Raw genomic sequence first — 144179 nt, forward strand, 5'->3', positions numbered from 1 at the left:
GTTCTCTTCTAAAATTATTCGGTCATTAATTATTTCTAGTGAGAATAAGAGTGAAATTATGGATAAACGAATCAAGTCTTCGGAAGTTTAAGTCTAGCCGTTTATAAACCGTGTATACCAAGTCTTTGAATCCAGAGTGTCTGGCAGTTTAAGTCTAGCCGTGTATTAACCATTCAAGTAAACTACAAGGGACATGCATAATATCTATAAAACAAATAAACTTAAAACGATGTAAATGTTTCTTTTCTAGGATTGAAGTACTCTTATATTTATCTGACAACGACTGATATACGCAGCAGATGCTCGAGGATGCCATTGAAGACTCAGATGATTAAAAACGATGCCAATTAAAAGAAATCTCAGATGGGAAAATGGATATTGTGCACAAAATTAAGTACTCAACACAACAAGATGCACAAAATATCCATATAGTTAATTGATATCAGTGATCAATTTATGGAGAAAAGAGAAAAGAAATCATGACTTATTCTATGCTAATCAATGTTGAGAACGATATAATCACCATCCAAGAAGGATGTTCTTTTCTTCTAAAACTGTTCCGTCGTTAATAACTAAAGTATAAGCTACTGAAATGATGGAGAAATTTTTTTCAAATCTAGCAGTTTAGTAACCGCGTAAACCAAGTTTATGGAAACCCGGGTAAATTACGAGGGGGAAAAATCAAATCACATCTACTATGGATGATGTGGATTTTCAGGTGAAGTATTTTCCTGAAAAAAAATTCAAAACTATCAAATGATGTGGATGTTCAAATGAAGTATTCTCCTGTATTTCCGCGAATATCCGATACATGTAGCAGATGTTAGATAGTTATACAAATAGAATTCCGCGCGAACACACGGAGATCTCAAAAGTTAGACAAATTATTAATGGAAATTGTATGTAGATCTCAATGCAACATTAATCTGTGATTTACTCTCATGCTTCTATTCTATTAGTTTGAGTCTTCGCACCGACCGTTTTCATAAGTTATATATTAAGCATGAAGTATTAAATGATCATATTAGTCGGTTTTGTCATTTTAATGTGAAGTTATTGGAATATTATCTAGTTGCGTCTTGATTTGTTTTCTAGGAGTAATTACCATTCAACTAGTTAATTTGTATTGTATATACGTGCTCGTATGCTAATGGTAAGTGAACATGATCGCGTAAGTGAATCACAACGCGTAAATACTTCAGAACAAACTTTAGGGTTTCCTTTCAAACACTGGTTTAACAAGTGTAATCCTATGTTTTTACTATATTAAAAGAAGAAAATGACTATTTTTTCCGTTCCTATAAATGAGGGTAACCATGTTTGGTTAAACATCACACTTTCTCATAATCATCACTACAATACTGTCTTACATATCATCTGTTATGTATTAACTCTTTGGATATATTCACCGATAATGTCGCGTCAAGATAATAATGATGGACAGAAGGATAAGGGGAAGATGATCGAGAGATGGAACGAGAAAAAGGATGGCAATGACGGAAAGAAGAAGAACGACTAGAAGAATAATAAGGGGGCTGGTAACCCTAACAAGAGTAGCACCAACAAAAAGGATAAGAAAAATCGTTAAATATATAGCCAGAATTGCATGTGAAATTAGATGAGTGTAAATGTCTAATAATCTCATGAGTTACTGCATGCAGGCGATGCCATGATCGTATGTCAACCAAATCATACGTTTCTTATTTTTAATCGAGTTGAAAGATATATGTAACAGTACTTGTTTAATCATAATTCGTTGTATCTGTAAATACTATACTGTAGAACACCCTATTAGTTGTATTTATGATCGTTACATGTCTAGTTTAAAAAATAAAGGTCCGTCGAATTTGACAATACACACACAAAACAGTGACAGTATAATTAAGAGATGTTTAACAACTAAATGATTGGCGCCTTCAATCTCCTCCATCTCCGAAAGAACTCTAACTTTAACAGCCTCTATTCGGGACCAGATCCAAGCAAGCCTTTAATTCTTCTAGTTTTGGAGTTCATTCAGATTTAGTTTGGAAGGTTGAAGTAGTTAATTTGTCTCCCTGCTCTTGCAGTTGTAAATTTTGCTTCTCTTTTTATCTGGACTAGGTGTTTTTCCCGTGCGTTGCATGGGCTTGAGTTTAGATTTGTTGGATATTAATTTCTCTTTGATGAACTATATTTACCACTTCTTTACACCTTAATTCTTAAATGGGTTGGCAGGGTCCTTCTGCCAATTTTTGTACAATTGATCTTTGTACGATGAATTAGGAGTACCCAGAAAATAGAAAACACAGTCTGTTTTTTTTTTTTGTTTTTTTTTTTTGTTTTTGAAAGAGCACACATATTCTTTGTGTTGCGCTTCGGTTTCGGTTAAGTTTGTTATCCTATTTCCATTTATTGACCTTGTAAAATACAATAGGCGTTACGCCCCCGTTCTGCACGGGCCTAGTTATTTCGTAAAGAAAAATAGGTAATAATAATAATAGGAAAAATGCAAATAATTATACTATAAGTAGCAAATAAAATTTTAAATAGTTAAAACTAATATCTAAATAATAATGAAATAAACTAAATATAATCAAATCAAGTTGCGTTGCATTCAGCAAAATCACACAAAGTGGAAAAATGAACAGATGCTGACAAAATTTTATAACCCTAGAAATAGTTAGGTAAGAACTTTTCTTGCAAAGTTCAGTTTAAGTAGGTATGAATTCTTATATAAAACTATAACCTTTTCTTATAATTACCTTGCATCAGAATAAGTTACTTTCTTTGAGTTTCTCATAGAAGGAGAGTAGAAGAGTCCTTTGGTAGACTTCAATGGCTTTGAATCGCCATTCAATAGTGCTTTGTAAATCTCTGCAATGTTCATTACCATTATAGCGCAGTTAACTCGACTCCTTGTAAACCTAGATGTAGACGGTATTATAGGCCAAATCAAATTTTCTTCTACTCCTGGTATACAAAATAGTTGGTGAATTCCAGTCACCGTCCAATTATTTAAACCTTGTAGACTCTAACCTAATTGACTGTAATCTAAACCTGTCGAGTCGTAAACACAAAATCCACTTCTCAGAGATCTTAAAACATTGTGTTCTTCCATGAACATCGTTGTTTACTCTGATGATACCCCTGTACATACACACAAAATTTTTCCATGTAAAAACACTAAGTTCTCGTAATCACTTAAAACAAAAAATTACCATCAATTATTCCATTTTAAAATAAATCAACCCAAACAAAAAAAAAAATCAAACTAACACGGAAAAAACAAAACAAAAAATCATCTTCAATTCACCTAAACCACCGAAACAATAAACCATATTCTTCCTTAAATCAGCTCCAAGCAATCGAGGTTTACTTATCGAGCAAAACTCATTCTGGTGCGTGACCATTCTGAGCAGGAAGAAAACTGATAACAGGTTTTTAGTGGTACAAATAATATGAGGGAGAGAGTGATGGATACATAGTCTATGTGTTTTTTTTCTTCTTTTTAATCACGCTGTTAACGTTAGGACCTTCTAGGTTCTGAAGCATTAAACAACGAAGAAGAATAGGAGGAGGACATGGTAGCATTTGGAAACCAAGATCTCTCGATATACATGGCATCAGATTGACATTGGTACTACGTCTCCTACCACCGTTTAGGTTAACCATCGGCGATTAGGGTTTATGCAGAGGTAAATTTATGTGTTATGATGGTTATATTTGTGGTTTGAAAAATCTGGAATACGGTGGTGTTCTTGGTGGAAATATTGGTGGTGTGAAAAAATTAAAAACTCTTCATCTTTCATGTTTAATGCAAACTTGAACCCTCATGTTTCCTCGGCTGCGATGTAAACTTGAACACCTTATCGCTTCCACAGATCTAAGCTCATCTAACATAGGAAGTTGATGTAAATAATGTGTCCATTTAGGCTATATTCAATATCATAGTTGATTTGATGGAGGGTTATGAGAGCATCTTCCAAAGTTACCACATATGAACTTAACGTAGCCACATTCTAATCTCATGACATCTTTTTAGAAAAATGCATTATTGTTACTGTTAGTAGCCTCTTTGATTGCTAAACAAATGGTGGTTTATTTTATACCTATAAGAACAGTTTGATTGCTGACATTTGGCTTAGAAAAAGTTTCATACGGTGTGTTGTAATTGTGGATAAACATGCAACCCAAAGAATCCAAATCGCACCGGAGAAAAGCAAGCTTACCCTTCATTGGACAATTCTGCGGCAGTCAACTCCTCCTTCTGCTCGGGAAGCAGTACTGATTAATATTCACACAATATTCCTTACATGTGACCTATATTCCAACAAATACAATTTAAGTCATATAGTTATGCGTCGTAACTACAGAACATAAATCTCACACAGGATAAATATATACCAACAAAAATTAGACTTCAGTGGAAACAATCGTATTGTATTTACCACTTGTTCTATTCTGTTCCCCGCTCTTAAAACAAAGTTGTAATGCCCTCTGTGTTCAGCTTCAGGAACTACAGCCTCCTACTTTCTCAATAACCCTTCGGGTTGATTCATTGTCCACAGCCGAAAACTACAAATCAAAAATCAGATCAATACCCTAATAAGTTTAAAATCATAAATAAATGAAAGTAAATCATTAAACAAATAAGAACATGCAGGATCAAATAAGAGAAACAAAGAAAGGAAAATCAAAATAGGATAGAAAAGAAAGGAACAAACCCTAAACCCTAACCCTAAATCACGTTTGGTTCGAACTGATAATTAAACCTTCACCTACATAATTAGAACATAGCTAAATCACACCATAACGTTTATTGCACGCTTCAAAAATTATTAAGAAATCTATAGCTTGTTTATGCTTAAATCAGAACGTCCATTTTCTTGCAGACCCACATCTTCTATATATGCTTATATCACCCGCAAATAGTGGTTCACAATCAATGATCATTAGTGGTTCACCGTCGGTTATCAGAGAGTGGTGAAGGTTATCAGAGACCAATAAAGTTTGCAGTTTAGGATTTGGTGTATAGTTGTAGAACGCTTTAGTTGCACAGGGAAAATAAACTCTGAGACGGAGGCCTTTTTTTTGGGGGTCTGAATCGTGTGACATCCGCTGGAACAGAATATCTTAAATAATAAAATAGATTCTGTGGTGTTCCCAGACGAAATATTGGTGGTATGAAAGAACAAGAAGTTCTTATTGGATGAAATATTTTCCGGCGGGGCCAAAAGCTCTAAGAAGTGAGCTTATTCAGCTTCTAACCACGACAGTGAAAATTTATCAGAAATCATATTATTAATTAATGGTCCATCAAATAAATTCATGGACTTAACTTCAAATGAAAAGCAATAATGTTACACATAATCAAAGTTGAAGATAAGTATGATTTTGCTTAACAAATTCTACTGCACTTGTCACTTATGCAAAAGATGGGAATTACCTTTATCTTTCAAGGATGCCGCATAAAAGAACTTGGAAAGTTAATAAGATTCAACATCTCAATGGAAAAGGATTTACAAACTATAAATTCCATTGAGTGGAGCGGGCCTTTCATATTATATTTTAAGTTCATTATGTGGAAAATAGTGATATGGGACTATTGTCCTTTCATAACATTAAAGTCTATAAATTTATTCTATTGTCCTTTCTTCTTTTCTATTTTCGTGTACTGATTTTCTTCAATTATAAGCTGGAATATATATACTAAAGTAATCTGTGTTTGGTACCGGCCAGGATCTAGCAACTGCGCCATTGTCAATGGTAGTCATAATGCTTAATTAGCCATACCTGTGTTTATAATCGTGTTTAAATTAAAGGAGTTTTTCGGAGGGTGATCAGAGAGACTTGGAATTAGAACATGGTTAAAATTGTACGAAATAAAAGTCTATGCAGTATGCAATCAATTCTTAGTTAGTTGCCAACTCCATTCAAACACCACCATTAAACAAAGTTATTACTTAGTTTTGCAGCCTTTTCATTCAAAAAACAAAAAACAAAATAAAATTGCAGCCTTAAATCCAAATGGCGCCCCAGCCAGTCAGGTATACCTGCATTATTGGCGGGAAACAACTATACTTGTGATGCATAACAAAACAATCAATTCGGTGCGGGCTCAGAGAAACCCTTCGACGTTGGTCCAGGTGGATACCTAGAGGTCACTAGTTATATTCGGAGTCCATCGTGTGTGTGTAACAAAGTCACACACAATTCAGACTGTTTTAACTAGAGCCGTCAAAGAAGCCAAAAACCGCGGGTTAATCCGTGCCCAGTCCTAAAACCCGAACCCGTCTTGGCTTGTTTCAAAACAAGCCGGATTCGTGTTGGAGAAATATCGGTTTGTGAGTGAACGGGTTAATCCGTCTCGGCCCGTGAACCCGCAGGTACAACCCGTAAACCCGTGAAGACGAATATACTCTCTTAATTACTCAAACAAAAAACTACAAACCCTTTATAGCCTCATTGATCGATAGTAATAACTTAAATTCATTGCCCTGTGAATGAACCATGTAAACTCATATGTCTATATATAATTTACATTCATGTATCATTATTTATGCATTTATATGTGTCGCTACATTATGCTTATTTTAAAAATGTTACTAGTTAGATGAAGCAGTTTGGTTTTTAGTGGTTACACTCGTTGCACTGGTAACACCAAGCAGCTGAGAGTACAAGATCTAATAATTGGGATAAAAGGGGAAAGGCTCTAGTAATTTTGTAGCATAATCATACCGTTAGACATCAAATGGACTAATTCATATAAAGCCATTGAACTGGCCTAACCGGAAACTAGAGTTGTAAGCATCAAACGGACTTTTTCTCGTGCTTAAGAATTTGAGGCGACGAGAGAGAAGCATCCTAAAGCAAGTTTTGCTAACTGAACATGCAGATTCAAAAAAAGAAAGAGAGAAGTCATGTAGATTTATGAAACGGGTGGGCTAACCCGTGAACCCGTGGGTTAAACCCGTTACGGGCACGAGTTGGAGAAATGATAACCCGTGAAGAATTTCAACCCGCAGATTTCAACCCGTATTAACCCGAACTTGTGAAACCCGTAACAGATGAGCCCCGGCCCGCCCTTATGCCACCTCTGGTTTTAACCATGTGCAATTATTCATAACGGACGTAAAAAGGTTCACCTCTTCAGTTGATCACTAGTTTTCCAGGAAGGAGGTGATAGAGTTGACGTTGTTAGTAAAATTTCATAAACTGTCATGGTTTATTGTTACGTGGGTGGGGTCGTAGCACGGTCTTGCTTTTACAATTTCTTACCCACGTGATTAGCCGTGTAGGTTGTGTATTTGCAAGAGGGCTTTCTGAAATAATTTAGAGATCACTTATAAAAATGACATAATTAGTTAAAAAATCACATAATTAGTTAATTAAAAATAATGAACTATGACTTGTTCTCTGCTAATCAATGTTGAGAACGATATACTATCCCTCCAAGAAGGATGCTTCTTTGTTTTCTTCTAAAATCATGTGCTCCGTTGTTAATTACTAGGGAGTATATATAAGTGTGAAATCACGGAGAAACGAAGTCTCTGGCCGTTTATGTCTAGTATAGTCTATACTTCATCAAAAATAAAAAAAATACAAAAAGTCTAGCAGTCTATAAACCGCGTATGCCAACTAAGTCTTAGGAAACCCGAGTAAATTTCAAGGGAAAAAATCGCTTATGACATATCTATGAATGAAATCTTATAGTATGGATTGCGGAGGTGATAGATGTTGTTAATGAAAATTTGTAGTACGGAATATCGAATGTCTCCGTTTAGTGTTCATTTTCCATGTTTTTAGGTGTTTGAACTGTCCGACGTATACTTGTGGGATTAGCCGTGTAGACTGTATTTTTGTTAATTAGTCCTTTGAGTTTTATGGAATAAGAGACGGACGATGAATTGATTATCGATAGTCATTTTTGAAAAAGATATAATCACCCTCTAAGAAGGCTGCTTCTTTGTTCTCTTACAAAAGAATTATTCGGTCATTAATTATTCCTAGTGAGAATATGAGTGAAATTATGGAGAGATGAATAAGGTCTCTAGCAGTTTAAGTCTAGCCGTGTATTAACCATTCGAGTAAATTACAAGGGACATGCATAATATCTATAAAACAAATCAACTTAAAATGATGTAAATGTTTCTTTTCTAGGAGGATTGAAGTACTCTTATATTTGTCTGACAACGACAGATATATGCACTAGATGCTTGAGAATGCCATTGAAGACTCGGATGATTAAAAACGATGCCAACAAAAAGAAATGGAAAAATGGATACAGTGCACAAAATTAAGTACTCAACAAGATGCACAAAATATCCATAATTAATTAATTGATATCAGTGATCAATTTATGGAGAAAAGAGAAAAGAAATCATGACTTGTTCTATGCTAATCAATATTGAGAACGATATAATCACCCTCCAAGAAGGATGTTCCTTTGTTTTCTTATAAAACTGTTCCGTCATTAATAACTAGTGAGTATAAGCTACTGAAATGATGGAGAAATGATTTAAGTCTAGCAGTTTAGTAACCGCATAAACCAAGCTTATGGAAACCCGGGTAAATTACGAGGAGGGAAAAAATCAAACCAAATCAACTACGGATGATGTGGATGTTCAGGTGAAGTATTTTCCCGAAGAAAATCAAATCAAATATCGAATGATGTGGTCCATGTGGATGTTCAAATGAAGTATTCTCCTGTATTTCAGGGAATATCCTTTATACGTAACAGATGTTAGATAGTAATACAAATAGAATTCAGCGCGAACACACGGAGATCTCAAATTAGAGCAAATTAATGGAAATTGTTATAAAAACATGACAAGAAATTAGATACTCGAACATAAAGTAATCCGTATGTAGACAACAAAGATCTCCATGCAACATTAATCCAGTTGTTCATGTGATTTACTGTCAGGCTTGTGTTATGTTGTTTGAGTCCTTGCACCGACAGTTTCCATAAGTTATATATATTAAACATGAACTATTAGATGCAAATATTAGTTGGTTTTATCATTTTGATGGTAAGTTCTTGAAAAATTAGCTAGTTACGTACTGATTTGTTTTTTTTTTTGGGTAATTACCATTCTATTAGTTTGTGTATACGTGCTTGTATGCTAATGGTAAGAGAACATGACTGCGTAAATTAATCACAACGCGTAAATACTTACGAATAAACTTAAGGTTTCCTACATACATATGCGTCATACATATGTTTTTACTATATTAAAAGAAGAAAATGACTAGTGTTTCCGTTCCTATAAATGAATTAAACATCACACTTTCTCATAATTATCACTACAATACTGTCTTCCTTATCAGTTGTTACTTATTAACCCTTTGGATATATATTTACCGATAATGTCGAGTAAAGATAATAATGATGGAAAGAAGGAGAAGAAGGATAAGGGGAAGATGATTGAGGGATCGGACGAGAAAGAAAAGGATGGCAATGAAGGAAAGAAGAAGAACAATGAGAAGGCGGCTAGGGTGTAAATGTGTAATAATCTCATGGGTTACTGAATGCAGTGGACGCCATGATTGTATATTAACTTAATCATACGTTTTTTATTTTGTATTGAGTTGAAGAATATATGTAACAGTACTTGTTTAATCGTAATTCGTTGTATATGTATATACTATATACTGTAGTACACCCAACTAGTTGTGTTTATGATCGTTACATGTCTAGTTTACAAATAATGGTCCATCGAGTTTAAAAATACACACACAAAACAGTGATTAGCGCCTACAGTCTCCTCTACTCGGGACTAGATCCGAGCAAGCCTTTTATTCTATGAGTTTTGGGGTTCATTTAGATTTTTTTGGAAGCTTGAAGAAGTTAATTTGTCTCCCTGCTGTTGCGGTTGTAATTTTTGCTTCCCGTTTTAATAAAATCTCTGCAGTGTATCCCTATATTAACTAATTATGTCATTTTTATTTTTATCCGGATTGGTTTTTTCTTCAGTTCGTATGCTCTCTCCGACTTATTGTTGGAATATTTTCAACGCCGCTAAACTTGAGTATTCTAGTGTTATTGGGAGTCAAGTTCGTATGCTCAACTTGAGTATTCTAGTGTTATTGGGAGTCTTATGTACGCTATGCATTGCACAAGACCGGACATAGCCCAAGCCGTGGGAATATTATGTCGTTTCTCAAGTAATCCAGGATATGAACACTGGAAAGCAGTTTCAAGAGTTATGGCTTACTTGAAAGGAACAATAAATTTTGGTTTGCATTACCAAGGCTATCCCGCTGCACTAGAGGGGTACAGCGATGCTAACTGGAACAATGTAGAATCAAATTCCAAGTCAACTTCTGGATGGATTTTTACATTAGGGGGTGCTGTTGTGTCTTGGAGTTCCAAGAAGCAGACTTGTATTTCTGATTCAACAATGTTGTCAGAATTGATAGCTTTAACTGATGCATGTAAGGAGGCAGATTGGCTTAGAAACCTACTTATGGAAATTCCTTTTTGGAAGAAGCCAACTCCGGCGGTCTTGATTAATTGTGATAATCAAGCTACAATCTATAATGTCTCTAATAAGACTTATAATGGAAAGTATAGACATGCAAGTCTTAGACACTACATGGTTAGGCAACTACTCAAGAGGGGAGTAGTTACGGTTAACTTTATTGAATCAAAGAGAAATTTGGCAGACCCATTTACGAAAAGTCTACCAAGTTCAGTGGTTTCAATAAAAAGGAAAGAAATGGGACTAAGGTCTGTGAAGGAAGTTTGATCTCCCATAGCAGAAACCCAACCTATGTTTTGAAAAGGATAAACAAGGTTCAATGTGGTACCAACAAGTTATGGATGTGGATTATGGAGCACTAATATAAAAACTTCTCATTTCTTATTAGTGCTGGTTTCTGCAAGAAAATAGGATGGATGTAAATCCTTAATGAGTCTATGATTAGTAAAAGGTGTATCGCAGAAACACCTTCGAGACTTACCTATATGAGTATGGAAATAAGGCCGTTTCCTAAGAGAAGAAGACCGTTCTCTAAAGAAGACTCATGAACAAGGATATAAGCACATGGCCATTAACGTGCTTGGCTACAGAACACATGATTTTATGAAATCAATATGTGTGGAGACTCCGGTTTTATCATAAGGGGTACTTGGTTCAAGACTGGTTTCACCATAAAACCTCGATAAGGCTTTGAGTTTCTTACACTAAGTGAAGGTTCAAATCCAAAAAATACCTATCATTTATGTGTTGATTTCAACGATGATGCTTAGTCTCAATTGTGCTTGAACTACGTTGGCTTGATCCCACTCGGGTACGTAGGCAGTCACTTCGGTGATGCAGTCACTCTGATTTAAAAGTTTTAACTTTGTTTTATGGTTTTTGAAAATAGGGGGAGAATGTTGGAATATTTTTTGAACTGAAGATTTTATTTGGCCGATAAAAGCCTGTTCGAAAATTTCGAATCCAAAAGACACCATTGATGTCTGTTGATGAAGGAACCTGACGTTTCGTGAATAGAAACCTGTTGGCGAATAAAAACCTATTCCCAACAGGTGCAAAACCCTTTATAAATAGCTTCTCCCAGTTTCGTTTAACATATAAGAAAAATCAATCTGTTTTCTCTGTTTCAAAAAGCATCATCAGAAATCAGAAATCTCTTTGTGTGTTCTTGATTGAATCAAGGGGTACAAACCTTGAATTCAATTTTTCGTTGCAGGGCTTTCATTGTATCCTGAAGGCAATATTTCGCATATCTGTTGTAATCGCCAATTGTTATTGGGAGGGTAGAAATATTTGTCTAAAATAAATTTATACAAGCCTTGAAAGTTTTGGAGTGCAACACTTTCTTCTCTGATTCATTCATCCTTTGTGAAACCCATTAATTTTCCAACACTTATGAATGTTATATCACATGAACGGTAGATCTTGTCAATAAGAGTTCGTAATGTTCATTAGGTCGTGATGAAGCTGATATCATATGGATGTATTTCCAAAGGTTTTAGTATTTGAAATGTCTAGCCGATGCAATTGGCCGTGTATTCTGGTTTTTTTATCATTAGGTATTTATTAATGTGTTTGTGCTTGTAGGAAGATTAGAGAGGCGGCTTTCTGGAAAAGAAATGACAATGCAAGGATTGATTACTGCTAATTAATCTAAGAGAATGATGTAATCACCCTCCAAGAAAAAATTGCTTCTTTGTTTTCTTCCCCTATTGGTTTTTTTTTTTGGTTGCTAGTTCCTAGTAACGAGAAAATGAAGTCTCCGGGGGTTTAATTCTAGCGGTTTATACACCGCGTATACCAAGTCTTTGGAAACCCCGAGTAAATTTCAAAGGGAACAAAATGATCTCTAATTATACATTAACCAACCTGGAATTGCCCAATTGGTAAGTGGATTGGCCCTGGTAGTACTTGTGATTTGTAGTTTGAGTTCTAAAGTCCTCGACACTAACCGTCTCAAGAAACTTTTTCGAAGGAAAAGGTTGTATTGAAAACAAAAGAAATTGGACTAGCCAACAGTAACATATGCAGTTAACAACTTTCAACAAACTGAAGTTGTAACTAAATACAAAAAAGATATTTAATAGTTTCTTGACACTAACCGTCTCAAGAAACTATTAGCTTCTAAAAAGGATATTTAACCGAAACTTCATGCATGCTAACTTTGTAACTTAGGTTCTTGTAAATCGTGCTAGTTAGTTCTTGTATTTTATGGGGAATCTTGGAGCAATTACGATTTAGTTAGTTTCTACGTACGTATTCACGTATATATAATACTTTCCTTAATTCATCATCACAGCAACTGTGCGACTAAACTTCTAGCTACTGACCATATACCAAACTTTAAAAACCTAAATTAATCGGAGCAAATTTGTAGCTAGCGTTAACCACCAAATTGAATACAGCACGGCTTAGAGGTCATTACCACGCATATGTTAAATACCACCCTGAAAATGACTAGTTAACTTCCACTAAGTACTTAATATTGAACCACGACTGTACCATAAAAATTCGTTAAATGGGATAACATCTTCCCCTTAAAGGGTTGACAAAATAAGCTCTAAGGTGATGAAACGTTTATTTCCTATCAATCGAAATAGGTCTTTTTTAATGTACATGTTACAGTGAGGACACTCGGCATAACTTTATTGGTCGGGATATTAAAAATTGGGTTACATTTGGTGTAAATTAAGTGTTTAATCCACCGTTAGTAAACAAAAAGAAAGGTGAACAACATTTTCGTGAGAATTGTCATTTAATAATTTTCTTTACACCGTGTTTACGCCAAATATTTAACTGTACTTTAATAACATCGTCTAAGGTGCACCATATTTTCATAAAACCACGGAAAAATTTTGAATACAAAATTTTGTTATGCCAATAATTACGAAATTTTACTTAAAAAAATCTTAACTACATTTTGTTGCGTCTGTCACAATAAAATACTCAAAGATGAATGTTAGAAGAAAAATTTATGGAAGGTAAATAAACACTCAAATTGACAAGACACAGAGGACAGAGCCGCGTGTTCAATACGTTGTCCTTAACACGATAGTTGACCGGTACGCCTCAAGAATGAGTGGTGCCTATACCCTGTGGTCAAGTCGTATCCAGGATAAAACTGCCAGTTCCAAGCACTGTTAGCACTACAGTACTTGGCCACTCTTACGAACCCAACAGCTATTGCGCACAGAAAGAAATAAATAACCACACAGGGGGAGAAGACGAAAAGAAGAGGATAGTAGCTCTTCTGGACACAAAAACGAAATGGAAAAGTCGAGTGGTTATTTACAGGGAGAAGAGAGACGTCGAATTTATTGTGCATTAAGAGCGATTAATGAGAGTATAAATTTTGAATTAAAAACAAAATAAATCCGAATTAATTCCAAGATTTTTCATAACAGTAATAAAACGGTCATGAAATGTCCCGACCCGGACGGACGGCGGCGGCGTGCGTGTATCGGTGCGAAGCACCGCGTGTGTGTTAAGTGTGTGTTTGCACCAACTAGACCATTGCCTAAGTCCTCTCCCTCGCACAAAAGTGCTAATGACCCAAGGGCCACTCTAATATCGAAAAATTCAATACTTATGGAGAGGTATCATCTTTAGTTTTCCCTATGTGGGATTAAAGGTTCATTCACAAATAGTGAAAATGAGCTAGTGTCCTTAGTGACCGATAGATCCTAAGTTACAATCCTACCAAGACCAAAAATAAACTATTTGATAAACTCATTTCTCTAACACATTTAATGGAAAAGGAAAACTCAACTTACAGTGTTAAAATTTTATTGAAGTCCAAACTCAATTTGGAATATTTAGGACTTTTTTTTCCAAATTAATGGGGAAAAAACAACTACACATTTCACATATATTTTTTATAAAAATAAAAGAAAAAAGTGAATTAATTTCATATCTTTTCTCCACCTATTTAATGCATTCGTCCAACCGTATCAAATTAAAAATATAATTAAAAGAATAAAATATATCTTAGTGCTTAGCACGGCCACAGATATAGTACTTCATTAATCATTATACGCGTTTTATACACATATTATAAGTATCTTTTTACATATGCAGCTGTGGATTAATGTTAAATGGGACTCACTGCGGTGTAGAGCTAAGATGCACTGGACTCCTCTTGATGCCATCTGGCGCAGATTTTAGCCGTAAAGGGACTTAAAGAAATGGTGAAATTCTGTCCCCGGAGAGTCCTAGTCAATTGATCAAAACAGGAACATACGACTAAACCAATATTTTATTACCCGGAATTGATGACATGTATGACTGCACAACGAGTGCAGCAAGTATAACTAAGTACTAACTAGGTAATCATTAGTATATATATTCGAGTGTGCAGTATGAGTCCAGTAGGAGTCAGTCCCATCCTTGACTGGTCAGCTGGATTCATTTAGCTTATTAAAGACGATTTTCTTCCCGTCCTTGATCCGTCGATTGGACTCTAAGAAGACTCGTTAAAAAAATTTGTGAAAAGTCTATTGTGAGGATAAAAAAGGTACAAAAATGTTGTGAAATGTCCAAATGTTGCGTTTGGAATTTTTTAATAAAAATTATAAATGTTGAAATGCACCCTTCTTTTAAGTCCTTGATTGGTAAACAGCTTTCATTTAAGTTTGGACCAATTTTATTTTATTTTGGTTTTGTACATGTAGTTGCAGAGAGGGCATGCTACAAGAGGCTTATATATTGACGATGAATATTATGATTAATCTCATATTCAAAAATCCTTGTGTGTGAACCGCATGACTTAATTAAATTATTAATTAGGAAAATGACATAATCAACTTGTATGGACAATGCTTTGTTTTTTTTTGTTAATTTTCCAAGTAAATAAGTATTAAAGAAGAATTGTATTATAGATGAAGCCTAGCAGTTAGGATCAACAGTTTTTAAACCGCGTGCAGGACTTTTAGACCCTAACAAGATTACAAGGGAAGAAAATGACATAGAATGCATGACATAGATGCTTTTCTGTTAGTCCGTAACTAATTGCTAGATTTGTATTGTGTAATGTGTATAGTCCTTTACAAGACGATCACAAAGTCGTGTGAGGGCTTTTGCACCCTTTTTTTTCCACAGCAAAGATAAATCAGATGAAAAAGAAGAAGTTTACAAGAAGTAAACAGCAACTAAAGCCCAAGACATAAAAAAGTTTAACCTGATCCTCAAAGTTTAGCAGACCGGATTAGAAAACAAAAAAAGCGAAAAATACGATAATCCTCTTCTATATGGGTTCAATATATAAAAGCCCCACTAAATAGATCATTTATTGTCAATACCATACTTTCAGAAAATAATATTAATATATCCAAAATATCAGATTTTCTTCAGATCTGGTCCATAATTAATTATTATGAATTTTGATAATGACAACACGACCCTTTATTATATATACAAATAGAATATCAGAAAATATTTTCATTTCTCTATTCGGTTTCTCTCTTTTCTCCATTCTCTTTCTTACTCTCGTATCTAGCGAAAATAATTTTTAGGGTTGATTTTTTTTATTTTCATTTATATACACTCTCTTTATATGTTTTCCGATCGTAAATCAATTGATTCTTAGTTTAATTAGTTCTGATCTAGTTTTTGTTTTGGTTGATTTTATTCAGATCGGTGAAGAAGGAGAACAATTGGATTCTTTTTTGATTCATTCAAAGTGGTTTCAGTGGTTCGATGCTAATTCAGGTAAGGTTTTCAAACTGATTTAATAGCTTTTCGTCATTCTTAATTCTTTTTTCTTAGTTTACTTAGCATTTGATTTTTGTTTTAATTGATTCTATTCAGATCGGAAAGAGAAAAACACTATTTTTCTATCAATCGATTCATGTATTTAGGTCAATGCATAAAGGTCAGGTAAATAGGTTTAAATTTCAATTGGATGATATTATTTAGTCTTTTAAAAGATCTGCTACAAACGGTGGTAGTTCATCTGTGAAGCATCTTTACTCACGCATCGCAATTGTATAAATGATTCAAATTTTCAACTACGGATAGCTATAAACTCTGATAGTATTATTAGTCTCATTCTAGTATTTATTTCCTCCCTCTCTAGGCGTTCATTTTTTTTTCATTTCTCCATTTTTAGTATTTCGATAATGAATCAAATTCTTTATTATACTTTCGTAATGATTTTTGTTAGTTTATATTGATTGATTTCTTGGTATATTGTGGATTTTTTTTTGTTTAAAGTGGTGTTGTATGGATTTAGGAATTTTGTATAAGAGGATTGTCTTATTAGCTCAAAATAGCTTTTTGAGCGAAAATGGAAATAACGTGAAGAAAGAAATCGTTCATTTGCGAATATAATATTAGGTGTTGGACTGTAGAATTCGGTAGTGATATAATAATAACTAGGCATATGAATTAATTCACTGGAAGAATAAAAAGCCTTGAAGTTTTAACTTTTAGTGTATCGATGGTCAGGTAAGGTTCATTGAGAAGAAGTAATACCTTTTCTTTATATAAAATGAGAGATGCTACAAACATTTACTTAAACTAGACTGCGTGGATTGTATACTAATTAGTATGATTGGTGGTCGTATATGCAACTCTGGCTGGATGGGGAATGATTCTTGTCCTTGGTACGAAGTCATGGATGGGTAAGGTAATGATTGAAATGCAAGCATCGGTTTTCATATGATATCCACATTCCAAAATGTCTGTCATTATCATGATGAATTGGTTTAGTAGGTTTTTAAGAGCTCATTGAGTTTTTTTATTGGGCTAGCACTTGGCTGATATTAAGGTATGCCAACCATTTTTTTATTTTGAAAATGGTGTAAAAAGGTTTGCTTTTGGTTTATTATGTTGTTGCTTTTGTTTTTGTGTTCGTTCTTGAAAATGAGTTAATCATTTCCTTCTTTAAGTCACTTGTCATTCTTGCCCTAGCCTTGTTTACTGTTTTGTGATTATTGGCATGATTGATGTTGGTTGAATGGTTTCCGGTCTTTCGACTCATTCCAGATATGCTAAAAGTAGAAATGACAAACAAGTGTTTGATGGTTTGGTCTACAAAGATACAAGTTCATTAGGCCAGTGTAAAACAGTAACGGTCAACCAATCGCCAGTTGTAGATTATTTTCATGAAATTTATTTAATGATACGTATTTTATGGTTTGCATCTATGTACACTAAGAAGTCCATAATTACAGTCGGGTGTTCAATTTGTATCTTTGGGTACTTTATTTTAGTCTTACATCTGCTATTTATTTCTTGAAGGAACTTAGGTTGGCGCATATTGAAATGACACCGGCTTCCTATGAGAAGCAAGAATATTTATCAAAGATTTGGGATATTTTTGAAGTTTATACCTGGATAGATAAGGATGTTGGCTATTGTCAAGGTGAGCAATAATGATCCTTAGCTCTTTATAGTAGAAAATGTGTTTATAAGTCATATCTGTAACTCCTAGTTACACTAGTCAGATGCATGTGTAACTTTTAGTTACACTAATCAGATGCGTGGAACTTTTAGTTGCTCCTGATTTTATAGATGCTAAAATGAACAACCCTTTCAGAGATTATGTTGATATGCATGTGTAACTCCTAATTACACATGCTAAATGCATGTGGAATTCTTAGTTACACTAATCATATGCACGTGTAACTAGGAGTTACACTAGTAAGATACATGCATAACTACCATCCTTAGATGATTCTTTTCTTAAGCGAAAATCAAGTATCCTCTTTTTTATTTGGACCTTGCTTCACTTGAGGTTTTCTGTCGGTGAATTAATTCTGGTATAAAATTTCTTTAATTTGGTTACAACTAACTATAATGGTGATGTATTTAAAAACTTTACACAGTTGCTACAAATTAGAAACTTCATTTCTAGTTAAATGAATATCACTCTCACGGGCATGGGCATGGAAATTGACAGGAGCATGAGGTATTATTTCTAGTTAAATTCTAATTCGTGCTTCAGGTCACTGTCATGTTACTTTGGAAAATTGATGTTCTTACACCTCTGTGAAGTTGAAAAATATTGAATTATGAAATTTTGGGATTAAATTTGAAGTTTAGTTAAATTCTAAGTTGTGTTTCAGCTCACAGTCATGTTACTTTGGCATATGTAAGTGTAACTTCAAGTTGCACTAGTCATATGCATGTGTAACTCCCAGTTGCACAAGTAAGATGCATGTGTATCTCCTAATTACACATGTTATATGCATGAGTAACTCTCAGTTACACAAGTCCGCTGGTGTGTAAATCCCAAATACACTATCATAACACATTTTTTAAAATTCCTCCTTAAAATATCTATGCAAGCGTGACGAAAGACCTGATTAAGTCATACTAATTTTATTCCTTTATGCAGGTAAGAATAATGCTCAGGCTTAGGCATCCCATTATGCTTCCTTTCATGGAAGCAGTCACACACCATCCAAATCTTTCTCTATTAACGAATATTCTTCCAAGGTTTGTTTGGCTTTCTCAGTTTCATTCCAAATATTTCTCCTCAGATCGTTGTATATCCCTCGTATGATTGTTATTCTTATACTGATTTTTTTAATTAGTAAACTAGACAATTAATGAAACTTACAAACCAATTTAGTAATTAGATGATTATCCAAAGTAACATGTATGGTTAGAGATGGAGATGGTGACGTAGGATGAATGTTGAATATTTTTGTGTGTATAAACTTAAGGTACACTAGCCAGAGTGAAACTAGATTTAAGGTAAGATGGATGTCTGTGTAGTTGTCGAGTACTTTAGCCATATTTTGGTGTGAACTCCATAATTAGTACACAAGTCATATGCACATGTAAATCGTAATTACACAAATCATATGCATGTGTAAATTATAATTACACTAGTTTAATGCATGTACAATTCCTAATTACACATGCTAAAACCTTGCAACAAAAAATTAGAAAGGTACACAAGCTTTTATGGATGTGTAACTGCTGAGTACACGTCATATTTTATTAGAAGATGCATGTGTAACTCCCAGTTACACAACATAACAGAGTATGTGTAACTCCTGATTACACTTGCTTAGATTATCATTTGTCTTTCTATGATCTTTGTTGTTTGTCTTGTAATTGTTCCATAGTTTTGCTTCTATAGATTTTTTTCATCCAACCTAACCAGTGCATGTTTATTTCGTTGCAGATACACAAGCATTGTGGAATCGAGGAAGATAAGAAAGGAAGACAACATTTTTATTAGAAGATCTTGTAGCTTATTTCTAGGATTTCGTTTTACGTATTTCGTGTTTTAGCTCGTTTATTGTGTTCAATAACAATTAATAAACAGAGAGATTTTTGTAAATGAAATTATTGTTTCAATAACAACTGAATATAGATATGTAACTTCTGGATACACATTTTATTATGGATGTGTAACCTATGGGTACACATGTCATATGCATGTGTAACTTTTAATTACACATGTCATATGCCCATGTTAACTATTTCATGACATATGAATGTGTAACTTTTGGATACACATGCCATACGGATGTGTACCTTCTCGTTACACATGCCATATGGATGTGGTAGGAGGTGGTGGTGGTCGGCGGCGGTGGTTGGTGATGAGGACATCATTTTACTATATTTTAATAATTTGGGACTAAATTTAAATTTTATTTAATTAGGGGCTTGACAATATACATAAGGGTATCGATGTCTTTTAATGATTCTGGGCCTACATTTAAATTTCTTTTAATTAGGGGCCTCATATTATGGGTAACTGATGTAAATTTTATGTTGTTGTAAAAAGTGATAAGTAGAGTTCTTTCAACTCGGGCTTGTGAAGTATTTTCGAAAATTAAATAAAGTTGTTTCAACAATAATAGGAAAATACCGATACTCTGGATTCCACCATTGACCAATTAAGTGATAAATTCTAACCAATATTCATGCAATTTTTTCTTTTAAAGTGATTCTAATATTTTGCCTCTAATATATTTTTGAAGTAATAGTTGTAATCACAAAGCATGAAACATCAAAAGTTTTAAAACCAAGCATGCTCCATCAAAACAATTCACAACTACTCAATAAAAACCAATTTTTCTTTTAAGTGGTATGCAAATAATCATGTAAAATAATTGCAATAAATAATTAAAATAGAATTATACCACTTTTCATGGAACAATGGCTTCCTCCGTCGCCTCGGCTAAGAGGTTAAGCTCCTTATATTAATCTCTTGCTCAAAATACATGTTTATAGCTCAAAACCTGATTACAAGAGAGAAGAGTAAATCGTAGTTGCTGGAAGTCTAAACAGAAGACTGAATCTGTAACACCCCGAATTTCGGGCCTGGATTTCAACCCAAATCCAAAACCCAAAATCCGAAATGCTACCTTAAATATCAGGCCCTGACTTTCATACTTGGCCCAAGTCCAAACGACTAATTCTTTGTTTAATCTTTATTTATGTTTAATTCAGAAAATCTGTTGCAGCGGATATATAAAAATTCTTTTCGGAACATCTAACCGTTAATTTGACGTGATTTTTAATTTACATGAACCCTAAAGAAATATACTTTATCAGAAAAATTAATTTCACCATTAAAAGTTCCAGATTAAATCCAAAATAATTACGTTTTCAAGAAAGATTCATAAAACAGAAACTGACGCCAGGTCACTCAAATAATTTTACTGAGTCCAATACGACTCCATAAATTATTATAATTATATATTCTGAATCCTAACTTATCTCCTTTCCAGTAATAAAATTTCTAGGATTTTTAGTTTATCTTAAATACCTTTTGACCATAGTCAAACGAGTAGTTGACCAGTACTGCAGAAACGCACAACAGTGACGATTCGTTTTAGAAAAAAAACATATCAATTCACTCACAACTTCAAATTTTCTTTGGTCGATCATTATGAAAAGATAAAAGAACCATATTTGAGTTTTCAGTAGACTCTAAAGGCTAAAACATGACAAAGAATATTTTAAAAAAATAGACAACTTCGGTAAAATTGAATCTGACAGAAAACGTCTGATCCTTGTACAGTGAAAACAATTGATTTAAAAATACTTCTGGAACTCAGAAAATTATGAAATTTTTATATGTACATATTGAGAGATTTTTACATGTAACATAAAAAAATGAGACAAAAAAGTATTATATAATAATTATGATAGACAGTCAAACTGACATGATCCAGAAATTTTCATTATTCAATCAAATAGAGTAGTCTAAACAAAGCATTGTTTTCTTTGATTATACATTAACCCAATAATCTTTAAAGCTTTAATAACCAATAAATAACTAATTAAATCATCTAAAAGAGTTGATGATATTTTATTACAATCCCAATCATAAATCCTATGCAAACTACTAATAATAGCACCAAAACCGATCTCTACGCTTTTCCGCCATTAACTCCTTGTGGTGCCATAAAATCTGGAATTTTTTGTCATTAAACGACGTGAGTTGTGACACCCAGTAGGAAAGGAAGCAACAAAACATTTTATCAAACATTTTCAATTCTTTTTAAAACTACTAGTATGGTTAATAGCATCACAAATACATGGAAACACCACATCCATAAGAACAATCAAATCAATCACATCAAATCTGCTCGCCCCAGGGAGCCCCACGTGGGTTTAGGGAACAAAACCGTTCCCAAGGATATCTCGTATCCCATCATAGTTGTTTTTAAGAATCACAATCTATGGACCGCAGCCCAACATACATAATCATACTCACAACATCGATTATCATTCATATATGAATCAAAACTTACAAAAAAAAAATTAATTAAAAAAAACTTAAATAAAAAGAAGGTTTTTGATTGTGTTGCGCCTACCTCAAGTCGCACTCCAAAACAAATATGGATCCAAAATCTCCATACCAACGGGTGCTATAAAATCCCAAATCATCCTAAATGATTGATGTGATATGCCAGAAAGTATCGAATAGCCTGTTGTATTTTTCTTTCTTTTTCTTTCACCGCAACCTAAACATCATACGGAAGAAACCATCTTCTCCCTTCACCGACTAAAGGAACTCCTCTTAATATATAGCCTAATTTCATTCAAACCCTAAATAATTATCAACTAATGATGTTATGACACTTGGCATTAAATATACATTTCTAGGCTAATTCCGTTAGCAAACAACTCGGTCAAAGTTTCCTAAGTCAACCAAAAGCCACAGTTTACACGAAATGCAACCAAAATTTACAGCAAGAGATTTTATGCATGCCCTATCAAATAGTGACACGTATCAAGTACAAAAAGATTCTGTTTTTGATTTTTCTTCCAAATTTCGCTTTGTTCGTTCCACTGATCATGTGAGTCTAACCTTAAAAGTTTACATTCCACCAAAAGTCTAAAAAAAAAGAAGGCCATTAATTTAAAAACGTTATAATAACCTTAAAAAAAACAATGCTATGCGGACAAGTGTCTATTTTAGATTTAATTTTCATTTTGTAATAACTAATCACAATATAAATATACCACTAGCAAGTAAGATATAAATTTGTTGTGTCACCTAAATTAGCTGTGCGCGACCATAATATAAAAAAAAACCAAAATACTCTCATACGTAAATTACAAAAATACCCATTTGTTAAATGACGAAAATAGCCTTGAGATTGGGACAGATATTACAGAATCGTTTCTCAAAGGCTTCAGTGACTGTAGACAGGAACAATGACAGATTTTGGCAGTTAAATATAAGACTGCTCTTCGACGGTTTCTGAGGGATTTATGTTCTTCGTCTTCTTCCTCGCAGCAGCAGCAAAAACCCGATCTTCTTCTACTGATTTTTCTGGCTTCTCTAAGGCTCTAAACTATCCCCTCAGGTCTTGGTTACCTTCATAGGACTCGTACCAACCCTTTTATAAATAGTAGAGCAAGGAAAATTCGAGAATATATTTGAATCTTTCCTCCACGGCAAGTTACGGCAATTTTCTTTTCTCATCAACTACACGTCTCCTCAGTCAATCTAAGGCTCTAAGCTGTCCAAACTCTTCCTGTGATAGAATAAAATCTCTAAGAAGTGTTTCCTTCGTCTTCTTCACGTTTGTTTCCGTAAATAAACCAAGAAACTGCCATAAATAACCCATGATATTTTTAACCTTTTTTCGCCTCCAATTCGAGTTCTAGCCAATTTAGATCATTCCAACACCCTTACCTCGCCTGTTAGGTCCATAGGAACAAAACCAATCAAATTTATCCCTTTAATCTCCCTAAAAATAGATCAACAATCCAACCCTAAATTTGTCTGTGAGAGAAAAAAAATTCCCGTCAGTTTTCTGTTTTGAAAATGTAAAAAAATGTGACCTCCCCGTATCCAGTTCCGGTCTGTGCTTAGCAACTGCTAGGAAATGGGTTACCCCTTATCCAAAATGAGAGTCTGAATAACAAATGTCCTCCCAGGTACCTTTCACAACTTTTCGAGCCAATTTTGCCGCAAAAGCCTATTCCCCCAAAAACACCTACAAAAGGATAACATACCAAAATTAGTACAAAAATGGGTACTAACAATATACACAAAAGAAATAAAAATAGACACATAAATGCATCTATCTGTAACCCATGGATAGGGCCTTACACTAATTTTCCCAACAAAAATTGAGCTATCACATTTTTCTGGTGAAGCCTTTTAGCGCTTCAGAGTGCTTACACCAGCAGTAAGCTTGAGCTTTATTAGGAAATAATGTAGGAGAGCTATATTTAGGATTCGTATTTTAGTTAGTATTTGAAGTCTTGAGAACCAAGTATTCGTTTCGTGTTAACCAAGTCTTGTAAGTGTTTATATTGCGAATAAGATGAATATGAGAAAGGTAACACTTATTGAGAATTTGACATGGCATCAAGAGCCGGGTTCAAATCCTTAAAAAAAGGATTTCATTAAATAGAGATGCGAGTAGAAGAATCATCAAAAGACGGAGGACAAGGAAAAGCACCAGAATATGCATGATTCATCAAAGAAAAATGTGATGTACCATCTAGGATCAAGTGATGGTCCTGGAATTATTATTACCCCGAATGTATTAAATGAAACTAATTATGATGAATGGGATAGAGCCATTCGAAGATCATTGATACCCAAACGAAAGTTTGGTTTTGTTAACGGTGAACCTGCAAACCTTCAACAGTTGGAGGAATTGATCGTTTTTCAATCAACGGTTGTTTCCTGGATTAACAATACATGGGATTCTTCAATCAGATCAACATCGGGAGATTATGATGATGCCAGTCTTCTCTGGACGCACTTAAAGAATAGATTTTGTGTTGTCAGCGAAACCAGAACCTGTCAACTCAAATCCTCTTTGAGTGAATGCAAGCAAGGGAAGTCTAAGAGTGTAGTTGTGTATTATGGGAGGATAAACAAGATATGGGATAATTTGGTAACATATATGAAGATACACCTGTAATATTGCGACAGAGGTTACTCTTTTCAGAGAAGAGGATTATCTTCATTATTTTTGATCGGTTTAGATAGTGTGTATGGCTCAATCCGTGAACAACTGTTTGCAAGAAATCCTTTACCGTCTATTGATAATGAATAGCATACGATAGCAAACTCTGAACATTTGAGAAAGGGAGAAGCTTCTTTATCTAAAGTGTCCCAAGACAATGTCATAGCTTTTAAGGTGCAACCTGATCAAAGAGCAAAAATGAATACCTATGAAATGGGTTACCCCTTATCCAAAATGAGATTCTGAATAGCAAATGTCCTCCCAGGTACCTTTCACAACTTTTCGAGCCAATTTCGCCGCAAAAGCCTATTCCTCCAAAAACACCTACAAAGGGATAAAATACCAATATTAGTACCAAAATGGGTACTAACAATATACACAAAAGAGATGAAAATAGACACGTAAATGCGTCTATCAAATACCCCCAAACTTATTTTTTGCTAGTCCTGAGCAAATCAAAACTACAAAATAAAATCCTAACTCACTGTCGCAGGCATCGTCGATTGCACTTAGCATGTGCAGCAAGCCTTTAAACCCCTAGGTGGACCTAGTGGCCGAGTTATAGTCACGGGAGGGTTTACCAGGGGTGTACTCACAAAACGTTTACTCGAGATCCTAGCTATCTATGCACAACCTTGGAATGCACTAAAGGACCTCCTTGGTTGGCATACTTATTGATTACGGGAGGAAGTACCCTGATGCGAAATTCCAATTTCTGTATATGATTTTGCACTCAAGTATACTAAAATTCATTTATAACTGACAGATCTCTACGCAGATAGTTGCACTATGGACATCAATATCCGGAGTCCACAAATCACATGGAAAGATTAAGAGATGGATATAGAAAAAGATAGTTGGTTTTGATGTTGACTAGGTGAACGGTGTTTTCTCATATTTTTATGAAGGGCTCCGCGAAGATGAACCTATCCTAATGGACTGAGATACCATTCTGACTAATATCAACACAACTGGCATATACAAGGGAACCAGTGGTCGATAATCCTAATTCTAGATCAACTCGTCTGGCATATAAAAGGGAACCAGCGGTCGATTTATTGAACACACATTTATTATTCATTTATTTAAATTTTAAGTTTTTAGAAATAACGGCATGATTATATCTTGTGGATCCAAGCGCATGCTTCTTGTCAGCAGATTACATGGTAATTCTCGTGGATCCTGCGGCATTCCACAGTTGTTTAGGAGACGGAGACAGAGAGAACACACGCATATATTGTTATCCAAGTGTTATAATTTATTTTTTTTGATATCTCAATCACTTTATTTCACCCTAGCATTGGTAACAACTTGAATCGTGAGCCCCACCTAATCACTTAGAGAAACATATTTTTAAAATAAAATAAAAAAATATAAATGAAAAGGACTCAACGAGATATGACGAAACTATCATGTTATTTCTAACACCTGAGCTCTGTGCTTTTATGAGTAGACTCTTTTAGACGTTTTCATCTAATCAAATTGGTCCCTCAACTCCTAAAACAAAATCCTTCCATCCACTTAGATTGGTTAGTGTCATCTTTAATAGGCATAAATTTCTAGGCTTTGGAGTTTATAATGCAACTAAAAATTTTCTCACATACCCCCAAACTTAAATCTAACATTGTCCTCAATGTTCTAAAAATAAAATTTAAAGCATGAAAAAGGAGAAACTGTTACTATTTGAAGCAAAAGAGTTAGGTAAAGATATTACCGTGTTGCATGATCATGGGTTACCTCTCAAGAAGTTCTAAGTTTAAGGTCTTTAGCCAGATATGAAGTACCATAAAATGGATAATCACCTTCATATCATATATCAGTAGTCGAAATAATTGTGGGTCATCAAAACCAAACAACACTTCCACTAAAATGAGATAACTGCACAGGATTAGAAAAGTTAACAGATGGAGCACAACCTGACCTAAACTTTCTTGCAATACAATTGGGTTTGTCTGTGAAGCCATCTTAGGCTTCATATGATTGTCTTGACAAACATATTTTTTCGAACTATGAATTCCCAATTCTTGGACAGCAGCAGGAGGATCGGATTGTGGAGTCGGGACAGACTCAAGTAATATCTCAGGCACACTAGACTCGAGTCCCAAGTTAGGAACTTCTAATAAGGGCACTTGACCATCACTACCCCCAAAATTAGGGTAGTCAGTATTCGCAGACAAACCTCTAATTATTTCTTGAATTTCCGGATACTTAGAGTCTTTAAAATGCTCAAAAGCTTCTTACAATTCTCTACCCCCAAACTTAGGGTCTTCATTACTCACAGAAAGACCTAACACTATTGCCTGAATTTCTGGGTATGTAGAGTCCTTAAAATATTCGAGAGATTCTTTTAGTTCTGAAATTTGGTCATCTATCTTATCTAAGATAATTTTCTTATCCAATTCATCTAAAGAATCACCAAACAAAGTTTCGTCCAAATTATCCTGAACTAGATCCTGAACCAAAGTACTAATCATATTCACTTCATTTAAATCATCAGAAGGTTATCTAGTAACGTTAAATACATTTGGTTAAGTGGTCATATTACCAAAGGATATTTTCATAAGTCCGGTCCTACAGTTGATAACAACATTAGACGTGGCTAAAAATGGGCGACCTAAAATCACCGGTATTTTGATTCTCTGGGTCAGGGACAGGCTGTGTATCTAGGACTACAAAATACACAGGATAAATAAACTTGTCGACCTAAATAATAACATCTTTTATCACACCACGAGGAATTTTAACAAACCTATCAGCTAATTGCAGTGTTATCTTGGTGGGTTTCAAGTCACCAAGTCCTAGTTGTAAGTACACATGGTACAGAAGTAAGTTCACACTAGCTCCTAAGTCAAGTAAAGCTTTTTCTACCATGTGTTTTCCTATCGTGCAAGCAATGGTAGGGGCACCTGGGTCTCTATACTTAGGACTTGTGGTATTCTGAATGATCGAACTTACATGACATGATAAAAAGTATTTTTTAGGGACACTAAGCTTTCGCTTTCGCGTACACATATCCTTAAGGAACTTGGTATAAGCAGGAATTTTCCTAATTGCTTCTAGTAACGGAAGGTTTATGGTAACTTTCTTAAAAACCTCCATAATATCATTAAAGTTGGATTCCCTCTTTGTTGGAACTATTAGTTGTGGAAATAAGGCTTTAGGCACAAAATCAGACCTCTCAGGGACCGAATTGCATAATCAGAAACTTTATCGGTTTCATCAGCTATGGGTGAGATCCTGAGGGGTGAACTACAGTAGGTTCACTATCGGGCATGGTTACCTTGTTTTCTACAATTCTACCACTCCTAAGGTTCTAATAGCATTCACTTGGTTTATACCTACTTCATGAACTACTCTAGGGTTGGGTTGTGTTTTACTAGGAAACCTACCTTTTTCTCTTAAAGACTCATTTATCAGACTAACCTGGGTTCTCAACTCGGAAATAGCTTGACTATGTTCTTGTCCTATTTTGTTACTAGCCTGTAAACTTTGTTCTACTGATTGCTGAAGTTTTGCAGTTTGATGAGTTAACAACACGATAGACTCCTCTAGCCTTAGGATTTTCTTATCCTACTGATTCTGAAATTGAGCTTGTCCCGAAGGATTCCTAGCATAACTAAAATCTGGGGGAGCATTAGAGTTACTAAACTGACCTTGATGGCCCTTAGACCATGAAAAGTTCGGATGGTTTCTCCACCCAGGATTATAGGTTTCTGAATATGGGTCAAATTTCTGACGATTATCGAATCTAGTGTTATTATAAAGATCATTGTCTTGCTCTGCATTATTCTGGCCTTCCCAAAAAGGCTCCAATCTACCACTAGTGTAACCCGTTTCTAGAGCTTCTAACCTTTTAGCTAACGCTGCAATCTTGGCATCTGATTCATAGATCTCTTTTATCCTATTAACGTTTCCTCTGTTTAGGAGAATTGTTTTACGGGGTTCCCTACTATGTTCCCATTGTTAGGTCTTTTCGGCGGCTCCATTCAAAAATGCCATTACCGCATCAACAGTTTGGTTCTCAAACCCACCTGTATACAAATCTTCTACTGTGGTTATTGTGGAATAATCTAAACCCTCATAAAGGATCTGAACTAGCCTAACCTTTTCTAGACTATGGTGAGGACATTGTGTTAACAAATCATTGAACCTTTCCAAATACCTATACAAAGATTCTCCCTCTTGCTGTGAAAATGTACAGATTTGCATCCTAATAGACAATGTTTTGTGCCAAGGGAAAAACTTATTGAAAAAGACAGATATAAGTTGTTCATATGTTTCGATTAACTTAGCAGTCAAACTATACATCCACGATTTGGCTTTATCTTTCAAGGAAAAAGGAAATAACCTAAGTTTCAAAGCATCATCATCTAAGCCTCTAATTCTTAGGGTACTGCAAATTTCTTCAAAATCCCTAACATGGAAATAGGGGTTTTCATTTTCTTTCCCTAAAAGGATTGGGAGCATCTGTAAGGTCCCAGGTTTAAGTTCATAAGGTAATTTTGTGTCATCTAACTTAATACATGAGGGACGAGTAGTCCTAGTCGGATTTAACAAAGCTTTCAAAGCAACCATTTCTGGTGCTATCGGAGTATATGGGATTCTCTCCTCAGTAAGAGGACAAGACTCTCCAAAAATCGGACCTTCTAGGTCCAGGTAATCGAGACGCTTAGAACTGCTAGGTTGTTCTTTAAAAAATCTACCTATGGCGTCTCTTTTACGTTCAGGCATACAAGAATTCCCTAAATTGGAAAGATAATCAATCACAAATCAAGGATGACTCAACCAAATCAACCCTATTGATTTCTAGCAAACAAAAAGCATGATGGCTCCACTTAGATTGTTTCTAGACCAGCTTCTACTCTTCCAATAGGCAACTGGGTATAATTTTAGCAAACCTCCTAGGACGATCCGAATAAAGTAAGTCGAAGAGAAGTAGGAGAATCTCAGAGGATCTTTGATTTAGGCAAACAAGATACCCAATACGATCCTTTTGAACGACTTTCCTATAAGCTCGTTACCCTATTCGTCTCGTTCTAGTCAATATTTTAAGCTTAGGTTCGTGTTCGGTATCATTTTCCTAAGGCGGGAAAGAAGAGAACGGTGATGAAATCCGAACTCTTATCTTGTATGGACATGCCTTTCCCTTTACTAGGAAAATCAATGTATGTATTCAGTCCTCAACAGATATGCAACTTAAGGAATACACTAAACCCGCTGACAGGGGATTCGTGGGTGTTCAGAATCTTACCTCCCGTACCAGACGGGCGAAGAACCGTTGAAGTCGACTCGGGCCATTGACTCATGTGTCAGTGTGTGAACCCCAGAGACAGAGACGATATCGTAATCGTTGTCCTTCCCTACAAACAGTTTATATTTAATTTTAACCCTTCCTTAGGGTTTAAAATAAAAAATAATAAAGTCCCAAAGTCCAAATGTCCAAAAACAAAAAATAAAAAATAAAAATTACAAAAATAAGAAAAAAATAAAACCTTATTTACAATTTCTAAAAGTAAAAAGTAATAAAATATAAAAAAATAAAAATATACAAAAAAATAATAAATATATACAAAAATCTTCTTCTTCACTCCTTTGGACTCCTCTTTTCTTTCCTTCTTTGGCGGTGCTTTCCTTCAATAAAACTTTTTTTTTCTTTCCTTTTAGCTCCGCTCAAGATCTAAAAAAGAATCAAAAAATACCAAACGCGTAAAGAACAACAAAAAATAATAAAAAAAATAAAAATGAATCTAAAAACCCTAAAAATAAGTCCGCGTCGGCGGCGCCAAAAATTGATGTAAATTTGATGTTGTTGTAAAAAGTGACAAGTAGAGTTCGTTCAACTCGGGCTTGTGAAGGATTTCTAAAATTAAATAAAGTTGTTTCAACAATAATAAGAAAATACCGAGACTCTGGATTCCACCATTGACCAATTAAGTGATAAATTCTAATCAAGATTCATGCAATTTTTTCTTTTAAAATGATTCTAATATTTTTCCTCTGATAGATTTTTGAAGTAATAGTTGTAATCACAAAGCATGAAACATCAAAAGTTTTAAAACCAAGCATGCTCCATCAAAACAATTCACAACTTCTCACTAAAAACAAATTTTTCTTTTACGTTCTATGCAAATAATCATGCAAAATAATTGCAATAAATAATTAAAATAGAACTATACCACTTTTCATGGAACAATGGCTTCCTCCGTCGAATCGGCTAAGGGGTTTAGCTCCTCATATTAATCTGTTGCTCAAAATACATGTTTATAGCTCAAAAACTGATTACAAGAAAGAAAAGAGTAAACTGTCGTCGCTGGAAGTCTAAAACAGAAGACCGAATCGTTGCTGAAAGGCTTCAGTGATTGCATGCAGGAACGATAACAGATTTTTGCAATTAAATATAAGACTGCTCTTTGACGGTTTCTGAGGGTTTTATGTTCTTCGTCTTCTTCCTCGCAGCAGCAGGGGCAGAAACCCGATCTTCTTCTAATGATTTTTCTGGCTTCTCGGAGGCTCTAAACTTTCCCCTAAGGTTTTGGTTACCTTCCTATAACTCGTACCAACCCTTTGATTCTTTCCTCCAAAGCAAGTTACGACAATTTTCTTTTCTCATCAACTACACGTCTCCTCAGTCAATTGATAGAATTAAATCTCTAAGAAGTGTTCTCTTCCTCTTCTTCACGTTTGTTTCCATAAATAAACCAAGAAATTACCGCAAATAACCCATGATATTTTTAACCTTTTTTCGCCTCCAATTCGAGTTCTAGCCACTTTCCATCAATTCCAACACCCTTACCTCGCCTGTTAGGTCCATAGGAACAAACCCAATCAAATTCATCCCTTTAGTCTCCCTAAAAATCGATCAACAATCCAACCATAAATTTGTATGTGAGAGAAAAAAATTCCCGCCAGTTTTCTGTTTTGAAAATGTGAAGAAATGTGACCTCCCCCTATCCAGCTCCGGTCTGTGCTTAGCAACAGCTAGGAAATGGGTTACCCCTTATCCAAAATGAGAGTCTGAATAACAAATGTCCTCCCAGGTACCTTTCACAACTTTTCGAGCCAATTTTGCCGCAAAAGCCTATTCCCCCAAAAACACCTACAAAAGGATAACATACCAAAATTAGTACAAAAATGGGTACTAACAATATACACAAAAGAAATAAAAATAGACACATAAATGCGTCTATCTGTAACCCATGGACGGGGCCTTACACTAATTTTCCCAACAAAAATTGAGCTATCACATTTTTCTGGTGAAGCCTTTTAGCGCTTCAGAGTGCTTACACCAGCAGTAAGCTTGAGCTTTATTAGGAAATAATGTAGGAGAGCTATATTTAGGATTCGTATTTTAGTTAGTATTTGAAGTCTTGAGAACCAAGTATTCGTTTCGTGTTAACCAAGTCTTGTAAGTGTTTATATTGCGAATAAGATGAATATGAGAAAGGTAAGACTTATTGAGAATTTGACATGGCATCAAGAGCCGGGTTCAAACCCTTAAAAAAAGGCTTTCATTAAATAGAGATGCGAGTAGAAGAATCATCAAAAGACGGAGGACAAGGAAAAGCACCAGAATATGCATGATTCATCAAAGAAAAATCTGATGTACCATCTAGGATCAAGTGATGGTCCTGGAATTATTATTACCCCGATTGTATTAAATGAAACTAATTATGATGAATGGGATAGAGCCATTCGAAGATCTTTGATACCCAAACGAAAGTTTGGTTTTGTTAACGGTGAACCTGCAAACCTTCAACAGTTGGAGGAATTGATCGTTTTTCAATCAATGGTTGTTTCCTGGATTAACAATACATGGGATTCTTCAATCCGATCAACATCGGGAGATTATGATGATGCCAGTCTTCTCTGGACGCACTTAAAGAATAGATTTTGTGTTGTCAGCGAAACCAGAACCTGTCAACTCAAATCCTCTTTGAGTGAATGCAAGCAAGGGAAGTCTAAGAGTGTAGTTGTGTATTATGGGAGGATAAACAAGATATGGGATAATTTGGTAACATATATGAAGATACACCTGTAATATTGCGACAGAGGTTACTCTTTTCAGAGAAGAGGATTATCTTCATTATTTTTGATCGGTTTAGATAGTGTGTATGGCTCAATCCGTGAACAACTGTTTGCAAGAAATCCTTTACCGTCTATTGATAATGAATAGCATACGATAGCAAACTCTGAACATTTGAGAAAGGGAGAAGCTTCTTTATCTAAAGTGTCCCAAGACAATGTCATAGCTTTTAAGGTGCAACCTGATCAAAGAGCAAAAATGAATACCTATGATGCTGGAAAGTTTTGCAAACATTGTAACCAAGAAGGACATTCTGAAGATGGTTTTTATCAATTAATTAACTATCTTGAATGGTTGGGAGACAGACCTCGTGGTGGTAGAGGTGGCAGGGTTGGTGGTCGTGGTGGTTTTGCATATGGCAGAGGTGGCCGCTGTAATGGCAGTACTAATCCTGTGCGAGCCAATAACTTGAACTTACACGCAGCTCAGAAGGAAGGTGGTACGGCACTTGCAGATGGAACTGGTTTGGTTAGCGTGATAGCAACTCTACTTCAACAAGCGCTTTAGTTTTTAAGTTCGAACAAATCGAAAATTCAATTACAAGGTAAAAAGGATCGTGCTACTGGATCGTGCATACAGGTGCTACAATCATGTTACATGTACTTTAGATGAGATTATAGAAGTAAAGGAAAGTAAAAGTTGCTCAGTAGGTATGCGTACTACGAGCAGTGCTACGGCATCTGTAGTGGAACAGTTAATGTGCACGGAGGGTGGCAGTACGGCGCCGATGATCAAACCAAGTGAGGGTCAGCATCGGGAGAATCTGGTGAAGCTGCCCAAACAACCGAACGTGGCAACCACGAAAGACAAGTTAATTTATTTTTAATGCGAAACGAACTGAAATGAAATGGGACATCTAGCGTGAAAAATATTCGACATAATTAAGTAATATGCATCCACTGTGTGATTATCTTGATTGGTCTGATTTACAACAACCAATCGATGAAATACAAGCATGTTTCACAACAGAGATATTTATTATAATTTCCGTTTTGTATTAATTTCTGCTAATATAAGCTGGAATACATATGTTATACGTACTGTCTGTTGGGTACCGGCCAGCCGCCTGGAGCAACTGTGCCATTGCAGAATTTCAATCTGATAAAGGTTTTTTTTTTTTATCGAAAGAGAAGATCTTATTGCTCGGTAGAGAATTCACATGTAATAAACAATAAGCACACGAATAAGACTAGGAATTCTAAGGAGAAAACTAAAAGTAAAGATTCAAAATATTATAAGATGTTGATGCCCAAATTAATTTCGCTTCATCAGCACCCTCCAATAACCAGTAGTGCTGCAAATCCACGGTTGCTGAGCTGTTGAGACACCGTTGCTACAATTAAAGTAGCATTACCAAACACAATGTATAATTCCAACAAAGGTGGAACACTGGTTAGAGACCATTCTTACGACACAATAGGTCATGAGTTCAAACCTCCCATTTATAACGAGTAAAAAAAATACCAAACACAATGTACCAAATAAAAATTACACGGAACTTGAATGTTTTAACTAGGAGTTACTGGTTAATCCTAATCTTGAGTATCCGTTTAATGACTAGTCCACCCATAAAACTGATTTAACCGCTAGTCCAAATTCATGAGTTTGGACTAAAAATATTAATCCCTGATCCATTACACGTGCGAATAATATAAACCGCATTTTCTAAAAGGAAGAACTACCCCTCCTTGGGATAATAGCAGATCAGATTATGTTTATCGTCTCTCAATATTGAAGAGGGTCTCTGGGTATGAGATCAGAAGAAATTGCCTCAGGAGAAACATGGAAATCTCATCGGCATCACCATCATCATTGAAAAAGCTAATCCTTCCTCTTATCTCTCTAATATTGGTATGAAACATCTAGGTGTATCCTTGTTTCAATGAAAAACAGTTCTGGAAATTTCATTTTAGGTTTTATAATTTTCGACTCATTTATTTTATTCGAAATTAGAGTGGAGATTTGTGATCAGTTTAAATTTCTCATCGTTTTAATGTAAAATTTGATCAATATCTGGTGTTCGATTATATTTTATTTTCAGATTTGGGGATTTTTGGGAGGAGGAATTGAATGGGTTAGTGAAAAGACGGAAATCAAATGATTTTGTGTTTTAGCACCGTTTGAATTGGCTGCACGTATGGAGATTTTGGATTCAAGATGCTAAGAATATGAACTTTCTTTGCCCGTAAGTAGTTTGATTCCTAATATCTCATCAAACGATGGTTTATACTCAAATTTTGATTTTTCTTAGATGCTTTAATTTACACATCAAAGGTTCAAAATGTGAAAATGAAATTAGGCCTTTTTTTTACGTAGGTTTGATATGATGGTGTATATTATTCAACAGTATGATGTACTGAAATTAATATGTATGTTCTGCATCTGTAGTGGTTGCCACATATGTGTTTGTTTTTGTGATGAAAAACAATTATAATTTTGTTCTTTTGTTGTTTTTGCAGGTTTTTCTTTTGTTGTTTTTGAAATATGGTTGTGTCGTTCGTCGGAGAGAAAGTTACATATACACACTCTAGAAAATTGAAAGTGGTTGTTTGTGTCGGTGAAACTATTCAACAACGAGAGGTGGGCATACTACCTGTGACTTTTGTGGCTGAGCAAAAAAAAATCCATTGCATGTAATTTCCTACCCCCTAATGCTAGCTACTACTTAAATTCCTGAAGTCCAACTCTAAAATGTCTTTGATTTATGGTGTACTTCAATTGTAAAATGTCTTTGATTTATGGTGTACTTGAATTGTATGTAGTTTTCAAATGTGTTATCTACAAAGTTTTCACGCGGTACATATCAATTATATATATAATAGGCTTTCACCCAGTACATATCAGTATGTATTGTGTTTTGACTTTGTACATATCAGTATGTACTGGGTTCTTTCTCTTTATATAACAATATGTATTGGGTTCTTACTTTCTACATAACAATATGTACTACTTCAAAGAAAACCCGAGGGCCAGCAAGATGTACAACTTGGGGAAGTTGACATATGATAGGAAGAAGATCTATTTAGTGCCCTCAACTCAGCAGGAAACCAACTTTTGGTATTTCGGGTAATCTTTCAGCAACATTAGTGTGCCCTCAACTTAGTTAATTTGTATGTCCCATAAATATGTACCGAGTAATATCAACTAGCTTTGCTCAGTACATATCAATATCTACCAGAAATAGTGTACTTACTTAATACTATAGCTGCTAATGTTTCATGTTTTTTTTTATATTTTCAGAGATTGGATATGTTTCCGTGATTCTTACTGTAGAGCATTCCTCGCGAAGATTCCAGTTCCGTATGGTCTTACTTACTGTCATAGGTTCAATGCCATTGAGTACTTGGGTAACCAAAGAGTACTAAAAGTTTGTCGCAAGGGTATTAAGTTACTTGGTCTGACCAGTATCCGGTAAGATAACACTTTAAATTTTCATCCCTCAAAGCTCGGAGGAATAGGGAATGATATTCTTATCATTCTTTGCAGAAACTGTGATTAATTCTACACATGACAATAAAAATATACTAGGTTTCATTGAGTACATATAGACATATACTAGATTTTCATTCAGTACATATTGATATCTACTGGGTTTTCACTCAGTATATATAGGTATCGACTAGGTTTTCAGTCACTACACATTGATATCTACTACTTCTCCCTCATTACATATTGATATCTACTAAGTTTTATTCAGTACATTACAATATATTTAGCACATGTGTATACATATTGCGGTTTTCTGTTTTGATTTTAAATTTTTCTGGGGTTTAAATTGATTGCAGCCACCATTAAATAATCACCCAATGGAAAGTAACAAATAAGCAGGCAGTATTCTTTAGGTTACCTGGTTAATTTAGTTAGATATTGTTTTGTCTCTGCATCTGAATGTTTTGAATATATCCAAGTGGGGGTGGCAGGAATGGTGGTGTTTGTAAAAACAAATAATTTCGCGACCTGTGGCCATAACATGTGAAATGGTTGTGGAAGCCGTTTCGTCGTCAGATGCCCGTGGAACTCCTGTTATGTTTCAGAGAAATACACGATCTATTTGTAACAGTGGAAGACTCACCGAGTTTGTGGCTATAAAGATCAACTACAAAAGTTGGAAAATTTGCAGGCATCAAGCCTGAAAGACGGGAGGATTATCTCATCACACATCAATTTGAAGCGTCTGATACCCAATACATAACGTTATGTACTGGGTTATCACCGTCACATATCAATACGTACTAAAGACGGCTAAGTTATATTTTTGGCAGAATTTTCTTTTGCGTGCCAGGCTTTACACTACAGGAAGATATGTACTACCAGTAGATAAGGATTTATACTTTTTCATAGTATTTTTATATTAGGTTAATGCATATGATTAGTATGTAGCAGAATTATAAGTACCGGAGAAAATTGGTATTTTTTACATAACCTTTTGTAATAAAAAAGTTCTGAGTAAAAGTTGCAGTTTTTTCGGCATTTTGCGTTGAGAAGAATACGCAATATAAACCTACAACAACATCCATGAACATCATGTATCCATATTTTACCTACAACAACATCCAAGAACATCATGGCTCCATCTTTGTGCATTAAGTACATGGGCATCTAAGTTAAGAGCCTGAACTTGCCTTTCCAGAAAACAGAGTGCCAAGGAAGTATTGCACCACATTTTTCTGCTAAACAAGGGATAAAACTTTGTCTTACATCCTCGCATAAAGCAACTCATCCCCGTATAGATTAATCCTCCGAACTGCCCTCGAACTTCCTGAAATATCAAAGACAGAAAATGAGGAAGACGGAGAAGAGAACTCATCTTGCACTTCAAAAGAACATAAAGGTATATCAAAAAAATAATGGTTTACTAGAAAATACTGGATCACCCGTGTCAAAAAGCTTATCATAGAAATGTCGCAACATTGTACTTAAGAAAAAAGTTTGTAAATATTAGATTTAATGAATAAGGAGAATTGTAGTTTCCCAAACTTAAAAGCAAGTTACTGTTAGCAGGCTCCATCCCTTGTTTGACTTGGCTTTAAACTCAATTTGATTCGTATGGTAGGATCAATTTGTAAACAATACATATTGACATTTACTTCATAACCATATCACTTTTCCCCTAAACACATACAGAAATATACTGCAGGATCATACCCAAACATAAACTAGGGATTATTCATATGTACATATTCAAGCATAAACCAGGGGTTCATACAGTATATAATGATATGTACTGGATCAACGAATCACCATTTACCTAAAACACAGCTATAGAATCACATTCAAGTACAAACCAGGGGTTTACATATTGACATGTAGTGCATAACAAACCACTTTTTCCCTACTTACATACGCATATGTACTGCAGGGTCATATTCAAACAAACTAGGGTTTTATATACAGTATATATTGATTTGTATTGCGTTAGTGAATCACTTTTTTCTTATGTACATAGCGATAGGTATTGCAGGATCTATTCAAGCATAAAGTATGGGTTCGTACAACACGTAATGATATGTACATATGATCATATTCGAGCATAAATTAGGGGTTTGTATACAATACATATTGACATGTACTGCTTAACAGATCACTTTTTCCCTACATATACATATAAATATGTACGGAAGAATCATAATCAAACATAAATTAGGGATTTGTATGCAGTACATATTGACATGTCCTCAGAACAGAAAAATAGAAATGTAAAATGAATGACTTAAAACTGAAGAATCATAGAAGGATTTGTTTTGAACAATTTACTTGTAATTAATCCGATAAGAAGCAACTCCCAGTTGAATCTAGTAGAGACTTCAACTGCATCATCAAATAATCTTCATTAACTACAACAAGTATTAAACAATTATGAGACAAAACACAATAATCCAGTGGAAGTTTAACTAATTTGAAAAAATTAGTTAAACTGTTGTCGAAACACAATCATGCAGCAAGTATTCAAATTTTAACTAAGTTATCAAAAATCATAAAAACAATGAAACCCTAGATTTGACAAAAGTTGAAACATAAAAGCATAAAAACAATGATATCGATCAATCACCTGGAAAACCCTTAAATATTATTGCGTACCTTAATCATATATGAATCGATAGGAAAAATATTAATGGCTAACGACCTAGATTTGAAAAACAATGAAATATAAAAGCATAAAAACGGTGAGATCGATCAATCACGTCGGAAACCCTAAAATCTTACTTTGTACCTTAATCAGATATGAATCGATAGGGAAAATATTAATAGCAGATGATGTTTTAGGTTAGAGAGAAAGAAAGTTAAGGGAGAAGAAAAACAATACAGGAGAACTCACAATACAGTGACGAAAAATATATCGTATTTTTGGTTCACACGTTTTTAGATGATGGGTATGCTAGTCATTTCCATGTTTTTGGACCAAGAGTTAAAAATATTCTCCCACTGGACTACAGATTAACCCGGATCGGGTTTAGTGGACCAAACAACAAATTTCTCATGTTTTAAGCCTTTCTATGTTTCCTTCCGTGCATCATTCAATTCAAACTTATAAAACCCAACTCTTCCCATATAATTACAAATATACCATACACATGTCAAATTCTATAATCGGAGATTCAAATGTTGGATCTCCTTTAATAGATGAAACCTTTAAAGAATGGGGATAGTAAGTTGAGTTAGCTACCATTTTATACTCTCTTAGAGCAGTTCCTCTGGACTCAACAAAACAAGAATTTGTTCATTTTGATCCCACTATGGACTCAACAAACACGAAAAATGGATGGACAAACCAACAAATTTGTTGGTTTGTTGAGTGACATGGAAGAACTGGCGCGCGCCGGATGGAAGGACGGGCGAGCGTGGCACAAACGCTGGCGTGTGAGCCCAAAACGCTCGAGTTTGTGGCAAAATAGCCGGTTGTTATTTCACACGCCAACGTCAGTATCTAAATCAAGCATTTGACACAAAAACGCCAACGGCTACATCTGGACGGCTGTAAATCCTTGTCATCCAACGGTTAGAATTTTGAGTTCTATAAATACTCTCCATTTCAACTCCAAATTCACACATCTAGTCTTCCCATAGAAATTTCTCTTACTCTTCTTCTCTAAGCTTACAAAGATTCTTTAATTCTTGAATTCAACAAATTCTTCAATTCTTGAAAATGTCTCGACCCTTGTTAGTTCGAAGAGCTCTGTACACTAAAGAAGAAGATTATTCTATTTGCAGAAACTATGTTTCTTTATTTACTCTGCTTGATTCATCAAACTATCCATGGGTGATTTTCTAGTCAGTTATTCATGACGGGTTCTGTAATGACACCCATAATCCGATTCATCGTGTTATATGCGAAATAGATAATCGTTTTCGTATAATTAAGGAGTAAGTGATTTTCTATATCCAACGATGCATGCCAATCGATATAGACTGAGAGGTGAAACAGATGTTGAGTTGGTAACAATATCTTTGGTTGAATGTCGAAGATGGAAAAATGTGGCTTTTCCTTTAGAAAAATGTTCCGAAATCCTTAAGGTGTTAAACAGTTTCAACCCCTTCTTTGCAGTTGTTGTTCCACCTAGTCTTTCTCATCAGCGAAGCCAATTTAGTGCTCCGTAATTCAATGAAGCTAATGTAAAATGCTTAATTTTAAACATATGTAATTTCATTTAATTTAGACTGTTGTACTTTTAAAACTAGAATTTTAAATGTACCAGAATTAAAAATTACAATCTCTCTAACGTCGCTCATCGCTAACTCCCCCATTTTTATCTTCTGGAGTCAAGAATTCTCCAGGACCTGGGATATCCCCACTTTCCAAAATATTAAATAAATTTCCACAAGGGGATAAAACTGGTTGAGCGACATTAAGTGATTAGAAAGAACTCGGGGTTGGAAATCCCTCGGTGCACTCGGTCCTCCAAGCATATAAGATGCTTGTTGTTATGGTGGTGTAACATTGTAGCAATCCTTTGGGTTGTAGGGCGAGAATGATGATGAAATGCATCTAGGATCTAGCCTAAATACTTGAGGTTGAGATACGTGCACAGTTTGTGGTGAAGTACTGTTTTGTACATGTGGTGAAGAACTCTGTCATACTTGTGTTTCTCCCACCACTTTATTATCTTTATCGTGCAATGATCTGTTGCTCCTGGTGGAATCGGTAGACGATGAACGCACATCATCATTTACAGTTGGACTCAATCCAAACATTGTGTCCTCGTGCCATTTTCGACAGACACCCAAGTGTATAGCCTCCATTTGCCGATTCAGCAAATACAAATCATTTAGTTAGCTCTGCAACTCTTCGTAACTGGAAGCCACATTGTAGTAAGGATAATCACGTTCCATAGCTTGGGAAACAATAAGGATTGTGTTTGGCTCATCTTGTAAAGTAATACTTGGCATCTCTCAACGAATTTCTTGCATATTTGACGAAGATGATGAAGAACTTGAACCCGTAGTAGGGTAAGTCATAAAGCATGGCTCTTTTGGAGGTGTATGTCTAGGGACGATATTTGCATCACGAGACATGCGTGATAACCCTGGGAACTCAAACCCATAGATGTGCATGTTATGTGTCCCAGTTATAGGCTTCACAATCGGCTTGTACCAGGTGACATACTCAACTTCACCAATATCTCTCTTTGTATTTAGTTCATACCTCTCCCAATTGGTTCTTCTTAACCGATCAAAATCTGATCCAGATGTTTGCATCTGTTGTGGCGGGTTAATTGCAGTTGCATATGTACCTTGTATTTGGTACTGCAGTCTTTCTCCAAGGTACCAAGCCCCTTTATCCAAATCTGGAGTGTAAAAACTAACTCTACAGAGAAAATAATCAAGAACATGTTCTGCATCATTTTCAAAATACTCATGAAAATCAATGTAAGGGTGGATAACAACATTATTGTGGCTCCGAGTCATCTATTGAAACCTCTGAAAAAAACTTGAACCCGAGACGTCGCTGCCAGTGTCCTCGCCCAGCTGGTCAAGACGTACATGTCCAAGATTGGAAATCTATGGGTATCGTCTTTAAGGATTGGTTTACCAACATAGAAGTAGGTTTACCACCACTACTGCAAATTACTCCATAATTTTAGTATTCTTACTTAATTTAAATTTGTTCATAAAAATTATTTAAATTTAAAAATAATAATTTTGATATTTACCTCTATGATGCCTAGAAACCAGTGAAATTAGGTATACCCATGGACGCTTGATCTAGCCCACAGTACATTTCTGCTAAAATTGCAGAGCCCCTGTCATAATATGGTGCATTGTCAAGATCTTCTAATGCTGAAATCCAACTAACACGAGCAACAAAAGTTAAGTTTGGAAAGAACGTCTAACTCAGTACCCATAAGATAACACGCTTTGGAGTACAGGATAGTCGTCTACATCTTCTGGGTTTCTTCTTTGGTAAGGAAAGACTTTAACGCTGAACATTTAATCCCACCTCATTTCAATTCCTTTTGATCTTCACGTATTTCTGATTCTATACAAGAGGGAAAAAGCGTCTCAAGTTTACTATTTGGTATCCATTCGTCTTGGTTGAATGGTGCCGGCTATCCCACTCCACTCGGGATACCACAAATGAATTACAAATCAAGGAGCGTAATTCCTATTACAAGAATAATATCAACTATGATTAATTCTTTTGATTATTTAATAATTATTTAAAAAATAAAATTTAAGTTAAGTTAAATAAGCTTACCAATTTCAAAATTCATAAAATGGAACGTGCGCTTCGTCGACTACCACCTTTCTACCACTGTTGTCGTAACTCTGTTGTTGTGTCTTCAAGGCTTCACACCGTAAAACGCACACCAGGGATATCTATCAACCCTTTCTCGGACTCGAGGGGGTAGACCTTCATAAAAAAACCTTTAGGTCTGAAAATCCACCTCTCATTCTATAATAACCCTCAGACCGATCTTGATACCCCGACACATGAGCTTAGACTAATGATAGAGCAGCAACGACACCAGGCGAAGCAAACTCTGCTTCCCAATTTGGAGAATAGTCTACACTTGTGGCAGTCCGCGGTACCGTTTCATTTTCTCGATCTCTTTTCTTCTTTACAGTATATACCGCTTTTCTTAAAAATGAATTCAGTTGAAGGAATTTATAGTTTTGAATACTATAATGACGAGGATATTGACGTTAATTGGTCGTTGGCGTTTTTGTTTCTCACTCCTGCATTGGTCGCCGGAGTTTTTGTCTTGCGCGCCAGCGTTTTTTCTCATAAAACGGTACATCGATTTTGTAGATTATTTTTTATAAAAGTTTTATCTAAACCGTTAAAACTCGTTTTCTTTGATTCTGTTATCAACTAACCCATCTTCGGTATCTGTCAATCATTCCTCTTTCCAGATTACGCCCATATCTTTCTTCGATTTCGCCGGTCCGGAATGAGCAATTCGCCTGCGCCACGAATTGAACAAGCCCTCTGAAATCGAAGTAGTGGATTAGAGAGAATTAAAGGATTTTCGTTGATTTGTCGAACAATTTCAATCTCGTTAATCGGGAATTATATCCAGGTTAGATCTTTGCTTGTTCAATTCAATTTGATTATGAAAACTAGGGTTTTTCGACACTCAATCTTTGATATTACATTCAAGTTGAATGTAATTTCATTATTATTATTATATATCTTGGATTAATTAGTGATTGTGGTAATTGTTGGTTTTGTAAATTACCTAATTAATTAGATTTTTGAAACAAACCTTAGTTAAAATACCTGTAACTGAAAACCTTTCAGAGCTGAACTTCGGGGATAAAGATGGTTGTATGGCGTCTTTTTATTTTTTGTGTTAATAGATATATTTTGCTTAAAATTGCAATTGTAAGATGGAAGTGCGAATTGGGGATAATTAGCTTCCAGAACCAACTATATATGAACAAAATTAGCAAAACTTAGAAAGATGTCGGGAGTCAGCAATTTAAGAGTTGGAATTAGAGAAATAATTTCACTTTGTTTTCTAGGAGATTGTTATTATCTTGCTATTCTAGGGTGTATGCTACTTGCTAGGTGCACGATTACATGTCCTGGCGCCTAGCCAACTCTAAACTCTGGGGAGGTACATCCCTGTGGGTGAATGCGATGATCCAACCAATGATCTAAAATATACCACGTGTGCCGAGCAAATTTGAAAAACATACAATTAGAACAACTCGGCCTGTGTAGTTCTTTTGCACAACTTGTCACAAGCCAGGATAAAGGAGGGTTCTTGATTGGCATGGCGAGGCTTACCCAAACTTGTTTGGGACTAAAGGCTTAGAAGAAGATGATCGTCATGAATCCTTCAAGATTTTAAACCTGCTATGTTCCACCAGTTCAATTTCATTTCGTTTATAAACTACTGGCAGTTACATATCACACATCAGTTATGATACACTTATGATATAAGAAGAGAAAAGAAAGCTAAACAAGTGCTGACATATGAAGTTTAATTTCTACATGGACCTTTTCCTTTTAAATTTACGTCTGAGACTTTTCTTATGAAATACTGTAGGCCAATATGTAGAATGGACCATTTCGACAAACAAAGGAAACAACAACCACACGAACAATGCCACTTGCACACAGCCAAGCAATGTTATAGGGATAATAATCCATGTCCATCTTGGGAAAAGCATGATATATATTGCTGAACTAAATGCTATCATCATGGTGGCCATGGAAATGAAGAGTGTTGCAAGACCTAGTATAAACTTTTGTGGCAATTCTTTAACAAAATCTTCTTCTGAATAACGTGATGTTAGGATAGCCAAGAACATAAGAACTGATGTGCCGGAAGAGAAGAGAGCTAAGGCATCTGCTACTGCAAAGACAATGAATGAATTGCTGTTCAAAAGAATAGGAAGGCTATCGATGGCGTCTCTCTTAGCATCATTGTAGTGGCCACCGGGTACAGTAAAAGCTGCAGCAAATGCGACTATAGAGATAAGGGTTGCTACTAACATACATGAATGTGAGGTACCTCTCATCCATTTTTCTCCCTCCATCACTAAATCTTTGTGTTTCTCCGTAAATATACATTGAGCAGTGATCCCAGCTTTATTTCTCACTAGCCTGTATCTTTCTAGTAAAATAGATTCCACCCCCTGATTGAAATAACAGAGACAAAAGATAATGGCAAATTGTACCAGTGGGCTTAAGTAATAAACTAATAATGCAAGTGCCTTAAAACACTTGGGAAGCCTTGAAACTCTTATTTTTATGTACCTTAAACCACTGTGCTTCTCGTTGCATCTGAAATGCTGCGCCAGAGACTGAATTTAGTTGGTGAGAAGGTGCAATATGAGCAGCATAATGCAAGATAGTATTGCCTCTTTCATCCATTCTGGAATTCAGTTCATCCATGTCTTCCTCACTCTTTTCGCATATAAAGTTGAATACCTTGTCATTTCTTTCTGCGATGGCAATTTGTACCATTGTTTGTCCTTCCATTTCAGCCCAGATTAGGTAAGGAAATTTCTCAAGGCACTGCACAATGATTTCCATTGTCCCGTATGTTATTGCTGTCTTCATGAGGCTAGATTTTTTGAAAAAATCTTTAACATCTGACTTGTTCATAGTAACATCTATCTGTGCTAACATATTAGAGACCAATTCCGTAGCTTGTTCGTTTATCAACTTTTGGTCGTACAGTTTTTTGATAAAAGAAACTGTAATAAGAAGAAACTAAGTCAACTATATATTACATTACTACATTTAAGGAACATTTAGTTAGCGATTAAGGTTGAGTTCAATGGACCTTGAGTTAAGCAGGTGATGCGGTACTCTGAGATTAACTTTGTTATTGCTCCTCTACGCACTGTTGAGGAGTGTCTCGGGCTCTCTAAGTCTGCTTTGCTGTCAAGGTTACTAGGTGCCTCTGTGTCCACTTGAAGAACTGTTTGAAGAACAAAATATACTGTCATCAAACTATAAGTAATAATGAAATGAGGTTAAAGCAAGGGTACAAACATGGGTAGAGGCGTCTTTTCCACCATGTTGTTTTATTTCCACTTCGAAATGAAAATGGCCTTCGAACAAGCACTTCTAATGCGCACACTCCGTCTTTTGTTTTCTCAGTGACTAGCTTTGGATAATTTTGCACAATAGATAATGCGATATCTACAAACAAACAAGCAGTGATCAAAATGTTCTTTAGCCAGTCCCTTGTCAAACAGTCATGCAATTTTTATATTCCCTGACCTCAATTTCAATGCAGCAATATAAATTTATGAATCTGATCGGCTGGTAACCTTACCGTAGAAATTAGAATCAATTAAATCACATAGAAGGGAAGCGCCACGAGGACCAGTGAAAGGAGTTGGGTTGTCGTATCTGGTAGAAGAATAAAGATACTGCACCACCTCCTTTTGTCGTTCTGAAACAAACTTTACAGCTGTGTGCAGCGGTATCCTTCCATAGTTATCATGTATCTTTGTCAAACACGGGTTTTTCTTCACCATCAGCTTAACAACTTTGGTGTTTCCTTCCATGGCAGCTGTGTGAACCGCTGTGTACCCATACCTACTTTCCTTTTGTTCAAGTGCTTTTGGTGGCATGAGTCCTACTAAATTTTCCACGAATTGCCAGTTTGTATGATCTGCAGCTATGTGCAGCACTGTTTCTGATTCAATTGTGATGTCTGTCATTGTTGCTCCTGGATTTACATTGAAAATTTCATCAGCCCGTTTCCAATTGCCTCGCTTTGCTGCTTCATACAGATCCTCGTGTTCCTTGTAAACATAAGCCTGATTCCCCTCTCCTTAAGTTGTTTGACAAGCAAGAGCCGAAATATTTTAGATTTACGTTTACCCCAAAAGCTACACCCAACAAAGAAAATGTTGAATAGCTCGTAATTTTCCAAAAATAGAAGTTTATGGAGTTAATGATCAGAAGTTTTACTTGCAGCTATCTGAATGTTAAGCGTGTCAGAAAAAAAAGTGTTTTTATTAAGCGAATCAGTCCGTGGTATCACTAGTAAATGGGGTTGGCTATGGTCAACTGTTGGTACAGGTATTAGACTCTAAGATGGGATCAAATTGGTTGACATAGGCGACTCTGGTCATATACTTCGGTGCCAAAGATAAATAACCTAACTTTTTATAGAACTATAACTTGAGGAAAACACCAGTACATATAAAGTTTAGGTAAGAGAATTACCATGTGGTTCACAGACTGATGCAGGGTTTTCAACTTTGCCATCCTCTTTTGCTTCAGTTTGATGAGTGTTCTTTATTTGGTTATTAGGACTATCTTGATTTTGTACTGGAATTCTGCCATCCATACTTGTTAAAATCTTTAATATTTGTTGTAGAGTCTGTGCCTGAGATTCCATAAGCTTAGCAAGAGTGGTTTCAGAAGTACTAGGAATTGTTCCTTTTACAAATTTTGTTGATGGTATCAGTTGATAAGTACCTTGAATATATGTAGGCAGAAGCTGATAGTGGTTGGTAATTTACTAGTAAAAACTTGGGTTCTTTTTATTTTTGTTATCTTTGCAGGAGAAGAAACTCAGTTGAGTACAGCAGGAGACACAAACAGGAGAGATGATTGGAGACTGAAGAATATATAAATAACAACAACAAGAGAACAAGATGATATGATCCAAAACTTCACGAAGATTATGCCATTTTGCAATCAGTGAACACTAAAAAGCAACCAAAAAGTAAAGATTTAGTGTAATCCACTGTGAGTACTCAGTCATGAACTGACTGCTGCTTTTCGTATCGCCTTCTCTTTGTCTCCTACACTTCAATAATTCATAAACTTGATAAGGCTTAAAGCTCAGAAAGCATTATGGTCCATCTTATCAAGCTCAAAAAGCATTATTGTCCATTCACATGCATACCAAACAACTGGACCTTTCTCAATCTTATCTAAAGGAAAATGGAAACGCAAAGACGTAAAGATAAATAATAATTTTTTAAATTATTTCTTGTTTTTTGTTTTTTTATAGACAAAGAATCTTTTCACTAATGAAAATCAGAGGTTATAAACATATCATAAAAGTATAATACCGAGGAATTTGACAAGAGAACAAAAGGATTATCTGAGTAATTAAATACAAGTATGAATAATATCCGATTAAATCGGAGGTAGAATGTTTTTTCTCGAACCATTTAGTTTATTTTTCTTCTTTAGGAAGATGTGATCCCAAAATAAGAGTAATTTTCTCAAATTTCTTGTAACAAATGTGAAGCTTCCGTCGTCAAAGAAATCACCGATAAGAATTTCGTTGTCGGATAAGTCGATGATGAAGACTTCGTCGTCGGAGACAACAAAAATGAAACTTTCGTCAAATAGCATCACTATCGATCTTAAAATCCAACCAAATAACTAAAAATCGTGATTAAAATGAAGATGAACCTTTAAAGAATAGATAAAATCACCATACTAATATGGATAATTAAGAAATAATGAAAAAAAATTGCTCAAATGCGGTGGGGAAGTAGTTTTTCTTTGGAAAATTTCTGTTGCTTACCCGATTGGATGGTAATAAAAGCTTATCTTTTGAAGTAAACTATTAAAAATGGAATCCATATAAGTAAGCACTCTGCTAGTAGTGATCAGTTCTTATTAATATCTTCATTCTTTATGTCATATTTACTTTTATGTTATAACTTTTGCCACTATTTTTTTTTTTGATGATGCAAAGAAACTTCTTCATAGAAATTTAAGATTTACAAGATTATTGACTCATAGTCCTTTCATCCTTATAATTTTTTCATATTTATCTGGGATGTTACACCAAAATTCAAAATAGGACATATGAGTTCTTGCATCATTAGCTATAACATGAGCAACATTATTTACCGTTCTTTAAACATATCTGACATCGTATGAGTTCAAAATGGAAGCTAAATGCGTTTTTTCATGTACAATCCCTTGATTCATCCAGTGAACAAAGGAGTTGGCATTACGCGGAGAGTTAACTACATTCTGACAATCTGTTTCCAAAATAACCTTGTCAAGTTTCTTATATTTGGCCCATAGTATAGCTTCTTTCATGGCCATACATTCAGCTTGTTCTGGATCTATTCCTCCATAAAAGTACTTGCCCCTGATGCCCTAGCCTGTTCCTGTGGAATCTCTAATGATTAGACCAATTCCTATCTTTCCTGCAATAAAATCAAAAGAAGCATCAATGTTTATTTTAAGATAATTATTTTCAGGAGGATGCCAATCTGCCTGCTGCTTGAAACTAGTAACAACATTTTGAGTTGTAACATAAGAAGAGAAGTGAGAAATCATGTAATGAATATTAACAGTTTTCTGTGATTTATTCATACTTTTGTTTTAAAAGATTTTTAAGCATTTGTTTTTCGAAATCTGTCAAGTTGTACACATTAACGTTAGTATCCAATAAGATCTCTGATATGAATCTGAATGTTGTGGATGGTGAAACCAACTGGTAATCCATGCTACCAAATTTAAATTATGATGCTGAATGTTTGACACATTAACATTCATGGAAAGCCATATTACTGTTCTAGCATAATCACAGTCAAGAAAAAGATGTTGCAAAGACTCCTCCATGGAAAGAAAGTGTGGACAATTAACTTCTTTGCCTGGTTTATAAAACTCAGTTTTTTCCTTGTGGGAACGATTTCTTTAAGGCATTTCCAAATGAAAAGCTTTACTTCATGTGGAGCATTAGACTTCCAGATATGTTTCCATATAATGGGGGAGATTTGATGATTATGATAACTATGTCTCGAGTACTAGAAATGAGTGCTTTGTAGGTTTATTTGACTGAGGAATCTCCTGTTCTACTTGGCTCCCAAACTAGCTTGTTTTCACCATGCTGAACCAAATACATACTAAGAATCAGTTCTACTATATGATTAGGAAAGACTGCTCTAATTAAGGATTCATCCCATCTTCTGGGATTGTGAAGAATAAGATCAGACACATAGACAATTTTAACTGGATGTCGAAAGGAGTCTTTTGGGTATGGTGGAGAATCTAAACCTCTGACCCATTTATCATACCAGACTAATATTTTAGTGCCACACCTAACATCCCATCTATGATATTTTTTCACTATTTCTAAACCCTGTTCTAGCCCTTTCCAAACCCATGAGGAATTTTTATTTGCATCTTGCAAATAAAGGAATTCACAATTAGGTTAGTATTTAGCTTTCATGCTCTGAACCCATGGTTTGTCAGGTTAAGTACACAATCTCCATCCCAGCTTAGTTATTAATGCCTTGTTATACTGTTCTAAATCTCGAAAATCTAGACAACCTTCTTCCTTAGCAACACATAATGAGTCCCTAGCCACTAGATTTAAGCCCCTGTTATTGATATGCCCCCACCAGAATTTCCTTTGAATTGTGTCTAACTGTTTTAAAGTTTTCATAGGAAGCTTGAATTTTCTCATGTAATGTGCTTGGATAGAATTAAGAATTTTTTTTACCATAGTGGTTCTTGCAGCTTGATTGAGTGTTTTAGAGGACCAACCTTGAAGTCTGTTAGCAAAAGCATCTTCTATTGTAACAAAAGAGGTTGTCTTTGATTTACCAAGAAGTATAGGAAGGCCCAAATATTTGTCTGAAGAACATAATTGCCTAACCTCAAGACTGTTCACTATTTCTAATTTATCTTCATGAGATAAGTTTCATGTAATGAAAGCTGCTGATTTATTAAAATTGATCATCTGACCCGATAATTCTCCAAATTCTTTTAAGATTGAAAGTATGAAAGAATAGGAGACAATCATCTGCAAAAAGAAGATGATTTATTGAGGGAGCATTATGAACAACTCTAATTCATGTAATCAGATTGTTTGCTTCAGCTCAAATTAAGGACCAGGTCAAATAATGCATTGTTATTATGAACAGATATGACGACAGGGGGTCACCCTGACGCAAACCTCTCGAAGGGGTGTAAGGATCACAAGCTCTACCATTTAGTTTGATTGAAACTGAGGTGGTTGATACACACTGTTGTATTAGAGTTCGCCACTGTTATTCAAACCCTAAACTTTGAAGAATTTTATCCAAGAAAGACCACTCAAGTCTATCAAAAGCTTTCGACATGTCGATCTTTAAAAAAACTTATGGTGTCTTCTTCTTAGATTTCTTCATAGAATGTATTAATTCATGAGCCAGAACTATGTTATCATTAATTAATCTCTATGGGACATAAGGTGCCTGAGTTGGAGCAATGATCTTTTTCATCATTGGCTTAAGCCTGTTAACTAAAATCTTGGAAATTATTTTATAAGAACAGTTACATTGACCAATTGGTCTGTAATCATTCGGTGTTACTGGATTTTGGGTTTTTGGAATAGGCAAGTCATGGTTTGATTGAGATGTGATGGCATGGATCCAGTATTAAAGAATTCCAGCACCAAGTTAGTAATATCTGCACCCACTGTATGCCATTGAGTTTGATAGAAACCCGCAGGAAAGCCGTCAGCGCCTGGTGAATTCCAGCTTGCTGAACTTTTAAGAGTAGAATGGATTTTCTCAGTAGTTGGTGTCATAATCAACCTTTGATTTTCTTCATGAGAAATGATTGGAGAAATAAAAGAAAGAGAAGAATCTTGAAGAACTGAAGAAGTGGTAGTAGCTATAGTTGAAAATTGAGTTCTAAGAAATGATGATAGTTCATCTCTTGTACAATACCAAATGCCTTGAGAGTCTCTACGAGCAGTAATGTTATTTCTAGATATTTTTTTATTATCTAAACAATGAAAATAAGCCGTATTATTGTCCGCATCCTTGATCCAATGATATCCGGATTTTTGCTGCCAGTATTGGGTTTCAATTTTCTTCCAATAGTAAACATTATCCACAGTTTGTTGAATAAAAGCACTATTGGCATCAGAATAAGGAAGAGATTGCAGATGATGTAACAATTCCTTGTGTTTTTTTAACTGCTGACTAATATGACCAAAATGTGTTCTATTCCATCAAGATAGATCTCTTCTTGTAACTGAAAGCTTATGTTTGGGAAGAATCCAAAGATTCATAAATAATCTCATTATAAGTAGAATCCTGTAACCAACACCTATAAACTCACTTCTCGGAAGAACTTCAAAATCCAAGTTTAGAATGAGATTGAATATAGATTTGTGGTGCCTGACCTTCTTTTGTTTGGATTATGATCAAACACTTGTTGAATATCATTATATTAGAGATATACATTATGGATTGTAGATCTGCATTAAAGAAACCATCAGTCAATGATAAATACCTAGCAATCCAAATCACTTGAGAAAGAAACTGTAGCAAGACCATCGAGCCTTAGCAGCAGTTCTTTCGGTCATTGTCACTGAATTTATCTTGGGTATGCAATTAGTCGACCCAGCTAAATGACCCAATTCTCTACCCTGGGCCCCCCTTAACCCTTGCTTCAAGCTACTCAAGAAAGCGCAAACAGCAAAACTATTAGTATAGTTAAAGTGTGTATGCTCAATTCATAGTTTTAGATAGGTGAACGCCATTGAGTTGTCTTTGCCTTGGCAACCTCTGCTAACCCAAGAAACCAAAAAGTTTGAGAGAACATGGTTAGTAGTAGTAGCCAGGATAAGGCAACTCAGCTGAAAATAAACACCATAATCAACCTGATTGGATCTCGAACCGTACAAACAATGCAGTATAAAAGTTCCCTCGATTCTTTTCGTTGTTATTTTCAAGCTGGGCTTCCCAGATATATTTAACCTATAATATTATTTTCCCTTTTCTTCAACATTATGCATTCCAACATTTAAGCTCTCCAATCTTTCTTAACAGATAAATAAAATCGAAAATAGAACGAACCCAAACAAAGAAGTATCAACTGATCCAATATTTCAATCCAATAATTATATAGATATCACTGTCAAAAATTTTGCTTAAAGTCTGGCAAAAAATACTGCAATTCTATTTTGCAATGCGATCTCAAAATTCTCTGCTGCGTTGTATTACACGGAATCTGCAATTAAAATTTAAATGAATCACTTAACTCTGAAAGTTTCTTAAATGCGATCTCGGGATTGTCTTTGCTGTGTTCAATTACACGGAAGTTGTAGACTCTTTGCTATTGGAACCTAGAATTTACGCTAATTATGAAACCATAATAAATTTATGCCTAGCATATAGATGAAGTATAATACAGGTTTTAAAGAAAGACATACCTCGGACTTGCAAAACTCAATCTTCTCCAAATAGTCAGATCAAGTAAACATGCCATCGCATCTATCAATCTAGCTATGGCATTCACAGCAAACAAACCCTAATCCAATTAATTGAAATAAATTTCAATGATTTTCACAAAGCAAGCTCCAAAACAATGGACATCTGCTACAAAGACGTAGTCACATAGATGCCCAAATCAGAATTTGATTCTGTTCAAATAATCAAAATTCTATACAATCAATGATACTCAAAAGATTCAAGGGGTTTTTTTTTTATTTTTTTATAAGTCAAAAAGGTGGATGGCACAAAAACACATCTTTTAACTGCATTTTAAGCTTTAAGAAAGATGCAAAATAAACATACTATCACTCCGTAGGTATGCAATGCATTTGTATTCTAGTCATCTCAAATCAAAAACAGGAAGCAAGTACTGGGGTAAGGATATTCAGCCATGCACAGAAAGACACTGTCATTATATGTAAATGACAGTGTGCCCGAATATTAAAAACATAGCAGTATAACATGAGCGTTCACCTGGAATATTAAATTGGACATATTTATTGATCATGTTTTGTAGCTTCGCCATCTGATAGGCTTAACAGAGATTCCTTTGATGACAGTTTGACTACTCAATCATATCTCAGTTCTACCACAGTCAGCATGAAAATATTTTTTTTCCATATTCCAACCGCAAAGAAGCAAACAAAATAGAAAATCAAAGTAAGAACCCATTACCCACGGAGAGTAAAAGAGATACAGAGAATCTTAACTTTTCTTTCAAATCGGAACTCAATTTGTCGTAAACTCAATCTCTGAGAGTGATATGAATTCTGAACCCAAAATCGATATTATCTCTAAGAGTTCCAAATTGAAACTACATCTCCAAAAGTGATACGAATCCTGAACCCAAAATCACAAATTTGTCGTAAATTAACAAAAACTAAGACCTCACGTTTCATCAAATCAAAATACCTTATGAAAACCCTTGATAAAGTAAGAGTTATGCCATTGTGTATTAGTTTTGGATATCAAATCCGAGCGTGTTATACCAAACCCTGAACCAAACAAGGAAACAAAATAAGATGATTTCATCACCTTATTGAGGTGAAAATCAAACCAAACCCTATGAAAAAAAGGGAAAAAGAAAAGAAAAAAAGAACGATTTTGTTACCTTATGTGGAAGTCACCAACAACTACAAAACAAAACTCAAAAAAAAAAAAAAAATCATAGGAATTCAAAAGTCATGATTTCAGAGATACGCATGAGTTAAAATTAATACCACGAAGCCTCAAAAGAACTAATATTATTATCCTCTTGTTTCACAATTTAATTAACATATATTCAGTTTGTTTTTTCTTTTGGAGACTTTCAATGTTTTATAACAAAAAAATCTTTCCATGAATTGTTAAAACCGTGAGTCGTTGTAGCCGTCTACTGACTTTCTAATCCGGAATATCCCGACCATCGGATCATGGCTCCGTTAAACGTAGTCCGTCTGATAGCCTTAGTCATCACAGAGACAAAACTCATACCTTTTTATAACAATATCAGTGTTTAAAGAATGTACGTTTTGATTTCGATAACCAGTTCATACGTATATCAATTTTCAATTGTAAATAATGCACGACAAATGTTTGAAATTTTTTCTGAACCAACATAGTTAAGTTTTAGACGGGTTAAGACTTAATATCATTTAACTACTTTGGATGGGTATTTTGGTAAAACTGTCAAACGGTCAAAACTAGGTATTGGTCAATCTACGACCCGGACCCTAATTACCCACTACACTTACAACACTTTTACAAAATATCTCTTTCTCGATCTTCTCAAAAGGAAAGGGTATGGAAGTATTATGGAAAATTCTATGTTTATTAAGTTGGATGATCGCAAAAGCTTAAATTTAAAAATTAATTATCATAAATGGAATCCATATAACCATTTTATCATTTCCCGAATAGTGATCACTTAGTAATTGGTGCATGGACTAATGTCATATCACTTGGTATTGATATGAAGTTCAAATATTGATATCAAATTTTACTTACTTTCATGCCATAACTTTTTCAATTAAACTTCGTATGTTGGTAAGGGAGGATTTTCGCGAACTGCTAATATCACTGGAATAACTAAACAAGATATCAACTAAGATCTTCCAATCAACACTTAAACTTCATTGCCTTCAAAAATTGTATATATTTTCACCAGATATAATGTAGTATACTTGCACTATCTCACAACCAATCCAAGAAGAACAATACGAAGAGAAATAAGAAGAAAATAAAAACAAACTACACTGTTGAAAGTGATTGGAATAATATGTACTAATTAATCCGTGTAATTAACCTTACGCTTGGTAGTTCTTTGATGAAGTTTCGTAGGCCAATACGTAGAATAAATCATGTCAACAAACAACGGAAATAACAACCACACAAACAATGTCATTGGTACACAACCAAGCATTGCTATAGGAACAATAATCCATGCCAATCTCTGGCAAACCATAATATCTACTGCTGAACCAAAGGATATCATCATGGTGGCTAATGAAAAGAAGAGATCACCTAGGATAAACTTTTGTGGTAGTCCTCTAAGAAAATCTTCTTCTGAATATCGTGATGTAAGGATGGATAAAAACATTAGAATAGATGTATCAGAAGAGAAGAGAGCTAAGGAATCTGCTATTGCAAAGACAATAAATGAATTCTTATTCAGAAGGCTTGGGAGGCGATTGATGTTTCCGTTAGCATCATTGTAACTACCACTGGGTACAGTAAAAGCGGCTGCGAACACTACTGTGGAGATAAGTGTTGCTACTAACATACGTGATTGTGACGTATATCTCATCCATTTTTCTCCTTCTTTCACCAAGCCTTTGTGTTCGTCGATAAATATCTGTTGAGCAGTATATCCATCTTTGTTTCTGACTCGCCTGTACCTCTCAAGCAAAATAAATTCCACCGCCTGATTAAAATTATATAGGTTAGGAAAATAAAAAGTTATATTTGCAGAACAAAGCAGCGAGATTGATTATTCTTAAGAAAACAACACCAAAACTATTTCTCATTCAATGTGCTAGCTGAAGTAAGTGTAGGACATAGTTATTCTCCATTCTTTTAAGGAAAAGAGTTACTATCACATTTCCATTTTAGCTTATTTTTTAGGTTAAAATTAAAAAGTGATTGTAACGTTTTTTTTTTAAAATATTTTTAAGATCAAAATATAACTCTTTTACTCCAAGGTGATCTGGCAATTGGTTACCGTGAACCACTGCATTTCTCGTTGCATCTGAAGAGCAGCCCCAGACACCAAGTTTAATTGGGTAGAGGGTGCTATATATACTAGCAGCGTGGTGTAAGATAGAGTTACCTCTTCCATCAATTCTGTGATTTAGTTCATCCAATCTTCCTCACTCTTGTTGCATAGGAAATTAAATACTTTTTAATTTCTTTCTCTGACAGCAATCTGCACCATTGATTGCCCCTCCATTTCAGACCAAATTAGTTAAGGGAATTTCTGGATACACAGTTCTACAACTTCAGTGGTTCCGTTTGTTATAGCTGTCTTCATGAGGCTAGATGTTTTAAAAAAATCTAAAACATCTGACTTGTTCTTCGTCAAAGCTATTTGTTCTAACATACTAGACGCCAATTCAGAGGCTTGTTTGTTAATTAACTTCTGCTTGCAAAGTTTCTTAATAAGAGGAACTGTAAAAGAATAATCCAAGTCAAAGATAAATTTGGTTTGCTCATTAAAGATAATTGAGCTAATAAATAAGATTTACTCAAAGTTACCTCGAGTTAAGCAAGTGAGGGGTTGGACCAGGATGAGCTTTGAAATAGTTTCTTGACACATTGTCAAAAAATTCATCGAGCTTCCCAGTTCTCTGTTCCTGCTCTGTCAAGGTCACTGGGAATCCTTGTGTCAACTTGAGGAACTGTACTGCTGCCGAAGTTATCAGGAGTTGTTGTGTCCACTTGAAGAACCGTACTGCTTCCGCGTTCGTTATTAGGAGCCCTCACATGAGGGACTGCTGTACTGCAAAGGTCATTACTACTAACGGTTGAATCTATTTGAAGAGCTGTATTGCTGCCAAGATTAGCAGGTGCCTCTGTGTCCACTTCAAGAAGTGTATTGCTGCCAAGTTCATTAGTGGTTGCTGCATCCACTTGAATAACTGTGCTGCTGCTAATGCCATTAGGTGCCATGGTGCATACTTGAAAAACTGGATTGCTACTGCCAAGGTCATTGGGAGATGCCAAACCAACTTGAAGAACCGTACATCTGCTATTGTCATCCAGTTGACCTGTACTATTGCCAAGGTAACTAGGAGCCGCTGTGTTGGTTTGACTACCTGTATTTCTACGAAGGTCTGTAGGAGCCGTAGGTTCTATTTGATAAGCTGTACTTCTGCCAGGTTCATCAGGGGCTGTTGTATCCATTTGAAGAACTGTACCGAGAAAAAGATGTCAATTGAAACTATAAACAGTAAGAAATCAAATTAGCATATAATTGCTGCACTAACAAGGGTAGATACGGTTCTGCCACCATGCTGTCTTATTTCCACTTCGAAAGGAAAATGGTCTCCGAACAAGCACTTCTAGTGCACATGCACCAGAGTCTTCAGTCTTCTCAGTGACTAAGTGAGGGAATCGTTGCAGAAGAGACAAATCGATCTCTACATGCAAATGAGTGGCACACTATAAAACCAAATGAATAAAAAATGGCTATATTTCACCTACATGTGTTAATAAGAATTAGGATATTGAATAATTTATACAAATATATAATTCACTTGTTACGTACCGTAGAAATTAGAATCAATTAAATCACACAGGAGGGAAGCACCAAGAGGACCGGCGACGACTTCTTTGTCAGTGGCCTGATAAAGATATTTCGAAAGCTCAGTTTGTCCACCAGAAACATACTTTGCAGCTATGTGGAATGGCACTCTTCCACGCTTATCACGTATTTGTGTCAAAGTACCATTTATGTCCACCATCAATCTAGCAACTTTGGTGTTTCCTTCCGTGGCAGTGGTGTGAAGTGCTGTGAACCCATGCTTACTATCCTTTCGGTCAAGTGATTCTGGTGGCATGAGTTGTATAAGGTTTTCCAAAAACTCCCACTTTGTATGATCTTCAGCTATATGCAATGCTAATTCTTTATCGTTTGTGATCTCTACCGTCATCATCCCTGGATGATCTCTAGAAAATTGCTCAGCCCATCCCCAGTTGCCATCTTTTGCTGCGTCATATAGTTGCTGGTGTTCCGGGATAACATACTGTCTTGTACGATTCCCTTCGTCTTTGACCGATACAAATAATGAGAAAAGAAAATTAAAATAAGATATATAGTGAATTTTCCCCATATTATATATTCTCTCCATTTCAATTTAGAAAATGTTTTAGGGTTATTTTTTAGGTCCACATCACTTTGATATTTTCGAAACCATCATCTATAGTGGAACGGAGGGAGTATCATTTTTTTTGTTTTATTTTTGATCCTCATGCTTGAAAAAAGTTAACTAGCTTAGAACGATGAGTCTCAAGTATCAAAGAACGATTAGGAAGTGAGGTCAACTGGTTAATTATTGGTCCAGGTAATATATTCTAAGATGGGCAAAGCTGGAAACTGCAAGCAACTCGGACAATAAAATGACCCAAATTTGTATGGAAAGATCATTAATAACTCATAAAAATACCAATAGTGTAGACCTTAACAGTGAATTAATTACCTAGCTGTCCAGAGTCGCGGGGTTATTGCCAACTTCGGCAGTCGTTCCATCATTACGATTTGTTAGTTATGATAATTTATTATCAACACTGGTTAAAATCGTTAACATTTGTTGTTGATAATTCACTTGAGATTCCATATGTTTTGCTTGAGATTCCAGAAGTTTCAAAAGAGTTGTTTCAGAACTACACTAGCCATTGATATTCGGACAGTAATCTGATAAAGCTGGCCTAGTTTCTTGCGTGAGATCAACGATAATCAAGATAGTCCCTAATAGTCAGTAGTAGGTAGAGTAATAATGAGAGAAGAATGATGCGAAGTGTATAAATAACAACATAAAGAGAACAAGATAGAAATATTCTAAACTCCACTAAAGATGGCTACTTTTAAAGAAACTTCCAACTAAAGAGAAGAAGAGAATCATATAAAAACAAAGGAAACGTCCGGTCCACTCATACACATTCTGATATTTATTGGTAATCCACATCGAAAAGCCAAAGAAAAGCATATTCGATACAATGTAAGCAATCCACTATATATATTCAGTCATGAACTGACTGCTGCTTTCATTATTTTCTTGTTCTCCCACTATGTTCAATTATTCATGAATGCGTTGCATGTGTATCATCAAAAAAAACAACTGAATGCTTTTTCTGTTGTGCCTTTTCTTTTTTGTTTTAACTAGTTTCTCTGAAAGGTTAAGGATTATATCGTGATTTGATCAGCCTATCCATTATCATAAGAATTTATATTAAGTATCCGCAAGCATAGTCACTTTTAACAAAAAAGTAAATAAAGCCATATTAAGGTTTTCATGTTCATACTTCATACGCACAGAATTTAAGGTATGTCACTATACAATTTGGTATTCGATAGACCACACAAACTATTTTTCCATATAGCTTACGTTCACCACTTCCCCTGACGTAGGTGTGTGTTGTATTCACTATAGGAAAAATATACATCTATAACTGGGGTTTTACAATTCTTTGCTAAACATCGTAAAAAGTCTTATGTTTTACAACTGGTTTCAAAGGATCAGTTGTCATATATCATCACTACCAACCCTTAGGATTAAAGGGTAGCGCTTATAAAACAAATGACAACTAATTAAGCAAAAGAGTTGTGACGACATTTAGCTATAACAACTTTGTTCCATAAAGGTAGTGACTAAGCCTATCACAATTTTCACAAGGGTTCTTGAAGAGCACTAAAATATGATGATGAAGAATAGTGTTAGAGGGGATCGAACATGAACCTATTATGGGTTAGTATAGAAACTTCACAAGTTTGGTGTTTTGTGTATGTTTTATTTTTGTTTGAAAATGTATAACAACGTTTATAAGAGTTGTTGAAGTAAAAATATAGGATGTTGGAAATGAGGCTGGAGGAATTTGATCCTTAGCCTTTTGCGTGCAAGTCCACACCATCAACTATGCCTAGACTATCACAATTCTGTGAAGTTTGTGGTTCTTTTTTATAGTAACTATATGAAAACCTTTGACAACTTTTGGAAGAGTTGTAGAAATAAAATATGATGTTCAAAAATTATGCTCAGGTGACTGAGCCGCAAACAGCGCGAAGCCTTCTCTGTAAACGTTCACATACATTCTACAATGACAATGCATTTTTGTAATGGATGGTTAAATTTTTTCACTTATGCAAAATTTAATTCAATGCTGATAAAAAATGTTTACTTCTGCTAAATTTTTATTCACTTCTACTAAATTTTTCTCTATTCCGTTAAAACCTATTTTGGTATGCACTTCTGCTAATTTTTGAATATTCTGATAAAACCTATTTTCTACAACCCCCTGTCGCAACCTTTAATAAATGTCGTCGTAGTGTTACGACAAAAGTTTTCGAGCCAGGTTCAGTATCGAAGTTGACTAAAAGGGGTATCTTTAAGGTTTTGGGGAACATTCCGATGGGATCTTACCTCTAGACAAGTGGATTCATCGTTCTTACAAAGTTTTTGACTTATAATAAGCCACTCGCCGCCAGGTTTCGAGTTCAGAGCCAGGTTCAATATCAAGTTGACGAAAAGGGGAATGTTTAAGGTTACAGAGAATATTCCAACAAAATCTTACATGTAAATGGAAGGATTCATCGTTCTTACAAAGTTTCTGGTTTATAATGGTCCACTCATGGCAAGGTTGCGATCTCGGAATGAAATCATACCTGTAAATGGTCTTATTGTTTCTAATTAAGCCGCTAGAACATAGAGTTTATGCCTATAATGGTATTATTGTAATTGTTTATAATCCAACATACCAATTTTCCGTCTTATAGTGATCCAGTCATGGCCAGGTTTCGATCTCGAAGCAAGGTTATGCCTCAAGTTTCCAGAAGAGTGTTTGTTTAAGGTTTCAAAGAATATTCTAAAGGAATCTTACCTGTAAATGGATCGACCCATCGTTCTTACCAAGTTTTCGGCATATACTGGTTCCAACCAGGTTTCGATATCGAAATGGAATCTTACATGTAAATGATCTTATTGTTTCTAATTGAGTCACTAGAATTTACAGTTTACGCGTATAATGGTCTTATAGTAATTTTTTCTAATCCAACAAACGAAGTTTCCGTCTTATAGTTGTCCACTCACGGCCAGGTATCGATCTTGGAGCCAGGTTATGCGTCAAAGTTGCCAGAACATGGTTTGTTTAAGGTGTCAGAGAATATTTCGACGGAATGTTACTTGTAAATGGATGAATTCATCGTTCTCATCGAGTTTCCAGCTTATAGTGGTCCACTGACGGCCAGGTTTCGATCTTGGAATTGAATCTCACTTGTAAAAGATCTTAATGTTTCTAATTAAGTCACTAGAACTTAGAGTTTATACCTATGATGGTCTTATTGTAATTGTTTCTAATCCAACAGACCAAATTTTCGTCTTATAGTGATCCACTCATGGCCAGGTTTCGATCTCGAAGCCAGGTTGTGCCTCGAAGTTTCCATAAGAGGGTTTGTTTAAGGTTTCAAAGAATTTTCCGATGAAATCTTAGCTGTAAATGGATGGATTCATCTTTTATACCAAGTTTCCATCTTATAGTGGTCCACTCGCGTCCAGGTTTTGATCTCATAGCAAGGTTATGCGTCGAAGTTTCCAGAATAGGGTTTGATTAAGGTTTCAGAGAATATTCCGACGGAATATTAACTGTAAATGGATGGATCCATCGTTCTTAACAAGTTTCCGGCTTATACTGGTCTACTCACGGCCAAGTTTGAATCTCGATATGGAATCTTACATGTAAATGATCTTATTGTTTCTAATTAAGTCACTAGAATTTAGAGTTTATGCCTATAATGGTCTTATTGTAATTGTTCTTAATCCAACAAACCAAGTTTTCGTATTATAGTAGCCCACTCCCATCTAAGTTTCGTCCTCAAAGTCACTTTCTTTCTCGAAGTTGCCAGAAAAGGTTTTGTTTAATGTTTCAGAGAATGTTCCGATGGAATCTTACCTACTTACCTATAAATGGTTGGATTCATCGTTCTTACAAAGTTTCCAGCTTATAGTAGTCCACTCCCGACCAGGTTTCGAGCTCAGAGCCACTTTATTTAACGAAGTCGCCAAAAAAGTTTTTTTTTTTAAGGTTTCAAAGAATATTCCAATGGGATCTTACCTGTAAATGGTCGGATTCATCATTCATACGAAATTTTCGACTTATAGTAGTCCACTCCCGGCAAGGTTTCGAGATCTAAGACACTTTCTTTCTTAGATCATGATTTCGGAAAATATTTCGATGATGTATCATGCTAAGTTTAAAGTCAGAACCCTCACAGAGCTTCTTGGTCAATAGTTTTTATGTCATTATTATACCACATTTGAAGTTCAAATCGACAATTAGCTTCATATTTATCAATTTCGATGATACACCTTGCTAAGTTTGAAGTCATAACCCACACAGAGATTCATGGTTCATAGTTTGTTCGTCGTTATACCGAATTTGAAGTTCGAATGCACGCTGAGATACATATTTATCGATTTAGATTATGTATCTTGCTAAGTTTGAAGTCTGAACCCACCCGAAGCTTCTTGGTTCGTAGTTTGTTTGTCGTTATACCACACTTGAAGTTCGAATTTCACTGAGCTTCATATTTATCGATTTCGATGATGTATTATGCTAAGTTTGAAGTCAGAACCCTCGTGAAGCTTCTTGGTTCATATTTTGTATGTCGTTATACCACACTTGAAGTTCATAACCTGTACGACTAGTTGAAATGGCTTCATGGCCTATGTAACTAGTCGAAATTCAAACAAGAATTACAAAGAGAAAGCACAAAAGCACAAAGAAACACACCAATTGTCGAATTCATTTCTTATTTTTTAGCTTCATTCCCATATATTTTTTGGAATTTTTTATAACCGAACGTTCAAAATAACATCTTAAACTATTGATATATTTTTTTCCGTATCGAAAGTTAATAATAAAACTGAATTTAATTTAGCAAAGAAACACAAACTTCACACCTGGGGTTGATCGAATGACCTTCCCTAATCAAATCTCTACCGTTCAAAGACATCTATGATCCGTACTAATCAAATCTCTAGCGTTCAAATATTTTTATATATAAATAAAAAGAAAATTATCTCTTCCCTTCTTCAGTTTTCTCTCATATCTTCCGCCTCCCTCTGAAGAAAACCCTAACCAGTAACCACTTCTTCATTTTCTTCCCTAACTCTCCTCTCATCTCTTAACTTCAGTCCATTAGTGTTTCGTACTTGTTTTGATCTTGTAATCGTTGTTCTTTCCTGATTGAAAAGTTTTGTTTTGATTAGATATTTACTGAAACTGAAATTTTTATCATTTTCTTCTGTTTTGATTTTATTTGTTCAAAATCCAGACTGGATTGGGGTTTTGAGTTGGATTTAGTAGACTGGTTTAGCTCAATTTTGAGTTTTATGTTACAGTTTTGTTCGATTTTTAGGTTAGGGTGAAAAGCCAATGATGTGAGATAATATTTGCGACTCTTGATGGGGTGTTTATAGACCCTTCTGATGATTATTTATCCACCAAGATCTCCGAGCCTTCACATATTTCATGTCATCCGAATGCCCCTAGGAGACAAGGGATGGACTGAGTAGATAGTTGCGCACTAATCTATCATTTTGTTGATTCCTTCCAAATAATATGAATATATGTTGTCTTTAGTGTTCCATTACTTGGTGGAAAATGTACTGATATCTCACACTAGAATGTATGAATTGCAGATAATTGAGTTATGCATATTCTCACTGTTTTGTGTCTGTCTCTAGTCTCCTAGCTCTTTCAAGCACTTCACTTTCAGTTTTGTGCATGAATGAGTTAGTGTAATTATCCCTTTTAAGAGATATGAGCTAGGGAAATTTCCCTTGTATTTAAATGGCCTTTCTTTCGTTTAGCATGTTTAGCACTTTTTGATCATATATCTGGCTTAGCTGCACACAATTCCTTATCAAAAATGGATAGTGTGCTACAAAACCAGTTTCTTCTTCTATAAAGTAGCCGGAATATTTCTATATGAATTATATCCTTTAATTTTGTTACTGGATACCACTATCAATGTAAGTGACGCAATTTGTATATGCATAAGAGAGTGAAGGAGTATTACATTCGTCAAAACCAAATTATTGAGTATGTTAGATTGTACAGGCCAGACCGATTTACATGACCAGGGGAACTCTCATGTCCTTCTGATCACTTTTTCAGAATTAGGGAACATCATTACAGACATTCGGAGCAACTATCTAGACGCATGGCGCGCCTGGCAGACCTGAGGAGGAACTCTTTGGACCTAGGGAGCCGCTTTGCATGAGGGACCTCAAACTGGTTGTAAGTATCTCTTCCTTGATTTTTAATTCATAAAAATTGGTCAATCTCTTAAGCAAAAATGTGAGATAATTGTAATTAGGCATAATCATATGCATGTTAGTATGATATTTCTCTTAGAGTCCAGGATTCCATTGGTTTATTTTCTTGATGAAAAATAAGATTTCCTTAAGATGTTAGAGACACTATAAGTATTCTAACTTGGGGATGGTTTTCTTGTTACTTTGAACCATTGTACCGTGTAGGTTCCCAAATTCTTCTAATCCTTAATCTTCAAATCTTTTGTTGTCAGTAAATGAAATCAGAGAGCCCATATTATCCAATTTCTTATAATTAATCAATTAACTACTACAAGCTTCCATTAGACATGATTTTGTACATTTATTGATGTTCTTTTTACTTGGTGGTCTTTGTTTTGATTTATTTGGCAGGTGCGCGTGGCTTAGGGATGGACGTCTGGATAGAATAAGTCTAGTATGAAGTAAAAAGTTTGATTACTTTAGATTAAGGTTGATATTAAAATCGGAGATTGTGTAAAATAGTTTTTTTACTTTAGATTGAGGTTGACAGAATAAGTCTAGAATGAAGTACAAGTTTTTTTTTTTTTAATTTTGAAAGCAATAGTTTGTTTCTTTCCGTATGTGTTTTTTTTTTCTTTCCTTATAGTGAAGTGGGATTCACAGTACTTTGTAACAAATATACTGTTTTTTTGTGATGAAATTAATTTTTCTTGTTTTAATTCAATTCTTATGTATGGCTTTAATGTCACTGTGTAAAACGGTATTACAATGGTCTATAAATTTGGAAACCTGTTTTTGCTACAGCCAAGTAAGGATTTTTGCTGCATTTACGGGTGTGGAAAGAGTTTTGATATATTTTTCCCTCACATTATTGCCTCACCAGTTGTTGTGGCAAAAGATTTAAAAATAATAAAAAATATATAAAAGTTAAAAAAGATAAAAGATGTAGGAAATACCTTTTTGCATCACACTATTGCCTCACGTATTCGTGTGGCAAGAAACCCAGTTTTTGCTACGGAACATTTAAGGTGTAGCAATAATTTCTTGCCACCCAGGTTGTTTCCACAAGTGTGGCAAAAGGATTTAGCCACATGAAATATGGGTTCCTGCTAGGGTTGCACAAACCCGACTCAACCCACCGACCCAATCCACACCCGCCTGAAATTACCCACACCCGACCCAACCCAGCTAGGAGCGGGTCGACTATGGGTCACAACATCAAAACCCGTAGTATTGTGGGTCGACTATGGATCAAAGCTTCCCTCACCCGACCCAACCCACCCACCCACCTAAATATTTCTTAGTTAATATTAACCCTTAGATTACTATCCTAGATGAATCACAGCCGTTGAAGTAGTGATATATAATGCCTAAACCCAAATCGCTAACTTCACTTCAGTCTTCACTTCTTCAATCACTTCCTTGAATAATCTTTTATCTTTTGAGCTTCGAACAATTGAACTCATTTCTTGTAATTTGTATGCACTTTGCAACTTTGCACCAACTTCTTACTTCTCTGGATTATAATTATCATTTGTTTACACTTGACTTGGGGTCAGTTCTTTAATTGTCATCTGTAAGAGTCTTAAGTAAGTCTGTAACTTTTATTTTTGATGCAATGTAACTGTAATGTGTATTTTATGGTGGGTAACCCACCACCCACCCGACCCAACCCATTATAATGTGGGCCGGTGAAAACCAACCCATTGTTATGTTGGGTTGGTTGTGGGTGACAACTTCTGCTACCCACCATCAGTGGGTTGGGTGGTGGGTGAGGTCAAACCCGACCCAAACCGACCCGTGTGCAGCCCTAGTTCCTGCCTCACTTATGAAGTGTAGCAATACACGGTTTTTCTTGTAGCGATTTTGACCTTTATAGGGTTTTATTATGATGTTTGATTACCAGTTGATCATGTTTTGGTGTGATGGATAATCACTTCATCTCTTGTTGCTTTGCTTCTCACGTCATTTGTGATTGATTTTGTGTATCAATTTTGGATTTCAGGTAAGTTTAATCATTTCTTTTTTGCTCCACTTTTGCTTTTCATCTTTTGTCATTAATTTTTCCTCAGTCTTTTTCCACTGATTGATCTCGTCTGATTGTGTTTGGGTTCTGTTCGATCAGCTGTATATTTTTTTTAAATGTAAAAGAAAAAAGATTCCCCCTTGTGTTTCTCCCTGTCACTCATGTTTCTACACTGCTTTCCCCCCGAGTGGTTGTTCTGTTTCTTCACACTTATCTTCATATCCCTGTTGTTTTTGCTCTTGTTTGATGGGTTAATATCTTCGTCAAGCTTTGGCCTTATCATGAGTAGTCCTACTGCTATGGTAATGGATATTTCTACCACTAAAAGGTCAGTTCCACTAGATTATTTAGATGCTCTGCCATCTAGAATACATGGCACAGTTTGTATAATTTTTCAAATGTAAACATAGGTCAGGATTTTTCCTTCCAAAAGATAAATCTACGGCTGTTGTGTTTTGCCGGTGGGGTTAATGAAGGATGAAATGAAACGCACCAAAGATCGAAGAGTCAAAGACCGTGTAGCTCATCTCGATGTAAATGCGTGCCATTTATTTCTCACTACGACCAGCTCCCTTTCAGACTCTTCTCCTACCTCAAAACCCAAATTGAAATTCATAATTTCATCCTATGAATTTGAATCATGTTGCCTACTTCCCTCGCATCCGATGCTGTATTGATCATTGGTGAGCATCTTCTCTTAGCATCATTCGTATTCATTCCTCTTGACATCATGAATCAAGGGTACCTAAACCTTTCTGCATTTTATCTAGCACATTTCCACCGTATCTCTTTTATTTTCTCCCTCATTCTTTGGGTTCCATCAGTATCTCTTCCATCTCTTTATATTTTTACTTTTCAATTGGTATTACGAATTTTAATTTGTTCTTAATGTACACTAACCTATGCTTCAGTTCTTGAACCTTTTTCCCCTTTCTTGCAGGTGATTCCAATGGAGTCACAAATTCTATTTGTGTTGTTTCTGATTTAATCTTAGAAAGGTGAAACTGCTTTGATTCTAATGTCAAAATCGATGGGTGCAAATGCTCATGTAAGTGAATTTTTATTTTTCGCAACAATTTTTATATTTATATAAGATTGATTGTTTTTTCAGAATCCATAAGTTGTTAGTTAAAACTCCATAAGAAAGTAGTTTTAATCAGATTTTGAATTTTCATGTTTAATTCAGAGTACATTATCTCTTGAGTCTATAGGATCTTGAATTTTAGAGAGAAAGGTATCTCATGTACTTAGGAATTGGCCAGGATTGTATGTGACTGAAAAATTATTGCCATTACATGTCTGTGTGGAAACTTGTTCACCGAAAGTCTGAAAGAATCTTAAAAAGAAATATTTTGGTCAAGTAAACGTTGGCCATCGAGATTTGGGTGGAAGTGGGACTCCTGGTCATACGGATGTAGAGGTGAAAAATCAATACATATTCACACATGGTTGGATTGGTCATAGGTGTTCTTGATGTTATTTTTGTGATAATTCCATTTTGTTTGAACTTTCTGTAGGTGGATTTAAAATTTGTGCAAAGAACTCTTAAGGGATGCCGTGGAAACTGGCAATTCTGGTTAAGGCTTCACAAGACCCGGTGTGGAACCGGAAAAATCGGACCGGAACCGTACCAGAACCGGTGTAGTCAGTACAGGGACTGAGAATGGAATATGAGAACCGGTGTAGACCTACACAGGTACCGGTTCTTATCTTATTCCCGGCCACCACGGAACGATAATACCCACTAAACTCCGACCATAGATTATAAGATTAATATCTATCATAACCGTTCACTTAACATATATATTCTGATGAGTCAATGACATATACTTTCACTCGTTTTCTTCTATCTTCTCCATTTTTTTTTTCTTCTTCATCTCCACGGAGAGCTAACGCAACAACCACTCATCAGTCTCCATTACAGCCTCCACCATCAGAACTACCACCTTCTTATTCGTCTTACTTTCTTGTTTTTACTTTTGTTTGTACTTTTTTTCTTCAAAAGCAAGGAGCCGAAGAAATACTTCTTATTACCCAATACCGGTCTTGAACTCAGATTTGTTTTGGTGTATTTGGATCACCAAATTAGTTGGGCTGGCATACCATGTCTTTGTATATTAGGGTTGGAAACAGCTTCCCGTATGTTATGGTCGATACAAAAAAGTTTAAAATCTTATATGTTTAAGAGTAATAGGGTAAGGGAGGATTTCTATTTAGTTTTGTGTTTCATAAGAGTTTGTTTAAGGGAGAATTTTTATCTAATTTTGTGTGTTGCAGGTTCTTGTTGTGTGCCTATTATTTGTTGTTCATAGAGGGGTAAGTCATGGAAGGCAAGTGGCCCCATTGTAGTTGGAAGGTAAGTTTCATTATTATGGTTTTGTTTACTGATACTTGTTATTTTATTTGGTGGGTGAGGTTGTTAATGGAAAACCATTCACACCGGTAGTTGGTGAACAATCATTACCAAATTGCTTGGCATCAAATTCAAGGTGTCCATAATCTCAGTCTAATGAAAATCATACCCTCCGAATTTTCGTGGGTACCAGCAGTCATGCTCTTTCTCGGGTAGAATTTACAACTCAGAATTTCCATTTCTTAAAGTTCGTTAATTGTACTCATTACTCTTCGCCTTTTTTATTTAAATCCAACATCTAACATGTCTCACCTGTTTTACATATGCATCTCTATTCTTATTTGAATTTTTATTTTTACAAGCTTTTCTTTTGGTTACTGAAGCTCTGTACCTATCAGGGTGTTGCCATTGAAAACTATAACGCGGACTCCAGCATGCCATGGTAAGTCTTGTGTATATGTTTAGTAGTTGGTGTTCCATTCTTGGCTCTTCACTGTCATGCTGCAACTAGGTTCCTATAGGGGTTTTTGGTGTGCCGATATTGGATTGCCTAATTTCCGTAAAGTGTGAAATGAGATTGAAGTGGATAGTTATTTTGCAGGGATGTCTTTCATATCATATAGTGGTTCTTACCTCCACTTGTATGTGTATTGCAGCTTGATCATCTACCTGATCTTGTAATCCCAAGGGTTAGCTATGAACTCGTTACTCAAATTAGATAATAAACAAAGATTCCAGTTCTTCTTCATTCTGGTAAGTTGTTTATTTTTTTATAGCGGCCTCTTAGTTTTCTGCTATAGGAAGTTTGAACTTGCAAGATGCGAAGTTTTCTTATGAAAACTCATTGATTGTGTTTTTCTCTTGCAGTGTATGTTTTGGTTATGTTTACTATTTGTTTTAGGAAACATGAATGGTCTTCTAATGCCACACTCTCCTACTGACCAAGGTAACTGAATAACTAAGTCCTTTATTTAGCTTAGAATCTTTGAAAAGATGACATCGATGATAAAGACTGCATCGAGTTCAGCTACTTTTTTTAAGGACTACATCCATGTGGTTTTTGGAACAAGAACAGGCGCTAGGGTTCAGTAGTGACTTTGCAATTAGCATTCTCCCACTCATTAGGTAGCATACATGTGGCTTCCCTTCCTACTATTTTATGCGAACGCGTTAACATGTTTTGATACTTATTGATTATATTGATGTGCCCTGTTATTAACTCTGATAGAATTATGCTTGACTAGTCATGTAACCTAGCATATAAGGTCTGACATTTTACTCTTCTTCTGAATGTAGTTCGATAACCTTTATGGATCCCGATGGTCTCATGAGGGCCACTGATGTCATGATTGTTGTTGTTGTGGGGTAAGGAGATGTTGGAAAGAGTTGTGCTTCTGCTCTCAAGCAAGCTGGTGCCCAGGTCAAAATCACTGAAATTAATGACAAAATCTTTAGAACTTCTAGCACTTCTCTTTCAGAAACCTTAAACTTACTATTTAAGAATTGATTCCTTTCTTGTATGATTTTTTAAACAGTTGGAATTGTCATTTTCTAGTGGATGAATCAGGCTTTTATTATCTGAATTTCATTTTAATTTTGATTGGCGTTTGAATTTCATTTTAATTTGAATTGACATTTGAATTTCAAGCTAGTGTAATTTTAGTTTGAATCAGAATTATTTCAGCTCAGTCAAAATAGTCAGAATGACTGCTGTCAGTCATCCGGATCTGATTCATTTGTTTTAATAGAAATTAAATCTACGACGCAGTCCACGTGTCTTACCTAATGAAAACTCGAAAGTATCGTAATACTGACTCAACTTGAAAGTGTCGTTCCGGAAAAGACACTGAATCTACGACACTTTATGCGGCAATTCCGAAGTGTCATATAACTGGTTAATTGGACATTTTCAAACTATCTTAAAATGACTTTTTTCCACTAGCGACTGGGTCGAGCGAACATGGTTTTGACTTCCTGATATGGACTTTGACTGTTGACCGAAGTTTACTTTGACAGTTAACCGGCAGTTGGCTTGGATGGTTGGCTTGGATGACATTTGAATGATAATCCAACAACATTCTTCCCTAATGCACGAATTTTTACTCATGGTACAAACTATTATAAATATGTTAATTGTGATTAGTGTCGTCTAAGTAATCAAGTCGGATGTTTTTGTTGCGCAAAGAGGGCGTTGTTGGGTGGAATAATCAAAATAAAGAAAAAATCAAATAAGCAAAAGTTAGTGATATTTAGCTCCTTTATAATGGAAGTGATCGATTGACGAAATGAACGAACTTCCCATATCTCCACAACAGCAACAAGGCAAAACTTTGGAAAAATAGAGTGAGTCACATGTTCAACACGTTGTCCTTAAGACATTAGCGTCCGGCTACACTCAAGAGTGATACTATAGCTCTCACAGGACGGATATCTCTAGGATAAAACACCCTACTACACCTACTACTAGCATATGTAGTAGATGCTCAACTTGAGCATGGCAACTCCAAAAACAAACGTTAAGGAAAATAGTGAACGCTTAATAAACGCTATAAAATATTTTACCTTAGCGGTCCCTCTAAAATATAGAGCAACCTCCTTTCCCATTTAGGGGTCCCTATAAAATATAGAGCAACCCCTTTTCCATATAGGGGTCCCTCTAAAATATAGAGAAACCCTTTTCCCATATAGGGGTCCCTCTAAAATATAGAGAAACCCCTTTTCCATATATCTTTTGTAAAAGTAGTGAACTTGTTTATATAATTGAGAAATACAACTTTAGAAGAAAAACTCCTCGATGTGGGACTAAAAGGTTTATATAGTCTCTTAAAACTACTAAAACTTGTAAACTCCATAATGTGGGACTAATAAGTTTCTTTCACAAAAGAAAAAAATAAATTATAATTTTTATTAAAACTTTAAAAAATCATTGTTTTATTAATCGTTTTCCAACAATCCCCACATGAATGAAAACTCGATAAAACATGAAAACACAAATAGATCTTGGTAAATCAACATCCCAATCTCACGACCCAAACTGACTTGACAGATAGAAGGATCGTGCAAGTTTTGAATCATACTAGTCATTTCTACATCCTCTCCCTCACACAAAAGTGTGTTGACCCCAGGGTCATACTATATATGGATTGCAAACAATCATAGTAGTATAGAGAGCTTTCATCTTTAGTTTCTCATAGGTGAGACTAAAGGTTTCTTTCACCAAAGTGAAAATCAATGATCTGGTGAACCCTTAGCGACCCTTAGATCCTAATTTCCAATAATACCAAAACAACATGAAACTCATTTTCTCAAAATGAATTAATTTTTGATAGAAAACAAAAAACACATAAATACGTAGGAAATTCCATTTTAGGCAGAGGTGTCCATGAGGTCTTGAACCTTTTCTTAGTGAGATATTACCGGAATTACTTGATAGAGACAGTGAACTATGTCTTGAACTGCTATAGTTTGATGTAATTCGCGATAACAACCACGCAATGATATCTCCAAGGTTGCTGCCAAGATCATGCCCTTGTGTCCGTTTTGGCCCCTGGACGTATCCTGTTTCTCAGAATGCTTTAGAGAAAATCATCTCATATTCTCATAGAAAGCGACCCACTTCCTCATTCATATAGGTGAATTCCATCAAGAGTGTTTACTGCTACACCCCACTTCAATCTTAAATTGAATATAACTCATCAAGACTTATTAAAAAGTCATCCTCCACATGCAGTCACACTATCACGTCTACACCATAGGGAAGGGACAACGAATAAATTTCTCTGATAGTGTTTACCTTTACCCACCAAAAATTAGTTTCTCATTCGAAACCTTGATCATGGGATCTCCAGTCAGCAAGGTTGAGTATCCTTCATGGAAAGTCTAATATATGAGCTTAAGCCCCAACGCCCTCGATGCATTTATTCCTTTGTACAAACCTTTCGTCAAAGGTTGCGCGATATTCTCCTTGGAATTTATTCAATCAATGGAAATAACGCCGATTGAGATCAGTTATTTCTTAGCTTTCACTATTATAGCTTGGCTAACACAATGTATAGATATAGATGGCACAGGCCTATGCCAGAGAGGAATGTCTTCTCAAAGGTATCTTAGGCACTCAGCCCCCTCTCGTGCTTTATCTATCGTATTACTCTCAAATTCCATAATGAATTGAGTTATATGTCTATTTGGAAATCATCCAAAAACAAACCTTCATGCTAGAGTGAATACATATCCACTCGTAGATTTAGACTCCTCTGAGTCAACTATCCATTTTGCATCACAAAGTCCCTCAAGGATAGGAAGTTACCTTTCATAAATAAAACAAAAGGTAATAAAGTATTTTAGGTGCCATAACATTCTACTAGTGCATACAAATGCTTTTTCTCTGGACTACAAGTATATCTATTTAACTTACTCACAGTATAGGCAATGTCAGGACTCTTACAGTTCATTAAATTCAACAGACATCCTATAACTATTGAGTATTCAAGTTAAGATACTTCATTACCCTTATTTTTCTCGAGTCTAACAAGAAGAAAGATATGGAGTACACACAGGCTTACAATTAGACTGATTGTATCTCATAAGCACAAATTTAACATAATGAGAATGACTAAGACTATAAATGTTTGATTATCTTCTAACCCTCATCCCTAAGATTATATCAAAAAGGCGTAAGTCAATTAAGTCAACGTCCTCAGTCAGTGCATGTTTTCAGTGGAATTAATCACGTTTATGTTTGTATCAAGTATAATCATATCATCAACATACAAGCATATAATCACACAAGCATCCTTAAAAAGTTACTTTTAAATATATTTGTGAGATTCATTAACTTAAATCCACTACTCATTATCACATGATCAGATTTTTCATGTCATTGTTTACCTGCTTATTTGAAAACCATACAAAGATTTGTTCAACTTATAAACTTTGTCTTCACAACCTTTCACTACAAAGTCCTTTGGTTGGTCTATGTAAATTCTTTTATCTAATTCACGGTTTTAGAAAAGCTGTCTTAACATCCATCTGATGTATCTCCAAGTTGTTTATGGTAGCGATATTAATTAGCATCTCAACAGAAGTAATTATCGTCACAAGTGAATAAAAATCAAGGAAATCTACACCTTCTTTTAGTTTATATCCTTTAGATACCAACTTAGCTTAATATTTTTCCATAGTTCCATCTACCTATTGTTTCCTCTTAAAGACTCATTTATATCCCATGGTCTTACTCCATGGAGGTAAACTAGCAATCTCCCAAGTCTGGTTCCGACGGACTGAGTCCATTTCACTAAATTAAGTTTCGTACTAGAATGGGTTTCAGTAGATATCAAGGCTTCTTTACAAGTATGGGGCTCAGAATAAGCTAGGCATGTTATGAAGTCGGTTTTATAAGAAGTTTCAAGTCTAATTATTTTACTTCTCTTAGGCTCAACATCAATTTCATCTTCCTTTAAAATAAGTTCTGACTATTTGAAAATAAATCTAGGGGATCAACAACACATCTCTAATGAGGTACAGGTTTAGAATAAACATGTTCTAAGAACTCAGTATCCGTAGATTCTGCAATAATATTCAAACCAAAGTGATAAAAAATCAGAACACACAACCAAAAATCTATTTGTATAAGTATACTCAGCATACCCTATGCGAAAACACAATCAACATTTTTGGTTGCAATCTAGTTCTTTTAGGAAGAGGAGTTACGATCTTAGTCAAACACCCCCACACTTTGACGCATTCATAAGAAGGTCATCTACCTTTCCATAAACCATATGGAGTTTCATCTGATCCTTAAAGGGGTACTTTATTCAGGATATACTAGTTAAGAGGACTGCCTCCCCCCACAAGGCCGTAGGTAATTCTGAACTAATCAACATGACAATTATCATCTCCTTAAGGATGTGATTGTTATGGTCAAAGATTCTAGTTGGTTTCCAACTTCAAGTTTATACATATTAAGGCTTCTAAGGCGTCATCCTTATCCTTAAGAAATTATACAAGATAGTAACTCGTACAATCATCTACGAAAGTTATAAATCATCTTTTACCACCTTAGTTTGGGTTGATTTTATGTCAACTAGGTCTAACCAAATTAATTCTAAAGGCTAAGAATTACTCTGAACAATTTCGCTAAAAGGTTTTATATCATATTTTGATTCTACGAGGATTTAAGTTTTGTGTTCAAAATCCAAACTAAATTTTGGGTACGCAGCCTATGCTAGGCAGTTTATGCATTGAATTATAAGTTTACGGTGCCAAGTCTACCATGCAAAACATTCAAATACACAAAACAAAGCACAAGAATCAACTGTGTTCAATTTATCAGATTTTTCTTTAAGCTTATAAAGACCCTAAGTCTTATAACCGTCTCCTAAAAAATCACTGCCCTTAGTTACAACAAGTTTTCTAAATTCAATTAAGATCTTCAATCTTTTACCATCTACAAGAGAACAAGATACAAGATTCTTGCATATGCCCGGAACATGAAAACTTCATTCAATGTGAGAATATTACATATATCAGCTTCTGCTTGGCATTTCCCTTTTATGCAACCTCTGTTGCAGATGAGTTACTCATATAGAGTTTCTCGACATCCTCTATCCTATGATAGAAGGTGAACATGTCTACAAACATGCCTTGTGGCTCTAGAGTCCACCCACAAATCTCTCACATTGGTTATTAAAATAACTTCCGACATCATGCCACTGAACTCGTTCTAATTTGTTTCAACTAAATTAGCATTAACTTACTACTTATTAAGGTTTTTATATTGTCTACAATTTACTGCCATATGGCCAGGAATTTATAAACATAAAAATCACCCTTAATTAAAGTAATGCTAGATTCATGTTTACGAAACATATCTTTATTATGAAGACCACGCTTAGAGTTGCGTTCGATGTTCTCACCTTTGCTATCTTTGGAAGATTTGTTTCCAACCACATGCGGCTATAAGCCATGTCCCTTGGAGATGACACCTTTATTCACAAATCACAATTCCAAATCAGAAAGTAAAATATGAGTTTTGAAGATAACATCTAGATATACAAACTTCGTTTGAATCAACTTTTCAAAAAACTCATGGTTACCCCACAAAAACTAATTTAGTCAACAACAAATTTCTGCTCGTCAGAATTTTTCAGAAACGTTTTTCTGTTTTGTAAAATATAAAAATAATACTTTTACAGCTCCAAAAATTCTGAAATTTTACGCGGGTAACTATCAGGATGTCTACTACGTTGTGTCAAAAAGGGTTCATCGAAATTCCTTCTATGTTGAGAGATAAATTCGAAACTCTACAACTGACAAAAAATTCGTTATTTTTTTTTCACTTCGCAATTAACATCCATGATTATTACAAATTCTAATGTCTTAAGATTGTTGGGTGCAATAATCAAAATAAAGAAAAAATCAAATAAGGAAAAGATATTGATACTTAGCTTCTTTATAATGGAAGTGATCGATTGACGAAATGAACGAGCTTGGAAAAACAGAGTGAGTTACGTGTTCAACACGTTGTCCTTAAGACATTAGCGCCCGGCTACACTCAAGAGTGATGCTATAGCCCTCACAAGACGGATATATCCAAGATAAAACACCCTACTACACCTACTACTAGTATATGTAGTAGATGCTCAACTTGAGCTTGGCAACTCCGAAAAAATCGTTAAAGAAAATAGCGAACGCTTAAGAAACGCTATAAAATATTTTTCCTCAGGGGTCCCTCAAAAATATAGAGCAACCCCCTTTCCCATATAGGGGCCCCTCTAAAATATATAGAAACCCCATTCCCATATAAGGGTCCCTCTAAAATATAGAGCAACCCCTTTTCTATATATCTTTTACAAAAATAGTGACCTTGTTTATATATTGACAAATACAACTTAAGAAGAAAAACTCCTCCATGTGGGACTAAAAGATTTATATAGTCTCTTAAAATTAGTAAAACTTGTAAACTCCGTCATGTGAGACTAATAAGTTTCTTTCACAAAAAAAACAATAAATTATAATTTTTATTAAAACTTTAAAAAATCATTGTTTTATTAATCGTTTTCCAATAGGTAGGGTTGTTCATGGTCGGTTTTGGTTCGGTTTCTAGCCAAACCAAAACCGAAACCAATACTATCGGTTTCTAAAAATCTAAACCAAACCAATCCATTAACCATTGGTTCGGTTTTCAAATGGTTCCAGCCGGTTTTGGTTTGTCCCAGTGGTTTTTGGTTAACCAATAATTATGTCAAACCAAAAAAAAATTACACAAATTTACAGAAAAAAAAATCGTAGCTGCAGATAGTATTGGTTTACAAAAATTTACAGACAAAAAATAAATAAAAAGAATATCAAGAATAGTTAAAGCTTACTCTAAATCTAGAGATCAAAAGAAGATATATAATATATCTTAATTTAGTTAATGACAAATAAAAATGAAGGAAAACGGAAAGAAGAAAGTCGAGTAGCAGCAGTGGCTGCTGTAGTTGGGGGTGGAGAAGGAGAAAGAGAAAGAGGGAGAGTATCATAATGAAAGATTAGATTTAGGGTTTCTATTTATCCTCTAAATCAATGGGTAGAATCTAATACTTGTAAATCAACTATAGAAACTAAGTTTAAAAATTAATCGGTTTTCCAATGGTTTTTGGTTCGGTTTTAAAGGTCAAACCAAACCAAAACCAACACTATCGGTTTTCCATTTTCTACACCATAACCAATCCATTAGTAAATGGTTCGGTTTGGTTTAGTCCTAATTGGTTTGGTTCGGTCTGGTTCCAGCGAAAAACCGAAACCATGTTCAGCCCTACCAATAGGCACAACATGAACAGAAATACTACTCTAGGATATATGCGACAGAGATGACTTCTCCGTGTTTTACATACTCGTTGGTATTGTAAATTTGATCGAATTGGTACGAGATTATTCACAAAATAGTATAAAGAAAATATAATTTCTAATTTATTTATTTTAAAACTAATTACCTCAGAAAGTTTGTTCTCCAATCCACTCCTATCTCTTTAAAGTGCCAAGGGTAAAAACTCTTTAAAGGTAAAAACTATAGCTAGGTGCAAACATTCACCAAAGGCATGTTGTTTAGTTATTAGCAACTACACTAGGGTTTAGGAACAATGATCAGCTGAATGGCTTAATCATCTGTTATGATCATGAGACTGAGAGAGTGAGAGGGAAGAATCGAAGTTTAGAGTTTAAGGGTTTGTTAGGAAACTCCCTGGTTATTGTTATGAGCTACGCTTACAAGGTACTGTATACTTTAGTGTATCCACCATACTAGTAGCTAGCACGTGGTGAGTCCTCAAACAAAAACCTTATAAATACGACACATATTCATATTCATCTTCGTTGGTTTCCATTTTCATTGTTTTCCTAGGCAAAGATAAGAATATATTGGAACGGCGCCTATCGAGGAAAATTAAACAAAAACGAAACCCGAATCAACATGTTCCTTTTTCGTTGGTTTCCCTTTTCATCTACATGCATGTTCCACTGCAGCCCTCATATCATAGCATAGAAAGAGTAGAGAAAGGAGAAGGAAAAACTTCTCGAAACTCTATCGATTATCCTGACAGCAAAAACAGCATTTTGAGGTGAATTAAGTAGATTAATGTCATTAGTAGGGATTTTTCATTATTTGAAAGTTGTAGTGGGACTGGGGACTTGAGACATTTGATAACATAAGCTTTGTATATTCATGAAATCCAAGCTATATAATCTTTATTTAAATGCCAAATCATCATGGAAAGTTTGTTGAGTGGTGAACGACTGCTTCAATATCAAAGTCAGTATATGTGAAAGTTTGTTCTTGAATAAATCCATTAGAAAACCACCTGCAAAGGTGATGGATGGCAACATAGAATAATAAGAAGAAAAGTGCATATTTGTTTCCAGCATCGCACTAACTTCATAAAAATCGAGGAATAAAACAGAGGACCCCAAAGTAAATTCATATACATTTGTTTGATCGTTTTATACAGGTATCTCTACCACAAAAAAACTAAAATGAGACGAGAAGTAGGGACGGATCCCGGATTTTTTTTTGGATATGACTGGATTGTAATAGTCGATAATGCGGTCGAAGACCGCGGCAATTTTTTTGAAATACATCACCTAACTAGTCGCTAAACAGTGATCCACCCGTAAAATACTAAATAGTTGGGGAAATAAAAGTTAAAACTAACGGATAAACGAAGTGATTACCAAAAGAGAAGAAAGTAGAAGTAGAAAGATAGTGAATGGAAGAAGATTATTTACTTTAAATATGACTTAAATTTTGATCGCCTCATAGTATGGGCTAAAAATCACATACAATTAACTAAATACAACTAATTTATGGGCTAAACATAAAATTTAACCTAAATTTCTACACTAATTTTTTTAACCCAAAAATTAGGGACGGGCTATAGCCTCCTTTAACCCCTTGCTAGGCCCGTCCCTGGCGAGAAGTGAACTTTTTTTATTTTTATTTTTACTCGGCAAAAGATATATATTGAAAAAGCTTACGAAAAGTAAGCAGGGAAAGGGGGACGCAACCCCAAAAGAGGAGGAAGAACAGGCTCAACCTTCTCAAACTTGACACAACCTAAACATTTTTAAAAGAACCCAAAAAGACGAGAAGAGAATCTTTTTTGAGCCGGTGATGATTTTTCTCAAATGCACTCCCATTTTTTGTGAAATGCAGTTTTGGATTTGTTAAGTTGGTCGATCTACTTAGAATTGTAGCGTAAACATGTTAAAGCTTTGTACTTGACAGTGTAGCTAATTGCGCTTAGTGAGTGCAATTAATGGTGCGAATTTTTTTTTAAAATTTTTTTATTCTAGGCTGCTACTTTTATCCTTGGCTGCTCCTTTTATCCTAGGCTGCTCTGTGATGAGAGAATAAAGTTTCCACACCTAGGCGCCACTTGAAGATAAACTTTGGATGAATTTGTTAAATGAGTCCAACTTTACATTATCATGAATATATCCATGTATGCATAAAATATTCAAACTAAGATTACTAGTCATGTTCTAATCTCTATAAATAGCATACCTCACTGAACTTCATAATCATCAATCAGAACCAAACATATATCTCAAAGATCGAACAAAAATCTATTCATATTCACTGGTCCAGAAAGGGCAATTAATCACGCTTTTAATCAACAGATTGATTGCGTGATTAGAATTTTACAAACAAATTCCGTTATATTATATGAAAGTATATTGGACCCACCATTCAACGCAAACAACCTGTCATTCTCAAACGTTGTATTTACTAGGTGTGTGATTTAACGATGACCCATTAAATCACGTAATATATTCGTTAACTATTTTATGTTTATATGCGCCCACCACCATCTTCTGTTGCGCGCCCAAAGTGGCTCGCTATTAATACATGCCTACGTTTCTAAAAGATTTAAACCGGTTAGCCTGTGTGCCATAAAAACCTTTCACCGGTCCGGTCCCATTTTAACCAGCCACAAAACAATGCTTAAAGATAAGAAAGTTCACGGCAAAAAGGGTAATTATATTTCTCCTTCCTCTCTTGAACTTCTCTGCTTCCGTCCCATTCTTCTCCCACAACCCAGATTTCTCAATGAATCCAAAGATGGTTAGCAGTGTTTTTCTCATTAAAAAAGACCCTTACTTCAAGTATGATTCTGTTGAGATTATTAGTCCCACATTGTCTGGGCATCTAAGATCCTGCGGTTTATAATCCTAAGGGCCTCTCCACTCATTGCCAATTGGTCTTGAGTTGGATGCCCGTATTCTAACATGGTATCAGAGCAGGCTATTCGTGTCGAGTCAGTTGACCGCACCTTTACTCCGCGTCACCCGATTTATTGTCCACGTGTTAGACCCAACGAGGCTACACGTGAGGGGGCGTGTTGAGATTATTAGTCCCACATTGTATGGGCAATTAAGATCCTGCGATTTATAATCTCTTAGGACCTCTCCCACTCATTGCCAATTGGTTTTGAGTTGGATGCCCGTATTCTAACATGGTATCAGAGCAGGATATTTGCGACGAGTCATCATTGACCGCGCCTTTACTCCGCGTCACCCGATTTAATTGTCCACGTGTTAGACCCAACGAGGCTACACGTGAGGGGGCGTGTTGAGATTATTAGTCCCACATTGTCTGGGCATCTAAGATCCTGCGGTTTATAATCCTAAGGGCCTCTCCACTCATTGCCAATTGGTCTTGAGTTGGATGCCCGTATTCTAACAGATTCTTCTTCGTTTTCTCTTGTTTAATTTGGATTTGATTAGATTTTTTTTGGTAAAATTCTAGGGTTTTCATAGCAAAATCAGATTTGATGTATAATTCTTCTATGGTTTTCATAGGAAAATCAGATTTGATTTATAATTCCAGGTTTGTTTATGATTACGTTGTGTTCTCGATTTTAATTTTCGGTTTTGTTTGGATTCGTAAATTGAATTTGGGATATCTTTTTTGGATTGGTTGAATTTAGGCGGAAATAATAATGAGGATTGTTCAGGAAGGAGCTTTTGAGGCAAAGATGTTGCTTCTGCTGCTGCTGTTGTTGAATCGGTTGACCTGGATCTCAGTGCTTCAACTTCTAGTCTCCGCAGAAATGCACTACTTGAGAAACTCAATTGAGGAGGTTAGTCAATTAGTATTTCTCAAATAGATAATGGTAGTGTTCATTTTTGTCTGACTCAATCGGGTTCATTTGTTAATTAGGACAATCAACATTAGTTATGTTATTTTACTCAATCTGACTCATCTGTTCATTGGAAGGCTAGTTTAGGTTTGATTAGTCATATTGTCTGACTCAAATATAGCACAATCAACATTATACTCAAATTAGTCATATATGTTAATTGGAAGGCTATTTCAGTGACCTGACCTGACCGAATAGGAGCAAGGTTTTGTATCAAAAGCCGCCATGAAAAATGTTTTCAAACCTTGTAGAGGAATTGCAGGAGCGGATGTATGCACAGGCTTCCCCTGGCTTAATCTAGGGGTCAATCAAACAAATTTTTTTTGAAGGTAGTAGATAATAGCTTAGGCCAGCTACACATAGAGTCGAGCCAGGGTAGGAATTTCTGTCAAGCCCGGGTAGGAAATTCTGTAAAGCCTGGGTAAGAAATTATGCGACTATGCGTAAGAGAAGTTCTTTTTTTTTTCAATTAATTCCACTGGAACTCAGTATATGTGGTAATGGTTTTGTGAGTGATGTTTTCTATTGAACGCACTCATAGTGTTTGATAGAATTACTCATCCAACTGATTTTTCTTTGATGTGTAAATTTTTTTAAGTGAATTGCTCATCTGAATTACAATTAAAATGGCTCTTTATGCCTAAAGTAGCATCATTGGTTTTTTTTCTTTCTTCGTAGTGGTGTTTGAAAGATTATCAGTTGAGTGGATGTTACCGTTTTTGTTTTCTTTGTCTTAACTAGCTAGTAGATTTTGAAATTTATGTTTCTAAGGATGAAGTAGTGCAACATAGTGGGTCATTGAAGTTGCGTATGTCTAATTTTGGAGAGCTCTGCTTAGATGACGGATATTATATCATGAAAGTAAGATGTTTCTGTCGTTTGTGCTAAAGCCAATGCCAACAGGACTTCTAGTGCCCTCTTGGACAGACGATTACAACTTAAATTATGAGCTTAAATTATAATTGCAGTTATATCTCCTTTTCAACATTATCTAAAACTTCCATTCATGCTTATTTATGAATCATGTGGTGTATGATACAGTTGGAATCATCCGAGAGCTGATCAAGATCTGAAAAGTGGACACTGAACGTTTCTTCTGCGTTTTTCCTAGTCTTGGCACATGATAAAGTGAATTTAAAGGCTATTTGTCGATGGAAACAAGCTTAACGTACGGATTCACGTGACCATAAATGTTGAAATGTTTATCTTATGTCTACATATTGCCATATCTTGGTTAGTACATGAGTCTCTTAGTGGATTCTAAAGTTTCTCAGCTGAATAACTATTAGTTTATGTTGTTGCAGACACATCGGCTGATATTTATTTGTTTATTACTTGTTATTTTAACAGGTCATTTCAGAATATTTCACAAGTTGATCCCGACAGTCTGGTGGCTTTGGGTGGTTGAAGTGCCGAAGGTGTGTTACTAGACATGATTAAGACTGCCTCAAGCATGATTGGCCAGATATCACCCGAAGAGCTTTAGAAGATGACCCAACTGGCTACCTCATTTCAAGGTAAAGTTCCATTTCCATCTGTTACTTCATCTCAAGCCAAATCCAATGCCAACAAATACTTCCACCACCTTCTTAGATAGACACAAAAAAGTGATCTTTGCATTTCGAATTTTTAATAGAGAAAAAATGAAGACAATGTAAGGTTTAGTAAGGAACTCATGTGTCTATTACTGCCCTTAGGAATTCCGATGTTCTTTCAGTGGCTAAATTTTGATTCCCATGGCATGTATCAGATAGATGATGAGGTTTGTGATGTACTTTCAGGAGGCACAATTTAGAAGGGAAGGGGTTTTGATGCAATATGCCAGCTAAAGCTTATGTATCCGATTTTCCTTGTTTACTTCATGGTAATGGTCGAGATGCCAACAGCACGTTCGTCGTTTTAATTTTGCATTTTGAGGAACTTCAGGAAAGAACCGGCTGCATGTGCATATGTTGATAGAGCAAAGCCGCCAAATGATGTCGAATATGACTGCAAGATTGATGAATCATGAATGCAGTACTTGCAGATGTTTGAGGGTGTGGTGTGATTAATTGGCCAAAAGCTAACATAACTCCAGGAGCAGAGTGACCAAATTAGAGTGGCTAGGCGATAGTAGATTGAATTCAGTTTTAGTGTTCAATATGTGATTTCGGGTAGCCAAAATTTATTTTTGAAATTGTAACAGAAATTCTACTTTTTTGGAAAAGAATAAAAATGTTATTTTGATTGAACTGTTGTTTTAGGATTTATTTTTTAATCACCTCAAGATTCAGCTGAACCAAATATAAGTTTTAAATAGACCACATCTCAGAATTTAGATCTGAAACTGAATGAACATCAGATTACCAAAATCTTAATTAATAATCGCGACACTAAACGCCTCCTTTATAATAGGCATCAACTGTTATTATATTTGACATACAATAACCGTGGTACCAAATAACAGTTTTTGTGTGTGACTTTAAACCACAAATATTATTCGTCATATTTAATAACGTTTTCTATTCGTCATTTATAAAAAGTCACACCAAATAAATAACGGTTCAAATAACAGATGAAAACCGTGATAAGTCATGTTATATAACAGACTTCAATCGTCATTTATAGCCCCTTCTGGACTAGTGATTGAGCTCAATTTTCACTTACACCCGACCATGAGTTTCATAGTAATCTTCATCCTAGCCTCATTTATCCCTGCCTCTCAATCTCAAAATTCACCAGAAGACTTTCTAGCTCCACATAACGCAGCTCGTGCTGATGTTAATGTTGGACCCTTGGAATGGGATGAAACTGTTGCAGCATATGCTTGCGACTATGCTAATCAGAGAGCCGGTGATTGCAGCATGATTCATTCCGGTGGGCCATATGGTGAGAACCTTGCAATGAGTACTGGGGATCTTAGTGCAGCAGATGCTGTTAAAATGTGGGTAGATGAGATAAGTAATTATGATTACTATTCAAACTCATGTCAAGGAGGAGAGTGTTTGCATTATACACAAGTAGTTTGGAGAAACTCTGTTCGCCTAGGGTGTGCGAGGGTGACTTGTAGTACCGGTGGTACTTTTGTCATCTGCAGCTATGATCCTCCAGGTAACGTGATAGGACAACGTCCTTATAACTATGATGTCATTCTTTCGAATACTAGAAGTATATACAACATATAATGCATAGCAGCAATACAAGGCCTTGGGAGCTTTTTACCTGTTATACTAGATATATATTGTATTTCTATTGTGTGTAAGTGATTATGTTGTTGGGTTTCACACCCATCCCTTTCGTCCATCTGGAGAGCGGGAGGTAGAAAGATCCATTCGTACTTGGGAGGATTGTATTTTCATTTTTTCTTTCCGCCTTTATGGAAATAGCCACTATCAGATTTGTTGTTGGGATGACAGGAGAGTGGTCCGATGTATCAAAAAAAATGTATAAAAACAAACAAAGTGATTACATTTGTTATAAATAAATTTGAGTACAAATATTATATTGCGTGTTACATAGACTCATCTACTATCCCTGCATATATACCTAAATTGTAGGTAGCCAAATTCGGCAATCACTCAACATTCAACAATATTACCTCTTTTTTCTTTTTTTTTGCTTAGAAAAGAAAACCTTGGGGTCATGTATCCATAATGGATAAAGCAATTCAGGAGGGTATCATTGAAAATAAATCAGCCCCTCTAGCTTGCTAGGTTAACTTTCTTGTTAAGGAAAGCTGGCTAGCTAGCTAGTTCCCAGTGAGGCAGCTAGAATGGGGCTTTCATTTTGGAGAGACATGCATTTCTTCTGAAAATATTCTCAATAGAAAGAAAATGGTATGTGAATTACATGGTTTCCCTTGAATCTTGATAGCTGTGATAATATGAAGCAAAGAAAACATTATCCTTTCCAAAGACATTTGGCCCATGATAAAAGAACACCCATTTAAGCACCCCCAGTTCAGAACGTGGGAAAACAAATATAAGTAAATTTTATTACATTTTTTATTTTTTGATCAGAAGACAAGATTGTATTAGATAGTAGAATGAACTACGGGATTTACGGGAAAATTCATCCCAATTAGTGAGGATAGAATTTGCAAAGTTTAAATGCATCTTATGTCCTGCTGCAGCCGCACAATCCAACAATAATGATTTAGCTTCTTTCCAAGTTCAGCATCCGTCTTGAGTTGATGTTTTCTTCAAACGTATGACAGTTCATTTCCTTCCAGATGGTAGAGACAACTGCCTCAGGTATGAGGCTCCAAATATAGTTTCTAGAGCTTGAGAAACATGAATGATGCCAAACGTCATCCAAGATTTTCATAGAATTAGGAACCACCCATGCCCATAAGTTAGGAATATAAAATCGCTGACCAAATACTTTTTTTGGAAAAGATAAAATTCATTGAAGAAAGTGCTGAGAAAGCACAAAAAACTTACAACAAAAACATGCCAGAAACTATAAAGATACACGAAAGCTTTTTCCTATTACAAGATATCACCGATTATCGTTTAAAAGCCCGCCAATCATGGATGAAAGCTGCAAACTTGAATTGCTTAAAGGAAATATGAACACTTGCCCAACTGAATAGAGAAGCTTCACCTGAAGGATAACCCGCTCCACTGTTTTTTCTTTGTTACAGAAGATTCTTTCGTTCCTTTCCTTCCAAATTTGTTGCCATAAAGCGAAAGGCAGGCAAAATTTTAGGAATTCAATAGGTTCAATTTTGAGTTTCAACTGCCATGAGATAAGAAGCTCCATACACGAATCCGGCGGTTGCCATCTTGACTCCAATAGGTTTAGGAAATGCTTCCACAATTTCTTTGCAAATACACAATGGATAAATATGTGTGAAATTGTTTCGGGTTCTTGGTGACACAGACAACAATTGATGTTTGTAATTGCCATACCTCTTCGAAGAAGACGATCAACAGTTGGCAAACCATTCATTGCTGCAGCCCAAACTAGGAAAGACACTTTTGGTGGGATGGCTGAATTCCATACATACTTTGACGGCATTTTTCTTTGTCTCTCTTGAGCTTGTCCTTGTTGTTGTAGTTGTAAGTCAATCATTTCATAGCATGAAGAAACTGAGAAGTCTCCATTAGTCCCTCCAATCCATGACCTCGTGTCCTCTTCATCCCCGAAATTCGCAGGATCCCCAATTGTTTCAAATACAAAATTCGCTGACCAAATACTAGAAGCTATTTTACAGTGAAGTAATAGATGTTCTTATGCTTGGATGCCATTACCACACAGAATGCAATAACTGTGCAGAGTCATTCCGTTGTGATGTAATATGTCCATGGTATACAGTTTTCCATGTATTAAACACTACATTAAGAAGTTGATTTTTGGTGGAATCGCATGCTTCCATATGAACCGATGGGGAAAAGAATCTGTGACTGAATCTCATTCAAGCAAGTTATCCTAATCAGGTCTAAAGAGATTACTGGGTGTCTGGGTGCATTTGTACTAGGTGTAACAAGCACCATTTGGACTTCAATGAAAAAAAAAAAATTTAGCAATGCAACTCAGTCTAAAGGGATAATTAGAACCCTGAACCCTGAACTATTTGACTTGGTTTGTTTTTTTGTGTACCCCTTAAATGATTATGTATTCACTAATCGAACCCCAAAAAATGGAAGGATGGAAAGGTGGTCTCTGTTCTGTTTTGGAAGGAACAAAAGCTCATTTCTGTGAAATATTTTCAAACAAGAGTTGTGCATCCCTTATGTAGGCTTGTTTTGCTTCTTGCATAACCTTCAAACTCCTGCAATTTCAATTGGATATAATTTGAATCGTATACAAAATCAAAATCACTCAAAACCTATGCCATTGATACATTCAAATCTACGTACTTGATTTACAAGGTGAGTCCCTCCCTAGAACCAGTAATAAAAGATTCCATTCAAATGATGCAAACATCTCCATCCCATCTAAGCTATTATACCTTGTAAATCAGGTAATTCTATTCTTTCCGTGAGCCCCTAAATTACGAGAGCAGGCAAAGTTACAGGCAAGCTTAGATCAAAGCCATAATCCTTCAATTCAATCGGAACTTCAATTAAACAACAACCCCTTCGTTATTTAACCATTAAAAACTCAATTATTAATCAATTCTACACGAAACCAAATCTTAATCTCAAAACCCTAATTCTTCAATTTCAAGTTATTCTTCTACTCTGAAACAAAATCCTCAAATTAACATATAAATCTTCTTCTTTTAAACATCTTCGTAAAACCCATCTCAATTATTACCTCAAAACAAACCTTCATCAAATCACATGAACCCAAATTCTTATTCTCCGACTCTGCATCTTTACTGTTTAATTAATCGGTCAAATCTCCATCTCCCTCCCAAATTAATAATATCAAAATCAGAACAAAAATTGTTTGATTCTTATTATGAAAAATCAGATCTCCAACAACTGACGAAGAGTGATTGAGAGTTGGTGGGGAAATAGAGAAAGAGGGATGCTTTGACCGCTCTTAGAGTATTAAGCAGCACACAAAGAAGAGAAGAAAAGAAAAGGGGATCAACTGATTTCTTTAGGGTTCCTTTATCGAATACATAAATATAAGGGGTGCTTAAAAAATAAACCAAGTACCTTAGGGTTCTTTTAGTGAATACATAATTTTTTAAGGTGTGCACAAATAGTAAACCAAGTCGAGTAGTTAAACACGTCATCATATAAGTAGTCAACGTGGATCAACATATATCTCAGGTACCAAGCCCTAACGTTGGACAAATGTTAGACCAAAGCCTAGTCTTGGACAAAAACCGAGTACTAAAGTCTAATTATCCCTAATCTAAACTTTTATTACCAAAATAACCAATTTCTAGATTTGCAGTCAATCAATATAGAACTCAAAGAGTAACTATAAGGTGATGCTGATCTCATGCAACTAGCCAATCAAGTCTATCAAAGATAAACATAATTCTAGTTGGATCCCCGTCGATCAAGGTTTGTGCACTAAATTACCTTGTGACCGATTACACCTTGGTTCCCAAAGTAGCTTATGACCGATTACAACTAACTTTCCAAATTAGCTTGTCATCGGTTACACATTTCTTCCAAAAGTTAGCTTGTGACCGATTACAACTAACTTCCCAATGTAGTTTGTGACCAGTTAAACAATGCTTCAAAAAGTAGCTTGTGACGGATTACAACATTCTACAAGTATAGGCTATGGCCGTTTATACCTCAAATCTCGACACAAGTTAAGATAGGTTATATCTTGTCATCTTTCATTGGTCATCCAAAATATACTCAATAAAAAACCGAACCAATCGTGATTTCCCTTTCGATTATGAAATAAATTCATACATCTACTTCTTAAACTAATGTAATAATACATATTTTTCTAGGATGAAATCACACCTATAACTTACACATAATCAAGTAACTAAATACAAGTATTACGTTGATGTCGTATTTACGAAGTTCCAAAAGATAAGCGTTTATAATTCAATAAATTCCTTGACACATTGATCATAATGATATGACAAGTATAACTACTAGAGTATTATATATGTACAACGTCGCATGTTATGTTTTCAATATAATCCGACTTGAAAGATACGTTAGGAATGGAAACAAGATCGAGTCAATATTACTAACCTCAAGTGGAAGGACGATGTCTTCGTTGTAGTCGTTGATTCTTCATATTCTTCATGCCTTTGGAGTAATACTTGTACGTCTCAACATTCCTAGACTCTCTAGTCGAACTTAAACGAAGTTGACTCTAGAATTTAATCAAGCGACTTTACATGAGTTTTGATACTAAAATATGAAAACCAAAATTGACATACCAATGCTTGGTGGGTTCAATCGAGCTATGGTCTAACAGAATCTAAGACCGAATATCAAAATAAATGTTCCTTCCCAAACCACAATTCTTTACCTGCAACTCTAAAAAGGATCTTATCATCCAAACAACTTCCAGGTTTGACTTTGATCTTCAGACTCATTAAAGAGAAAAAAATATGGCTTTAGACCAACTTTGATCTTGCGTAATGCTTGTTAAGTACCCCAGTGCAGTTGTCTTGAACATGTCTGTCTCTTCTTTAGACAACACACTCCACAAGTCTGCTAGTGTTCCCAAGCTGGATTATTTGCTTATGTCGCCAGATCGTCCTCGGAACTTGGAAGGGTGAACATAACTACAGTGAAATACAATAAAAAGTTGAAAGAAACGATGAACAAGTTACTAATAATTAGTAGATAAGTTCTCAAAACTGCAATATTGAAAAACATTATTTGAGCGCAATAAAACTGCCTTGTTAGTATGTCCTATATACCTGTCCTCCACAGCTGCAGATGGTGATTCAAAATATAAAGGATTCCCATCCTTGGAACCCTTCTTAGGCGGTCTACCGGAACCCATTGACTGTACCTACAAATTTTGGATTAGTTACTAATGAAGTCCAAATTTTCGATAACTTATGAATGCTTACTTACAGAGGATTATCTACAATTGGATTTCTTTCACATGAAAATATAAGCATACAAGGACAGTTGAAAAGACCTTGTTACTTTTCGAATGATGTTCATATTTAAGACAAACCTAGCGATATCGAAGTATGATGAACAGGTCATGAAGCAAAGTAGTTGGAAGATCTTTAGTGTTTATGAAGGAAGATTTAACTATGGAAAAGATGACTTTTTAATCCATAAAAGGAGGATTACTGATTCTGAGCCATATTTTTCCATCCCAACACATCGAGAGAACTCTGTATTGAGATTTATATATACCTTAAATAACAAATAAAAATAAAAAAACAAAGTACTCAGGATGTTGGATACTATCACAAAGCATAACCAACTGGCGAACATAACTTCCAATAAATATCAGAACAAAACAATCTATAGTCATAATTTGACACTAGAACAAGGGAATCATGTATTTGGCAACCATGGGCAGAGAGTCGGTATGCTGCGGGAGACCAATATGAGTATGCACTAGAGGTATCCAAAAAAAGAGTTTTTTTTTTTCACTTTGAAAAGCGCACAAGAGTTAGTTGTTACTTGGCGGAGAGATTCCAGAGGCAGATTACATGTGAGATTGTAGTCCTGGCAAATCCTCCAAATTTGGAAAGAATTGATGAAGATGATATTTTAGTAGAGGTCAATGACTATTATACAGTCATTGGGGATCAATATAACACTTGGTGGACGAAAAAGAGTGTTGGACCTTATGTCACTGAGTCATACCATGCACAGAACGTCGATGAGATAGCAGTGGGTAGCTCAGCTGTTCCTTGCAGTTTGTTTCCTAGTCATCATCCTCCTGCATGATTTCGCAGACATATAGCCATCACACACAAAATCATCCCCCATCACAACTTCCAGAAATAAAATTCACTTTACCATTTTCCAATGACGTCGGCGTAGAACGTCAAATACCAGTTCCAAGGGTTCCTTGTCCGTAAAACTTTCGGGAGATGAATTTGTCAGTGTAAGTACATTTACATTATGTACTCATTTTCATTTTAAGTTTCTTGAATGTTCGAATAAATTCTCTAATTTATATACTTGTAGGAAGATTGCATTAGGTGGATGGAAAAATCATGTTCATACCAACTTGGATCTCGTCAAGCCGCATGGGATGAGTCGTACAAATTGGCTACAACTTCATGTTCCTCATCTGATAGATCTACATCTTCTTCCATACCATATATCCATGCTCCAAACAATCCAAATGAAGATTTTACATCACAAGACCTCACATTAGGTGGTTCATATCAATTGGCTACTGGTCAAGGATTTTACACTCCTAGGGTCGAAGATGGAGCTACTACATCACAACAAGGAAATGAACAATATCAAAAAGGAGGAAATGAATTTACCAATGCGTTGTTGGGGAAAAGCGAGCCTAACATTGTTTATGATACTCAGTTCAACCAACAACCCCATAATTTCCTTTGACCTGAATTAAATTACTTGTCGTACTGTTTATGAAACCATATGGAGTGTTATACTTTTAAGTACTATTTATTTTTATGGAGTGTTTAAGTTTTTTCTTATTTTTATGGAGTGTTATATTTTGTTTATTTGTTGTTTATGGAGTGTTATGATTTATTTTTATGGAATGTTTTTAAGTTTTTTCATTTTTATGGAGTGTTATACTTTATTTATTTGTTGTATTAGGTACATTATGCAGGGATCTTTGAGAAATGGAATTGCCAAACATGTATAAATGGAATTCTGCAAAAAAATAGATGTTAGTTAAAAAAAAGGTCAAGCGTTGGATGGAGCAGCGTCGCAGTCGAACGCCGAATGAAATAGCGTCCAGCCTAGCGCCTAACAGTTCGGCGTTATTCTCTGGAATATTCGCATAACACCGAATGGTCCAGCGTTTTTGTTATTTTTTGAGCGCCGCACCATTCAGCGTTTCAATCTCGCTGATAATACGGACTGCGAGCAAATGCTAGGAGAGAGAAGTAGCCAGAAAGAGTGTTAATTTTTTCCCCACACTTTTTTCATGATTTGCAACACTTTTTGGCCAATCTAATAGTACAATCTCTCCCATAGGACTTAGCCTTATAATGTGTCCTAATTGAGGAATTTTGCTTACTCTATTCCTCTCCGATAAGCTCAGATATTAACGAAGATGATTACGGAATTTTCTTGACTCGAATGCAGTGGGGTTACCAACTGATGTTATATTCATCCTTCATAAACCACCAAGAATCAGCATCATGGATATAGAAAGTAATGCGTGGCTTGGAGCACGGCCGTCAAATGAAGTATACATAACCAATTTCTTTAGTCTCTTTGTACTTAATCCATTAGAAAATAGTAATTATATCAAGAAAAGATCTTAAACTGAAGCATATTGTAATTGTTTTTTTTTTTGTACACGGACACTGCTGATGGCCATAACTTGGAACACCAAGGTATTTTAATAATGGATTCTTTTGGGAAATAAATAGATGGGTTGGTATTGTACATCTTTTTCCATAGATGGTTATATATGAACGTGGCGTGCGGTATATAGATCTTCAATCTGTTTAATTTTCGCATCGGGACCAAAGGATTCTTATATTCAAAACGCCTAATTTTTTGATCTAGACTGGAGTAATGTAAAGTTTGCAAAACAGTTTTAGTGAAATCGAGATCGGAAAGAGCTAAAAAGATATTGTACGAAAAAAGAAAAAGAGATGGGTTAAGTAACAAAAAGATCCGGTCACTAAAGAATATCTACCTTTTGTTCAATGTAGACGGCGGTTCCCAGTAAAAGGGAAACCAATTCATTGAGAGTGGTCTATTGCTGAACATTTATTTCCTTTGATTTCGAGATCTTTTGGATTTTTGTAACCAATATTTTTTGGTCACTATGAAAGTGTAAGACTACAGTGCATCTACAGAATGAAAACAAATACATGAAGAGTGATCTATTTTTTTCTTTATAGACAACACCGAGTGCACACGAAACAAGGTAACCAATGATGTAACAACCATCCACACACAGACACACAACTAGTTTATATAATTTTAAATATGTCTTAATGATGATTTTTTACTATATAAATATTTTAAATATTTATCCATGTTCCAAATAGAAATATCTCAGATAACATAATAATAGTTCATGAAATTGTTGATCATATTAGAAAAAAAAAGTGGTAACAAATTTGGGAGAAGTGAGAGGTAATCTTGATATGTCGAAAGCTTTCGATAGAATTGAATATAAGTTCTTATTAGACATTATGAAGCAACTTGGTTTCAACAACAAGTGGTGTCATATGATTAATCAGTACATAGGAACTACTTCGGTTTCTATTCTTCTTGATGGGTTTTCGTGTCATCCTTTCAATCAAACAAGAGGTCTACAACAAGGAGATCCAATATCTACGTACATTTTTATTCTTTGTATGGAGGGATTCTCAAAAAATTTATGTAAGGCAGAAAGTGTAAAGAAAATAGAAGGCAACAAACCTAGTCAGCAGAATCCAAGCATCAACCATCTTTTAATTTGCAGATGATTTCCTCTTTTGATGCAAAGCCAAAGATCAAGATATAAGGAATCTACTTAACATCATCAACAAGTTCATGTCAGCTTCAGTCCAAGTCATAAATTTCAATAAATCAAGTGTGTTCTTCAATAAACATATGAAAATTCAGATATGTTCTCAATTGACATGATTATTGTAAGTGAAAAATATGGGCTTAAATGAAAAATATCCTAGCTTGCCTCTTTTTTTGGGAAAAAACAAGAAAGAAAGTTTTAAACCCATAGAAGAAAAAAATGCAGAACAAGCTGAGTAAATGGAAAGGAAAAATAATTGATCAAGATGGAAGATCAACTCAAGTGCAATATGTTCTAAGTATTATGGAAAACTATCATATGGGTTGCTTTAAAATTCTGAAGAATGTGACTGATTCAATTGATAGAGTGCAGAGAAGATACTGGTGGAGCAAAGACAATAATAAAAGCACATATCCTATAGCACGGAACTCTGTATGCAAGCCAAAAAGACTAGGTTGTATGGCTTCAAGAACACCATTGCATTAAATGATGCACTACTTGCAAAATTAACACGGAGAATGATTACTGATGTGATGAAATATGTCCACAACAAAGATTAAATATGTCCACAACAAAGATCTTTTATGTGATGAAATTAGTTCTCAAGGCACCTAGATTTGGGAAAGCATTTATAAAGGTCTGCAGATAGTGAAGAAGTATTATGTCTAGAGTGTTAGTGATGGTTTAAGTATAAAAAAGTCTAGAGTGTTAGTGATGGTTCAAAGTATAAAAACTTGGAGACATAACTGGATTAGAAATATCCATCACTCTCAGCTTTCAAGGTCATATCAATACTCAATGAATATGACACAGTTCAGAATATAATTCTACAAGATAACAATCAATGAAATCTTCAAAGAGTAAATCAAATCTTTAATCAAACTGAAAGTAGAACCATATAAGACGTAAGAATTTATGAAAATGCTAAAGATTCTATTAACTGGAGTTTAACAATGAATGGTACTTTCACTGTGCAGTCTACATATCAAACTTTAATTCAAAAGGCTAATGGCAACAATGTAAGCAAAGAAAAACAAAAAAATTGGCTGAAGATTTGGCATCTAAACCTACCATACAAGATAAATCTTTTTCTTTGGAGATGTTTAAAAGGTATTCTACAAATAAGATGCAGAGTTGGAGACATATCCAGCTGGATGATTACTCTTGTTCTTTCGGTAAGCAAGCTCCAGATACAGATACTCATATCCTGATGAAATGTGATCTTGCAAGACTAATATGGTTCACCATCCTTATAAAAGTAATTCAGTCTCAACAGAACTTTAATTCTCTGCAAAGTTGGATCAAACCTTGGAGTCGGGACAAATGTATCATCTCTTTTAAGAAGGAGAAAAGTATCCTTTTAGAGTTATCATGTGGCAAATATGGAAACATAAATGCATAACACTTTTTGAAGGAAAAGATTCACATCCTAACAACATCACGTGCATTAGAAATTTCTTCATAAAATATAACGTCTTAGGTTGTGAAACTAACTATGTCTGCAGGTCCCAAGTCAGAAAAACCAAGAAAAAATGGGAAAAACCACCAGTAAATTGGAGAAAGTTAAATTTTGATGCAGCTTTTAACAAAGATACTAAAATATGTGGTATTAATCAAATTTTAAGAGATAGTAAAGGGAAATGCTTGGAGGCCATGATGAAAGCAAGGGATGTTAAACAATGAGAAGGTTTAGCCTTGCTGGAAGCAGTTGAATGGATTAAAAGTAGTGGATGGAAAAATATCATCATAGACGGTAATTATAAGACTGTTATTGAAGATGTGACTTTAAATTTTGTTAACTCTTACTGGCAGGATCATAGTCTCCTCTCGGATATAAGTAGGACCATAGAATATATTAGTAATATTAAGCGGATGATAGAATAGCCAAATACGCCAAGAAATAGGAATGTAATCAAGTGTGATCTGATCTACCACCAAGATGTATCTCTCTGTTCTAGAGAAACTAACTCTTTGTAATATATTTTCTTTTAGAAAAGAATTTTTGTTTTTGATTTTTAAAAAAAAAAGATCTTTGGGCTTCGGCCCTCGCCTCATGTGACGTGTATAATAATTTTTGTCCCTCAAAGAAAACAAAAGAGACTATTTTAGTCCCTTAAAAAAAGATCTCTGGCCATGCGACTTCGACGATGCAATGCCTGATGTTGGAGACGTCCTGCTTGACCGGAAGATAATACCAAGCAAGAAATCCTTCCGTTTTCTAGGATCTATGATCCAAAGTGATGGTGATATCAATGAGGACATTCGACATATATATAACCCAAGCAGGCTGGGCGAAATGGAGAATGGCGTCCTTTGCAATCGTAAGGTCCTGGTTAAATTGAAAGGAAAATCTATAAAATAGCGATAAGACCCGCCATGCTGTATGGAGCGGAATGTTGGGCGGATAAAAACCCAAACATAAGAGCACTGCATGTAACTGAGATGAGGATGCTGAGGTGGGCCTGTGGACATACGAGGCTTGACAAAATCAGAAATGAACTTATCTGCAACAAACTTGGGTTAGCACCTCGAGGAGGTACTCACCCAACACCAACTTCATTGGTTTGGGCATCTCCAGCAAAGACCACCAGATGTTCCGTTTCGATTAGGATGCATCATATGCCCGAAAGTAAGGATGAAACGTAAAGGCCGACCGAAACTGAAGTGGGATAAATTGATTAAACTGGACCTGAGCCGGAAGAACTTCCAAAAAGAGCTGGTGCTAGACAGGAATGCGTGGAGAGCAGCGATCCATGTGACTGAGACATGTATACGAAGTACGTAAACTGACCAACATATTTTTAACTGTCTCTTTTGTAGGACCAGGTAGAATCAAGTTACTGGTCAAATGGGGCCTCAGTCGGCGGAACTTACAGAAAGAGTTGGCGTCCGACTGAGGTGCGTGGAGAGCAAGTGATCTTGGGAAACGAGGTATGTGCACGACGTACATGTACTGTCCCCCTCACTTTCGACTTTTCTTTCTCTATTTTGGGTTGTACAACCTGTGAACTTGTAAATCGGCATGTCAGAATTGTGAAAAGGAGATTCTCCTTGTAGCTCTGCAGCTGACAGGATCGTGAAGGGGATTGTGTTTAGGCAGGCAAGCCAGCATAAAAACTTTTCCCACATTTTTACGAGACGATTTTTTTCACGAGATAGTCTCTAGCCCGACCCGAGACTTGTTCCTGGATAAATTTTTGTTTTGGCTAAGTTGTATGCCTTGTTGCACCTAAATTATTGATGCCCCAAAAATCAATTAATCAATTGTCTGGTCCAGCTACATTTTTACTACATTGTTTTTAACTGGGAATAAAAAGATTATATTACGAATTGGTAAAAATTATAAAATGGCGGGCTCAGCCCAACATTTGGTTTTCAGATCTGGAATTTGAAATTCAAATTTCCCGCCAATACTGTACTCGATCAGGTTTGTCTCGATTAACTCAATGAAATAACAACAAATAGGGTTTTCTTTTCATTATTAGATTTCATTTCTCATACTAAACTCTCTCTCTAGATAATCCCAACACTTGGTATGATTTTGATCTCTTCAAAAGAATTCCCACTAAATCTTCTCAAGCAGCTTCTTCTCAAGGTAATCCCCGAGCGTTTTATTGATTCTATCTTTTTTAGCTGGTGTGACATTTTCACAAACATCTAAAAGACTAAGTCTCTAATATCTTGATTTTTTTTTTTTGTAGTTGTGAGATGATATTTAGCCAAATAAGGGGGGTTTCCAGTTTCAGGAGCAGCTGGTTTTCTCCTCAAGGATTTTAAAGTAATTGCTAATCTTACCTTTCTATGTCTGTAATTGCTTGTGCTCTAACTTTGTAGTTTTGTTGTTATTCCTTGTTAAATGAATTAGAAATGTTTATATCCTTTCATTGCTCAACATTTTTTGAACTACAATAGACGCAGCATTAAAGATTTGGTTCTGTAATACTTGTAATCTGATTATACGAAACCATCGTCACAAACCATCGTCACAAGCCATCGTCACAATTCATCGTCACAAACCTTCGTCACACATTGTGTGATGAAATAGGTGAGTGATGAAATAGGGGAGTGATGAAATTGGTGAGTGGTGAAACTGGTGTGTGGTAGACGGTCCTGACCGAGCATATATGGATTGAGCTTTTAGAGCTATTTGGTTCTTGGAGAAATATAATTTTGATACCTGTTACTAAAATGTTCCTGTAAATTTGGTATACAGGTCAAGTGAGGAACAATACGAAGGTTATGTAGACAAACCTGAGCCTCTTTCTAAACCGGGTAAGAGTGTAGAGTCATGCATGTAAAATTTCATTTGAGCATGAATTTTGTTTAAATTAAAAAGGTAAATATTTTTAACTCTAACTTGAGCGTCGGAGTTTCTTTTTTTTGTGTGTTTGCAGGTCTTGCCTTTTTATTCCAACAAATTCAATAAGGATTGTATAAAATTGTTTCTAACTTGGCATCGAATTATCTTTTTTGTGTTTTGCAGGTCTTGCCTTTTTTCCCCTACTACAAATACAATAAAGAGAGTTGTTGAAACAGATTCCTGGTCCTTCGTGGGGAATGTTATGTCTGAATAAAAATGATGCAAATGCATGCCGATCAGTCCTGTGAATTCAAACCTTCAAAGAGAATGATTTCTGGAAGTAAGGGTTAAAGGGAGGTTATGTCCCGTTTTTCCCTCAAAGAGGCTACATTTCGACTCGACTTCAGATCAAACTGTACATATTCTAACTCTAGGTTTATTTGTTTTTGTGTAAAATTCTTTCTGAGTTAAGCTTCGGGTATCCCGCAATTGTAGTAAAATTACATTCTGATTTCTTAATCTCTTATCTTCTTTAAATTTTGCTTTTATTAAACAGAAACTAAATCAATTGCATATGATGGATACTGCATTGTGCCCTTGGATCTATCTTTTGGTGTGTAACCTTCAAATTTATCCTCATACTTGGTGACACCTCCTCCAACTCGAGGGACCTACTGCTCCTAGCAGGGAGTCTGATGACAAAGGAATATTTGCAACCCTTGCTGGTGGTGGTATGGCTTCAGAATTAGGTGGTGGTCATCATGGCCCTGATGGAGGACATCCCTCTGGCGTATATCCAGCGTAGCCTCCTCATGGTGGTCATGGGTATCCACCAGCTGGAGATTATCCAGGTCCCTATGAACATGCTCCACCTCACATAGGTACATGTTCTCTTAATGTAGTGGTATCTACATATATTGAGATCATCAAGGGTTTTCGAGCCGTTGTTTTTTTTAACCTGTAGGATTATTCGCTCCCTCCTCTATCAAATACGTGTGTTCCCCTGTTGGTGGTTTTGGTGGTGGAGGTCCTTGTGGAGGCGGCAAAGCCGCATGGTTGGATGCCAGGAAATGATTTAATTTTCCCTGCCGGATCATTCTTTGAATTATCCTATGTACATTCCTGCAGTTTCCTGTTGAATGGCCGTGAAACCTGTGGTATACACAGAATTCCGGACTTCGCCTCCCCGGCATAGGTTCTACTCCCATGTTAGGTGCTGTAGGGATTTCCTGCATCAGCACAATTGCTTGCCAAATCTTCCCAACGGTAGTTTTTAGTCGCGGCAATTTTACCTCTTCCCATACTTGTGTATTTGCACATGGTCCCTGGTTATTGTACCCTCTTCTTTGGTTATTATAATTTCCAGTTTGCTCATCATATCTTCCTGTTTGATTGTTTTCTTCATATCCTTTTTGGTTGTATTGTCGCTCTTGGTACTCTCGATCCAGCATTTCCTTATCTCTGATTCCGGTAGCTACCAGCCTTTCCTGTTCTTTTGACGGCTCTGCAATCACATTTTTAATTCTTGGAAAAGGTTTTGCTCCTCCTTCCTTAAATGTGCTTTGTGCTACTGGATAGGATTCCATCTCCCTCTTCTTTTTTTCAAGGGCGATGTACTCCTCCTGGTACTCGCGCAACTCAGTCATGGCCATGGTATCTTTTAGCCTAAATATCTGTGTATATAGCAAATCTGTTGCGAAGAGTGCGTTAATAAACGCAAGGATCAAATGTCTTTCTTAAACTCTTTTCGCCGTCTCACTACACATTTTTCTCCACCGCCCTGTCAGGTTGTGCAAGCTTTCATTTACTCTTCTTCTTAGACATAAGACTTTCTCAATCCCTGGTCGCAACATGTTATTACTGATGTAAGCCCCTAGGAAGATGCTCTGCAACTGGCTGAATGATGCAATTGTCCCTACGCTCAAACCATCGAACCATTTAAGTGCTTCTCCCGATAGGCTTGCTGGGAAATATTTGCATAGTACCGTGTCATTATGTTCCCATTGTAACAAAGATAGATTGTATGCTTTGATATGCTGTATCGCGCAAGTATTCCCATCGAATATGCTAGTGAACGCTGGTAAGGTACATTTTGCAGGTAATCCTGCACATTGAATTGTTCGCACAAACGGGACCTGCCTGCCTCCTCAATTGCATCTTCCAATTGTCTCCTTCCTTTATCCTTGCGAGTATTACCCATCATCCCCCTTATATCCTCCAATTCATTTAGTATAGTTTCGTTCATGCTTGCATTATCATTTTACCCCATTGGTATTTTAAGTCTTGCTTCTCTAGATCTTGCTTCTTCTTTGCTTCTCCTCAGTGCCTTTTGGTATTCACGCTCTTCAATATCATCCGACCTTCGTCTTCATATTTCTTCAACTCTATTATTCTCCTCATTTTCCTCTTCGCGATGTCTTTCTTTTCTGCGTCTCCTTCTTTCATCATCTCTCCTATGTCGCCTTCTTCTTTTTTCCCTTGGTTTGTACTCATCGCGGTCGACCCCAAACTGCCGCCCTGCTTCATCATCTCTTTCAACTTTGTCATGTGGTCCTTCCTCTGGATTTAGTGATACGCGATTACCGCCCCGCATGTGATTTCCGTGTTCTGTAACTAGTGACGCGCGTCATTCTTCTCTCAAGTCAGGGATGATGCGATTGTTGTCGCGTGGCTCCTCTCTTTGATTTTCAATGACGTGATTATTGTCGCGTTTTTCTTCAACTCTTGGATTTATAAGAATATAATTGGTTGCGATAGTGTCGCGTGGTTCCTCTCCTCTAGGATTGGTAACTTTGCGACGTTCTCCTCCCTCGTTGGTTATGACTGCATTGGCTCCGCCTTGGTTTTCCATGTTATTTCCCTCTGATTGTCGCACTGTATTGTTGTCGGTAATCTGGTTCACCATATGTTTTCTCCTATTGTGCGACTGGTTTCTTCTATCTGTACTTCTGCTGGATGTTTGTTGGTATGCATAAGATGTTATGCAGTATGTATAAGATGTTATGCAGTATGCATAAGATGTTATGCAGTCAATATTGGATCTGCATAAGATATTATTCAGTAAACTAAAACAGATTAAAGAAGAAACACAGTTTAACGTGGTTCGGCTATAGCCTACGTCCACGAGAGAAGAATGATTAGGGTTTCTTATTATCAATGGAGGTTTTACAAGACGTGTATATATATATCCTATACATGCCACATATTCGTATAAATAGCAACATATCTAGAGAATATTTTCTTGCAATGTGAGCCAATCATAAATAGGGAAACCAAATATTCTCCTTTGTTCCAACACTCCCCCTCAAGTTGGTGCGAAGATATCAATGGAGCCCAACTTGGATAGAATTCCATTAAATTGCTTGACAGGTAAACCCTTAGTAAAAACATCTGCCAGTTGTTGATGACTACGAACGAAGGGAGTGCATATTACTTTGGCCAATACCTTCTCTCTAACAAAATGACAATCCACTTCTATGTGCTTTGTACGCTCATGAAAGGTGGAATTTGATGCGATTTGTATCGCTGCTTGATTGTCACAAAACATCTTAGCTGGCTGAGGTGACAGAAAACCCAAATCTTTAAGTAATGCTCGCAGCCAAACAATCTCACAAGTTGTTGAAGCCATGGCTCTGTATTCTGCTTCAGCACTTGATCGAGAAACAACATTTTGTTTCTTGCTTCTCCATGTAACTAGATTACCACCAAAGAATATGCAGTACCCTGTTGTTGATTTACGATCAACTGGACATCCAGCATAATCAGCATATGAATATGCTGTTATACAGTAGCTAGAAATTGAATAGGCTTCATTCTTTTTCATCAAAACTCCTCTTCCTGGTGATCCTTTTAAATACTGTAGAATCCTAGTTACTGCATTTAGATGTTTAACACGAGGTGTATGCATATAACGACTGACTAAGCTTACTGCATGTGCTATGTCAGGTATGGTAACAGTGAGATAAATTAACTTGCCTACTAACCTTTGATATGACCCAATATCACTTAACACATCACCATCATTATCAAGTTTGTTGCCAATTTCTGTAGGAGTATCACAAGGCTTTACTCCCATTTTTCCTGTAGCCTTCAGCAGGTCCAACACATATTTTCTTTGATTCAGAAAAATACCCTTCTTTGAGTAAGCAACTTCTAATCCCAGGAAATACTTCAGTATTCCTCAATCCTTGATGTCAAATATGGAATGAAGCATTGCTTTAATATTTCTAATTTCTTGTTGATTGTCTCCTGTAATCACAAGGTCATCAACATACACTAGAACTATAGTTGTACCAAGATTACTTCTTTTAATAAACAAGGAAGAATCGACAGAGCTCCTTTTGAACTTATTCTGGATGAGTACTGAACTTAGCTTTGCATACCATGCACGTGGTGATTGCTTTAAACCATATATTGCCTTCTTAAGCTTGCAAACCATATTGCTCTCTCCTTCTCGAGGGTGTCCAGGTGGTATACTCATATACACCTCTTCTTCTAGATCACCTTGTAAGAATGCATTCTTCACATCCATTTGAAACAATTTCCAATCTTTATTAACTGCAAGAGACATAAGAATACGAAAAGTATTCATCTTTGCAACTGGTGCAAAAGTTTCTGTGTAGTCTTCTCCATATCTCTGAGTAAAACCTCTTGCCACTAATCTTGCCTTATAACCCTCAACAGTTCCATCACTTCTGTATTTAATTTTGTACACCCATCTACATCCAACAGTCTTCTTCCCGGGAGGCAACTTGACAATACTGTATGTATTATTTACATCTAAGGCACGTAACTCATTATCCATTGGTGCCTTCCATTTTGGATTAGACTTTGCTTCATTGTAGGTTCTAGGTTCTTGATGACTAGATATATCACTTAGAAATGCAGAGTGTGAAGAACCTACATGATCATAAGTTAAATGTGCTTGTATAGGATACGCAGCGGAATGATATGTAAAGAAGTCTTTGTATTTCTCTGGAGCCTTCTTCTCACGACTTGAGGTTCTGACAATTGGTACCACTGGTTGATGATCTTGTGGAACCATAACCTCAGATTCTGGAACTTGATGCGGCACATCTTGTAATCCTGTATTATCATCAGTAACACTAACATTATTGTCTGAAGCTTCTTCATGAACTGCTTCATTATGCACATTCAACACTGCATTAGGTAAGTCCACCAACTCTACCCCACCACCATTATCTCTGTGGGAATCTATTGCAGTAGGTATCTCAGTAATAACTGGAAGTGGTGCCAAATCTGTGTAACACTCCCCCTGAGACCGACTGCCAGAATCATACTGAAAGTAAGCCACTGCTTCATCAAATACAACATCACGAGAAATCTGTAGCTTTCTAGTGGGCGGATGATAACAAATATGACCTTTCTTTGTAGATGAATAACCAAAGAACACACATTTAGTTGACCGTGAATCCAGTTTATCACGATGCTTTGCCTGTAAATGTACGTAACAGACACAACCGAAAACTCTGAGATGAGAAATGCCAGGCTGATGACGTTTCAAAACCTCTAATGGAGATTTGAACTCAAGCACACGACTAGGCAGACGATTGATCAAATAAGTGGCCGTCAGAGAACCATGAGACCAGAATTTATTTGGAACATGCATCTGAATCATAAGAGCACGAGTAGTTTCCAGAATATGACGTAGTTTCCGTTCAGCAACACCATTTTGCTGTGAAGTACCAACACAGCTAGTTTGATGGATAATACCATGACTACGCAAATAACCTGGAAGAGTGCCTTTGACAAACTCAGTGCCATTATCTGATCTAAAGATTTTAACCTGTGCATCAAATTGGTTGCGTATCATACAATGAAAATCCGTAAATACAGATGAAGCTTAAGTTTTGGATTTGAGTAAATAGATCCATGTAGCACGTGACCAATCATCTATAAAGATAACAAAATATTTATACCCATCATAAGCATCAATTGGAGCAGGGCCCCATAAATCAGAATGATTAATTCAAAAGGCATTGTAGCACGAGTCACAGAATTAGGAAATGGAAAACGAGATTGTTTAGAAAACTGACAAACATCACAGACTTGAGTCTGGACAGAAAATGTGGGAAAAATCCTAGACAAAACACGACTAGAAGGATGTCCAAGTCTTTTATGATAAAGGAACTGCGGAGTGGATCTTTGAGTGAGACATGCCATGTCACTAGAACGTAACAGGTACAATCCATGAGAAAAGATGCATCTACCAATCGTCTTCTTCGTCTTTCGATCCTTAAAGATGACCGAGGTAGGGGTAAATGTAACATCACAATTTAGAGAATTAGTGATTTTACCAACAGATAAAAACAGAGTAGGAAAAGATGGAACAACAAGTGCATTAGATGGCGGACAATCTGGAAAAAAATGCACTTTCCCACTGCCCATCACAGGAGCAGTAAAGCCATTAACAACTGACACATCTTTATGAGAGATGCGAATAAATTCATGAACTGACGAAGGATCATTTGCCATATGATCTGTAGCTCCTGAATCAGTAATCCAAACTTGGCGGTTGGAAACAGGCGTAGTAAGAAAGGCTAGTAGGTTACCTGAAGTATGGTTGGCCTTGCGCTCAGTCTTATTACCCAACTGGTTAAATAAATCCTTCAATTGGTCTATGGTAAAGGATGAATTGTCATCTACAGCAGCTCGAGCAAGCTTATTTTTGTCAAAAGTAGCTTTAAGATGAGGATAAATATCCCAACAGCGATCCTTGGTGTGACCAGTTTTATTACAATGATCACAATGAAAAACTTCTCTCTTACCCTTAGCACGAGAATTATTGTCCTTATCAAATGGCATGGATCGTCGTTTATCATCTTTGGAGCTCATAAGAGCACTTGATTCAGCTGCATCCAGGTCTACAATGCTTTTAGAATTAGGATTCATAACTTTCTTACGCGTCTCTTCACGCTGCACAGTTGCACAAACATTAGACAGACTTGGCAGTTCAGCACTCATGAGATAGTTCTTCTAAGAGATTCATACTCTGGTTTGAGGCTACTGAGCACATCAAAGATTTTATCCTCCTCAACCCTCTTCAAGAGAATTTTGTCATCAGTTGTATGAGGACGATATGTATCCAGTTCATCCCACTTCTTTTTTAAATAACCAAAATGCTCAGTAAAACTTTTCGTACCTTGTTCAGCCTCAGCAATCTCACGTTTCAGCTCAAACACCAGAGCAGCATTATTCGGTAAGCCATACAGACTAGCAACAGACTTCCACAAATCCTTTGCAGATTCTGAGAACGAGAAGATTTCCGAAATATGTGGTTCCATCGACTGAAGAAGCCACGTGCGAACAAGTTGATCATCAGCAATCCAATCTTCATACTTTGGATCCTTAGCATCTGGACAGGTACTATTCTCACCAATATACCCAGATTTTCTTTTACCCCCAAGAGCAAGAGCAGCAGCCCTAGACCAGCTTACATAATTGACATCATTCAGCAAGACAGAGGTTAAACGCAAACTAGTATTATGATCTGATTGTGCCATAGTAAACACACAGAGAAACAAAAAACTTGATTACAGAGAAACGGCCAGGATCGTTAACGATCCCCTGATACCATGTTGGTATGCATAAGCTGTTATGCAGTATGTATAAGATGTTATGCAGTATGCATAAGCTGTTATGCAGTATGTATAAGATGTTATGCAGTATGCATAAGATGTTATACAGTCAATATTGGATCTGCATAAGATGTTATGCAGTAAACTAAAACAGATTAAAGAAGAAACACAGTTTAACGTGGTTCGGCTATAGCCTACGTCCACGGGAGAAGAATGATTAGGGTTTCTTATTATCAATGGAGGTTTTACAAGACGTGTATATATATATATCCTATACATGCCACATATTCGTATAGATAGCAACATATCTAGAGAATATTTTCTTGCAGTGTGAGCCAATCATAAATAGGGAAACCAAATATTCTCCTTTTTTCCAACAATGTTGTATCTGATATTGCGCGACTCATTCTAGGTGTCGTGCGAGATCTCTGTTCCTGCAACCTATGGTTCTCTTCTCTTAACGCCTCATTCCGATGTGTAAGATCCACTCTGTACTCTGCCTCTCTTCTTCTTTCCTCTACCAACCTCCTCCTCGGATATACGATGGTCATGTTTCTTTTCCTCCCGTTATTGGGCCTTCTTTAACACGTCTTTCTACTTCTGTTGACACCGTGTCTGTAGTGTGAACTGAGAACTCATCATAAATGCTTCTGTGCTGATTTTCGTTGATCTACACTGGTTGAACCTGGGGTTGTGCATTCTGTTGTTGGATTCTCCTTCCGACCATACGTGATGTCCCGCGTATTTCACTTCTTCTTCTTCCTGCTATCCGTCTGATTTGAGTTTGAGAAAACACTTTTTCAGATCTTAGTTTTAACACCACTAAAACCTTGGCAAGTTATCGGTTTTTCTCTCAAAATCTGTTGAATGGAAAGTAAACTTTGAATAGCGACGAAAATAACGAAACTAAAAGCACAAACCGAGATCTACTTGTTTCAAATCATTTTGGAAATCTTACAGGTGGAGATTAATCTTCTTTCTCAAATCCCTGTTTCGGGCGCCAAAATATAGTTATAGAAAAATCCACAAGCTACACCCAAAGATTATGATAAGAACTAAGACATATTGATGAACTCTTTATAGTATATTATTAAAATTAACACTATTACAATATAGAGAAACCCTAACTTGGAGAATAAACTTTTTTCTCTCTCTTAAGTTCCTCACACCCGCTCTCTAATGCTTATCCTCCCTCTCATAAAGCTACCTTTTCCTTATATATGGATTACAAATAAAGCCCCTTATTTATTTCTGATCTAGTAAGTGCGATGTTGTCGCCCACTCCTAACTGTCGCACTGTTCTTCACGGGTTTCGTGTGATTCTTACGATGTCATCGCGTCCATCAGCAGTGACGTTGCCCATGTATAAGCTTCACCCTTGATTTATTGATGATACACGACATCGTCGCCTTCTTTTTGGTTGTGCGATATCCGCACCCATAACATTCAACTACACAAATAATCGTAAGGATACGAAGAGAAAGATCGCTTGGAAACGAAGAAAAAATCATCCTAAGATGAAGAGAGAGTCGCCATATAAGGCGAATAAAAAATACGCAGGAGTGAAGAGTAAGGTTGAAGAGACGTGTTAATTTTCCTTTCAAAACAGCTTTTTAAGTGTCTCAAGAGTCAAGACTCTCAGCTTTTGCACGGAACTTTCTGCAGGTATTGGATGAGACGTACGTGCTTCATCGGAGTTGACATTCATACTAATGGGATTCATAACTAATATTAATAATGTATACTTAATTTTTATGTTCCCCCGGATTGATAAACACAACCACACACTTGAATAACGAAATTAAGCTACGAACAATCTTCGGAACTGTATAACGAAACAGAAGCATTACCATAATTGTTACCAAACACCTCATTTTCCTCAGAAGGAAACATTTTATTTATGTCGTTAAAGAAACTCACCAAAGGTACATACTTTGGCCAACAATACATTTGATATCAATACAAATACATGAGTACAATGCATATTACCACGAAACAAACTACGTGGAAAGATGAGCTGGTAATTTTTATTTTTATTAGAACAAATTAATGTTACTCAGAAACCAAACTAGCGTTGGTCTTCTTAATTACGTAATCCACCAGCAGCTATCTAAACACAAGACGATAAATCCAATACCTCTACCAAATAATTAATTAGTTGCTATATTGCTGTGAATAAAAATGAACCTGCAAGGGAAGGCAGTGGTGGTCGTCGTGGTAATAGTCCGTACCTACATGGTTCTTGACCTGGAGTTGAGACTTCAATCTCTCTCGAACAACATGGTTCGGGAGGCGAAGACGATGGAGGTGGTGGTGTTGATGCGGATGGAGGTGGAGGGGATATTGAAGGTGTAGGTGGGGGTGGAGACGGTGCTGGAGGTGGGGGTGGAGGTGAAGGTGGAGGTGGGGGTGAAGGTGGGGGTGGAGGTGGTGAGGATGGAGGTGGAGGATTTCGTTTACAACAACAAGGGCACGATACGTTTGATGTAATCGAACTGGAATAGACACATAATTCCTTGGTCACCTGAGCTCCTATGGAATCACATTCATTTTTACAACCATTTACACAAAGGTTGCAATCAATCTCAGAATCTTTTGGCGTTAGAAAATACTTCAATATTTCATTAGTTGGACAATCCGAAAAAGCTATGGATGGGGGAAGTATTGGTGGACCTGAGAATGGCAACCCACAACAACGCCTGCATACGGCAGGATCCACACCCCAGAAATTGCATTCTATCTTAGTTACTTTTCTGCCTTTCGGCTGACAATAGTTTTCCCACGTGTCTTGACACCCCACGCAGTAGAATGTATAAAGAGTGGGCGATTTATTCTCACTTTGAATTTCCCCAGGGCCGCAGGAGAAGGCTGCAGCTGATGGCATCTCTGCATGTACGACTGAATGATTAATATGGATGGATTGTAAATTAAAACAAAAATAGAATATGGTGCTTCATACTGAGGTTAAATATACAAACAGGAGTAGGATAAATAGAAAGTGTGTAAAACGATTAGCTGGTGAGAACAGAAAATAAGAAGAATTGTATTACATGTACAACATAATGATTAATTAAGATGGATGGACGGTAAATTATAAACTAAAAAGTAGGAAAAAGAAGAAAATACTAATAATCGAAACAAAGCTGGAGGATCATAATTTGCAGCACAAAAAACAGTGTAACTTACGTTGCATCAGCGAAAATCCGACTATGCTGGCAAACAGGCAAAACGCGAAGTTTGTTGGAGTAAACTCCATTATGAATAACCACTACTATGTTTCCTTTCTTCTTCTTTCTCACACTTGTGTGTTTTATGTGATCCAAAGCTAATGGGTATTTACAATAAAAAAAAAAAAGGGCTTTTTACAAAAATAGACCCGTTTTTTGGTGCTTTTCATTTCTAGGCCACTTTTTTTTATTATTGATAAAGTAAGCAAGTTTTGACCAAAAGTGATGGATGGAAAGTTAGCACCGTTAGGTGCACTTAAAATGACAAGATAGTCCTTTGAATCGGTTATTTCGACCCAACCAGCTACTATGACTCTTTATACGTCATCACCCAGTGCGTACGTGGCACTGCTTACGTGGCAAGGCCCACGTGACACTGCGTACGTGGCACTACTTACATGGCAAGGCCCACGTGACACTGCTTATGTGGCACTCATCTTGTGATTGTAGATGATCGTTCAAGACTTCTATCAAACCACTTCGCCTGTCAGCAACCACCAGCACCGTCTCACCATCTCAGCTTGTACTCTTGCTTACGTGGCAAGTCTAGCCTGCAACCAATTGCAAGGCACTAAACTTGTACTCTTGACTTCAACATCTCAAACCTAATTCTCGTGTAATACTGAAACCGCCATTTACACCTTGGTTAGTTCCAAAATTCATTGTATCTATCTTCAACAGCTTATTCTAAGACTTGTATCTGCAGGTTAAGATCGGTTCCTCCAAGGTTTGATGCCTTAGTTTACTCCAATAGGAAACTGGGATCACAGAACTATAAATTTTATACGAAAAGTTCCACTGATCATTGCACATCAAAAGGACCAGCGCCAGCCAATACGAAGAAGCTTTTCTTCTGCAAACATGTAAAATCCTGGATTTAAGTCTATAATAGATGAGCTTGATTTGCTAAAACTAGAATGATTGCAAGCAAGTACCTGATAGAAATTTTTAATATGTAAAGAAGACTGCACATATGTTGATGATCTACTTACTGGAAGAACGAGCCTTTAGCTCAAATATCTCCCCCCTGGTGAAAAGGAGCTGATACTCAATCTAAACTTGTCTCAGCTGAAAGTTTTCCGATACGCAACTTAGCCAGCGCCATATAGAACACAACCCAAAACAGAAGAACACCGGAGAACAAGAAGTCTTCAGATGTATTCCGGCCTTTCTTCCCCTGGCACTCAAAACTGAGAAATCAAGATATGTCCAAGAAAAAAGAGGTATTCTAATAGCTCTACTCCGACATATATATACAAAAATAAAAATTAAAACAAGACGAGAAGTTGAAACGTAGAGTTCAACTGATATGTCGACATCATAATTAGGTACAACTAGTTATGTGTAAGCAATTCCGTATAAGAATTTCCCTATTGTGAAAACACCATTGCAGGTGGAATAAATGTAACATCAGCCAATGGAGGAGGTGATGTTGTGTTGCTATCTGGGTTGCACCAATACCGCCACGGGTGTCCGCCAATTGACGTATTGGTGCAACCCAGGATGCTATTGGTATACTGATGGTTGTAGGGGGACCTGAACTACATCACTTGCACAGATTCAACAACACCAGCTCGTCAGCCTTACTTTTTTCATGCAAATCATATATTCTGGATTTGCCTTATCAAAATCTTAAACCCTTTCCTATTTCATTTCAAATACCCACCAGAACTATTGTCTTACTTACGGCAATGATAGTTCAAGAAACTAATGGCAACTGAACTTAAATGTTCCAAAAATTGATCACTTGGGCACTTCCACAAACACCTTCTGTATGTGATGCTGGTGATACAGTCTTGATCTTCCTGAGGATTCTTAAGCCCATTCTATCTCCTTCCTGGAGCAATTTCACATTCAAGGGAAACCAAATATTCCTAAACATATGCAGACACTAATTTCTGCAAATTTCACACAATACATCATATAAAATTAATGAGAGTAGTGGTTGATTTCCGGTAACAAATACAGCTCAAAACTTGTTTTCTTTCATGATTTGTCACCTTGAAACTCAACTAATTCGACCCATTCTTCCTAGACTCATCACAACCTTAATACACTGCTACAGAAGTAGAACAAAACGGAGCAAATTCATTCATTTTCACCCTTACGCCTCATCAAGTAGTGCTAGCATTGACTAAAGGACTATCAATGAAAAAATATGTTATCGATACAATTTCAATTTTTTTTACCTCGTTTGCAGATGCTGCACAGAGATTTCAACTCAGGAAGAACTTGTCTCTCACGCATTTTCTCAAACACCTTGCTGGTGATTCATGAAATGCACTTGTTGGTGATTCGTGAACCCCCTGTATCTCCTTCCCTGCATTGAATTCCAAATTTTACATCAACCCATATTCCTAATCTGTCCCAAACACTCAAACCACACCTTAATATTCTACCACCAAATGAATAACTATCTCTCTAACACTTTCTTCTACAATTATAACCTCCTCTTTTGTAGACACCATTGTTGAACCATTTCCAATACTTGATATTTTTTTCATTCAATTTCATTTATACCACCACCAGACGATGAATTCATCTTTGTAACACCTTATTTTTCTTAAGAAATTGAGTCTCCTCTACAGCTGATCCAATTTCATCACCAAAAAGTCAATAAATATAACAATCAGATAAAAATCATTAAAAACAGAAATGGGTTTGTGATTAACCTCTCCTTAAACTGTCTTTTTCGTCTCAACATCTTCACTACACTAAATCTTCAATCCAGTGACTCAATCTCTTATAAACAACCACGATTAATGTTAATTAGGTTTGATATGATAAAAATCTCCAAGTTTTCTCTCGATTTTAGCAGAAGAAAAAATTGATTTACATGCACCAGAGAGAACCAGAGAGAAGAAGGAAGAAGAAAGTGAGAATCAATCTCTTTCTATTCTGCTATTACACTTACAGGAAGGGTAGTATAGTAATCTCACCACATCTATGGGATCTCCCTATATGATATCTTGGCGAGATATTGACAAGTGTACGCGATAAATTGACCGAGATGGTTAAAGTGGATGGAATCCGTTTAACTTGCCTAGTTTTGCAAGAAATAAAAAAAGTGGCTTAGAAATGAAAGTGAGGGTCCAGACCAGGCCTACTTCTGCATATAATCCCAAAAAAAACTAGATCTACATTACAGAAAACTCAATGCAAATTGTCATACCATCCCCATCAGATACGGAAATTTATTTATTTATTAGACGCATTTTATACCAGATGATCAAAATAAAGAATGAAAAAAAAAAAACTGGGTCGTGAGATTAAAAACTTAACAAATGTCAACTCTCCCCACCCCCGAAAAAACTCTATAGCCCCCACTTACTCAGATTTTGTCTATCTAGACGGCTACACCCTATAAAGATAGCGATTCGGGATGGCAAACATACGAGTATTATTCGTTTTAGAGTCTTGACTATGATTCTATGAATATCGATTAGTATCCTACTGTAAGATTAAATGGAGAACCTGATACACCATATTGCACATGTAATTGATTATTAAGTAATTAATAGTGTTTCGTGTAGAGAGGTAGTTAGATATGTAGATGATTAGTATCCCTAAATCACTCTATTTTAAGATGTTAGAACGGAAAATATCTCTGCTCATTATTAAGTAATCAACCTGTTAATCAACATGGATTTTGAATCTTTGGGCTAAACTCTTCTTGGTTATGGATTTCTTAAAACGGAAACTATCTTTGCTCATTTTTCCAACGTTTTGCATCCTCGATCCCACCATCCTAACACTTCACCGACACACATATTTTACGAGAAGTTCACAGATGCATACCCAGAGAAATCCTTGACGATCTGGTCTGATCCACCACAATGGGGTAAAAAAAACTGGTCGGATCGTGCAGAATAGTCGCAGGCATTGCATGTCGATTACAAATAATGATTTCGTCGTCATTAATTATGATTAATAATCGAAGATGATCATGCATGGGGTTGGCCGACCATATTTTACCCCCATTATTTTGGGTCAGATCTTCCAGGATTGCTTAATTTTGTTTGAAATTCGGACCTTCACTGAATCACTGCCATAATTATGAATCGCAAATTGACTTCCTATACCAATTACTAAATGCAATGCAACTTATCTGCAGGAAAAATAATTGATCGTAAAATACTTGAACAGATAGTTATACGTATTGATGATACAGAGACTAATTATGAGATTCAACAAGCTGATACATTTTTTTTCGGATAGAACTGATACATGTAATTAGTTACTGATATGATCCCATACTTTACATTTATGATGTTATGTTTGGCAAATAAATAGTTTCATTCATTGAAGACTGGAACTGGAAGCTGCAACGCCTCCGAGTCTTGACTATGAATATCCATCAGTAACTAATTATAAGATGGGAAAAGTTGATACAAGTTCTGATCGTGCAGAGAAGTCGCATGCATTGCATGCCATATAGCTCCACTTATATTTATAGGATCTCATCGTCATTAATTACGATTAATAACCGAAGATGATCATGCATGGGGTTGGCCGACCAATTTTTACCACCATTATTATGGATCAGATCTTCCGGGATTACTTTTGTTTTGAATTTTTTCTAATATGCATGCAGACTTGTGCAAACAAAAATAATCGCTTCATCATGTTAATCCTAGAAATTTCCTAGTTGGTCCACAAAACCCGGGCCAGCCTATCATGTAGTTTAGCGGGAGAAACCAGTTACTGGATAGTCCAAAAATGTTTAAAAATAGTAAAACAACTGTGCTACCCCTAAAAAAAAACCGTCACACAGGAGTTATGAGGAGTTATTCAGTTCCGCATCTCCTTTTTAAGTTCCTTTTTCAGCCGTTTTCATTTTTCAGTTTTCTCTTCTTCAGAGAAACCTAGGTCATTCTTCTCCTAAATATAAAAGAAACTCCTAAATATAGAAGAATCCCATTTACCAGCAATCAAAATTAGGTTAGTTAATTTGATTTTTCGTTACATTCAATTGATTACGAAACCAGCAAAAACTAGGTCAGTTCGATTACTGCTGATGATTACGAAACCGGCAAAAACAAGAAGAAATGGTTACGAATAGAAGAATTAAGAGGTATATTAGAGAAGAAATTGTAGAAACTCAAGTTACTTCGTCACTACCAAAAACAAGAAGAAACTCCGTCACCACCAAAAACAAGAAGAAAAACTGGTGATGATTCTCCAAAAGAAAACACTCCTGCTGCTAGATCACCAACAACAAAAAGTATGAGTAAAACTATTACTCCTTCACCAACAAAGAGGGAAAAAGCAAATGTAGAAAAAGGTAATCAGAATAAACCTAATTATCCTTGATTTTACTTATTCAATATATGTCACCGCCTCTGCATGTACAAAATTATGTTATGTTATCTAGCATTACATATCTGTATGCAGTCTAAACCTAATTATCCTTTGATTTGTTTACGATTTTTATGCTAAACATCAAGTTACTCATGCATGTGTAACGCTACATATTTGTATGCAGTCTAGTTGGGTATTCAACAATTTGAGTATGTACTGTCAAGTTGTTCAATATGTAGTTTCAATATTTATTGCTAAGTTGGTCGTACATATCTGTATGCAGTTTAGTTGGGTATTCAACATTTTGAGTTGTACCGTTAAGTTGTTCAATATGTAGTTTCAATATGTATTGCTAAGTTGGTAGTACATATCTGTATGCAGTACCTAGTTGGGTGTTCAACAATTTGAGCATGTATTCTAAAGTATGTACTGTTGCTAGATTACATATGCATGTGATTACGTATTGGGTATATTACATATGTAATGTTGGGTAGATTACTTATCTCTTATGTACTGTTGCTAGATTACATATGTACTGTTGGGTAGATTACTTATCTTTTAAGTAGGATATTTTGTTTTGATACTGTTTTTGGTTTACAACAACAACAAAAACCAAAAGAAAGCACTATGGGAAAAATATACATCTACAACTGGAGATTTACAACACTTCGCTATACGTCGTAGAAAGTCCTATGTTTTACAACTGGTTTCAAAGGAAGAGTTGTCGTATATCATCACTACCAACCCTTAGGAACAAGGGGTTGCGCTAAGAAAACAAACGACAACTCCTTTAGCAAAACTGTTGTGACGACATTTAGGTATAACAACTTTGTTTCATAAGTGTAGTGATTTAGCCTATCACAATTCTCACAAGTGTTGTTGAAGAACACAAAAATATGATAATGAAAAATGCGTTAGAGGGGAGATTCGAACATGAACCTAATGCATGGATGTCTAGCTCATCAACCATCCTTACAGTTCACAAGTTTAGGTTTTTTTTTTTTTCATAGAAACGTATAACAACACTTATAAGTTTTGTTGAAGTTAAAATATAGAATGTGGGAAAAAATGAGGTTTGGGGGATTCGACGGCCAGGTTTCGATCTTGGATCCGGGTACGCATACAATATGCAGAAATATGATTTTTTTAATGTTTCGTAGAATATCTCGAAGGAATCTTACCTGTAAATGGAATATTCTGATGGAATCTTATCTGTAGATTGGTGAATTCATCGTTCCTATAAAGTTTTCGACTTAAAATAGTCTACTCGCGACCAACTATCGAGCTCAGAGCCTGGTTCAGTGTCTAATTTGTGGTGTGTTTAAGGTTTCAGAGAATATTCCGATGAAATCTTACTTGTAGATGGGTGGATTCATTGTTCTTACGCAGTTTACGACTTATTGTAGTCTACTCGCGGCCAGGTTTTGAGCTCGTAGCCAGGTTCAATGTCGAAGTTAACAAATTTGTGGTGTGTTTAAGGTTTCGGAGAATATTCCGATGGAATCTTAGTTGTAGATGAATGAATTCATCTTTCTTAGGAAGTTCAAACCGACATTGAGCTTCAAATTTATCGATTCGATGATGTATCATGCTAAGTTTGAAGTCAGAACTCTCCCAGAGCATCATGATTCATAGTTTCTATGTCGTTATACCATATTTGAAGTTCGAATCGACTCTGAGATTCATATTTATCGATTTCGATGATGTATCAAGCCAAGTTTGAAGTTAGAACCCTCCTGAAGCTTCATGATTCATAGTTTGTTTGTCGTTACACCGAATTTGAAGTTCTAATCGACATTGAGATTCATATTTATCGATTTCGATGATGTATCATGCTAAGTTTGAAGTCAAAACCCTCCTGTAGCTTCCTGATTCATTGTTGGTATGCCATTATGCCACATTTGAAGTTCGAATCGACACTGAGCTTCATAATTATCGATTTCGATGATGTATCATGCCAAGTTTGAAGTCATAACCCTCCCAGAGCTTCTTGGTTCATAGTTTTTATGTCGTTATACCATATTTGAAGTTCAAATCGATACCGAGCTTTATATTTATCGATTTCGATGATGTATCATGCTAAGTCTGAAGTCAGAACCCTCCCAGAGCTTCTTGGTTCATAGTTTCTATGCCGTTATACCATATTTGAAGTTCAAATCGACTTTGAGCTTCATATTTATCGATTTCGATGATATATCATGCTACGTTAGAAGTCAGAACTCTCCCGGAACTTCATGATTCATAGTTTCTCTGTCGTTATACCATAATTGAAGTTCGAATCGACTCTAAGCTTCATATTTATCGATTTCGATGATATATCATGCTACTTTTAAAGTCAGAACTCTCCCGGAGCTTCATGATTCATAGTTTCTATGTCGTTATACCATATTTTAAGTTTAAACCGACTCTGAGATTTATATTTATTATTGATTTCGATGATGTATCATGCCAAGTTTGAAGTCAGAACCCTCCTGGAGCTTCATGATTCATACTTTATTTGTTGTTACCCCTAATTTGAAGTTCGAATCGACATTGAGATTCATATTTATCAATTTCGATGATGTATCATGCTAAGTTTGAAGTCAGAACTCTCCCGGAGCTTCATGATTCATAGTTTCTATGTCGTTATACCATATTTGAAGTTCGAATCGACTCTGAGATTCATATTTATCGATTTCGATGATGTATCATGCCAAGTTTGAAGTTAGAACCCTTCTGAAGCTTCATGATTCATAGTTTGTTTGTCGTTATACCGAATTTAAAGTTTGAATCGACATTGAGATTCATATTTATCGATTTTGATGATGTATCATGCTAAGTTTGAAATCAAAACCCTCCTGTAGCTTCCTGATTCATTGTTTGTATGCCATTATGCCTCATTTGAAGTTCGAATCGACACTGAGCTTCATAATTATCGATTTCGATGATGTATCATGCCAAGTTTGAAGTCAGAACCCTCCCAGAGCTTCTTGGTTCATAGTTTTTATGTCGTTATACCATATTTGAAGTTCGAATAGATACTGAGCTTTATATTTATCGATTTCGATGATGTATTATGCTAAGTTTGAAGTCAGAACCCTCCCAGAGCTTCTTGGTTCATATTTTCTATGTAGTTATACCATATTTGAAGTTCGAATCGACTTTGAGCTTCATATTTATCGATTTCGATGATATATCATGCTACGTTTGAAGTCAGAACTCTCCCGAAGCTTCATGATTCATAGTTTGTTTGTCGTTATACCATAATTGAAGTTCGAATCGACTTTAAGCTTCATATTTATCGATTTCGATGATATATCATGCTACGTTTAAAGTCAGAACTCTCCCGGAGCTTCATGATTCATAGTTTCTATGTCGTTATACCATATTTTAAGTTTAAATCGACTCTGAGATTTATATTTATTATCGATTTCGATGATGTATCATGCCAAGTTTGAAGTCAGAACCGTCTTGGATCTTTATGATTCATACTTTATTTGTCGTTATACCTAATTTCGAATCGACATTGAGATTCATATTTATCAATTTCGATGATGTATTATGCTAAGCTTGAAGTCAGAACCCTCCTGGAGCCTCCCGATTCATAGTTTGTATGCCATTATGCCACATTTGAAGTTCGAGTTGATACTGAGCTTTATATTTATCAATTTCGATGATGTATCTTGCTAGCCCTAGTTAAAATAAACCGAAAGCAAAAAAATAAAGCACAAATCGAAATCACAAAAAAAGAACAAAAAAACACACAAAGAGCTTCATATTTATCGATTTCAATGGTGTATCCTGAGAACCCGAGTCTTCCAGTGTGAACTAAAGCTACTTCATGACATGTATGGATAGTCGAAATTACTTCACGACTTATGTGACTGGTCGAAATTCAATCCGGAAGCACATAGAGAAAGCACAAAGAAACACACAAAGAAAACACACTTTCCTTGATCCGTATGACAGTCTCAAATCAAATCTCCACCGTCCAAATATATCCCTAATCCGTATGACCATATTTAAATCAAATCTTGGCTGTTTAAAGATAGGTATATAGAAGATCAAAAGAAAATTTCTCACAGTTTCTTCATTTTCCTCTCTTATCTTCGTCTCTAACCTTATCTTCCGCCTCCCTTGCAAAAGAAAACCCTAACTCACCACATAATCTATTTCTCAATCACTCTCTTATGTAAAAAAACTTACGGAAGTTGTAGATCGGTTCTTTCAAATTGCAATGGCTTCTTTGAAACTCATTTTCTCTTCTTATTCTCTCTTCTTATTTCTTCTTTTTCGTTCTTCTTCTCTGCTCTTCTTCAGTTGAAAATCGAGAGGTGAAATTGAGGTATGGCTTGAGGAAATTTAAATCGTGAGGATGTATAAAAGAAGAAGGAGTTGGTGTTTCTGCTAATTATGAATAAGAAGATTGAGTCCTGTTATGAATCGAGAACTAGGGTTTTCTCAATGAATCGTTAATTGAGTTAGAAATGGAGAAATTAAAGATGGGTATTGTGAACACAGTATGATGAGGAAGAATTAGTGATTGATGTGTGAGTTTTAATGAAGATTAGAGAAGCTAGGGTTTCTGTTCTTTCCCAAAATAGATATTAGGGTTCTTGGATGTAATTGAATCAAGTGACTGAAATTGAAATTGAGGTTTTAGGGAAGGATTAGAGATGGGAATGTTTGATTTGAAAAATTAGAGGTCGTGGTGGTGGTAGAGGCAGAGGAGGCAGCAAAGGAGGAGGTCGTGGTAGTGGTGGAATGAAAGGTGGTAGTAAAGTGATTGGGTACAAAGTCTGGAATCCTTTTAGATCAAAGCTTGCTGCTGCTGTACTTGGTGGTGTTGAAAATATTTGGATTGTAAGTATTATTTGTGTATAATGTTTGGGATTTTTCACTTTGTGTTTTTACTTTTTTTTTCTTTGTCATTGTTTTAACATAATGGTGTTTGATTTGCAATTTCAGGTACCGCCTGAGTTAGACCTAGAGGTGGTGCTAGTGGAGGAGGAGGAGGTAGATGGAGTGCTAGTGGTGGTGGTAGTAGTGGTGGTGGTGGGAGAAGGAATTATGAGCCAAATCCATTTGATGTTGCTGACAAATTTGCTGAATTAAGTGCTACTGAAATTGAAGGAGGAGAGGAGGGTATCTAGAGAGTTGTCTTGCCAGGTGAAAATTGCTAAGTTCTTTGTTTGAGTTTCTGTTTAATGATTGTTATTAGTGATGTAGATACAATTTTCTAATTTCTAATTACTCATTTTTGGTTTTGTGGTCCTGTAGATATATGATGAAGCGAAAAAGTTCTCTTATCAGACTGGTGTTAAAGTCGTTGTTGCATATGGTGGAGCACCGATGCACAAGCAGGTTTGTTGCTCGCCCGCAAACTTATTTTGTTTGTATTCACTGGCTATTAAAGATAGTTATTAAGAAATGAGATCTTATGTGTTGAATCAGTGGGAGATAGCTGTTGATTGCTTCTATCGACGATGAAGCTTGAATAAGTATTGAGCTCGAGCACAGTGGAGAAGAGATGCTGAGATGAATTCAGGTGGAAGAAAAGGGGATCTTATGGTAAGTTTATTTATTTGTGTATTTTTGTGGGGATTTAAGGGTTTTTTATAATCTAATTGAATCTTGGAAATGATATAGAGGTCTAATTGAATTATTTGTTTAGGGTTTTGGTTATTCAATGCTTTTAGAGATTAGGGTTCTTATCAGGATTTGAAATTGTTGAGTTCCCAATGATGATTAACTACCGTGTTTATTCTTTCTTATTCGTGTTCAGTGACTTGTGGGTCTTTAATTGATTCTATCTACAATGGGTTTTTGACAATTTTGTTTCTTGTTTGCATACTAAGCATGATGAAATTGAAGCAATGTTTTTTAAAGAGAGAGCCATACTTGAAGCCAAGTACCAGAAGATGAAGATTGTTCAGGAAATGACTGAGATTATTCTTGGTTTACAAGGAGATGTTCCCGCGGATTCTCGAAAAGGAGTTCCTTATGTTGGTGGAAAGTAAGATTTCACATCATTTTTATTATTTCATTGCAATAAGATCATATAATTTTATTTGGATTGACTTATTATTTTGTTTGGTGTGTTGTAGCAACAAGGTTGCTGCTTGTGCAAAGCATTTCGTTGGTGATGGTGGCACAACAAAGGGTATTAACGAGAACAACACAGTGACTGACTGGCATGGAATACTCAGTATTCATATGCCTGGTTATTATAATTCAATCATCAAGGGTGTATCAACCATCATGGTTTCGTACTCAAGCTGGAACAGCGAAAAGATGCATGCTAACCGTGATCTTGTCACTAACTTCCTCAAAGACACTCTTAATTTCAGGGTAGATAGAAAACCCTCTTTGAACTAGACCAGCATTAGCTAAACTAATTTGGACTAAGAAAAATGAAGGCATGACTGAAAGACTGTTGTTTCTATTGCTTGAATTATGTGTTAGGGATTCGTCATTTCCGATTGGCAAGGTATTGACAGGATTACTTCACCAGCAGGCACCAACTATACTTACTCCGTCCATTCTGGGATTAATGCCGGCATTGACATGGTATGATGGCCATTTTGACATAAAATAAAAGTTCAATGTTAGAACTACAATAAGTTACTTTGACATATTAAATGTTTTGGGTATTTCTGCAGATCATGATTCCAATGAACCACACTGATTTTATCCATGATCTAACATACCTGGTTGGGAAGAACGTAATCCCCATGAGCAGGATTGACGATGCTGTGAAGAGAATTCTGAAGGTAAAATTCATGATGGGCGAGCAACCATATGCAGAGACAACGGGGGACAACCTTAACTTAACAATTCCTGAACCTGGTTTGAGCACCATGAAGAACGTTTGTGGCTCTATCAAGTGTGTTATTGTTGTTATCTATGGACGACCCCTTGTGATTGAACCTTATCTATCAGATGTTGATGCTCTCGTAGCTGCATGGCTCCCTGGAAGTGAAGGTCAAGGTGTATCAACATTGCAAGGATGCCTCAAAATACTTTAATGGGCATGGAAGATCGAGAAGATGTCAGAGGTAACCAGTTAAGAGTTAGGATGCCTAAAATAATGTTCCAGTTGGCGACATCAATTTGTTTGAGAAAGAAGCAAATTGTTGTTGCTTATATTGTTTAGTGGTATGTTGTTTTTTATTGTTTATACTTGAACTTCTGTAGTAAGATTTTGAATATTCGTTTTGAATATAGGTAATGATGTAAAGAAGGGAACTGGGGTCCATATAGCGACTCCTTATCCTGCTAAGAAGGCTGGTAAGAGTGACAAATAAAGCAAGAAACTCCAAAATCTGCTGCTACTCCAGTCGCTTGCAACACTTGTAGCAAGTATGTTGTAATGTGCATTTAAATTAAATTCTCAGTTAGTACTGCCCCTTATGTCTTATGGTATCTGAAATATTTTATTTTAACTGTTTACTAGGACATTCAACTCGGAGAAGGGACTAGAATCTCATAGTAACGCAAAGCAGGCTATATCTCACCATCTTATAGTTAATAGTCTCTTTTGTTTTTTACTTCTTTTGGAAATGTGCGAAGGTTTTATCAAATGTCAGTGTACGAATACGAGGGGCCGAGACATTGGAGCCTACACTGTATGTGTGAAGGTTTCTTATGTGGATGATGCTCTTGTCTACCAAGCTACTTCAGAAGTCAGAACTGTTCATGATGTTGTTTCAAATTTTATCACATGGCCCAAAGATAGAATAATCTACCAATAGACTTCTTAATCTTTTGTGATCTTTTTGGAGACTTAACTTTTGGTAACAAACATATCACTGTCACTTTTTTGTATGTTTTTTGTATATCACATTGGTATGTGAATGCTTTAATTCTGGGTTTGGTTTAATTTGAATGAGTCTTTCAGTTTAATCCAATTGTTTATTTACATTTCAGTTTAATCTAGTTGTTTCTTTACATTTCACAAATAGTAGTGACAAAAGTGAAATATATATTCTGAAATATGGGTTTGATCTTATTCACAAGTATTATAAAATAGTTTATTTACAATCATAACTATGTGTTGTCCAAGATAGTCCTACTACACATAGTATAGTTATATCAAGGTACTTCTACAATGCTAACAAGTGTACTCACTGTAATATTCACAATACTAATAAGTGTTGTGTTAAAAATTTCTACGATATGCTACTTATGTTGTCCACGATTGTTCTACAATACAAGCAAGAGTTGTGTTAGGTTATCAAAAAAAATCGAAAGAGAATCACAACATTGACAAACTATTGTCGAACCATGAATCACATCACCCTTTACAACACTTGTCAACCATTGTAGAAAAACTTGGACTTTCTACAATACCCCCGTCCCACAATGCATGAAATGGAGTTGTCGTAGGGGTACTACAACGCTTATCTTGTGTCGTCAATGATGATTTTTCCCGTAGTGAAGGTTGTAGCAGCAGAAAAGGATACAAAGGCTGATATTCCTTCACCAAAATCAAAGGGAAAGAAATCACTTGTCTTGAAAGCTGCTACTCCTTCACCAAAAGCAATAAGGGTGGGAAAAGCAAATGGGAAGAAAGCAAATCTACCCCTGAAAGAAGGTAGAATTCTTTTTGATTCAGCATGTAGGTGGTACGAGGGGTCGCTGCCCCCTCGACCCCCGTAGATGGTCACGAATATTAAATCACATAAATTAGACTTACATATGTATCTACTATTGGTAGTACATATCTTTATGCAGTACCTAGTAATACCTAATAATTTGCTTTTATATACCAGTATGTAGTGTAAGATGGTTATCAATATAATACTACATACCATTATGTAGTGGAGGATACCACTACAAGAACGTAAGTATCTACCACTACATTTGATATGGTACATATGAAAATATGTACATATTGAGACTATATATTGAGATTTAAGTTTTTATACATATTGATATGTTCTGTAATGGTCTTTGATACTTGTTATTATGTAGGTGGTAAGAAAGCAGGTGGAAAACCACGAAATTTATATGGGCTTGTGAAGAAGGTTAAGATCACATAAAATCTTAAGATGAGTAACTTGCAGTTGCAGCTGATCGCTTAAGCATCATATGGAACCTGTTCCTAATATTCTGGTACACAAGTTTTGATTTAGAACATTGGTTGAAGATGGAAGAGAGGTTACAAGAGAGGTTGAGAGCCAAACAAGCATATGAGCTGGTATCCACACCAGAAGAGATGGAAATCGTTTATGGGATTCTAAGAATGCCTAATAGGAAATATTCAGATTTTGCGCTTACAATGAAAAGTGGATGGCGTGAAACTGCATTCTTCAAAAGGGTTTTTCCTGATGCATTCGAAAGTGGTGAAAAAGTGACTAGGCCAATGATTGAGAAGGCAATCTTGAAGATTATTAAAAGAACACCAATTAATGTAAAAGATGATTAAGATTCTCAAGAATCTGAGGAAGACGAGGAAGATGCCGAAGATCTTGTTAGGCTTATCTGCCTATTTATGTGCACTTCATTTTTTTCCTCCATAAAGGATGATAATGCTTTGACTGAAAAATATATTGGTTTCGTTCTTGATCTTGAGAAGGGAAAGAATATTTCATGTCCTGACCTTATCCATTCTTACTTAGAGCGAGAGGTTAATGATAACGAGGAAAATGTAGAAAACACTAAGGGTTGTGTTGGTTATTTGTTGGTAAGATTTTCTTTAATTGCGGTACATATTCCTACGTAGTTGTGTGTTTTCTACATTTTAATAGTATATCTAACACTGCATATCAATACGTACAGCCTTGGTTTTCGGAGCATACCCATTTGGTGGAGCCAGAGCATATAAAGACATAACTTGAAGGAATGTATGTGCCAAGAGTTTATAGATGGAATCATACAAAGATATGTAATGAGTTCCTAAAGGACATTGATCTTTCTAAGAATGAGGTAAACTTGCAGTATATATTCATATGTAGTTGCTTTTTACATTCTTGGATTTGTGATATCTAATATGTAGTTTCTTTTTACATTCTTGTTTTGTGTAGTTCCATGATGAATTCAAAGACGGTTACACATACCATGAAAAATAAATTCTTAATCTTATATGAAGAAGGATTCAAGAGCAAAAGAATACTGAAACTCCCATTGAAGAAGATGACATATATGAATCGGAAGACGAGAAAGAAGATGACAAATCTGAATTGGAGGAAGAGAGAGAAGAGGAAGAGAATGAAGAAGATTGGAAAGTGAAATACGATGAATTTAGGAGTATGAAATCTGTTAAATGGAGCGAAGTGGACAGAATGCAGCAAGATGGCGCAATGGTTGACGCTTCAAAGCTTTTGAAGATGTTGCATGAAATCAAGTTGAAAAATTTCCATTTGCAGAGAGAAGCCAGTGAGGAAGATTATCTTAGATTGGGATGTACACCTATGCAAACAGTTGAAGTCGAAATGCCAAATGAAGATTTGCATGTTGACCCAACAGTTGAAGTCAGACTGCCAGTTTCTCCAAAAGATGCCACATTTGAAGTTCCTTTGTCAGCAACACATACAGTACTAATGGTCCGTGATGTTGAAGTTCAGCGTTGTGAGGTTAGGTACTGGGTAAGATCTAATTTGGAGCAAAATTTCAAAGAGATAGAAGAGAAAAATATCCAAAAACACACACAAGTAAGTAGCATATCAGTTTTTAGTCTAAAGATATTACTGGCTACTCATAGATATTGCTTGCTACTCATAGATATTGCTTGCTATATTAGTATGTAGTCTAAAAAAAACACAAGTAACTAGATTATCAGTATGTAGTCTAAGTATCATTTAAAGTTTACTTTAGCTTATCAGTATGTAGTCTAAAGATATTGCTTGATACTCATAGATACTTACATTAACGTTTACTTTAGCTTATCCTTTAGGTTATTAGTATGTAGTCTAAAGATATTGCTTGCTACTAACAAATACTTATATTCTTGTAGTGGTATGTACTGTTGCATAGCAATACATATTGATACGTAAGTAGCTTTATATTGAGAGTTTCAATTGTTTTTTGCATACTGATCCACTTGAAGTTAAGAAGGTAGCACCAAAGGAGTTGCTTACAACTATACAACAAACAAAGGCTTTAGTTGAATCTATGTCTCAGAAATCTGAAGACTATAACGTTGAATCGGCGGCGGGAGCTTTTCTGGTGTTGGATGTACCTTTTTTTTACTGATATTCCAAGTTTGGAATAGATCGATCAGCTCTCTGTCGGAGAATATTTAAACTTGGCAAACTCTGGGTTAGGAGTTTACATTAAAGAGTATGCAGACCTCCTTCCAGATAGTGGTACTGATCAAAACCTTTGTCTTTTTGGTATTGACTTACAACAACATTTTGAAAATTTAATTGGAAGAGATTTGGAAAATCTAGAATTACACAACAAACAACTGATCAAAAAGAACCAAGTGAATCGAAAGATGCAAGTGAAGTTACAACTAAGCAACAAGAACCCATCCCATCGAAAGATGCAGTTGAAGTTACAGCTAAGCAACAAGAACCCATCCCATCGAAAGATGTAGATACTTTGGAGGTTCCATCACAAGATACTTTGGAGGTTCCATCCCAAGATGTTTTGGAGGTTCCACCCCAAGTTGTTTTGGATGTTGCATCACAAGATGTTTTGGATGTTCCATCACAAGTGAAATGAATATTAATTTGTGCATAGTTTTATTCTTGAGTAAGTAGTTATATTGTGTCGTAGGTGCACAAATTAATTTAGTTATCTTCTACTTTACTAATGAATAATATAGCAGTAAATAAGATTCGTTCCCACGAAGAACTGTGAGTTTTAGTTGTTGAAAGTGTCACAAAGGGGGGGTTTTGTTTTTAGGTTTTGAAAACAAAGTAAATAATAAAGTAATTGATATTTAGTTTTAAACAATAAAGATAAATTATGATCAAGGAATCCTTCTTCGTACTAAATATTCATTAAATTAATATATTCATCTATTTATTGTTAATCACAGATTATTACCAACCGTAGAATAACAGCTAGCTCAGTGCTATCCCCTAAATTCCTTAAATCACGGAGTACGGAAGCTCTCCAATACTAGATTATATTCTTATAAACCACCTAATAGTAGCTCACTCTAGATGTAATTTGGTCGAATGATTTATCTTTCGTGAATTATAGGTTGATCCTAGTAGTTAGACTCTTAGCTCAAGATCTACTTTCTAGGGTGGTTTTTACTCGCAAACCCTCCACAAAATCCCTCTGCAAGGTTTTACGATTTCTACTTTTGTAAAGATTTAATAGACTATTACACTTATCTTTTAAAACTTCACTAGCATTAGATTAATTGATAAAACGATTTAGTTAGCCACCTAAACAATTTTAGAATTAATCATGAATATTCACTGTAGTAAAAACACACGAAAATTTTGTGAATAACTCAAAATAGATTTATTTTATAATTTAAATCATATTTAGCACTAAAAAATCATCCTCAATCAAATAAATAAATTAGCTAGACATAATGGAGTTTATCATAAACAAATCAGAGATAAGGTAGAGTTTAAACTACAAACGAAAAGAAGCTTGAGCTATGTCTCCTGAAGTTGCCACGAACTCGAGCTATTTGTGCATGAATTGAACTCCATAAGCTTCTGAAATTCTATCAGGACTTCTGCTGATGATTCGACCCTCTATTTATAGCTCTTTATAACTGAAATTTCGAATCTTATAAACACCCAACTCTCCTTAGCCGACTCAAACCCTAAAATCGTGTTTATCATCCACCGTTCATCTTTAAAATCATCAGCAAAAGCAGCTGTTGGTGAGTGTTTTCCAGCTGGTTTTCAGTCCATATCTTGCACAAAAACTCAAGATTCTGAATTCTCGCTCAAGTAGTTGAGTTCTCTGCCGCCACAAACTCTCAACCTCCAATATATCGGATTCTGGATGTTCATTAATTCTCGGATTAATCACACTCGAGCACCATATATCCCAGCTGTTTTCTTGGCCAAGTTAACTGGTTACTTCCCTGTGTTCGTATCAACTGCTAAACGAGATAATCTCGTTGTTCTTGCTAGAGATTCTTTCATACTTCATAATATCGACTTCTTCTCGAGCTTAAACCTATTTGACCACAGCAACAACAACCTTTAACAACAACTCGTTAACTTGAGCGTTCATTATCACAGCAGCGTTCTTCTTCCATTAACCACCACCGTTTCCGGCATTTACTGCAATTATCATTACTAACAGAGACCTAACACTGCCACGATTAACTCCTCCTCATATTTTACTCATCTTCAATGGCAGCATCTCCCTGAAACTCAAGCAAACTACAGCCATTAACCTTCCCATCAATACTCAACAGCACATCCATGATTCCATGGCAGCAACCTTCACAGCAGACTCTGTTCATTCTTCTCTCGAGCTTCTTTGTTTATCATCTCAAACTCGTCATCGATACTAGCAGTAGAAACTGCCAGCAACCTCCTGCTCATCGATCACCAGTCCATCATCTTCTGTGTATTTCTCGTGTGCCAGTAACTGCCATTACTCAATAACTCATGACGTCTACTGCTTCACAAATATCCGTACGTAAATATCACAGCCCTGTCTTTTCTTTCATCTATCTCCCATTACGGCTCGATCTCAACTGCCATCAGCAGAAGTAATCAATCCATTCTGGTCTGCCAGCAATGACATCAGCTCCATTTTCTTCTTCTCATGTTAGTAGTAAACAACGCCAGCAACCATCATCACTCTCTTCATCGTCTTCAATAACCCACTGTAACCGCAGTCTTCTTCTCTGTTTCACAGCACTACCATGATTATCTCGCCTGGGTAATCGGAAAACATGGTTCTCCGTTTCAACGGAAAACTCGATTGAAGAATAAAGAGCAGGTGCCCTGAGTTAATAATCGGGTGCCTTTAACAGAATTTAAAATGCTGGTTTCCCCATTTGCAATAAACTGGACTGTGCATACCATTTCTCTTGGGAAGGTCAGCCCTTAACAGGAGGTGCCTCTTAACGAACAGTGAGTGTGCCAATAGCACTTGGGCTCTGAAATGACCATTTTGCCTTTTGATCCCCCAGCTTTTGTTTTGCTCATAACTTCTTCATACGAACTTGGAATGACTTCGTTCTTTCGCCGTTGGCCTCATATTTCCGTCCTCTTCAAGATGAAAAGTAGAAATCTTGTACCTGAACGAGTTCCAATTGGTCTTTGGTCATTCTCCACTTGTAGCTAGCTCATTTTATTGTACAATTAAGTGCCAATTCACTTCTTTTGGATGATTCACTCGTATGGCTTCAGAATTAGGCGGTGGTCATCATGGCCCTGATGGAGGACATCCCTCTGGCGTATATCCAGCGTAGCCTCCTCATGGTGGTCATGGGTATCCACCAGCTGGAGATTATCCAGGTCCCTATGAACATGCTCCACCTCACATAGGTACATGTTCTCTTAATGTAGTGGTATCTACATATATTGAGATCATCAAGGGTTTTCGAGCCATTGTTTCTTTTAACCTGTAGCACGATTTATATTTTCTGTGGAGTTGGCATAGTTGAGATTGGTTCTTAATTTTCAATACCCAATTCTTCCACTTTACTGGTGAGGTTGAAATGAGAAGTACTAAATGAGGCATTGCCTAGATGACTATGTGCATGCGTAGGAACTAAGCTAGCAACAAAGCGATTTGTAATTGGTGTTGTGTTGTCTGTTTACCAATCATTTGATGTTTTTATATTGCAGTTGGTATCTTTATCATGTGAGTAGTGATGCATCCAGGAGGACCCTTTTTCAGTGGAATCAAATTTTGTAGTTGTGGCCTAAGTCTAGGATAACATTCTGATCTTTTACATTAGACTGGTAGCTGAAATTGATCTTGTTTTATGTTAAATTACTGATTTCTAATCTAAAAATGTATGTAACAGGGCATGGACCTTACATGGGTGGTGGTCATAGGTATCCAACAGCAGGGTATCCCCTAGCAGGAGGCTATTCAGGTTCATATGGCCATGCTCCATCTCACGCTGGTACATACTTGTTCTTCAAACCACATCAAAACGACGATGTTGCTCTACCACTACTACAAAATCAACCACAACAAAATGGAGAAGACGATGAAAGTCCAAGAAAGATGCAGCCTATTACTTGGAGTCCTAAAGAAGTTTTAACGTTGAAGGCAGTCTCATTTTTTCTTATTTTTGTACTCAAAACTAAGATTAACAGTAAAAGTAAACGAGTTAGGATTTGCTGTTGGATGCTGGTCTCTGACTCTAAGCTACTAACTATATTTGTTTTGGAGGGCTTGAAACTTGTCTAACATTTGTTTTCTCATGCATTTTGTAGAGTGTAATTCATGGAAGAAAATGGATTCAGTATCTTTGATCCTTGCCGTACAAATGAGCACATAAAGGACAGGCGGAATCAAATGGTGAGGTTTGGTAATGATTGCAACTTCTCACATTTTGGTAAGTATACTTGTGCAACCTCTTATTGAAATGAAATCCCATATTTTACATTAATTACCACGTTTACGAAGACATTGAATCATTGCACGACCACGCAGGCAAGCTCTTAAGGAACATTTTGCATAGAGGTGTAGTTGTAGTTCTCATTTAGTTTCGGAGGGATGCAGATGGTAGTACAAAGTTGTTTGCATTTGGTTCACTAAACAACCTGACGATTCTGATGCCAATGTGGATCTTCAATTGGAGATATACTCATCTGAAACTGCTACTTTGTCTGCTTTCTGGAGATGTTTTTTCTGCACCTCGTCGTAGCTTCCTCTATAAAAGTGGAGTATTTTGGAAAGGTTCATTGCACTGGATTGACCCATCAGTAGAAGGGAATTCTTTTTATTTTAATGTTGATCGAGAACTAAGAATGAAAATGCCAGCCTACTGTTCTCTTCCTAATGTAGGGGATAAAATGATGGTTAAATTCTTCGGGGAGTGTAGGGGTCACTTACATCTAATTGTCGGTCCTGCTTCACTTTCTAGTTTTGAAATTTTGGATGAAGACTGACTACACGGAATGGATTATAAAATATCATGTTTATCCCCAAGAATTGATAATTTCGTATCCACGGCCCCCTGACTTTGATGTATTGCTGGTAGAGGAAGTAGAAAGTAATTCGTCGAAGATGGTATTACTAATCCAAGATAAAGTTTTTCTTATGATATACAGGACAAGAGCCTCAAGGAAATTCATAAACTGGCACCAGGTCATTCAAACCAGTTTGGTCGATCCAATTTTTCTTTTCAATACATTCAGACACTCGCTTGTGTTTGATTGTTAATTGCAGGCTTAGGTGTGTTATATTATGTTTTATCTCGTACGAATTAGAGAAGGTGCTTGTTGGGTTTTACGTGAAGGGGTGCTATTTCTTGATTGACCTTATAATCTTCACGATATGTATTGCCTTTAAGGTTACATTGAAATGTTCAGAAATCGGTGTTGAGAAACACTGATGGTTGTTGTTGATGTGAACAAGCACCATCTAATTATTTGTTCTGTGTGAATTTTATCTTTTGCATACTATCTTCGTGAGTTTATTATGCTAGTTGTTGCATTAGCATTTGTCTGTGTTCTTTAATTTCAGGCATGTATTACAAGTGACCTAAGCGTGATTGTCAATGCAGGAATTTCCACTGGATCCCATATTAAGTTGCAGAACCCATTCTTTTAGGTTTACTAAGAAGTAACATCAGAGGTGAAATCAAATGTGAACCTTGCAGAATAGAGCATGTATTCTCCAGTCAATTTCTGCTCTGTTGCAGAAATTGGACCCAATGAGTTAAACAGCCCTACCATAACCTGAAATTGACCTCCATTATGCAAAAAAATTGTCTATTTTGGTCTGTAGTAGAGTATAAATGCAAAATACCATGTATGCGCATCCCCAGATATGCTTGAACTTTCAAAAATCTAAAATCACATCCAAGTGATATCATTTGCAATCAGGTATTTGCTGAATCATTTGAATTATATCAGCGGAGGAATTATTTCTTGAAGCTTTTTCTTTTATCGGGCCATGGGAAGTTACAGTTTCGGACTCAATTCTTAGGATTGAAACTACAAGGCAGAACATGTGGTTCACAGAGACCATTCTGGTAAAATAGAATTGGAGTTTTCTTTGTTCAACTGGCCGGATCCCATGGTTAGTAGGCCAAACAGTGAGATGTGTCCCATGGTTTCCCTTGATAGCATTTTCCATGCCGTCTCTTTTTTATGCAACCACGGATGAACTTCTGGTGCTGTGACAAAATGAAGCAAAGAAAACATTAACCCTTCCCAGAGATATTTGGCCCATGATAAAAGCACGTCTTTGACGAGTATCTGGACACCCATTTAAGCACTCCCAGTTCAGAATACGGGCAAACAAATGGAAGTAATTTATATAACATTTCTTCTTTTTATTATCTGTTTTCCCTGTTGGAGTTGAAATTTATATTTCCAAGGATTTTGCGGAATGGGTAAATTCAGACGCTTATAGTACCAAAAGGATAAAATTTATTCATCAACCATTCTCAGATCAGAAACTTTTTGTTTCTAATTCATTAAACTAAGTTTATAATAAGGGCCTGAAAAACTACAGGATTTACATGACAATTTCTTAACAAAACCAAAGTTTTGAAGGAAGGTAAACTAACTTGAAGAAATTAAACTTTATATATGATAATTGAATCCTATAGTTTCGTAGTTGCAAAAACCGAATAAGCTCACTTGATACAGATAATACGTAGGTGTGGTGGATGCGTGGGAAAATTGTTTCAGGCCATAGTTGTGATGCCTCACATCCGATCAACTTCTGAACTTTTTATACAAAAATCACGAATAGTGTTTGCTTGACCCCTCTGTTCACGGAAACGGGCATCTTGGGTTACAGGGTTACTAGAACGGATAGGAGGAGAACCCAAGTAAAATGGCGGTGATGCCTGCTGGAAGCAAAAAGCACGGTTAGCCAACACAACTCTGGTTACGAAACATAGAAAGAAATAAAAAGGGGTAGCAGATAACAAACCTTGCCCGCAAAGATATGTGAAAGCTGACCTGCTATGTTTTGGTCGGCAAACTCCCCCCCACAAGGCCTGAAGGTCGCATTATTATTCATATCAATTTACAGTGAGATGTGATTTCAATAAGAACTGAAGTTCATTCAGAGCATAAAGAAGGGAGAGTTCTATTCTAGCATTTACAATCAATAAAATCGTTTACTAACTAAACTTCCTGTCACCTCTTCCAAGTTGTTACAAAGGGAAAATCGGCATGACCATCTGCATTGTTTACCGGTAGTTCGGTGGCCTTGGAAACTGTTGTTGCTTTGAACAAATCAGCTTTATATATATATTTTGACCAAAATAGAAGCTCAAGCCCTTAAATTACACTGAGTTCTGACAGATTACAATTTATGTACCTAACTATTGATAACCGTCATCTACTACTACTAGCCTCTAGGCCATAATTCAATTAATCTTGGTTCTTACACATTTAATCTGAGATTAAATCTCATTCAAGCAAGAATTCTCCTAATCAGGTGTAAACAGATAACTAAGAAATACTACTGGGTGTCTGGGTGCATTTATACTAGGTGTAACCAGCACCATTTTGATTTTAATGAAAAACAGTTTTAGCAATGCAACTATTCAGCCAATGTGAGTTGTATTCGAGATAATGTAGACTTCACTTAAAAGTAAAAGTTTATTTATATATTGCGAACACATTTCAACCAATAAAACAAGCAGGCATCATTTAGTAACAGAGAAATAAGTATAGTCGGACAGACCTTATATTTTGCCTCTGTGGTTTGGGACACATGACTGCTTCATTCCTGTTTCGACATTTCTCCACCATAAACGCAGTCCGAGCTTTTCTCATCTCAATCATCTCAGCCACTAAATTTCTCTCGTTTGTTCTCAATCCTCCTAGACATAATAAATTCACAAGACCAAAGGACAAAACATCAAGACACTACAATATACATGACTTGTATGCAGAGATGTGAAACTTAAAAAGAAAACCCCTTCTGTTAGCACCGTCATTAGCAACAAAGTTTCAACTAGCACAGAGCAAACACGAAAAAAGATCTTAAACACGCCACAACAAAACGGGACCACGTGTCCTGTCTTATGCCCTGCTTACCCAATGCTGGTTGAAGCATTCTTGCAACCAGATAGCGAGCACATATCAAATTCTTGTTGTTTTCTCTTTCCGGATCTTAGAGGTTTGGCACAAATGATGTAACTGAACAGACTCCAAACCTCTAATCACCAAATAACTCCCAACAATGAAAAAATCATTTTATCAGTGACTTGTGTAACTTGTTGGCAATTGAGGGGGCTATTGCCTGTGAGGGTGAGAACTACTTGGGAACCCTCAATAATTTACTTAAAATAAAGGGCCCAAAACATCAAATTCACCATTGCATAGTGGCAAATTCTAAAACAAACCTTGGTTGTTCTCAACTGAATTCCTCCAGTTCTTCATGTCTATTGAGCTTACTCAAACAACCCACTAATCCCTCACAATCAAACCTTCTGCATTAAAACATTAAAATCATTTCAAAATTAAAATCTTTGCACATAAACAAAGTTTAATAAATTAAGCCAAAAAGTATAACAACAAATACCTATTAGGTTTGCAATCAAAGAAACCCAGACCCAACACAAACAAACTGTAAGGAAACAGGCTTAGCCTTAGAGAGAAGAAAGTAGAAAGAGCGTGTGCTTTCTTTCTTTCTCTCGGCTCTGTGTATCTCTGGTGGAAAGAGAAAGAAGATATTTAAGGCCTAGATATTTAGCGTTTATAGATAAATGGACCTAAAAAGGAAAACGGAGATATTTTGCCCCAAAATCAAATGAAAATAATATCTTTTCTAAAAAAACAAAAAAGAAAAAAAGAAAAAAAATCTCTCAATAGGGAAACTACAGGAATCTAACGGCTCGTAATAAAATACTAATATCATTCATTTATCTGATGAGAACGTGTAAAGATAAGTATGACACATCATGAATTTTTAGGTGTTTTCTAGGTTATAGTGGCGATACACTCACCGCGTCCAAATCCTGCGATTACTCCCGATTGGCAATCCAACGTCCCAGGGGAACGTTCTTAACATCGAGATTATAAATGGGTTAATATGCGCCCGAGGTTTGTTAGACGCGGGATTTTCCGTCGTGAGTAAAATCGGTATACGTATCATTTCCGGATACTTTATACCCGTGGGATCTATGAGTAGCTATAAACTTGTAGATATTGTAGGCCTGGTTCAACCTTTTGTGAAGATTCCAAAATGTTACTTGGAGTTCACTTTTGTGAAACAAAAGAACCTTATTAGTTTCTCAAAAACTGACATTTTCTGTTTAATAAAATTATTTTTTCTTTTAAATAAATCTAATTTTAATATTTAAAAAGGAAACAAAATATACATCAAATATAACACTCCTAGAATCATTCATTATTCGTTCTCTCTTTCTTGGATAATGTTTTTTTTCCATAAAAAAGAGGAAGATACCCTCTAACATAACAAGTCAAAGTTTGTTACCAAGATCGGATCGGAATTCGACCAAGGAACGGGTTCATTAAAAAACTGATGATTAAAAGAGTTAAGCAAGCCTCCTAGATCAATTCCTGTCCATCTGTGTTGGGGGTTATAGATATTACAAAAAGCCGCAGTATGAGCTTCCCATATTACATTTAATCTGTTACAAAAAATAAGTTCTGAAATCTTAAAGTTCACTACTTCGTGATTGATACTTTGGAAGTCACTACTAATAGTGTATCTCAGTTTTCTTGCTTCAATATACATTCCTTTAAGCAGCAGCAAAGTAGGCATTGAATCACTCTAAAAAGCTATTTCATGACCACTCCATTGTGTTGCCCATCGGAAAGCAATTTTAGCACCTTTCTTCTCCAGATCTTCTCTGTTGGTAGAATTACAGGTACTTTCCCTAGCTTGAATTGTATACCCTGCAAAATCAGTTAAAGTTAAGCCAATGCCTGATGATGAAATATGATCCATCATGGTCAGAGAAATGTTAATAGTGTAACACATTTTTGCTGCCATCTGTTTTCCAAAGTACATATACCTAGGAATTCATCATGCATTGGGTTATAATATAAAGTTTGAAATAAATTGTATCTTGGGTTATTAATGGTAGCGACACTACTTATGAATTTTACTATAGTGTTAGCCGTAGTTGCATTATTCTGTTTTCCTTTCTAAAACCCAATTACATCTGGCTCTCCAGATGTGCCATGTTATAATACTACAAAACGCAGCCCACTGCATTATATAACCATTTCTGTTAGTGTTAGCGAACCAAGAGTTAAGCCATTCATGAAAAGTAGTATTGTTTTCCACTATATAATACATACAGAAATTCAAGTGCATCCAACCTGTTTTGGATAATGTTAGCTAAAATCTACATGAAATCGTTTATGGTTTTCTTATAGATTGATCTCTCTGAATGACTGTCACTCTCTATATGTATGTTGCAACGTGTTCTATACGATGGTCGGGTTTCAATAATTTCATTTTCTTGTTTGGTTTTTAGGGGAGGATCACCAGTTGTAGAATAATTAAGGAGATTAAAGATCGGGTATGAGTAATCAATATGATCAACAACTTAAGAAGTCAGAGAACAAGAGGGAACAAACTTAAGAAGTCAGAGAACAAGAGGGAACAAAGTTTGTACCCATCTGAAGTAAATCATAATAATAATTCAATAGTTGATCATCTTAAAGCGAGGCTTATTTTTACGGTTTTCTAAGTAATGGTGAATTTCATACATCAAATGGAAAATCAGTACCTAATTGGTCTCCCCATAGCTAAGTTATGCCAGCTACATCTCCAACTCCAAGTCCTTGTGTTCCTAGTTTCAGTAGTAATAATATGTTGGATTTCTGTACCGCGAAGTCTGGTAATACACATGGTACCAAAAACATCATCCAAGGAAATGGTAGTATAATTCATGTGCAACGTGTTTGATGCTAAATCATGCATGATTTTAAGGGAAGTTAGATTTGGTATATATTTTCTTTCCTTTTTAAAGATAAAAATCAAAATTTATTTAGAAGAAAATCCATTTTATTAAATAGAAAACATCTGTTTTTCAGCAACGAATAAGGTTCTTTTGTTTTGTGCACACTCTTTAAAGGAGTGTGCACAAAATTGGACTCATGTTACTTGCATTCCAAATTGCCTAATTCATTTAGTTCATAGTTAGTCTGATATGATAATTTCGAACTTTTTAAGCAACTGCATGTTAATATGAACAATTTTTAACAATCTTATCGAGTTTCTAGTGTGTTAACACAACAAAGTGAAATATTAAACCCGATGTTGTGATGCATTTTTCTACCAATCTATTATATATACTAACATAGTTATCCCATGGGCGGAGGCATAGGGGTGAGCAAAACACATAAATCTAGGGATTCTACGGGGTTGTTCCTGATAACTTTTTTCCCCGAAGAAAATAATTTTTTTTTGCCCCATACACACGAACTTAATCATATTCAGGGGATTTTACCATCTCCAAAGAATCCTTATGCAACACATTGGGTGAAACACACGACACCAACAGTTTGCAACTACCAAACCAGACTCACATCTAACAGCCCCTTGTCAGCTTCTCTCACCAATAATTTGGTGTAATATAGTCTCGGTAGCATCAAATCATTTCCGACTTCTTCCGTGTAAACCATTCTCTAGTATCAACTGGAGCTTCATATACTCTTAAAAGGCAACAAAACTGTCACCAGGTCCATTCCATTAAATTTTTCATAGACTCTTTACTGATTTCTTTAACTAAATATAACCCATATCAACAACTCTCAATTGTTGATGCACAGTCATACACATTCGTGCTGATCCTTCCTTGTTTCTGTACTAATTCCTCATATTTGCTCACCACTGCAACAACTCTCAATTGTTCACCTATTCCTCCTTTATATGTTTACCATTTCCATTATTTTTCTCCGGAAAATATTCCCAAACTTATTCTCAGGATTCATAAAGACAAACATCAAATTGAATCAATCGAGTATGATGAATCATTGATCTATAAAAAATTACAAATACCCAATTCATAAATTAGAAAAGAAGTTAATTGGGCCGATCGAGTGAAGCGACGGAGAACCTTTATATGGCCACTTTTTTGTAAATCATAAGTCATCAATTGACACAAAAAGATTGGATTTTGGTGTCCCAAACAATTTTCAATCAACAATGAAAGGACTAAAGAGCCCCTCTATGCTTCCATTTATCACTAAAATTGGCGTAAATATAACAAAACATCATGGGTAATCACCTAGATTTAATGTGCAGATAAAGGACACGGAGGTTGGAAATATTGTAATAGTTGAGGGGCATTGTAATAAAATCTAGGGTAAAGTCACCTAAACGTTGCGGGTTCGATCCTGGCCACTTTTTTTTTTTTGCTTTTTCTTTTTCTTCCTCCTTCTCGTTCGTTGTTTTATTTTCGTAGTCCCCCAAACTCCAATAGAGAAACTTCAATTGAAGTAATCTGGGGTGATTTTGAAAGTAAAGAAGAAGAATTCAAAAATGGGTGTTGATATTAGAGTTGATTGAGAGTCTGCTGGAAAATGCAGGTGAGCGATTTCAGTATTGCTCAAAGATGTAACTCGTCCTGGTCAATATCTTTCTTCTTCTTATGAATATGTAAGTTGTCTACCCAATTTTGGGGTTTCATGCAGTAATTTTTCATTGCATCTTTTGCTTTTTATGGTTTCAGATTCGTACAGTTTCTCAAGTTGTTGCTTAATACATTAAGCATAGACATCTTACTAGTGTAAAATTATCAGAAAATGGGGCATGATTTCTGTTTTTAGGGCTTTATTGTGCAGTATGTTGAGTGCTATATATATAGGATTCTCCCTATAGAGATAAAATTTTGATAAATTGGATGTGCTCCCCACTTGTAAAATCGACTTAATTGATATTGTCCCTTGAGCTCAGTTCAGAACCAAGATAGAGGGTTAAAAGTTAGAAATTACTTCAATGCTTGTGAAGCTAGTGCATCGAGATGGTTCATCGAACCAATTACTCTTTTTTTGTCGCTATATTCCTTTTATTGTGGGTGCTGGAATATCATTTCATTTTTATTTTAATTTAAGTCATACTATAGTTATTCTGAAGGGGAAAATATTGAGCATGAGAAGAAGCTATCGACTTGATAAGATAGACATGAAATGGTGATTTTTAGGCTCTTGAAGGCTCTAGATAAGATTTCAAAGAGGAAAAATCTGAATGACTTAAATGTTGTAGAATAGAGGTACATGAGTAATTTGTTTGAGGCATCCTGTAGTTGCTTTGTTGTCCTTATTCAGTTATTTGAATTTTTTTATATATTTTTTTGTGGGATTTTCGTTCATTTGTTGTGGTTTGTTTGGCGCAATATATGTGCATTTTAATCTATTGTTGCATGCTTTCTAAAAAGAAATAAATTGCAGGGAGTTCCTGGATCTGCAGTTGTAAGGGAATTGGCATTGTTTATCCGTAAACCAGGGTTTTTCTCACTGCCTCGGAGTTACGTCAAGGTTGGCGCTGCTCTATTGGTTAGACAGTCGTTCAGTATTTGTTGTTCATTTACATTATTGTAGTATCTGTCAGTTTTAAGGTATTCAAAGGTGCATATGCTTTTTCCAGGATCTCATTCAAGAAAGTCCTTTGAGGTTTCTTATATCCTCTACTGAATTATTCAATATCCTTCATGATGCCAGCGAGATGCCATTTTGTTTCCTGGCATATCTATATCAAATGCAAAAATTTATGTTTGATGGCAAACTTTGGAAGGTTGGACTCGAAATGAAGAATTTAATCGCTTGCACAAGTTTCTTAGTCGAGCAAAAACTGGTAACTAATTTATACCTCATTCTGATTTTGTTGGACATATTCTGCTCAATAGCTCATTGCATCTATATCTATTTCGGTCTAATAATTACATTACAGTGCAGATTAAGGAATGCCCTTTCGAGAAAGATGCAGAAGCTCTAAGGTGTCAGAAGTTGCTTGTAGAGGAGGAAGAATCTGCTCAGAGAAGGTATTTTTCTGCGCAGATTATGAACCTCATTGAAGACCTAAATTTGGGAACTTGGTAAATAAAAATCGTGTGTTTGGTATGTTCTTTTGTCCTTGCAGACAATTTGAACTCTTGGAAAGAATAAGGCTAAAGAAGCTTAGAAAAAATAGCAGAAAGCAAAGGAGCAAGTCTAAGTAGAAGGCGTGGATCTAAAAGAAGATTCCTCAATTTCTGTTGAGGTTTCAGAATCTACGTCCAACTCACATACTCTAGAACTTTTTATAGTTCAACCTTCAAGCACAGACGAAGGATGTGATAATGTTGATAATGCATATAAGGCAGAAATTAACATGGTTTATGAAATTTCTAACTCTACCGATCCTCAGAATTTTGACCACCAACATGTACATGATGTACATCATCCAAGTAAGAAGAAAGATATTGACCACGACGAGTTACATCTTTGAGCAATACTGCAATTGCTAAAAAATTGGTTTTGCTCTTTGGACCTTCAATTCCAGTCAAATAATGGTTCGTTAGAAATCTTACATATCATAGAACAATATCAAGTGTAAAAAGGAACAAAATATTTCAGGTCATTTTTACGAAAGCAAAGCGCGTACAACTTCCTATGCTTTTCGTTAAAAATTCGGTTTTGGTCTTTGGACCTTCAATTCCAGTCAAAACTAGGCAAATAATGTCTCATTAGAAATCTTACATATCATAAAAAAATATCAAGTGTAAAAACGAACAAAATACTTCAGTTCATTTTAGGAAAGCAAAGCGTGTACAGCTCCTAAGCTTTTCGTTAAAAATTCGGTTTTGTTCTTTGGACCTTCAATTCCAGTCAGAACTAGACAAACAATAGCTCATTAGAAAGCTTACATATCATAGAACAATATCAAGTGTAAAATGGAACAAAATATTTCAGGTCATTTTTACGAAAGCAAAGCGTGTACAGCTGCCTATACTTTTCGTTAAAAATTCGGTTTTGCTCTTTGGACCTTCAATTCCAGTTAGAACTAGACAAACAATGGCTCATCAGAAAGCTTACATATCATAGAACAATATCAAGTGTAAAAAGGAAGAAAATATTTCAGGTCATTTTTACGAAAGCAAAGCGTGTACAGCTGCCTATGCTTTTTGTTAAAAATTCGGTTTTGCTCTTTGGACCTTCAATTCCATTCAGAACTAGAAAAATAATGGATCGTTATAAAGCTTACATATTATAGAACAAAATGGAGTTTAAAAAGGAACAAAATATTTCGGTTCATTTTTAGGAAAGCAAAGCGTATACAGCTGCCTACGCTTTTCGTTAAAAATTCGGTTTTCCTCTTTGAACCTTCATTTCCAGTCAGAACTAGACAAATAACGGCTCATTAGAAAGATTACATATCATAGAACAATATCAAGCGTAAAATGGAACAAAATAATTCAGGTCATTTTTACGAAAGCAAAGGGTATACAGCTGCCTATGCTTTTCGTTAAAAATTCGGTTTTGGTCATTGGACCTTCAATTCCAGTCAAAACTAAGCAAATAATGTCTCATTAGAAATCTTACATATCATAAAAAAATATCAAGTGTAAAAAGGAACAAAATATTTCAGTTCATTTTAGGAAAGCAAAGCGTGTACAGCTGCCTAAGCTTTTCGTTAAAAATTCGGTTTTGTTCGTTGGACCTTCAATTCCAGTCAGAACTAGACAAATAATGGCTCATTAGAAAGATTACATATCATAGAACAATATCAAGTGTAAAATGGAACAAAATATTTCAGGTCATTTTTACGAAAGCAAAGCGTGTACAGCTGCCTATGCTTTTCGTTAAAAATTCGGTTTTGCTCTTTGGACCTTCAATTCAAGTTATAACTAGACAAATAATGGCTCATCATAAAGCTTACATATCATATAAGAATATCAAGTGTAAAAAGGAAAAAAATATTTCAGGTTAATTTTACGAAAGCAAAGCGTGTACGGCTGCCTATGCTTTTGGTTAAAAATTCTGTTTTGCTCATTGGACCTTGAATTCCAGTCAGAACTAGACAAATAATGGCTCTTTAGAAAGATTACATATCATAGAACAATATCAAGTGTAAAAAGGAACAAAATATTTAAGGTTAATTTTACGAAAGCAAAGCGTGTACAATTGCCTATGCTTTTTGTTAAAAATTCGGTTTTGCTCTTTGGACCTTCAATTCCAGTAAGAACTAGACAAATGATGGCACGTTAGAAAGCTTACATATCATAGAAAAATATCAAGTGTAAAAAGGAACAAAATATTTCAGGTCATTTTTACGAAAGCAAAGCGCGTACAACTGCCTATGCTTTTCGTTAAAAATTCGGTTTTGGTCTTTGGACCTTCAATTCCAGTCAAAACTAGGCAAATAATGTATCATTAGAAATATTACATATCATAAAAAAATATCAAGTGTAAAAAGGAACAAAATATTTTAGTTCATTTTAAGAAAGCAAAGCGTGTACAGCTCTTAAGCTTTTCGTTAAAAATTCGGTTTTGTTCTTTGCACCTTCAATTCCAGTCAGAACTAGACAAATAATGGCTCATTAGAAATCTTACATATCATAGAACAATATCAAGTGTAAAATGGAAAAAAATATTTCAGGTTAATTTTACGAAAGCAAAGCGTGTACGGCTGCCTATGCTTTTGGTTAAAAATTCTGTTTTGATCATTGGACCTTGAATTCCAGTCAGAACTAGACAAATAATGGCTCTTTAGAAAGATTACATATCATAGAAAAATATCAAGTGTAAAAAGGAACAAAATATTTAAGGTTAATTTTACGAAAGCAAAGCGTGTACAATTGCCTATGCTTTTTGTTAAAAATTCGGTTTTGCTCTTTGGACCTTCAATTCCAGTAAGAACTAGACAAATGATGGCACGTTATAAAGCTTACATATCATAGAACAATATCAAGTGTAAAAAGGAACAAAATATTTCAGGTCATTTTTACGAAAGCAAAGCGCGTACAACTGCCTATGCTTTTCGTTAAAAATTCGGTTTTGGTCTTTGGACCTTCAATTCAAGTCAAAACTAGGAAAATAATGTCTCATTAGAAATCTTACATATCATAAAAAAATATTTTAGTTCATTTTAAGAAAGCAAAGCGTGTACAGCTCCTAAGCTTTTCGTTAAATATTCGGTTTTGTTCTTTGCACCTTCAATTCCAGTCAGAACTAGACAAATAATGGCTCATTAGAAATCTTACATATCATAGAACAATATCAAGTGTAAAATGGAACAAAATATTTCAGGTCATTTTTACGAAAGCAAAGCGTGCCTATGCTTTTTGTTAAAAATTTGGTTTTTCTCTTTGGACCTTCAATTCCAGTAAGAACTAGACAAATAATGGCTCGTTAGAAAGCTTACATATCATAGAACAATATCAAGTGTAAAAAGGAAGAAAATATTTCAGGTCATTTTTACGAAAGCAAAGCGTGTACGGCTGCCTATGCTTTTGGTTAAAAATTCGGTTTTGCTCATTGGACCTTGAATTCCAGTCAGAACTAGACAAATAATGGCTCGTTAGAAAAATTACATATCATAGAACAATATAAAGTGTAAAAAGGAACAAAATATTTAAGGTTAATTTTACGAAAGCAAAGCGTGTACAATTGCCTATGGTTTTTGTTAAAAATTCGGTTTTGCTCTTTGGACCATCAATTCCAGTCAGAACTAGACAAATAATGTCTCATTATAAATCTTACATATCATAGAAAAATATCAAGTGTAAAAAGGAACAAAATATTTTAGTTCAATTTAAGAAAGCAAAGCGTGTACAGCTCCTAAGCTTTTCGTTAAAAATTCGGTTTTGTTCTTTGCACCTTCAATTCCAGTCAGAACTAGACAAATAATGGCTCATTAGAAATCTTAAATATCATAGAACAATATCAAGTGTAAAATGGAACAAAATATTTCAGGTCATTTTTACGAAAGCAAAGCGTGTACAATTGCCTATGGTTTTTGTTAAAAATTCGGTTTTGCTCTTTGGACCATCAATTCCAGTCAGAACTAGACAAATAATGGATCATTAGAAAGCTTACATATCATATAAAAATATCAAGTGTAAAAAGGAAGAAAATATTTCAGGTCATTTTTACGAAAGCAAAGCGTGTACAGCTGCCTATGCTTTTTGTTAAAAATTTGGTTTTGCTCTTTGGACCTTCAATTCCAGTAAGAACTAGACAAATAATGGCTCGTTAGAAAGCTTACATATCATAGAACAATATCAAGTGTAAAAAGGAAGAAAATATTTCAGGTCATTTTTACGAAAGCAAAGCGTGTACGGCTGCCTATGCTTTTGGTTAAAAATTCGGTTTTGCTCATTGGACCTTGAATTCCAGTCAGAACTAGACACATAATGGCTCGTTAGAAAGATTACATATCATAGAACAATATAAAGTGTAAAAAGGAACAAAATATTTAAGGTCATTTTTACGAAAGCAAAGCGTGTACGGCTGCCTATGCTTTTGGTTAAAAATTCGGTTTTGCTCTTTGGACCTTCAATTCCAGTCAGAACTAGAAAAATAATGGCTCGTTATAAAGCTTACATATTATAGAACAAAATAGAGTTTAAAAAGGAACAAAATATTTCGGTTCATTTTTAGGAAAGCAAAGCGTGTACATCTGCCTATGCTTTTCGTTAAAAATTCGGTTTTGGTCTTTGGACCTTCAATTCCAGTCAAAACTAGGCAAATAATGTCTCATTAGAAATATTACATATCATAAAAAAATATCAAGTGTAAAAAGGAACAAAATATTTCAGTTCATTTTAGGAAAGCAAAGCGTGTACAGCTGCCTAAGCTTTTCGTTAAAAATTCGTTTTTGTTCTTTGGACCTTCAATTCCAGTCAGAACTAGACAAATAATGGCTCATTAGAAAGCTTACATATCATAGAACAATATCAAGTGTAAAATGGAACAAAATATTTCAGGTCATTTTTACGAAAGCAAAGCGTGTACAGCTGCCTATGCTTTTCGTTAAAAATTCGGTTTTGCTCTTTGGACCTTCAATTCCAGTTAGAACT

The 144179-nt window shown here is 35.7% G+C and overlaps 5 protein-coding genes, 2 long non-coding RNA genes and 2 other non-coding genes across 25 annotated transcripts; 6 read left to right on the forward strand and 3 right to left on the reverse strand.

Moving 5' to 3' along the window:
- The first annotated feature begins 28982 nt into the window (after positions 1-28982).
- LOC113300788 lies at positions 28983-29086 on the forward strand. The gene has a single exon (XR_003335918.1). It is a non-coding gene; the product is annotated as a small nucleolar RNA R71 (small nucleolar RNA).
- A 15173-nt stretch (positions 29087-44259) lies between these two features.
- Positions 44260-47740, reverse strand: LOC113300160 (protein ACCELERATED CELL DEATH 6-like). Of its 3 annotated transcripts, XM_026549353.1 has the most exons (7): positions 47095-47740; positions 46193-46696; positions 45907-46056; positions 45695-45832; positions 45163-45605; positions 44903-45041; positions 44260-44758 (listed from the first exon to the last, which is right to left on the reverse strand). In XM_026549353.1, the coding sequence occupies exons 1-7, from the start codon at positions 47267-47269 to the stop codon at positions 44391-44393; spliced, it is 1917 nt and encodes a 638-aa protein (XP_026405138.1). In that variant the 5' UTR covers positions 47270-47740; the 3' UTR covers positions 44260-44390. The 3 variants fall into 3 exon arrangements, with proteins under 3 accessions (XP_026405138.1, XP_026405137.1, XP_026405139.1); XM_026549352.1 differs by having other exon boundaries at positions 44260-45041; positions 47095-47730; XM_026549354.1 differs by having other exon boundaries at positions 44260-45041; positions 46193-46754; positions 47095-47729.
- Positions 47741-55421: 7681 nt separating this feature from the next.
- Positions 55422-59069, reverse strand: LOC113300161. 5 transcript variants are annotated; one of them, XM_026549359.1, is made up of 6 exons: positions 58796-59069; positions 57865-58365; positions 57584-57736; positions 56853-57508; positions 56428-56765; positions 55422-56022 (listed from the first exon to the last, which is right to left on the reverse strand). In XM_026549359.1, exons 2-4 carry the CDS (start codon positions 58250-58252, stop codon positions 56925-56927), a joined length of 1125 nt encoding a protein of 374 aa, XP_026405144.1. In that variant the 5' UTR covers positions 58253-58365; positions 58796-59069; the 3' UTR covers positions 55422-56022; positions 56428-56765; positions 56853-56924. The 5 variants fall into 5 exon arrangements, with proteins under 5 accessions (XP_026405144.1, XP_026405141.1, XP_026405140.1 ...); XM_026549356.1 differs by lacking the exon at positions 58796-59069 and having other exon boundaries at positions 55422-55990; positions 57865-58785; XM_026549355.1 differs by lacking the exon at positions 58796-59069 and having other exon boundaries at positions 57865-58785.
- A 4669-nt stretch (positions 59070-63738) lies between these two features.
- On the forward strand, positions 63739-63828 carry LOC113300696. The gene has a single exon (XR_003335899.1). It is a non-coding gene; the product is annotated as a small nucleolar RNA SNORD24 (small nucleolar RNA).
- A 2768-nt stretch (positions 63829-66596) lies between these two features.
- Positions 66597-70611, forward strand: LOC113300162. Of its 7 annotated transcripts, none has more exons than XR_003335499.1 (9): positions 66695-67336; positions 67594-67701; positions 67916-68073; positions 68171-68349; positions 68931-69218; positions 69405-69448; positions 69663-69759; positions 69874-69952; positions 70303-70611. It is a non-coding gene; the product is annotated as an uncharacterized LOC113300162 (long non-coding RNA). The 7 variants fall into 7 exon arrangements; XR_003335498.1 differs by lacking the exon at positions 67916-68073 and having other exon boundaries at positions 66695-66981; positions 67064-67336; XR_003335500.1 differs by lacking the exons at positions 66695-67336; positions 67916-68073 and adding an exon at positions 66597-66632.
- Positions 70612-81516: 10905 nt separating this feature from the next.
- LOC113293657 lies at positions 81517-83837 on the forward strand. Of its 2 annotated transcripts, none has more exons than XR_003332434.1 (4): positions 81517-81626; positions 82728-82919; positions 83037-83203; positions 83468-83837. It is a non-coding gene; the product is annotated as an uncharacterized LOC113293657 (long non-coding RNA). The 2 variants fall into 2 exon arrangements; XR_003332435.1 differs by lacking the exon at positions 81517-81626 and adding an exon at positions 81879-82107.
- Positions 83838-84316: 479 nt separating this feature from the next.
- LOC113293656 (basic form of pathogenesis-related protein 1-like) lies at positions 84317-85087 on the forward strand. Its single transcript, XM_026542223.1, has one exon. The coding sequence runs from the start codon at positions 84341-84343 to the stop codon at positions 84848-84850; it is 510 nt and encodes a 169-aa protein (XP_026398008.1). The 5' UTR covers positions 84317-84340; the 3' UTR covers positions 84851-85087.
- A 34502-nt stretch (positions 85088-119589) lies between these two features.
- On the forward strand, positions 119590-121416 carry LOC113296404. Its single transcript, XM_026544716.1, has 6 exons — positions 119590-119680; positions 119968-120125; positions 120217-120272; positions 120576-120679; positions 120772-121099; positions 121337-121416. Exons 1-6 carry the CDS (start codon positions 119648-119650, stop codon positions 121414-121416), a joined length of 759 nt encoding a protein of 252 aa, XP_026400501.1. The 5' UTR covers positions 119590-119647.
- Positions 121417-131602: 10186 nt separating this feature from the next.
- LOC113293658 lies at positions 131603-133854 on the reverse strand. 4 transcript variants are annotated; one of them, XM_026542227.1, is made up of 5 exons: positions 133724-133854; positions 133545-133631; positions 132881-133019; positions 132148-132185; positions 131606-132032 (listed from the first exon to the last, which is right to left on the reverse strand). In XM_026542227.1, the coding sequence occupies exons 2-5, from the start codon at positions 133579-133581 to the stop codon at positions 131989-131991; spliced, it is 258 nt and encodes an 85-aa protein (XP_026398012.1). In that variant the 5' UTR covers positions 133582-133631; positions 133724-133854; the 3' UTR covers positions 131606-131988. The 4 variants fall into 4 exon arrangements, with proteins under 4 accessions (XP_026398011.1, XP_026398012.1, XP_026398009.1 ...); XM_026542224.1 differs by having other exon boundaries at positions 131607-132035; positions 132119-132185; XM_026542225.1 differs by having other exon boundaries at positions 131610-132032; positions 132119-132185.
- Between the last annotated feature and the right edge of the window lie 10325 nt (positions 133855-144179).

This window comes from Papaver somniferum, chromosome 7 (genome assembly GCF_003573695.1).
Source record: "Papaver somniferum cultivar HN1 chromosome 7, ASM357369v1, whole genome shotgun sequence".
Classification (NCBI taxonomy): domain Eukaryota; kingdom Viridiplantae; phylum Streptophyta; class Magnoliopsida; order Ranunculales; family Papaveraceae; genus Papaver; species Papaver somniferum.

Coding starts and splice junctions, on each gene's coding strand:
- LOC113293656 (XM_026542223.1), top strand. CDS start 84,341: ATGAGTTTCATAGTAATCTTCATCCTAGCCTCATTTATCCCTGCCTCT.
- LOC113300160 (XM_026549352.1), bottom strand. CDS start 47,269: ATGGAATCTCAGGCACAGACTCTACAACAAATATTAAAGATTTTAACA. Junction 46,057..46,192: donor AATTGATTCTAATTTCTACG/GTAAGGTTACCA, acceptor GTTTGTTTGTAG/ATATCGCATTATCTATTGTG. Junction 45,042..45,162: donor GAGAAGCACAGTGGTTTAAG/GTACATAAAAAT, acceptor TATTTCAATCAG/GGGGTGGAATCTATTTTACT.
- LOC113296404 (XM_026544716.1), top strand. CDS start 119,648: ATGAATTCAGGTGGAAGAAAAGGGGATCTTATG. Junction 120,680..120,771: donor TTAATGCCGGCATTGACATG/GTATGATGGCCA, acceptor GTATTTCTGCAG/ATCATGATTCCAATGAACCA. Junction 121,100..121,336: donor CCCTGGAAGTGAAGGTCAAG/GTGTATCAACAT, acceptor TTTTGAATATAG/GTAATGATGTAAAGAAGGGA.
- LOC113300161 (XM_026549357.1), bottom strand. CDS start 58,447: ATGGAGAGAATATATAATATGGGGAAAATTCACTATATATCTTATTTT. Junction 57,737..57,864: donor AATTGATTCTAATTTCTACG/GTACGTAACAAG, acceptor ATTTGCATGTAG/AGATCGATTTGTCTCTTCTG. Junction 57,509..57,583: donor GCAGAACCGTATCTACCCTT/GTTAGTGCAGCA, acceptor TTCTCGGTACAG/TTCTTCAAATGGATACAACA.
- LOC113293658 (XM_026542224.1), bottom strand. CDS start 133,581: ATGAAGAACTGGAGGAATTCAGTTGAGAACAACCAAG. Junction 133,020..133,544: donor TTCAGTTGAGAACAACCAAG/GTTTGTTTTAGA, acceptor TATTATGTCTAG/GAGGATTGAGAACAAACGAG. Junction 132,036..132,118: donor CACATATCTTTGCGGGCAAG/GTTTGTTATCTG, acceptor TTTTGCTTCCAG/CAGGCATCACCGCCATTTTA.